General features: G+C 33.7%; 1 protein-coding gene across 1 annotated transcript; it reads left to right on the top strand.

The window, feature by feature from the left end:
- Window positions 1-2,958: 2,958 nt before the first annotated feature.
- BMP5 (bone morphogenetic protein 5) lies at window positions 2,959-113,959 on the top strand. Its single transcript, XM_079147644.1, has 7 exons — window positions 2,959-4,176; window positions 55,298-55,490; window positions 75,995-76,143; window positions 97,910-98,104; window positions 106,983-107,059; window positions 108,556-108,666; window positions 112,169-113,959. The coding sequence occupies exons 1-7, from the start codon at window positions 3,687-3,689 to the stop codon at window positions 112,316-112,318; spliced, it is 1,365 nt and encodes a 454-aa protein (XP_079003770.1). The 5' UTR covers window positions 2,959-3,686; the 3' UTR covers window positions 112,319-113,959.
- Window positions 113,960-144,179: the final 30,220 nt, after the last annotated feature.

Below are 144,179 nucleotides of genomic sequence, written 5' to 3' on the forward strand. Positions count from 1 at the left end.
GCTTAAAAAGAGAGCAAACTGAAGGCAATTTAATATCACAGATGCTGCTCTGTTATGCCCGTGCAGCTGCATTCACCAGCGTGATTCCAGAAGGGGCTACCTTCCCTGAGCAATCCATCGTTGCCAGCCTCTTCAACCTCCTGAGCAGCTTCATGTCTACTTTTTTCCTTTACCCCCTCAACATAACCCAAGATATCTTCTGCTTAAAAATTATCTGATCATGTTCTAATGATTTTGGATTATTTTCAAATTGGAGAGATACTTTAAAAATGCAGATACCATTTGTATTGGGTATCTATATCTTTTGCTGTAGTCCTATTTTCTGAAGGGACATTTTGTGTCAAGAAGTAAACAACAGCAACAACAACAAACTAGAAGTGAAATTGGAAGAATCTTCTAGAACAAAACACACTTGTGATCACCTTAAATTTCTGTTGAGCTAGTTTCTTTTGAAAATCTAGAAAAAAGTGAAATTGGTCAATTGGGCATGGTAGATTGATTTCTCTATCCATGAAATAAATGAGTCTAATTTTAATGAGGAAAAGAAACCTGAACAGAAAGAATGAGTTGAGAATACTTCCTAAGTGGATACCATTGTCTCTGCTTCTTGCCAGAAGGTCATTATATTAGTATAGACCCAGGCAAATACTGTGCGGTGAGGGGTGAATTTTTACGAAGTCTCCTCTTCTTGAAGTGTACTTTCTTTAGGAACAATTCTTGTGATGACCTGGGTCTTCTTCAGTTTTCACTTTTCTTCCCCTGTATATTCAGTAGGTTTAACTCCTTGTCTAATTTCAAAATACATGCTCTGAAATTTGGAATGTTTATACTTTGCAGTTGCAAAATATTTTATCTTTCAATTTGCGCTCTTATACCAAGATATGAATTCTACCTAGAAATTCAAATGATATGGTAAAATGCTTTTACTTTTCATTGAAAACAAATCAAACATTTTGTTTAGAGGCTAGCATTTTCCCTTAATTCCTGGAAGGTTTTGTCTTTATTTTCTTTTTCTCATTGCACATGTTGATCTTTTTGAAAAAAATGAATGTTTGCCACATCTAGTCTGAGTTAGAAGGGAAGGTAGGGGGAGGGTGGACACTAAAACTTCTGACCAAAATTATTAGCTACTGATTTCCAATAAGGAAGGCCATGTGCCTGGGTAAGTAATTAAATTATAATTTTATCAATTGATATTATAAATCATGCTTTGGGAAAATGTGTTTTTGAGACTTGTGACACCTAGTGTCATTTTTATTTTTCACATGTATTTTAGGGAAAAAATCACCACATATGGAAGATAACAAGAATGATTTCTTCCTCTAGTGTGGTGAATTTTTACTTTGTAATTCCATGCTTTGGTTTAGAGACATGAAGCAAATTGATAACATTGATAATTCATTTTAAAATACAGAGGAAAAAGCATAACCTACTCTATCTGGGATATGTCTTATAACTGCAGAGAAATATTTTACTTTAAATTAGATGATCTGAATCTCTGTTGATTACCAGAAATTATTAGTTTGGTTTGCATATTAAATAAACAATTTCAAGGATTTAAGTAGTTCAAACCACTCTTTGTTGAAATAGTATTTCTTTACTTCCAATCTGTACTTCTAGTATTCTTTGCAATCTCTGATACTGTGGCATCCTGCATGACTATTAATAAAAATGTTTCAGCAAGGTGTGCATCACACAGCATCATCAAATTTTAGTGTAGTAAGGTTGTATAAGACAAATGATGCATACAATAAGATTCTGCAAGCCCTTTCAGCATCTTGCATTTACCAATAAACTGAAGACTTGTGAGAAATATGACTTTGCTTTATGCATTCAGAGGAAATATGTAAAAAGAAATTAAACAAGAAACTAGGTGCCTCTAGGTAAAGGAAAAACATTAAAATTTCATAACAGTTCTAGAATTTGCTCAATAAATTTACATTGGTATCAGAATGCTATTCGAGACAATGAAAGTACTGTGAGCCCTAAGGTTAAGTGAGTGCTTGTGAGGAAAATTATAGCTGCACAAAAATATTGTAGACTTCCAAATTTTAAAGGCATTAAACATTAAGGATAAACACGTACTTTGCTCATTTCCTCAGATTAAGTATGGTATTTTAGAAAGGTGTACACTTTCCCCATTTTACCCATCAAATTTTAGAAACTCAAATTTCAATCTGCATGTAGTCATGAAGAATATTAAATCTCAGCCGACTTGTGTTTATTTGCATGAGTTAAAACAAATTAAAGTACTAAGCACAATTTATGGGAAATATCTAGTTTGTAAGACTGTCTACATTTAACCTGAAACAACTTAAGAACCATGATTCGACATCTTAGGATATATGTATGTCAATATGTATTATGATTTCATAAGAGAAACATAAATCTACTTTTCTGTTTAATAATTTGATGTGTAAAGACTTGGAGCTGTATTATCTATTCACTATTACTGAGTTATTGTAACAACTATTTTGCGTGATATGTTTACAAATCATTCAATTTCTACTGTGTCATTTAAAAAAGGTCTAACTATCATTTAGAAACAACTAATTAACCCCGATTTTCAACCTGTTCTTTTATTTTTTTAAGATGAATACTTCAGTGATTTCAAAAAGGCTAGAAATAATCTCATATAGAACTGAGACACATCCTGTTAGGTTAGCTATAACCAGAGACCTAATGTAGAAGTGTATTAAATGTGTGCCACTAAAAGAGAGAGAGATCTAAGGGAGTGCTATATAAAGTGGGTGGCAAAGTTTTCAGTCTGCTCCTTGAAAACCGGCTTTTCTTCCCCCTGGAACTTGTATGTCCCATACATCACTGTTCTATGTTAGATGTGTGGTTATAAAATTGTGAAAATGGAGACTTTTCTGGTAGCAAAAGGGTTAAGTTCTTTTTGCTTTACCAGTTTCAAATTACAATGAGAAGCCTCTTCTTTCCCAGCAGGGTTGTGCTTACACTACTCTTTAGATCTCTCTGGAAGAGGGCTGGTATATTTGTGCCTGCTGGAGGTGGAATTAACAGTAAGAAGGAGAAAGGGATTGAATGGACTTACAGGAAGGATTTCAAGTAAATTCAGGGAAACACATTTACTTGACTAGTACTACCTTGAGTCTTATTTTACACTAAGACGATACAAAAGATGTTAAAGTTATCACCAAGCTGCCGGACAAATATATATTCCAACACCAAGGTGCAGATCAGCATAGATCTGTGATTCAGAAATCAGGATTTGTCTTGGAAAGAGCTCAAAGGTTGAGAAGAACTCCAGAGCAAGTGAAGATAACTTGGGAACTACAGTTTATCAGAAGATCAGCTTCCGTTAATTCAAATACCAAAGGCCTGATTATCATAAATTCATATAGGAATGCATAGGTCATCTGATCACATAATATTGGCCGTCTTCTGCTACATCAATGCAGCAAAAACTCTTAGCAACTGTGGATAACTGGAAATCTGAGTTTCAGCTTTCCTAGCAATAACTACTCTTGACACATTCCAAAATATTTAAAATAGGACAGGAAAATCAGTGAGGATGTCGTGTTCAGAAATGTCACTGTCATGAAGATAGGTTAATTTGTTTTTACAGCTACTGGGAAAGTGTACCTCCTAGCAACTTAGATTTCTTTTAAAGAACAAAGACAAGAAGGACTAAAAATATCAACTTTTGCTTTTGGACAAAAATGCATCTGACTGTATTTTTACTTAGGGGTGTTGTGGGTTTCCTCTGGAGCTGCTGGGTTCTAGTGGGTTATGCAAAAGGAGGTTTGGGAGACAATCATGTTCACTCCAGTTTTATTTATAGAAGACTACGGAACCATGAAAGACGGGAAATACAGAGGGAAATTCTCTCTATCTTGGGTTTGCCTCACAGACCTAGACCATTTTCACCTGGAAAACAAGCATCCTCTGCGCCTCTCTTTATGCTGGACCTGTACAATGCCATGACCAATGAAGAAAATCCTGAAGAGTCAGAATACTCCGTGAGGGCATCCCTGGCAGGAGAGACCAGAGGGGCAAGAAAGGGATACCCAGCCTCTCCCAATGGGTATCCTCGTCGCATACAGTTATCTCGAACAGCTCCTCTGACCACCCAGAGTCCTCCTCTAGCCAGCCTACATGACACCAACTTTCTGAACGATGCCGACATGGTCATGAGCTTTGTCAACTTAGGTATGTTGTTTGTTTATTTGTTAATCTATGTTATTACAAAGTGGAAGTTTTCCTAATGGTAAAGTAACTGCTTGGTAGGTGGCCGTGTTTATATAAAGTCATTTTCTGTAACTCTTTTCTCTAGCTTCTGTTTCCTTTCTTTCATTGATATAATGTAAGATTTTCCTTTAGGCAACAAAGTCATATCTATATCTATATATTTAATGTGAAAAGCTAGAATTAAATTATAGTTTGGGTAGATTTGGGTCTTTTCAGAGCTTGTTAAAATTTCAACCTTGCTTAAATATATGAAGAAAATGGCCATAGTCTAAAAAAGGGAAATTTATGAGGATAGCAATGCTTTAGGCAAAAAAGAAAAAGAAAAAAGAAGCAAGCACATATGGGAAAGTAAAAGTAACATCCTGAACCATTTTTTTGTTAGAAATTTAAAGAACGTGTACATTCATTTACTACTTAAAAACTCTCTTGTAGGGGAAGCAATTACTATAAATTATTGATATGAAATTAGCCAAGATCCAATAACACTGTAAAATATTACTATCAAAGAATCCAGGATGCAATTCTGAAATTCTATGAAAACTATTTTAGAAAAGAAGCCTTAACCTAACATTTCTTAACTGTAATGATTAAAATATGTCATACCTACTTGATCTTTTTCCACAGCCAAGAGAAATGTAAATCATGCTCTGATAATCTTTACCTGTGCATAATTTCCCTTTTATTTGAGGTAAAATGTTTACTGGAGGATTTCTGTAAGTAGCAATAATATTTGTGAATAATTTTTAAAATTATGTTTTACCCAATGCTGGAACTTCAGGGGATATTTTAAATGCTGACAATATCAAACAGTAAATTGGTTTCCCAAATTCCCTCTGGCAATAATAGTAAAGAGTTTACCAATTCAACATTATTTTACAAGGGATGTTGTTCTTTTAAATATTTTAGTAAAAACTTAAGGTGAGTTTACTATCCTTAAATATTCAAAGGAAAATAACATTGAATGTTTTATTTTTGAAGACTAAAAATTTTACCAACAAATTCAATCAACTGGCAAAAGCTGAGAACTTTATAATACAAGAACTTTAAAAACACTATTTTAAAAAGTGTAATCTGCTTTGACTTAAAATCAACATGCTTTATTACACACTTAATTAAAAACTTCCTCGTATCTCAAAGGAAATATTCTTTGAAAAGTCAGATAGCAGCAAATCTTAATGACACATGGATGCTTTTATAATATATGTTGCTTAATATGCTCTGCTCATTTGCTTTTAGCAGTGATTCCTAGCATGAAGGATAAGGTGCTTAATAAATCATATGTCTAATGTTAGAGACAAAGCTCTCATTATTAAGTTTTAGTAAGTCATCATTTCTTGCACTGATCAGGCATTCTGGAGGCCTTTTCTTCTATATATAATTAACAGGTTTCACTTGTACTTTTAAGGCAGCTTAATTCCAAATTAGTTTGATTACTTTTTCCTTGTGTAAGAGGCATGAAAATGTGGCTCATAGTGCATTTGACTCTGTAGCATTTTTAAAGTATTATTCAACATTTTAAATTAGTTACAATGTTGTAGTAGAAAATTTCCAATCTAGCATAATTTACGTATTCAGAAAACATAAATCCCTGAAAGTATCAGTTCAGGTCATCTAAAATCTGACACAGAAGGATGTGTTATATACTTTAAAAAACAACTCAGTCATTAATTTATTCTAATAATGTGTTATTTTAATTGAATATTTTGATCATTTACAAGAGAAGTGTATGCTTATTATATAAAAAATTGTCCTTTTGAATTTGTGTGCCATTACTTTTTATAAATCTACATATAATAAGAAAGTCAAAAACAATAACAAACAGCTTTGTTGAGTGATTTCTAGAATCTTTTTTATTAAGAGACATAGATTTAGATCAATGAAATTTTGGGTATATTGTTCATATTATAATAGCACAGTGATTTATATGTTTGTTACCAAGAAATATTATCACTTATTTAATTCTAGAGAAACAACATTGCATATGAACTTCAGAAACTATTTTTATCATACTGGAACTAAGTAGTGATTTATCCTCACTAAAAAACCATATCATTTCTTTGTCATCTAATAATTCCAAACTAGATGTCTTACAAGAAATTATTGATTCTGATGCTGGGTGAATTTTTCCAGTAGTCTCTGAGGAAAATTGAACCACAATTTTATTACCCTTAGTACATGCCTTCTAATATATCCACTCCTTAGCCCAATCACTACTTAGTAAAAACCTAACTCCTGTATTATTCCACAGTAAAATAGGTCAAAGCACACTCAGAAAAGGTATAAATGTAATATCATTATAGACTGCACTAAGAATATTACCTGCAACATATGTCATGATCTTATAAGCTTCAGGAGAATTTTATTTTTTATATCTTAAAAGATGTATAGATAGTGGGGACTAAGTGCAAATGAGTCAAGTTAGCAGCAGCAATGAATTTGTACTGAGGAAGTAACTTGGATATGTAAATATGTGGAAAGAATCTGTTGACATTCCCCATAATAAGGTGAATTACATAGAAAGGATCTACTAGAGTCCTTGTTAAAAATGCTTTCATATTGTCATATTCAAGTCAAATAATGGATTTTGTGCATTTCTTATCATTCAGAAAGACATATTTTCCAATGCATTGTGCAATGCATCTGTTATATTTACTTTTAAAATTTCAAGTGAGATAATTTTGTGTTCATAAGTGAAAAATAAATTATAATTTTCTATTAGGCAAAATAAAATGTAAATAAATAGATTTAAGTCATATAAACATCTAAGTACAATACCGAAGATGTCATGTTCAACTTTAAATTAAGTGATTTGTTCACTTTAAAAAAGCAAATATAAATGATTAATTGAATGAAGAGTAACTTTCTACTCTCTTGTATGCATTATTCTTAGGTTGGATTTTGTCAGTCTCATAGTAGGAGATCTTTGAAGGTTGAATTCTCATGTTCTCCCTGAAACTGCTGAATATCAGTGGGAGTTTTGCTAAATCAGTGCCACTTTATTTTGTTAGTAATAAAAACACCTTACTGGCTATTTTATTTTTCTTTTTTGACATCTCTTTTTCAACAGTGTTCCAATTTAGTTTATATATTAAATACTTATGCAGAGGGAAGAAATAATTAGTTTATGTGCTTTCAATATTTAAGTATATTTCTTATTTATGTAAAGATAAACATGCAGTGTATTTTTAAGATTTTTTAAAAATTAGAAACCAATTTTTATTCATTTTTTGATAGTATAACTAAAATGATATAACATTGTAGATGTTTCAGAGAAAATTAGAAAAAAAACAGTAAACACAGGAAATATGCTTTTGTATAATTTTTGTATGTATTTTCATGAAAAAGTTGAACTTTGGTTTTCTTAATGGTATTTTATTCACTGATCAGTTCGTTGGCTTGCAGTCAAATGCATAAATATATTTCAAGAATATACATGCTCAAGCGTGAAAGGATATAAATATGATGCTTAAATTTTTTTCATGTTTTCTAACCACATATTTAGTATGTTAGATATGAAAGACAACAAAGCTTTCAAAAACTTTAAATTAACTCCTCCTTTTTAAAATCATTAGACTATCCTGATAATGGAAGAGAAAATATGCTATGTCCTAAGATGGCAAATTTGAAGGACATCACTGATATTTATTATTGTTTCTGGTTGACTCTAGTGCCCAGTGGAGAGGTATTTATATACACTTCTACCTGAAGATGCCTATCTGTTCTCTCCAACAGGGTTATTAACACCTGTGTAACATAAACACACCCATAAACACATGCAAGAATTTTTTTGCAGTGGGGGATGGGTTGAGAGGAAAGATAATCTGAAACCAGTGTAGTACATGCTCATGGCCTGTGCCTGGAATAACAAAAGCTAATACTGGATAAAACAACAGTCATTCTTTAAAACTTTAGCCTTTGAAGAGAAAGACATTACCTAGAGCAGAGAAAATTTTTTCTCTTCTTCAATGACCCTTCACATTCATAAATATGACCACGAGGATTGTTGTTCCACTTAAAAACATTTCATTGTCAAATGACTGGCACATCTGCACAGATACTTATAATGATAGTTTAATGAAAAGTTTTTGAAAATTGTAATGGTCACTGACAAATAGCCCATTTCAAAAGTTTAGTAAGCAATAATAGCGGGAATAAGAAGAACTGAAGACATGGACTAGAAGAATTTGGGAGTACCCCGCCATGTCCTCCTCTTCCCTTCTTCTTTTTCTCTGCTTTCTCCTCACCGTGCCCCACCCCCAGCATTCTTTGGTCCTTCCTCTTTAGTCCTGTGGTCTCTTTAGCCCCAGGCTCTCTGGGCACCTCTCTTCTTACCACCCCCACCTTCCTGGGATCTCTCTTTGGTCCTTTTTTCATACTTAGAGGCTTAGATTAGTTGAAAATCAATTAGTTCCAGTTTGGGAATTTAGGTACAGTCTCCTGTTTTCTCTCTGGTTGAGAAGGAAAAGGTTAGGATGTGCCAATTGCAGCCTCCACCCACTGGGAGAAAAGCTCCCCAGGGCATCAAAGCAACTCTGAGTTTGCCAGGCCTTGTAATTGTTTCTCCTTCCTCCCCTTCTTGAGTGTCTCCTCATCTCTCTTGGAGGCTCCCATTGAGAGAATTTAATTATTCGTTCCCTTTACTATTTTATAAAAATGATTAAGAATTTAAAGGGAAAATTCAAAGGAAAGCGAAGGAAAGGAAAGCATACAACATTGAATAAAAATAATTTATCAAGCATCCAGTTCCCATCTAGTTTAAAAAGCTTTTGTGTTTTTATCTTGAATTAGTACACATGTCACTATAGTGAAGAAATTATTATTCCCTTTTTTTAATTCAGAAGAAATGATAACAGGATGAAGAGATCAAGATTAATAACTGGAGGCAGAGAACAATAATGATGAGACAGACAGAAAGAAGAGAGTTTGTAAAAAGTACTCGAGAGAAAGAAAATGACTAAAACCAGTCATTAAAGGCTAGTCTTTGAGTTTGCAGGTGGAGGGTGTGTTGGGAAATCCTCAGTCTACCTCATACTGACACAGCAGCTAATTCAACATCCCCAACCACATCAGCTCCAGGGAAAACCCTTTCATCCTTCCACACTGAAATACCAAAGTGGGGAAAAGTGGGCGGGGGTGTCTCAGTATGTGTATACAAGGAGCTACTCATATTTACAGTCATAAATAATGTAGTAGCTCAGTTTAAAAAAAAAAAAAAAAAAAAAAAAAAACCACAGGTTAAAGGAAGAGGCTTCCCTGACTCACAGAGAGGGGCTGAGATCAGTGGAGCCACTGAAGGGAAGGAGAGAAACAATGAATCCCTTGTTCTAAGTAATATTTATGAGTGCTTCTTTGCACCTTTGGTTCATATTTTATTGGTTGGACTGTGGGGTTTCCCCATTTGCTCATCTCTTAAAATAATACCCTTGGCTGAGATGTCCTTTCAAACACACCAGTCTGTTCTGACAACCAGCTCATTTACTTGGGAGGGGAAAGGGAACTGTTTTGATTTTGATGTTAGATTGGGATGATTAAGATTCAGCTCACAAGGTTTAGCAGTAAGATAAAAATAGAAGTAGTAGTATTCATCTGCTTTTTTCAGAAATGTTTAAGAGAATCCACATAACCAAGTGGGTAACCCCTGGTTTGCATGAGTCTTGTCTAAACAATAATTGACAGACTACAATCTAAAAAGATAGACACAAAATCTATGAAAATGTACAATATTTAAAATGAGGGGAGAAGTCATTTGTAGATTAGTAAGTAAGATCTTTGGTACTTTGGGAGAAAACAATAACAAAATGAAAACTTTGTGTCCCAAGAGAGCACATCATCCTCTGCTTGGAAGGCAGTGAATTTAAGAGTTCTTGTGTGTAATATTTCCATACCAAAGCCTTCTCTAATTTTGAATAGTTTTATGTGGAAATTAAAGTAACAATCTGCAATTTTAAAATTCCTAAGGCAATGAACACCTTCTTTTTATGATATATTCTTTTATTTTTCTTTTCATAAGCAATGGTGTATTGGTGTTTGTGTTATAAGAAATAATTCTGTATTTTAGAAATAAATCTGAATTATCTCTTAGATATTATGCTAAATTTCTTTCTAGAAGTAAATGTTAATGACTTTCATTGTTTTTAATTAAAACAGGTTTCCTTTTTTTCCTGGAAAAAAAGAAAATAGTTTAAGAAGATCAGGATCAATGGAAGTAAATCATTTCGATTTTAGTCAGGAATATGATTTTAGTTATATCTATGTCAAAATCAAGAAAATATCAGTTTGTAACATTTTCAAAATCCTTCAGATATTTTTATGCTATCATGATATGGGAAGTTCAATATTGTTCGTTTTGTACAGATTTGCTGCCCCTATTGTGACTCTCTGATGAGCCTGTCTGTATAGGAAGCACAATCTTTTCCAGAATCAATCAGAGGTCCATGGTATATTACTGCTCGCATGGCTTTAATTTACAATTAAACCTAATTGCTTTCTTTTCTGTGCTTCTGTCACAGAAGTAGAGTAACATAGAGGAAGCCAGAATGTTTGGATTGGTATCCCATATTTTACACTTACTAGTGTGTGACTTTGGGCTATTTACTCAATTCTCTGTGCTCTGACTCCTTATCTAAAAAGTACAGATAAATAATAGCACTTGTCTCATTGAGTGTTGCAAGGATAAAATGAGTTAAAATGTATACAACTTCAAGAACTGTATTTGAAATACAGTAAGACCTCAATAAATATGTCATTGTTATTACTTTTGTACTTGTATCCAACATCTGTACCATATTTGCAGAAGTGGTACATAATCTGTGAAGCCCAGTACAAAATAAAAATACAAACCCCTTGTTCAGAAATTACTAAGGGTCCCAAGATGGTGGCAGCAAGAGTATTAGACCAGATATAAGGTTATTCTGAACCCAGGGCACCTGCACAGGCCACATGTCCACAGTACCGGTCGCACAGATTTGATTACATGCAGTGATAGCAGGAACCATATCCTATTTATACTTTTTTAATTTTTTTAACTCTCTTAGTGTTCTATCAGGTCACAGAAGGAAAGAAACAACATGTACAAGCTGAATCATTTGAAGAGTGTTTAATGTTATAATGACGATATTGTTGTGGACAGAGCTTTTTAGCCAAAGTACCCTTGCTATTTAGTTCTCATAAATAACCCTTGGACAATGGGGAACTTTCCTACTCTGGGGCAGAGGGCAGAAACTGTTGCTAGAAAACTCATAGGAGAGATGTATGAGGAAGGTATCCTGACAGGAACTGTGGTTTTGGGGAGAGAGATGCTACCTAAGCAATCCTTATATTTTCATCTGGGAAGAATAAATTCCCAGACCATACTTTTCTGCCATGTTTCTCATTCATTGATCCTGAATGATAGCTAGAGGATCAAGGAACCAACTGCTGCAACTCCTGAAAGTCATCTTTTTGATGCAGAGGGTGGAATAGTCAAATGTAAAAAATAGATCTCGAGGCATAAATTGAAAATATTGAAAAATTGATAAACTAAGGATGGGTGTTTGTTTAATAATCATTGTCGAATTATTTCCATTTCAATATGTTACTGATATATGTTTTACTTTGTTTTAATTAATTTCTGATAAATTTCAAAAGAGAATCATAATTTATCACAACAGATAATTATTTCAGAAGTTGGTGAAATAAAGTGGTAAAAACCAACCTCGATGTATGGAAAAAATTCTTAAGTTTTGTCTGGGTTAGTAATTTCAGCTGATATATTGAAACTAATTTAGAGAAAACTGAAGTTAACAACAACAAAGCAAAATCCTCTCAAAGCAAAATCCTCTTTGAGGTCACAGTACAAATAAGAGACTACAATTTCCAGTCAACAAATCAGGTAAGGAAAGTACTAGAGTGTAGGCAGATATATAGAGGAAATGCAAACAATGATACATTGTTTTTTAAACTTTAAGCCTGTTTATTCTCAGTTCTGTTCCTTCTGAAATGATCCCTTGCTGTGTGTTGAAGGTTTTGAATTCAGAGTGGAAACATGAAAGTCTCACATTTACCATTTACATTCCATAGTCAGTGTTGCAGGCAACAATTATGTTAGGATGAAGTAAATTGGGTTTATTGTCCTTCTTGTTTTCTACCTTTACTCTCCCTGAAGTTTTTTTGTGACTCAGAGAGGCAGAATTTAGAGGAGGAGCAGGTATGTTAGCTATTTAGTTCTCATAAATAACCAACCACTAAGCCTTGAGGTCAGAACCATCTCCCTGTCCTTTCATCACAGAAAAACACTGACAAAAACAGCTCCTTTCCTGTATGGTCTATATCCCCGCTTCAAAGCCGCTTAGAATGACAAGTTTACTTCTGTTACTATTATTATTATTCTATAGTTACTAAAAGCAGAAGAGGAGAAAATTCAACTTGAAAATTGTGTAGATTCCTCTGCAAATAACCCTGATGCAGGTGGGAAACAAGTAGAAGTCACCAATTAGAAGGGTTTATGTTAATGTTTTGTGTGTGTGTATATATATATATATATATTTTTTTTTTTCTTTTGATTGAAGAGGTATCATTTCTTTCTCGCTTAACTATCTCAATAGGGTTTAAATGTAAAAGCTTTGGAGTTAGAGTGGTTTGAACACCACCTTTGAATTTAACAGTTACATATCCTTGAGCAAATCATTTTACTTTATTGGAACTGTTTTTCATCTTTACAGTGGAGATCATAATACAAAATTGTAGTTAGGATTTAATAAGGTAATGTTATAGGCCTATAAGCCTACGTGAGATAAGTATTAAATAAATGGCCCCTACTGCTTCTAAAACAACGACTACTATAGTAGATTCTGAGGAGTCCAAAGGAGATCTACATATATTCCACAAGACTTTGGCACATAAATTTGTCAATGAAATCGTGTAAGGTACACATCACATTTCCTCTGTCTAAAAGAAAATGAACCATTGAATTTTAGTGACTGTTCTCAGGTTAAACAGTTCATGGACTTGTTTCCCCCATTAGAATGTCCTGGAAAAGTCAATCTGTGACACTGCCTTCATGAAATAGCAATATTTCTCTTTGACACCCAAGGCAACTTTCTCTGGGAGGAGTTGCTGATAGGTGCTTTGCATATTACCTTTGGTCAGATTCCTAGAACTGTTCCATGGTTTTACTTGAATTGCAGATATTATTATAAAGTAGGGGGAAACTGATTGTTAAGTTAGAGTAATAATAAACAATTAAAAGAAGTCCCTGTGAAAGAAGGAAACGACTTCAACAACTTTTAATGCTTGTTTTCATAAGTCAACTTGTTTTCTGAGTTTTAATTTGTGTGAGTATGTGTGTGTGTGTGTGTGTGTGTGTGTGTGTGTGTGTGTGTGTGTTATTGGGAATTGAACTCAGGGCCTCAGGAATGCTAGGTAGGTGCTCTACCACTGAGCTATATCCCCAGGACTGAGTTTTAGTTTTTTGTAATATTGATTCATTAAAATCCAGGTGAATAAACTGTTGAACTCTAAGTAGGAAAGCTACTCTGCTGAAATAATTATTCAGTCCTCAAGTTTTTAATATTATCTGTAACTTAAATCATGTTTGAACTTATGATTTTTTAATATTTAACATTCCCATTACTGTTTGTATCATTGTACAATTTGGGTTTTATTTAACCATTTAGACTTAAATATTATGATTTTCCTGGACTATTTATTTGAACTTTTTTTTCTTCAGATGACAGGTCTTTGTGTTAATTTTCTTGAGTTGCTATAATAACAGTTATAATACTTAAAGCAGGATAGGGATTTATGAGTTTGATACCAAAGGCCAGAGAAAAGGCTGTCAATGAATTGCAGACATATTCAGTTCATGGTATCTACATTGTAAATTTATCATGATTGTTTTTGATAGTTCAAAATATATTAAGTGAGAAAATAGGAGTTTATTTGTTTTTTATTATTTGGTAAGATGCTAAAAGGCATTAAAATAATCATTTCTAGCTTTTTAATTGTGATGAGTAAAGCTATTAAAATATGAATTTCACCTGCATATATCTGCATATTCAAATTAACATTTTCTTCTTCCATACTATCACCTAAAAACACTTATCATTCTATAGTTATTTATGTTGAGGAAGAATTTTATTTTTCAGAAGTAAGTGAACCATTTATTACTTTTGTTGTATGTTCAAGACTTTTAAAGTATATGACATTGTCAAGTTGTAGTATAATTGTAGCAGTAGTAGTAATTAAAGCAACAATAAAAACAATAGAATGTTATGCCAGAAATGGGGCTAAGTGATTTACATGCATTAATTGAAAAATTAGACCATATATTTTTTTTTTTTTCCTTTGGTATGGGGTATTGAACCTAGGGACGCCTAACCACTAAGCCACATCCCTAGCAACTTCCTCTCTTTTTAATGTATTTTTTATTTTGAGACAGGGTCTCACTAAGTTGCTTAGGACTTCCCTAAGTTGCTGAGGCTGGTGTTTAACCCATATCTCAATTCTATTGGTAAATATTTCTCTCTCCACATTTTATGGATGTGAAAGTTTAATGCTATCAACCAGTTAATGACTTACAAAAGACTCCAGCTAGTAAATGGCAGACTCATTACTATAAACATGATCTGTCTGGCTACAGATTTTATTTTCTTGGCCATTATCCTCTAGCTTCATAACACACTTCTGAATAGATAAGAATGATACAACTTTTAACACTAGTAATGGTTACACTTCGAAAAGGCGTCTTTAAGTGCATTATGTGGCTTCATCCAAATTGCTGGTGTATACAGTACTCAATGAATTAGACATGATTTCAAAATACACATCTATGGGAATGAGCTCTGAAAGGTCATTCATTCAATCATTTACAAATAGAAGCTGATTACCTACCATTGGGCTTGCCACTGTGTAAAAGACTGTGCACATTTTAATGCCAAGATCCCAGTGCAAAGGAGCCAGGCCTAGGCCCAGAATTCTTGATTTTTGTGCCAGGATTTTTTTGTTCAATATTGCATATTTAAAATAAATCACATCCAAAATCTAACATTAAATGAAATTAAAAACACTAACAAAAACTGAAACAATGTATTCTTTTTTATTTAAATAATAAGGTTTAATTAACCTTCTGTACATAGAAAATATTTTCAAACCTCAATCCCTTTAAAGAAATTTTTTAAAACTCTGTTACCTTAAAACAGAATCTAAGTACAACTTTTAGTCCAGAAAACAAGGAGCAAAGGCAGAATCATGCTGCAGCAAAACTTAAGGGCTCTGCCAAAAACCTGTTTGTGTAGCTTAGGAACTTGCTAATATGGGGGCTCCAGTGATATTTAAGGAAATGTCTAAAAAGGTTTAGATTTTACACCGGATGCTAAATGTACATTCCAGAGTATAAGCATGGTTCAAATACTCATTTTTTGTTTGTGTTGTACTCAAAAAAAGAAAGATAAAACAGCAGCCAAGTTTTCAAAATTAAGTTGTTTGATCTGTCTCAATCTTAGCCTGGTGCAAACTGACTTCTTCAGTTGTATGTGATAAAGCTTTTTACCTGTATTCTGTTTTTAACAGGGTTATGTACAGTGTTTACTTTGTTGCTCTCTATGCTGAATATGATGTGGTTTCAGCTTAAAATCAGAGTCAATAGAGAGACTTATTTTAACTTGGAAAATAAAAGAGAATTTCAAGAATTGGTATAAGGTCCTTTTTGATACATTTTCTTGAATCTAACCAGAATATTGGGCATTAGGCAATAATTATAGGTTAATTATTGAGAAAAATTGATCAATATTCTATGATTGCTTCTTACCAACAATCAATTCTGATTGTAAAATGAAAATTGGAGCAAATTGTGGATCTGAGTGCACTGCCACACCATCACCATTGTTGAATATTCACCTGTCAATTCACATTAACAAAATACCAGGTCATCTAAGTGTGATTTATAAAGTAGATCTCAAGACCCGTAATGAGTCCTGCTCTGTTGGATATTCAGTCTTGGAATTGGTAGTACTGCTTATGATATACAAAAGAATATGCAAATATTCTTTCAAGTGATAACTAATCTAATTCTCATTAAGTACCCTATTTTATAGAGGTGGAAAGTGAGACTCTGAAATGCGAAGTCATTTTCCCAAGGTGTCACACCTTGGAATAGGAGGAACTGCATTAGGAGCTCAAGTTACCCACTGCTATGCTGTGCTGCCCTTGTGAGGCTGTTGTTGGGACATTGCTTTAGCTATTTGTAAAGCTCTATATATTTTTCCAATACATTATGCATCAAATTTTCAGTGTTTTCACTTCATTAGTAATGGCCATAAAAATGTCATAAAATGACATAAAATATTTTATGAAAAAGTCTCTAATAATGAGTATACCAAAATTCTTCTCTCTGGAGTTCAACTCTTACTGGCCTTTGATCTAAGAATTATACAGTTGTGAGGCTTTCTCAAGAAGGCAAATACTAGAAAGAAGTACTTTGCAGGCACCACGCATACTGACCTTTGTGCCATGCAAACCAACTGGTTAATAACAAGGAATAGAAAAAACTGTGATCTGTGTTTTTGATTCCTATCTTTAAAAGAGAAACTAGGCAGGAACAGGAGTAACATTTGGCAAAATGGGGAAGAGGCAGAATATCCAAGTTGCAAACAGTAATAGGCCACAAAAGCAGGGGTTAAAGGTTGGAATAAATAATAACGTTCATTTGGGATGCTGGAAGATTTCCAACTTGTTGGCCAGTATAGAAGGCCACACAAGCAGGGTTGCCCTGAAGCTAAGTATGAGCCTTGTCTCAGCTTCTCATATCCAACCCCAGATTGGCCAGCGAATCTCTTGAGAAACCTGCTAAAGTGGAAGTTTGGACTGTAGGAACATTTACAACCTATCAGTTAGGAAACCCCTGCTGCTGTAAATAGAAACTGGCAGATAGCATCTGCTCAGTGCTGCTAGTTATGGTGAAACCTCCTCTGTGTTCTACACAACACTGAACACTCCAGATTTAATACACATCTCTTAATCTTAGCATGTTCGGCCCTACTCGTTTGTATGTGCAATGTGAGTTCCTTTCACTTGGCTTACTCATTGCCGCTGTGTCATGGAAAAAACTAAATACATTTTTCTTCTCTTTATGAACATTATAAATTAAAAGTTACAGATTGGAGCAATTAATGATTTTCCTAAAATAATACTTCCAGAATGACGAAGTTCCTCAAATCAAAAAGCTAAAGTACCTAAGGACAATTCAGTTGCAGTTATCCTCAACTCTCAATACCGGGCAGGGGTAAAACAGCAACAATGAAACAAAACAGGGAAAAAAGAGATGATATTGTTGATTTATTAACTTTTAGCTAAATGTCTGAGGATTAATCTCTGAAAAATTCAACCAAGAGGTACCTGATGAGAAGAAAATGAGTGTTTAGGATATCATCGGCTGCTTTTTAGAAATTCAGTTTATCCTTACCACTCTATCTCAGTACTATATACACCATGGCTGTAATGGAGAGAGATTGTGAAGGTTCTCAATTTCTCATTTCTAATTATTTAGTCTGACTGGGAAGTCAGATACTGAAATTACAGCCAATGAATAGGTCAAACCTTTCATTTAAATTTAATTAGATGAATTTTATTGACTTATGATAAGCATGTGCTTAATCGTACTTGTTCAAAACTCTTAGTCATTTTCAATCATTTACATTTTTATTTTAATTTTTTATTATACTTAGTTGTTCATGACAGTAAGAATGCATGTATACATTTTGATAGATCATACATAAATGAAGTGTAATCTCTCATTTTTCTGATTATACATATGGTAGGACCACATTAGTCATGAAGTCATATATGTACATGAAGTAATGATGTCTGGTTGACTCTACTGTCATTCCTTCCACCATATCCCTTCCCCTCCCTTCACTCCCCTCTACCTAATATAAAGTGATTCTATTTTTCCCTATCCCTCCCCAGCTTATTGTGAATTAGCATCCACATCAAAACATTTGGTCTTTGGTTTTTAGGGTTTGGCTTATTTTACTTAGCATGATATTCTCTAACTCTATCCATGAAGCATTTACATTTTAATATCAGAATTCTTCATCATTTACTAAAGTGTATTTCATTGAAAACATTTCTATGTCCTTTCAAGAGATGTTTTCAGAAAATTTGGAGTCAAGTAGATTTGAAATATATGAATAAACAGTAATTAAATGGGGTTTTCCATTTTCAGGCAGGACTCGGTGCATTAATCATGCTAATGAGCATTGTGAATCTCTGCAAAGCAGATATGGGTTACAGTGTCTGGAAGCTCTAACAGAGCACCACCATACGTGCCTAGTGTTACAGGAATTCATCCTGAGAAACACTTGTCTGTGAGGAATATCTATTTTATCAGAGCCATTTTGGAAATACAGCTTGGAAAAAATCATGAAAATCAACTTTGTTGACACTGTGGGCATATTATACAAAAATTTTAAATAAGCAGGAAAAAATATGATTTCCTTATCTAGAGACAACTATTACTGATATTTTGTACATTTTCTTCCATTCTTAAATATTCATTCATTTATTTATTTATTTATTTATTTATTTATTTATTTATTTATTTATTTATTTCTAGAGATTGAAGTGCTTTTCAGTGAGCTATATCCTCAGCTCCTTTTTCATTTTTTATTTTGATACAGGTTCTTTCAAGTTGCTTAGAGCCTTGCTAAATTGCTAAGGCTGGTCTTGAACTTGCAATCCTTTTGCCTCAGCCTCACAAGTCACTGGAATTACAAGTGTGCCATACCTAAAATTTCCCTTTTCTCCTCACTGCCACCTATTTTTGTTTGTTTGAATGGTGCTAGGGATCAAACTGAGGGCCTGAGCTACATCCTCAGCCCTATGCCTTTTTCATATACTTGAACAATGTTTATTTACTTTACTTTATTCCTCTTTTTTTAGCATATGACTTTTCTCATTTGTTCATTTGCTTTTTATGAGCATAGTTTTTATTTTAACTGATACATAAAACATATGAATTAAACATATTAATGGTATAACATGTGGTTTCAATACATGTATACATTGTGCAATGTTTATATCAGGTTAAATATATCTTTCTCCTAAAACATTTACTATTAGTTTTTGGAGGAACATCCAAAATCCTTTCTTCCAGCTTTCTGAAGTGTACAGTATATTACTGTTATCTGTGGTTACCCTCGTTTGTGATAATACACCAGAATTCCTTGCTCCTCTCTAACTACACTAGTACTCATTTATCAAGCTTTCATCCCCCCACTTTCCCCTGTTTTTAGTCGCCATTCTATTCTCAACTTCTCTGAGATCAACGTTTTTAGATTCCACAAGTGAGTGAGATCATGTGTTACTTGTCTTTCCATGCCTGGCTTATGCACTTAATGGTCTCTGGTTTCATCTATGTTGTTGGGAATGACAGTATTTCATCTTTTTTTTTTTTTTTTTTTTATGACTGAATAGCATTCTGTTGTGTGTATGTGCTCCATTTTCTTCATCCATTCAGCAGTTGATGGACGTGTAGGCGCTTTCCATTTCTTAGCATAGTGAATAGAGCTGCCGTGAACATGGGAGTATAAATGTCTGATAAACTGATTTCATTGCCTTTAGGTAAATACTCTTTAGGTAATGAGACTGCTAGATCATATTGTAGATCTAATTTTAGTTTTTTGAGGAAACTTCATGGTGTTTTCCATAATGGCCTTACCAATTTACATCTACCCAACATTGTCTAAGGGTTCCCTTTTCTCCACATCCCCACCAGCATTTGTTATCTTTTTTTCTTTTCTTTTGATAATAATCATTCTTACTAGGATGAGGTAATATCCCATTGTGGTTTTCATTTGCACTTCTCTGATGATGAGTGATATTAAACATTTTTTCATACACCTGTTGGCTGTTTGTATGCCTTATTTTGAGCAATGTCTATTTAGGTCTCATGCCCATTTTTTAATGGGATTATTTGTTGTTTTGCTGTTGAGTTTTTGGAGTTCTTTAAATATTCTGGATATCAACCCCAGTCAGATGTATAGTGTGAAAATATTTTCTCCCATTCTGTAGGTTGTCTCTTACTCTTGCTTTTTTTTTTTTTTTCTTTTGCTGTGAAAAAGCTTTTTAAGCAGATGTACTACCATTTGTCTATTTTTGCTTTGGTTTATTGTGCATTTGGGGTTTTCCTCTCCAAAAGATCTTTGCTGATCCAATACCCTGAAGCATTTTCCTTATGTTTTCTTCCAGTAGTTTCATATTTTCAGATTTTTGTATTTAAATCTTTAATCCATTTTGGGTTGACTTTTTTATGACTTATGAGAGATAGGTATCTAGTTTCATTCTTCTGCATGTAGTATGGGCATATTTTTAATGACTGAATGATGTATCAGTTAAAAATTTAGCATCGTTTACATAGAGATTCTTTAATTGAAGGACATGCCAATTTCTCAGTGTTTACTATTGCATATTCTTTTGCAATGGGTATCTTTGTATATAAATGTTTATAAACATTTCTGACCATTCATTAGAGTATGCTATTAGAAAATAAATATTTAGAACAAAAATGTGATTATTTTTAAACCTCCTGAAAAAATAATAAAATATTTTTCAATAAATCTGCTTTAATTTCTATTTGTACTAGTAGTTAATTAGTACTAATTTACCAGACTGAAACTTGAATTAAGTATGATATCTTATTACTGAAAACCTAAAATATATGTTTCTAAAAAATTATATTTCTTTGAGATTTATTGGTGATTTATATTTTATTTCTGGGAAGGTCTATGTCAATATTTTTGCTCATTTTGTTTGTTTTATTTCATCGTAGCTTATGCTTAGAAATTCTTCCTGTGACAAGGTATTTAATAATTATTCACTTTACGTTTTTTCTTTTTATGCTTTGATTTCTTACTTTCTAGATGACTTCCTATTCATAAATAACAGTCATGTGAAGTCATTTCCAGATATTTAGGAATTTGGGAAATATATTCCATTTTACTAATAATTGCTCAAAGGTATACTATAGCTGATTGCTGAATAAAAATTAAGAAAAATGGGGAATTTCAAGTTTTCAAGGGTTAGAGTTTTAGAATTAAAATCAGGTAAGCAAATAGATGATCTAAATAGCCTTAGATTCAAATGACTTTCTGTAATTTAATTGCGAAACACTAAGACACACATGACTAAAGAATAATTGGAATGGTGCAGGTATAATCCCTCATTAATTATACTATGTAAAGTTGCTATTGTGGTATTGGAAGAAGGGACTAAATTCAAACATTTATTTTGAATTTAGTAGCAATTGCATACTTTTACCCACAAATTACATACTTTTTAGTACAGTATCAAATTTGATTTCTGAGTCAAAGCCCTTTTCACTTATGTGAAATATTCTAAGATGTTTGAGAATCACTTTTTAGTATGAGCAGTTTATTTACCTATTTATTTATTTATTTTATTATGGTTTGTATAAGAGCAATCTATTTACTTTTTATATTTGTATAAAGAAATATTGAAAAAAAGTATAAGAAATGTTTACCAGCTTCTGTGAGGTTGTAGTTGGCGAATAGAATGAATAGGGCATAAGCAGTGTCTTAGACCATTTTCACTGCACTATTATTTAAATGATGACATTGCATCACTCTATTAACAACCCACTTTTATCACCTTGACATTTTTAGCGCCTTCATGGTGGATAGTTACTTCTGATGGGTTTGAAAGTGTTGGGTACTGGAGCATTTTTGTTTTGGCTTAAACTGGTTTCTAACTGATAACTGATGAATTTTCATTACACATATTCATCATATCAGTATCTCAGCTTTGAAAAATTTCCTATCATTTATGGTGACTTTGAATTTCATTACTATATTACAGTAAAGTTTTAAGAAAGATATTTTTAGCAATAATCAGAAATATATATTCACATAAGATATTTTGTTAACTGCAAAAAATAACTAAACCAATAGTCAAACAATTAAATCCTGAATCAAAGAATAAAGTATACTGAGACTAACAAGTAGAAGAAAGCAGGGATCACAATTTTATATTAATGAGCTTAGGATTCAAAGAAAAATAAATGCCACAAAGCAGAAAATTCACTATTATTATTATAATAGCTATATAAAACTTTAGAAAGCTCTGCCATTGCCAAATCTTTGTATGGAAAGCAATTAATCAAAATCTATAGGCAGAAATTGCTAAAAGTAAAAGTAAAAATTGGTAGAGGCAAAACTGTAATGAAATTTTATCATATAATTAAAACTACACAACATAGCAAGCCCCCACACAAAATGTGAAGTAATGGTGTGCTTGAATAATAACAACTAATAACATTAAATTAACTGACATATGTCAAGGATTGTACTTTGAAATAAGTTGACAAGAATCAAATTGTGTAGAAAATGTACTTTTTTGAGATCCCACAGAAGATTTAAATAAATCACTAATCTGGTGGTACATACATTCTAAAATATAAGTATTTTGGACAGTTAATAAAGGCACAAAAACATTTGAGGGCAAACAAGATTACAGAGATGGGGAACAGATTAATATTTGTCAGAGATTAAAGGAACAATAAGGAATTGACTATAAAAGGAACTGTAGTGATGGAACTATTCCGATTGGTGGCCACAAAGTTCCACAGAGTGAAAAGCTATAATACTAATAAAAAATTTTATTTGAAAAAAACAAAACGAGGCAGACATTTTATATGTCATGTCTACAATTAAGTATTTATGAAATATAAAATAAACATTTTAAAATAAAACTTTTAACTAACTAAAGTAAAGTACTGCTTAGGAATAAGACTTAGGAAATACTATTAATGAAAATTTATCAAAATTTAGCAGTGATTGCCAAAACTATACTCTCTGATAAATTAATGCCTTTAGAATTTTTGTATTTAAAATATAGAAATGAATGTAGATAATAAATTAAACAACTGACTCAGCATATTCTATTAGATTCTGAAAGAATGATATAAAGAAACAGATCCAAAATAGATAGAACTAAAAGATAAAAACTATATGATCAATTTATTTAAGGGTTGTTAATTTGGAAGAACAAGTGATCCATAAAATTCTGGCAAGTGTAATAAAAGCAAAAGGAAAGCTAATAAATAAAAAGAAATAACATGCAATTATAAATATCAACAATAATATCTTATTCATTACTACATTAACTATATGTTAATAACTTGAAAAAATAATGAATTAGCTCAGATATGAGAAACAGGAATACACAAGATTAGTATTTACTGAAAATTTGATCCTATCTTATTTTTCAAAGGAATTTTGAAGTTTTGTCATTTTGGGGAAGAGGGAGTAAAATAAGATTGTTTTAATAAGATTTTACATTCTTTAACAATTGAAAATTTTTTGCCAAAATATCCTCAAGGCATAATTAATAAGATTCTTTTAAATTGCTTTAATATATTTTTGATTCACCTTGGTCAGATATTTAGGAAATGATAGTATTCAAGATTTCTGAAAAATTTGTCACTGACTTCATAAAAAAAGATCTTTAAGTATTTATGTACAAGTCCCAGGATAACCAGATTTATCAGTCTGTCTTCACTCCTATTTGATCAAATAATAATTGATATAAATTTTAATTTTGAGAACTTCTTTTCATATATATAACAAGTTTTATAGGTAGTTAGGAAAAGTATTAAATATAAAGACAAATTTGTTAGAGATTCATTAAAATCTCCACCATCAAACCATCAACTTCAGAAATTGCAGTATGATATGGCTTTGTTTCTTTAGTATAGAAGCTAGAAGATTTCTAATATTTTCATATTTGAAAATTTTTCAATAAGATATCCTCAAAAGAGAGTTCACCATGAGATTCTATTGCATTTGGTATGAATTTCTGAAGCTCATCATTGTTTAGAGTTGTTTCAGCTCACTTAAGTGCTATTTGTGTCAATAAGTTCTATAATACTGCATATTCCTGTGTTGAAAGAATTTGATTTGAACAATGATAGATAGCATGGTGCTTATAAAGAAAAAATATAACTAAATGTTTGCTCACCTTATATGTGTTGGGTTTGGTTGTATAACCAGTAATTCTTCATAGAGTACTAATAAAATATATGAATGTACACATAATAAAAATGTGCTAATTGCAATTTCATAATATATTCTGAAAATGCAAAATTCATAGTAACAATTTTCGAATTTTAACACCAACTTTTTTTCTGAGAGGAGTATTTTATCACTGACACTGTTTAGAATTAAGACAGTGATAATAGAAAGCAGAACAACTCATGGTTGGTCTTATTTTACTTTTAAATTCTCTACAGAAATGAATGTCTCACTTTCCTGGACCTGGCATAGCCCCCTCTATCCTCCTACCTTTGGTACATCAGTGATTTTCATAATGAGTTAATGGTGTATGATTATATTCAACCTGGTTTCTAGAGAAAGAGAGAGAGAGGAGGACAGAAAAGGAACAACAGAACTTTGAGAGCAAAAACAAACAAACATGTTGGTTTATCACTATCAAAGATTGACATAGGTCTAAAAGTTCTGAAGAATGTGGAAAGTCTCAACCTCATACAGTTATTAATAGTGCTTACTTCAAAGGTTAATTGAAAAGTTACTAAAATAAATTGGTACAAATAAATGAGCAAAAATAAAACTAAGAACAAAGCACAGTAGCTTTCTTCAGTTTAAAGGACAGCCAGTTAGAAACTGAAAAGATTACATCCTGATGCATAAGAGCAAAAGATATACCAACATAATAGTGGAGAAGGTTTAATTGGAACTCTTAATAAGAACAAGTAAGACTTACGACTAAAACTATAAAAATAAAAAGACATCAAATTCAAAGACAGATCATTTCATGAATGAGAAAAAAGATGTAAAATATTATCATATGTAGGTTTGCTATAAATCTAACCAAAGTTCTTAACCAACTAGATCTTTCTTAGATCTTGAATAAAAAAAAAAACACATAAGAATTAATTTTGCAATGAAAACTAGATAATAACTACAAGAATAGGAAGTTTATTAAATCTTATTACCAAATCTTATGTACATTATAAAGCTCTATCAAGTATTAGAGAATCTTGTCCTAATGCAATAGTAGAAGCAGTAGAGAGTTTGGGTATATGGGTATATATCCATGAAAGAGAATAGCCAAGAAAGTAATATCATTTTATATCAGTCTATATGCAGTAAGTGCATACTTACTAATCAAAGGGGAATTAAATGGTTAACTAGTAATGTTTATTTACAAATATTCATTGGAGAAAGAAACTCTAGCTGTATGTGGTGCCGCCCACCTGTAATCCCAGTGGCTCTGGAGCCTGAGGCAGGAGAATTCAGAGTTTAGATCAGCCTCAGCAACAGTGAAGCACTAAGCAATTCAGTGAGACCCTGTCTCTAAATAAAATACGAAAATAGGACTGGGGATGAGGCTCAGTGTCTAGTGCCCCTGAGTTCAATCCCTGGTACCTGCTCCCCAAATAATAGAAAGAAAGAAACTCTGTTGTTAATGGAAATGGAAAAATCTTGGGAAAAAAGGTAGCTATATTTAACTAAGTTACCAATGAACAACTTCTGAACCTGAGAAAAAGGAACTCATTAGAAGATCAACAACCAATTGGATTAAAATATTTGGAATAAATATAAAATATAAATGTTACCTACAACATGGATAATGAGTTTTTATACATGAACAAAAGTATTAAGACTCTAATAGGTACAATGTGCAGAATGTAATAGATATAAGGGTCAAACTACACTTAAGAATATACAATTTCTTATGCATGTGTTTTGAAGAGTAATCACAAATCACCTAAGAAGAAATGTGCCAATGTTCTTATTCGCTTAGTCTATATGTAGTAAATGTTGTAGTTTCTTCTTTATATTTTATTAGTATTTTCCAAAGTGGTATGTAGTATTAGTATTATCATAAACAAATATTATTAAAATGCTTACACCAAAATTTCTTTATTTTATGTATTTTATATACATCCTAAAGTTTTCTTGCATGCTTTTCTTATTTTCCTTTTCTTTCTTTTATTTTGTTTTGAGCACCTGCTATCTATAGAACAAAATTTTATATAGCATGCTTCCTGAATTATATTGATTTCAATATAGTTGAGACAGACATAAACAGAAAAAAACTCTAAATGCTTTTATTAAGAAATTCTTAGTACATAAGTTTACCTTTTTTCTGTTTTCCAGTAACAATAGGCATGACATTTGTATTAATGACTTTTTTTGCTGAATGTGCTGAAAAGTAATGAAATCTTTAATTCTCTTGCAGAGTCATATACTTGAGAGAGCAATCAGATACACTTCTTAAAATCTGTCAAAACTCAAACATAAACTAAAGGAGACTTTTCAGAAATCATGATATGAGGTTTTGTAAGAAAAATATTATAAGTTCTCAGATTCCTTTGATGGCCAGTGTGGCTCTACTCGCCCATTCCTCTCTCCTGGAATATTTTAATAATATTCCTTGGGATTGAAAGCCTACTAGTGCTTCTCTTCCAGGGGCACTACTTCCTCCTTGGAAGGGAGAACTGACTCTGGGCCCCTTCCTTCGTCTGCTGCTCCTGCCTGTCTCTCTCGAAAGCATTAGCCCCTCTGCTTCTGCCTCTTGACATATGTACCATAGTTCATAGTCCCTTCAATTACATTAAACTACTGGTTCAAGAAAACGTTAGAAGGGGAGGTTTCCTACAAGTAATCTTTGTTTTTTTGTGATAAAACGTGATAACTCCTTGAAAGAAAAGATAGCACAAAGACTTGTTTAACTCCTTAGAATGGAGAAAGAAAAAATAGTGGGAAAAAATGATAAAGAGCTTCCTTTTCCTTATTCTCTTCAAATAAGAAGCAAAATACACTAACACTTCATGGCTCTGTGCTCTAGGGAATATAAAGAAGGATGGGCCACCAAACTTCTTTTAAGAAGTGTGTAGTCTATTAGAAAGTTCAAAATGATAACTTTATTATCCCCCATTTGCAGATGAGGAACTTGAGCCTTGGAGAGGCCACATTTCCACAAGTATAAATTCAGAAGATGGGATTGTTATCTATTCTCCTAACCACGGTGCTGAACAACCTCCATCCATACATTTAGTAGATGCAAATTAAATAGATGATGAATGAATTTTTGGTAGCAACTACACATCTTATAATGTATGGTAGTGTCCTGTCAAATAAGCATGATGGTCAGTGCCTTCAAAGAGAGTGGGATGGCTATGTGTAGACAGAGGGGGTCATGGAAAACAGCTGCCCCAAACGAGGTTTAAATAATTTGGGACAACAGAGCTCTGTGGGATAGAGGACAGAGTAATTGTTTGAATAATGCCATGCATATATTTATTTATTTATATTTTTATGGTGCTGGGGACAGAACCCAGGGTTTCACACACGCTAGGCAGGCACTTTACCAACAAAGCCACATCCCCAGTTATACAGATTATGCATGATTCATTGGTTCCCTGGTAAAGATCTCTCTACCTACCAATTATCTTACTATTTAAAAATCTATAAGTGCTTATGTGTACATCCATAAACATATGTGTGTGTGTGTGTGTATATATATATAAATATACATAATTAAAATACTTATTAAAGTATTTAAAATACATATCAGTAAAAATAGTTAACATTTATATATTACGTGACATCTGCTAGGCATATTCTGAGTACTTCGTATGCATTATTGATTTATTCTCCAACAACAAAATTGTGATAAAATACTATTATTAATCCCCATTTTATAGATAAATGGACTATAGACAAATTAATTAACTTCGTCAAAACTGTATCCCTCGTAGATGACACCTGGGATTTGAATCCAGATCATTCAGGAAAAAGGTGACACTGTAGAGATAAACTTGAAGTTCTGGTCTAGGTCAAAAAATAGAAAGGGAAATTATGACACCAACAGACCTAGGTAAAGGCCATGTGTGCAAAAGATTTGAAAGTGGTTTTTGACCACAAACTCATCAGGAAACAAAGTTTTCCAGAAAATGTACTGCAAGTTTAGGTTTTGTTAATAGAATGGATTATTAAGAATAAGATGGAAATAGTTTTATCTTACTTGTAAATCAGAGAAATCTAGTATTATTTTTATTTACTTCTATTCCTTATAATTTGAGATACATGTAGACAAAGTTTAACAAGTTCAGAGGAGGTGAATGCTTGGCTGTGACAGTATTCTAAATAATTTAATTCAGGAGCACTTGAAATACTTGAAATGCTTTCCATCATAAATAGGATAAAATCCAAATTCCTTATTGTGTTGGACAAGTTTCTAAGTAATCTAGTTTCTGGCTAATTCTCCTACAATTTTTTTCTTAGTATTTTTTTCAGATCATTCAATTGTAGTCTGTTACATCATTCTCTTCCTTACATAAACCAGTGCCCTTCCTCAGGGCCTTTGCATATGTCTTTCACATTGCCCCAATATACGTCTCCAATACATATATACTGCTTACTCTCATTTTACTAAATAGTTACTTCCTCAGTGCTTTTCCTTGATCATTATATCAAAAGTAGCATTCACATTACTTTTTATTTCCGTATCTTGATATATATGTATGAATATGTGTTTATATATATATATGTACATACATACATAAGAAGTCATAATAAATGCCGGATAATACATATGTGTTCACCAATTCTTAGTATTGCTACAGTTTTCTTCAGAAGATAAAACATGAGCTCTAAGGACAGGGAATTTGTCACTTTAGTTCATTGCTGTACCCCCAATCCCTAGCACTATGCCTGACATACAGTAGTTGATCAACCAGCAACTAAATGACAGGACATTAGCTTGGAGAAGGGAAAATGCAGTGAGGAAAATTGCTTTCATCAAATATTTGAATTTCTTTTGAATAGATGTATGATTAGACATAATCTGAAGTGAATTACTCGTAACCACTTTTGGGCTCAAAATGAGGACGGATCTTGTAATGATTGCAGCTATGCAGAGAAAAGGTGAACTGTTACAGGTGGTGTTCCCTCTTACCAATGGTGCTCAAGTAGTGACAGTCTCATTGTTTGGGTAAAATTTAGTGGGGATCACACTTGGGTAAGATGAACTTCAAGTGACAATTGAACTTGCAATCTTTTGTTTCATGATTGGAAAGGAAAGAAAAACATTCCTGCAACATAGTTTGTCCCACTTGATGCCCAAGTCATGTTCGTAATCATGTAATTTTAGGGCTGAGAGAGACACACAGAAAATGAAGTTGCAACTAGGAAAAGTCATTATCCCCCTGCAACAAAGCCCATGGTAGTCATTCACAGACTACGGCATAAAATCCTCACTCCTCAGTCATGAATACATAACTATTAAGCTCCAACTACATGCCAGGCACTGTTTTCAAACCGGAGGCTACACAGCATGAGAGGAATAAGATCTTTTTTCTCATTGTGATGACATCTATCATTTGGTAGCTAAACTTACATATGTATATTTAGCAGGCACATGCATATATATATTGAATTTATAGACAGCACAAATGTATTGAATTTGTAGTAGTGCTACTGAATGTAAAAAGGAAATAAAATGTGGGGACTGGGAAGTGTTGTTTTTGTTTTGTTTTGTTTACAAATTTGCATTCTTTTGGCTGTTGAATGATTACACCAAAGTGACAGTAGTTCTTCAACCAGTAACTAAGAGTCAGCTGAATTTTTGCAGGATATTTATTCTTACATTAGGGTGGTCTTCCAGGAAACAGAACAACAAACAGAGCATTTTATAAGCAGCATTATAGAAATATACACAGAGAAGTATTCTGGTTGAAAGTGGAAACTTTTGACCTCATGCAGGGCAGTCTAAATGTAACAGGCTACACAAGCAGTTTAGACTAAGAAAGTACATAAGTCTTTGAGAAGTTATTTGTAAAATAATGGCTTAGGCATCTTATTGCATAGAAGCTTTTATCCTTAGGGAAATTAATTGGCATAGAATTAAAATGACTCTTGCTGAGAATATTAGTGCTCTATGTGGAAAACCTATTGGAGTGACATGAGTTATTGTAGAAATACTTTTGAAAGTTTTGGAGTACAATTATCATTTTAAGGATATTGAGACATATCACCAATATTTTGTTTACTGGACACCCTGTACAATGAAGATTTGACTGTTTTCTTGCATAAATTTCTATATGTATGAAGTGATGGATATGCTAAATACCCAGATTTAATGCATACTGTATAAGAGAAATAATCTGGTGCTGAACTCAAGAAACTGAGACTGTTATATTTTCTCAAATGAGGGTGTAAGTAATTCTATCATGAGACCTTCATGCTGTCATCTTTTCTAAACTACCTTGGGTGGCATTTCTCTTGAATGATGTAGTGAAGGGCATCTTCAACAACTGTAATAATAAACTACTCAGGAATGAAAATGTTCAGGTCAATACTTAAACTTCCCTTTTTATTTTATTTAAATTATTCATTGACTAAAGCAGAGAGAGAAAGAAAATAATAATTCAAAGCAGTGCCTTTGCCCCATATAAGTTTCCTCCTTCATGTTGAATTATTTGTATTTTTACATAAATTTTTGTAAAAAACCTTTTCTTGTTACTAATATACGAACAATCATTATTATTGTATGAACAATTTATATTTATGGAATTTAGTCTACTGAGTCATTCAAAGTCTGTGTGGGACTCATGACAATTTATTCACCATAAGGAATCTTGACATCGCAAAGTATCTTTGCTTTTCTGGCTAGATTCGAAGGTTCCACAAAGTTTGAAACTCTCTGTATGGGACATTATTGCTGCCTCTGAGATTTTTGTGTCTGGAGAGAACAGTCGAGGTGATGATGGAATTTGTGTCTTTGTTCCCAAATACCTTCTTTCATAAAAGGATGTGAATAAGGAGTTAAAAATACTGCCTAATGGTACAGTATGTTTTCCAAGAACAATGGCATGGAGAAATTTTGCTATACTGAATCCAGAGAGTTCGTAGCATAACCTCCATGTAACAGAAGAATAGAAGCACCACAGTCTCTGCCCCTGTAACTGACTCTTGCTTCCCTTCCTGAAAGGCTTCCTGCAGTGGTTTTTATGATAGTTCAATCTCACATTTTAATCAGGGTGAATACAGTGGAAATGTAAGTGACATCAAAGTGACAGTCCAATGTTGCTATCACCCAAGGATGTGCATAAAAAGCAGAAATCATCTTAAGGTAGTAGGAGACATTTAGTACAGTAAGTGGAGCATTGCATATTCACACAATTTATGGAAATTCCTCCCCTCCTAATTATATCACTACATCAAAACATCAAGATCATAATTTTGTTCCATGAATTGCTGCACAGACTCACTTTAGGTCTCAGCTAAATTTGTTAGAGTGATTTATTTACTTGCAATTGTCAAGTGATTTGTATGGCAAAAGCGTATCTTGGAATAATGCACAAAGTTCCATGTTTGTTTTTCATTGTCTCAGCATATCTGATTTGTTGTGAGACTAGGATTTCTTGGCAAAATATAAATCTCATTATAAATGTCCATTGAAATAAGTATGACAACTCTGTTTCTCATTATGTACATGTGCAGTGTGAAGATATTAGCCATAAAATTTGGTGAATGTCCTCTGGGGGATTTCAAATTTTAGTATGTTTCAAATAATGTGCAGAATAGCATTTGTTTGTAGTTTTTCATGTGTATAGGAAATAATAAATACAACTGACAGTCATATACATGGTGAATTAAACCAAAGCTATATGATATATACAAGGTGTCATATTTTGCTTTTTAAATGAACTTAGAATGAATTAAATATGTCATAGTCAATATTTCAAAATGTACATTTTCAGTTAAACATCTGAGTCTTTTAGAAAATATTTTGGTTGGTGTTAAACATCGTTATTACCTTTTTTGTTACTTTTATATCTTGATGATTCCATTTATATGAGATCATAAGTATGTTTCTGTACAGTTTCAAAATTTCTGATGGCAAGAGTAAAACTGTATACTTACCAGATTTTAAAGGTCAAGAAAAGAAATGTTTCAGAAGAGTATATAATTTTTTAAAAATTCTTTAAAAACATCAAGATTCCATTTATTGAATACACATTGGTTTTTAATGATCTGCTGTGAGCTACTTTGGAGTCTCAAGTTTGGGTAACAAAGTAACCTACTAATTTATGGAAACCATGAAATCAGTCTCAAGGTAAAAAGTTCATTGTAAAAATGAAATTACTTCTGGTTTAAATGCATGATATTAAAAATGAGTTAAGATATTCATAATCCATTATGGTTATAAAATTGTATAGTTTTGTGATACTGTAACTTTCCCATATTAATAGTTTTTGTTTTGATTTTAAAAAACTTGCTGTCTTTAGGGTGACATCTGAAGAAAGTGAACTTGATGGTATTTTCATTGATTATTCATTTCAAAATTAGATTAATGAAGCATGATGACAGCAGCATAGTTAAAGAACAGGTAGATTATCAGTGAAGTATCTCCAAATTCCGCTCTTCATCTTCTGAGCCTAAGGTCTTTTTTTGGGGGGGCGGGGGGTGCTGGGGATTGAACCCAAGGCCTTGTGCTTACAAAGCAAGCACTCTACCAACTGAGCTATCTCCCCAGCCCTGAGCCTAAGGTCTTTACTGGGGAAATGGCTTAGTCCGGAAGAGAGAATGATCCAATGTCATGCTCATGACTTACTGAGTCTTGACTTATATCAGAATATATTTATTGCTTTCTTACTTTATCTATTCCTGAATGATTGTGCTTGCAGAAGAGCCATCTAGTTCTTTACAGATATATACAGTTTATTCCATGGGAGATCCAACACTCAAAAATTACGTTACTGCAAAACACAATGTAACTCTGAATTTGGAGGAAAATGTGATTACAACATACATGATCAAGTGGTTAAGATAGTATGCAAGTCTTTAGCCACAACAGGTCTTTGTGGAGACGCACTCTTGATATTTAGTTAGTTATATTTTCTGATTTCAGAAGCATCTTAGTTTATAAAATGCTTAAAAATTTAAAGGAAATTCTCCTCAAACAACCTAATGAGATAATCAATCTACTTTAAAAGCTAGTTGTTTATCAATAGTCAAAAAATCATACATCCTAACTGGTAAATATTGGAGAGAAATAGAAATGTCTTTTTACAATAATGATGTAGCCATGAAAATTAGTTGTCTTCTTTTTTAAATTTAATATGCCGACACAAAAAACAAATTTGGAAAATATCTTATAGCATTTTTATTTTATATTTTATTTATGTGTTTGCTTTAAAGTTTTATAATACTCTGTATCAGTGGCTAGGTAGATTTAATGATGTTTATTCTTAGGAAGCTGCATTTGGTTTAGTGAAGCAATTAGATTTTTTTTTCAGTCCCATAGCAAAAACTATAATTGAGTGAAGAAAAATAATACTTTACAGGTGAAATTAATTATTTTAGCTCAGATATTTAGGCTATGTAAATTAATTTGCTCTTTGGGTTGTGACAGACTGAATGGATTTAGACTTACAGTTCCAATGTTATAACAAAACAAAACAAAAATCCAATAAACCTGGAGAAAATTTTTGACAACATTTCTAGGCTTTGAACAGCAGTCAGTAGAGAACTAAAATCTTCCAACAGTATTGTTACACACAAGATAAGATCTCCCTTTGCCCAGACTTATTGATTGGAGGCATTTTTGTGGAACCATAATACACAAAAGTGGAACCAAAGCAAAGAGTAACAACCTGCAAACTGGGAAGGTATTGATTGGAGCCTGGACTCTTGAGGCAGATGGAAATTTTAGGAAAAGGTAGTATAGATGAGGAAATGGCGTGGAGGTACTGTGAGCTCTCCTGAAAAACTTGGCTAAGGTTTAGCTTCTGTGTGTTCAAGTTGAGACTCTGTTAAGGTCTAACTGCTACAGGATGACTATTGCAGATATAGAAGTTAAGCTATGGGAGACCAGGGTGTTATTGCCCAACCAGAATAGAGAGAACTCACTGACTTCCTGGACATTGATTTAGAGTCCCAGAAAGTCCACGTTAGAAATAAATGTACCTAAGCTAAGATCATGCCCTAGAACTGAGACAAACTAAAGTAGATTCACTCTGAGAAGTTATAAAATGAACTGTGACTGGATTAAAATAATTTGTCTGGGGCTAGTGTTATAGCTCAGAGGTAGAGTGCTTGCCTTGCATGTGTGAGGCACTGGGTTCTACCTTTAGCACCACATAAAAATAAAAATAAAGGTATTGTGTCCATCTACAACTAAAAATAGAAAAAAAATTTTTTAAAAAGAGCATTTGGCTGGCATTTAATTTGCTAAAATAATAAAACTCAGCAGGTTTTAAAGAATGGAAACATGCATATTGTCTCCAGCATAGCATTCAAAATGTCCAACTGGAAGAAAAAAACATGACACAGTCATGATCCAAAGCAGTCAACAGAAATTGACTCCAAGATGACACAGATGTTTGGATTAGCAAATCATGATTTTTAGCATTTAAAAGCATGCTTAAGGATGGAAATCAGTCTATCTATCTATTGATAAGTCTTCTTTATCCATGCATGTTATGTGTTGAACTATGTTCCTTCCAAATTCATGTTTTGAAGTCCTAACCCCCAAACCCCAAACTGTGACTGTATTTAGAGATAGAGCCTTTAAAGATATGATTAAATTAACATGAAGCCTTTGGGTTGAGCCATAATCTGATGGAACTAACATTCTTATAGGAAAGATGATATATTTGGACAAACAGATACCAGAAGTGCAAGCACAGATGGACAACATTGTAAAGAGGCAGCAAGAGCCAAGAAAGGGTTTTATTTTGAAAAATACAACAACAAAAAAAACAAAACCTACCAATTTTATGATACTTCTAGTCTCCAGATCTATGAGAAAATAAATATCTGTGGATTAAGCAACACAGTGTGTGGTATTTTGTATGGTAGCGCTAGAGAACTAGTATAATATATAAGGAAGTCAAATGAAAGATGGACTGTGGGTTAGTGTACTTAATGATAAATGAATAAAAACTACTTAAAATGAAGAAGAGAGAAAAAAAGATTAGAAAATAAAACATAGCTCCAGTGACCCCTGGGACTCTGTCAGGTGGATTAAAAGTCCTTTTAAGTAGATGTTTAGAAAGGAAAAAAAAAAAAAAAGAGGTAAGTAGACAAAACATATATTTGAAGAAAAAAATGACAGAAAATTTGGTGAAAAATGTCAACCTACAGAATCAAGAAATATAGTGAAGCCCAAGCAAGGAAAAACAAAACACACACAAATGAATAAACAAAAAACAACAGAGAAAAATTACACCTAGTCACATTATATTTAAGCTGTTGAAAATCACAGATGAAGGAAAATTCTAAAAGTAACTAGAGCCAAAAAGACATATTACATTAAAACAAGGATTCAAACAATGACTGACTTCTTATCTGACATAATGGGGAACAGACAACAAGAGAACAGTATCTTTAAAATGATGAATTGAGGTTAACTCAGGACGGGTGTCAGGTCATTGGTATGGCACTTACACCCTGTTCAATCCCCAGCACCACAAAACAAAACAACAACAACAACAGCAACAAAAACTGTACTATAAGAAACACTAAATGCAAAGTTTCAGGGTAGTAGGTAAATATATTAGCATTTTAAAGGACACCTACGAAAAATCTGTACTTAACATTATACTTGAAGGTGAAATATTAAGTGATTTCCCTCTAAGATAAGTTGGAAAATAGGTCAAGAGAAATAAAAGGCATGAATAAGATTGAAAAAAAAATAAATAAAACACTTTATTTGTAGAACACATAAATATGTACACAGTCCTAAAAAAATTTACACAATCAAAAGAAAAACAATTTTGTGCTTAGTCTGGGAAAAGGATACAAAGGCAATACAAAAAATTATATTTGAATCAAACAATTGAAAAACAAAATTAAGAAATACTATTTATTTTGGCACTGAAATAAATTTAACAAAATATTTGTAAGACTTACATAGTAAATTTATGAAATATAGCTGGAATAAATTTAAAGAGATACACTTGGAGGGAAAGTGTGATTTCATGGATTTAGAAACTCAATATTCTTGATCTGACCGTCTTCCCCAATTTGATTTATACATTAAATGTAATAGCAATTGAAATACCAATAAACTTTGAAGATACTGAAATTGACAAACTACTTTTATATTGTATGTGAAAGTGTGAGAAATCTAGAATAGCCAAAATAATAATGGGAAGTTGGAAGACTTTCACCCTCTAATTTTGGGAATTAGTATAAAATTACACAGTGATCAACACAGTGTGGTACTGAACAGACAAATACAGCAATGAAACATTTGAGAAATCCCCAAAATAAGCCCACAGAATTACACTTAATGAATTTTTGACAGTGCTGGCAAGGAGGAAAAGAACTTCAATAGACTAGAGAAAGTCTTTTCAATGAATGGTACCAGAAACAACTCAATGAACATTTAAAAACTGAATCTCAACTCCTACCTCATCCTATACATTCATATTACTTAGATTGTGTATTAAATGAAAAACTTCAAGATATAAGGTTTCTAGGTGAAAACAAGACAATATATATTCATGATTCAGAAAGAAAGAACCATTAAAAAAAGATAAATTAGGCTTTATCAAAATGAAAACTTCTGATCATAAGTTGCTATTAAGAAAATGAAAAGTAATTCTTGCATGATGGTACATACCTGTAATCCAGCTACTTGGGATACTGAGGCAGGAGGATCCCAAGTTTGAGGCCAGCCTCAGCAACTTAGTGAGACCCAGTATCACCAAAAATAAGGCTGGGGATATTGCACAAGACCCTACATTCAGTTCCTAGTATGGGGGGCGGGGAATGGGGGGTGGGGAGGAGAGAGAGAAAGAGAAAGAGAGTGGAAGAGAGAGAGAGAGAGAGAGAGAGAGAGAAAGAAAGTCATATCCTCAGGAAAAATAAAACCACTATACATATCCAACCAAAGAACTGACATGTAAAATACATGTTGATTTCTACAGCACAGATTAATAACCCAATAGTATATGGACAAAAAAATTAGCAGACACTTCAAAAGAAGATATGTAATGGCAAAAAATATGCAAAAAATTCTTTAATATCATTAGTCATTAGAGAAATGTACATTATACACTGACTAGCAAAATTTAAAAATAAAGATGGCCTCAATGTTGGAAAAGTTAGAGATATAAAGATGCTAGAAGTCTTTATGTATTGCTCTTTGACAGTTTCTCATGTGCCCTAGGACTCAGCAATTGTATAATCATATACTTGTGATTCTATGCAATTTACTATATCTCAATTTTATCTCAGAAATTAACTCCACATGATTTTTTCCCAATAACTAACTGCAAAGTCCTTTTTCATAAACAAAATATGCTAGAGCACAATTTGTGTGTGTGCTACCATGTGGTTGGCTGTGTGAATTACACACACAAGTAAACCTTGTGATTGCATAATGGCATGTTAAATGAAACTTGTGTATGTTAGAACCGTGTCTTTGCTCTGAATGACTCCATGCAACTGAAACCATGACAGAACAGTGCAAAGTGAAGACAGATTCAGTATGCACAAATTCCAGTTAATTTTGTACCATGCAAAGTGAGCTGCCTCTGTGTGTTTGTGTTTATCTGTGCTTTTTTTTTTAACCAATTTTTTAAACTGGTAAATTTTACAATTTTACCAAATTTTAAAAATATGCAATCAAAAGATCCCTTCTGTGGCTTCTGTACATGCATGCTAAAACTTTTTCTTTGGAGTTGGGTTAATTTTTTTTTAAAGGAAAATTAAATGGCATTTGAACATATTATTTACAATTTGTAATGTTCCACACAGGTACAGCACCATGAGAGCGTGTGATTGAATGTTTCCTTGGTGTAACAATAGGGCATAAAATATTTCTTTAAAAACAATATAAATAACTTGTAGAAGGTTCAGATCTGGAAAACACCCACAGAAGTGTTTGAATCAGTATTTAATGAAACAACTTTAAAAGGGATGATTTAGGCCAAAGTAAACTCTGTCTCCTCTCTTGCTGTCTCTCTCTCTTTCCCTCTCTCCCTCCATTAATTATATTTTATTAGAGCATAAGGGATTGTTTTAAAACTTATTTATAAACTATCTGTCTAAATCAATTATATTTTTAAAAGAATTTAAAAAGTTATTTTAAAACTTGCTCTATTTAGATAATTCTCAGCAATTCTTCCCATATTTTCAATTCCAGGAAAAAGCACACTTGACACCATTATATCTTAAAAAATTAAAGACACTTACTTATAATTAATTAATTTTAGTCTTCCACATTTTTCTCCTGATTTGAATGTTTATATTCCTCAAGTTCAGTATAAGAAATATTTTAAAATTTTAGTCTGAGATAGTATTTAAGATAGATCATAAACCTTCCTAACATTGATGTTTTGTACTGAAATAAATTACAAATGTACAAACTGTGTGAATGCAGGATTGACACAACCCTCTGGAATATGTTAATCTAAGAGGTCTTTCAGTGATGTGTGTGTGTGTGTGTGTGTGTTTGTGTGTGTGTGGAGGGGTGGTCATTAAGGTCTGTACATCCTACAGCTTGTCAACTGGCAGACTACAGGGTCAGGAGACAAGAATCTTCTTATTACTGATTCATCACACTTGGCATTTAATCCCATTTTACCAAGTTTGATTTTCATGCTGGACAATGCAACTATTGCTTTTAGACATATATTTCTTTAAACTGACAAGAGGAGAGTTTTTCTTTGTTGGTTTTTGCTTTTGCAATAGACTCATCAATAGTTCTATGTACATATGCATTACAGGCATTGGTTAATATTTGCTATTTAATGCTGACAGTTTTGTTGCAAAAATTCAATAATAATAACTTTTAAGATTATTTTGAATCATAGTTATTGATTTGTATACAGCATTTAATAAGACAATGTATTATTAGTTCTTAATTTATTATATGGCATTCTTTGAACCCTTAGAAACACTACATATAATTAAAAATAATTATTCATTCTCTGATATTTTTATGAATCTTTTGTATATCTTCACAAATTTGTTAATTTTTCATTTTGATTTGGTTAGGGAAATTGAGCCATGTAGCCTACACTTAGATAAATATTTATATGGTGTTATAATTCCATTTCATACATAAAAAGGAAGAAAGTCAGTACTTCATTATGTTAAAGCAAAACATATTGAAAACATACCAACAGTGGTATGGATTATATGCCTATTTTTTAGTTCGAAAATAGTGCTGTTTAGCTTTAAATTCATATCTCACTTTAGTTTTAAATTTAAATTGAAAAGTGTTTGTAACTCTTTCCCCAAAATTGTTTCTGACAGAAAATTCCTCTGTTGGTCCCTTGTTACTGAAGTGATTTTCAAGTGTTTCGAATCTGCTGTATCTGGTGCTCTCTTTTTGAACACAATAAATGCTATAGTTGGCATTCTAGAAAAGAAAAATGGGTTACTGGAAATTGGACAAAACCCAAGTCTCAGGCAAAGAGAGATGGAAAATAGAACCATAGACCCCTGAGCCCTAATAATGCAGCTTAGGGTAAAGCACAAAAGTAGTGTCTATAATGTGTATTCTTGGCAACAGATCTGTTTCCACTTATAACTTCAAGCTGAGCACCCTATGCATAATATGTGCTCAGTAAATATGAACAGACCCAGATCTGCAGTTTGAGTTTATTTGCAAGTTGGTATGCAGTACAAAAGGTAAAACAGCATTGCTTAACTAAGTTTTCTATACTTAGTTTCTAAATCAAAGAAATGATCTCTTTAGTTACTCAGAACATTTTATCCCATCCATGTTGTGCAATTATTTTTATAAACTTTTGATGAAATCTTGGGTGTTACTGTCTTTTCATTGTTGGGAATTTGGTGAGGGAAATTTGAGACCGTGTGTGGATTCTCATAAAATCATTATTAGATGCTATCTTAAAATTAAAGTCAATATTTGCCTTCAAATGAAACTGTATCAAAAAACTGAATACATTTCTATTTACAATGTCAGGTAGCATTGATAATATTTACTTTTATGGAGTTATTTTCTCAAAATAAAAGTAGGAGTGAATGAAAAGTAGAATTTAGAGGAAGAAAGGAAATACCTGTTTCTAAAGTCTAGCATAAGTGACTGAGAACAGGACCATTTTTATATTATAAGGAGACATAAGTCACAGATGGAAAGTGCTTAATTAACGCTAGTGTACTGCTTTTCGTGAACTACATTTCTTCTATATTTTAACTGTCTCAGGGGGTAATTTTTAATTGCCTTCATTTCCCCAACCTCTCTTTTGTTCTCCAATCTTCTGTGCCTAAAATGGTAACTTAATCATTCAATAAATTTGAACTGCATATCTCTTTTTTCTCTCACTACATGTGTATTATTTATTCTAAAATTGTCAGCACTTAAGTATAACATCTCATAAATGTTACTTATTATTTTTCTAGTTATTAGTATTCTTGTTAGTTATTTTCTGAAAATTGCATTTTCAGAATGTCTACCTAAGCTTCATAAACTTATTGGGTCCATTCCATGATCATATATGGGATATCTAGCATGATTTTGAGGAAGAAGAAAGAAGACACTTTCCAGTTTCTGTGTTATCATATAGTGAACAACACAGATTTTGCTCTATTCTTCTGAGATTGTTGTCTTGGGTACATATTTTGTGACATCCCTTGCTTGATTTTATTTGGTAATTAATATTAACACCATATTCTCTCAGATGCATTCAATTTCTTTTTCAAATGAGTTACTTGACCATTTCCTTTACTATTGTCTGTTCTATTCTGTTTAACAATTATTTATGGCTTCTTAGAGTTATTTTCAGTATTAACTGGTTTCCTTCAGAAAAGACAAAAAGAAGTATTTCTAACTGAAAATATGTGAAATTTCTCTTAGGTTTGAGATAATTTTGTTTTTGTTATGTATTAAGAGTAATGTAGACAAATGATGCTCACAGATTTTCAAAGTCATGCCTTGTTTGCTGCTATGAGCATACCTAAAGAGGTGAGAAAACAAAACAGAACTTTAAAACATTTTCCCTTTATATACAAGAGCAATTCTTGGTGTGTTTAGGTGTGAGTAGAAGAATAACAGAGGGATTTTGGAGAGTCTGTATAGATTACACTGTGATCAATGTCATGTGGTTTACCCCAAGTCCTCTCTAGGGTTAGATATTCCAAATAAACTCTATGAGTTATTTTTAAAAGAAAAGTTGAAAACAGTAGAATTTTGGAATTTGCATAAATATTGGGACAGTATGTAAAGATAAAATTTTCAAAAAACATGTAGTAAATGTTTCATAAGAGGCACTGATACAGTTAAAACTAGATTTGAATCCATGCTTCGTGATTTTCCTTATATATGAACTTGGATAAGTTATTTTTTCTTCCTCAATTGGATATGCTATATTTTATTGAATACATTTCACACATAAGTAAATATTAAACCAATCACTATTAAAACATGGGAAAAGCACAAAACTAGATATTTAAGTAAAGGCTTTTGGGTAAGTACTTTCAGAAGATGAAATAAACACAGCCTCTGAATAAAATTTTGATTCAGTTTGCTTAAGAGATTTTAAAGACTCCTTTCTGGGGAGGTATGTCATGGAATCTGGGGAGACTGCTGTGTGGCAGGGCGACTTATGGTCTAGCCAGTCAACCCACAGGGAAAGATATGAGTTTTGTATTTTCAGCTTCTACACTCACCATGATCAACAGTTTTGAGCAACGCTGTCCCAGTATGGGCTATTTGTCTTGGTATCTGTTGCACAACTGTTATCTGAGATCTTCCTTGGTAAGCATTCTGGGAATTATCTTTCATTCTTCTCTGTGTTGGATCTTTTCTTTCCTGTATTCATGTCTTCATCTTTCTGATTTCCTTCCTTCTTTTGGTGAAACAAATTCTTCAGGAAGCTACCAAGAAAAGATTTTTGGGATTCAAATTATTGATACCAATCATCTATGTGTAGAAGTACCCTTATTATACTGAAAATTTCATAGTTGTGGTTGGATATTATATTCTAGGTTGAATGCTAGCTAATTTTTCATCATGATCTTGAAGGCACTTCTCTTGTCTTCTAGATTGCAGTGCTGCTTTTGAGAAGTCTAAATTCATTTTGATGTCTGATTTCTATGTATGTAATTTGTATTTTTGTCCCTGAAATTTTGCAGAATTTTCTGACTGCTTCCAGTGTCCTCAATTTTCATGACACTCAACTAAACACACAGCAGACATTTTGAATCTTGAAAATTTGTATTTCAGATGAGTAAATCAAGGTATTTCTCAACTCTTGTGGTAGCAGCACTATTATTTGGATTGATTCTGGACTTTTTCTTTCTTTCTTTTAACCATCCTCACCTCTTTTCCACTTGAAAATTTCTTCAAGTCTATCTTTTACATGAGTTTCATTCGTTTTACTTCATAGACATGTCTTAGCACCTAGTATTTCTTCTATGTAGCATTTTTTACTTGTTTTATGGATGCAACATTTTCTCTTAGCACTCAAAAGATATAATGGGGATTTTATAATGGGTTACTTCAAATTCCACTTTTTAAAACTTAAGCCATTCTAAAATTTGTATTTCAAGGTAGAAAATTTTCTCAGATAGCTATTAATCTTTGGTTGTCTGCTCTTATTTAACAGCCAGATATTAAAATGCTGATTAGAATCTCTTCATACATGGGCAGAACTTGTCAGTGCCATTTGCTGTCTTAAGATATTTTTACTTTCGCATTCTATGGAGACTTAGTCTTTTCTGTGGAATGCTCAGATGTTAAGGAGAGGTCTCTCATTCTCTTACCCAAGAGACAAAAAGCTGGCTGTAAATGGGTAAGGGAAAGAAACTTGGGAACTCAGCATCCTGTATACATGTGTTTGCTGTTCCTCTGTTGTCAGTATACTGTACTATCACCCTCTTAGCTATGCCTGGTGGTGCCAATCAATAATCCTTTGTCTTTCCCTCTCTAGAAAACTTCCAAACTTCAGCTCACATAGGGCAGCACCTACTTAGAAACACAGAAAGTGGAGGGAAACCTGAGAATTCACCTGATTTGTAAACATTTAATGCTCACACATACTTATTTCAATCTCACACTTCTATCTGTTCTTCATAGTCAGTTCTGAAGGTAGTAGGTTTCACCAATCTTGTCCATTTTGAGGAATCAGTTTAAATCAGGTTGGCATCCAGTTTTTCCTATTGCTGAGTTTGGGCCTTTATGTAACAGTATGTATGGGTTAGTTAGATGGATTACTACATTGTTATTGTGGATTATTAAAATTAAAAACAAGTCAAATTTTTAACAATGAAAGCGTGAGAAAAGAACTTTCTAATAACTAATATAAAATTGAATTGGAGACTCAGGAAATTATTAAATTTGAATCTAAAATGAGATGCTTTGACATGGATCTCAAAAGAGTTATTGTTCCTTCCAGGTGTGCATCTTATGAAACTTAGAGGGTTTGTAAATTCAGACTCAAAACCAGATACTGCTCAAAGATTCATAGCTGAATTTTGTTCTGAGTTTTGTGGTTGACCTTAAATCCCAAAACAAAGGAAAAGCCCAGGAGTGTGAAACCAGATCAACCAAAATCTGAGACTGTTCATATGAACAAACTGTGACCTGAGACCACTAAAGATCCCATAACTCTAATTATAGTGTGGTCTCATTCAATAAACGTAGGAAGATTGTGTGATTTCTTTATTGATTCTGGCACTTGTATCTTTATTAAATGTACACATGTTCCAAAGTAGGTCTCTAGTCACAGAAGACATCTCTTAATACAATATATTGATTCCTATAACTCATAATTTTAATAATATATAATAAAGACTTGGTAAACAGTTCATGTACTATGTATTCCAGTTGCTAGCTGTAAACATAAAAACTGATCAGAAACTGGAGGATGGTGTTGGAAAAACTTAAGACATATAAAAGCAATCGTAGCATCCAAGAAAAAGCAAATAAGCAACCTACCAAAACAACAACCATATTTTTATGCCATTAATATCTAATTTTTAAATTTTTTATCAGAGAAATTAATATAAAATTATATTAAGAATTCAGACAACCAGAGTACATCTGTTTAAAAGCAGAAGACCCTATCTCTAGCCCCTATAATCAGTTTCCTAGAGGTAACCAGGGATACATGGTTCATCATTAAGATAATTCTTTCTGACTTTTTTATATGTGTATACAATGATGTTTAGACATGTAGAGATGTAGTGATGGTGGGATTCACTGTGGTGTATTCATATGTGTACGTAAGAAAGTTATGTCAGATTCTTTCTATAAACTTTATATGTCAATAAGCCTAATCATATTTCTCTGTGATTTCTTTCCACATACCAAACTTCACAGACAGAACAGAACCCATTTGGAAAAAATAAATTTGTAGTTTGCTTTTGTTTCAAAATGACAGATTGAATCACAAATTGAACTTGAGTGAACTCTATAAAAGTTTTCAAACCAATTTAAACTTTAAAGCAGTTAATTTGAGAAAGACATTTATTTGTTTGTTCAGTTACAAAAAAATCTCATATCCTATAAACTATGCACACTCTGTCTTAAACCCACTTCCTTTTTCCCCCATAGAGAAGTTCTGAACCACTTCAATATGTCAACTTTTAAAAATTTTTCAAGGACTGTTTTCATTGAGTATAATAATTTTTTTCTGAATAAAATGTTCCTAAAGTTCTACAAAATTAACATTGAATACACTAAAATTGTACCATTAAAACTTTGTTATATAAGTAAAAATATGCAAATCCTAACTATTGATAAAACTTAGAGTAAGATGCTCCATTTTGATGGCATATGTAAAATGACATCTTGATAATCTCTAAATTGTAACCAAAAGAAGTGAGAATGGATTTCAGGGCAGGGATAGAGCTATTAGTGGGTAATAGACATTTGATGTCTGTCTTTTCACAGTAGCACAATAGCTAATCCTGTGACTCCTGACCTTTTAGTGTCTTGTAACCAAGTATTGGCATTAATCTGCTGCTTATCTGTCACCCACCACATTTGATAGTCCCAGTCTCTGTTTTCAATTATCAGTCATTAGAGAAGGCATTGAGCAATTTCAGAAGAAAACTCACAAAACCTTTGACCTCTTTTTGTCAGATAACCACAAATACTCACTGTAGAGAAACTATCATTTCATTGATTTCAAGATATAAAGGAAAGTTCTTTGCTGAGTATGGATTTACTGTAACCTCTATCACCCTGAGGTGGTTAAAAAATGGACTGTTTTATTTTACAGATGGAGCAGAAGAATTCACAAGGTCATTAAGTGAAATCTGGTGAGATAAGAATGGCTGACCTCTAGCTGCCAGGCAATCTATAAAAAGAACAGGTTTTTCCACTAAAGAAAACATGAGAGCTAAATATTTACCAAAAGGTCATTATCAGAGAGTTGTGCCTCTATGTTGACTCTTAACAGGCAAATGTGAAAATTTCTCAGGTATTTGTCCACAGTGGATTGAAATCCATTATTTACACTTAAAATATATCCATTCATCATTAAGGAGCTTTTTTAAAATTATAGAACATGAATTAATCAAATACCATTGTCTGTATTCATTCTGAACTAATTTTTGACATTTAATACTAATATTTACCCACAATATTTGAATGTTTGTTTTTAACTTCCAATTAATACTTTCTTATATGAAATACTCAGAATAAATCCTTAGCAAAATATATTCTTCATATTAGGATGTGTTTAAAAATAGCTAAGTGAATTTAAGTCTCCTGTAGAAAGGAGTGTGTCAGAACTAGCGAATTTTTTGACTGATGTTTCTGGTGAATACATGGATATTGAAATATGTGTTACTGGGGACTGGGGAGATAGCTCAGTCGGTAGAGTGCTTGCCTTGTAACCACAAGGCCCTGGGTTCGATCCCCAGCGCCCAAAAAAATAAATAGCAACCGAAACTGAAATATGTGTTACTATGTGATCCAGCTTGTAGACATGAAATATCTAAACAAGATATCAAATAAATTTATCTATCAAATTTGTAATATATCTACAGACTTAAAAAAAAAAAAAACTCTACAACGAAATTAAAAAAAAAAAAAATTCACCATACCATTAGTCTAACCTGACATAAAATTAACATTCTGATGATCAAAATATTTTTGTTTTTCTTTTGTTGTAACGAGGATCGAATCCAGTGCCTCACACAAGCTAGGTAAGTGCTCTACCACTGAGATAAATGCCCAGCCCTTTTTATTTTTATTTTTGAGACAGAGTCTCACTAAGTTTTCCAGGCTGGCCTCAAACTTGGAAACTTCCTGCTTTAGTCCTCCCGAGTAGCTGGGATTATTGGCATGTGCTACTGTGCCCAGCAAATTCTTTGATTTTTATGTGAGTTAGCAATCCTCCATTATTAAACCTGTATTGATAATTTACTATTTGAGATAAAATAGGTGGAGATAAAATGCAAAACAGAAAATATGGATACCTCTTTGAAGTATATTACTCACATGGTAAATAAAAGGTGACCGAATAATTACAATGCAAGTAGAAAGTAATAGAAGGAGCTATTCTGACAACTGCTTCTTTTTGAGGACTTGCTATTTTCCAGGCACTATGGTACAATCTCTCTCTCTCTCTCCTCTCCCTTCTCTTTCTCTCTCTGTCCACCTCCATCTCTGTCTTTCATCTCACTCCATATAAGAAGTATCATTTAATCTTTACAGCAACACTGTGAAGAAGGCCCATTCTTTTTTTTTATCTTGAGCTCTTAAGTCTTTTCTTCTTACATCTCCTTAACTATTAGACATCATCTCAGAGCATGGAATGAATAACTTATTTCAGGATAGAATAATGTAGTGACAAAGCTGTTTTAGGATAATCAAGGTGAGTGCATAAGAAGTGAAAGGAGGGTAGCACCTGACAGCCGGGAGATGCCTGGACTTATCCCCTATGTCTTATAGATACTAGAGGGGATGGCATCCTCAGTTAGTCTACTAAATGCAATCAATATCACAGAACAACCACACTGGACAAGAGCTCTTTGTTACCATGAGGGAGGAATACAAAAACAAGACCACTTCATAATATCTAGGCAATGTTCTTAAAAACAAGAACATTGTTCAAATTTCAATAATGATCCCTCTCTTTCCTGAATAATTTTACTGACTGTTGCTTCTCTACCAATTACAGCTTTATCCTACCTCCCTTATTTTCACATTCTAGAAAAATTCAATACCAAATGATAAAATTGCCTCTTCTTCCTGAGAGCATATAATCTTAAGCAATACTCTGCCTCTTATAGCCTTCTCCCACTCAAGATATCCCAAATGAACCTTTTCTAATACTCTTGCACTGAGATTCCCTGTGGTAACTGTCTCATGACATGTGTTAGTCAAATTTTCATTGCAGTGACAAAATAAGTGATATAAACAACTTAGAAGGAGGAAAGATTTATTTTGTTTCATGATTTCCTAAGTTTCAGTCTATTACCAGCTAGTTCCATTGCCTTGGACCTACAGTGAGGCAGGTTAATGGTAGAAGGGCATGGTGGAGAAAAGTTCCTCAGCTCATGACAGAAGGAAAATAGAGAGAGCAGGAGAGAAAGAGGCCAGGGACAAGCATAGTCTCCAAGTACACACCTCTAAGAGCTTACTCTTTTCAACTAGATTCCACCTCCTATAGTTTCTACCATCTCCTTCTAATGCCACTTAGATAAGAGTTCCTCAGTAATCAATCCATTGATGAGGTCAGAGTCCTCATGATGTAATCACTCCCCAAAATCTCCACCTTTGAATGTTGCTGCATTGGGTAACAAAGTCTCCAGCATATGAGTCTTTGGGATATGCTTCCTATGCAAACTATAACAACATATACTGAAACAAATAAAGAAACTCAACTTTATTCACCTTAGGGATATTCCCAGTTCTCTATTTTCTCCAGGGCATTGACATAAGGAGGAGAAGCTAAATATGAAAGAAGAGAAAGGAGAAGGATGGGCATGGGTGATTGGGATCAACATTGATCTTGGGATGGTAGAGAAAGACTTTTGTGTTGAGGCAGAAATAGCAGACATTACTAGTTGAAACTATGGAATAAACAACTTTAAATTAGGAGTTATAAAATCTACAAGCTATTCATTGCTTTTTAGTTAACTGTGATTTGGAAGAATTATTTTTTTTTATCTGCATCTTGCAGGAAATAATTTTAGGAAAGATTATATCTTGTTAGATTAAATAAAGGAGAAGAAAAGAACATTTGGAATATATTAATTTCATTACATCAACCATAGATGTTTATGATTAATTTAATTGTTGCATATATTAATTTTCATACTAGTTCTTGATATGGTTAGCTATTATCATTATAGTATCCTAAATAACCACTGAACTGAGAAGGGATCAGGGCTGGGTAAGTCCAATGTAAGGAAGGAAAGAATAGCTATGAACCATCTTCATTCCAATTCCAAAGATTTATTTATACAAGACTCAATTCTTTGTGTTCTTAAATTGTTTATATTTTTAAAAGCAAATTAACGTAAACATTGAACCAGTAAAATTTCTTAAATTTCAAAATATATGGATTTTATTTTAAAGTGACTTTGGACAGACATCATTTTTTTTTTTTTTAGATAAGAGTATTTAAATTATTTAACCATGTCATCTTTTGTTTTTAGATTTTCCTTCTTTACAAAATTGCATTAATGGAGCATGTATGAATAAGAGTATTTCAACTGCTGAAAATTTGAATGCCAATTGAAATTGTTCTTTGAAACAAAACATTCAGGGGTCAATTTGCTTTTGTTCAGGTCACACACTACTGTTGTTAAAAGGCTCTCAGGACTTCTGGAATTTGCAGTTTAGCACACTCTCTGGAATGGTTATCCTTCGTACAAAACATGTACATATGCATTCACTGACCAATAAATAGATCTTTATAGGGCCAAGTTTATGTTTCTCAGTGGACTAGTCAGTGAAGGATGTCTTGCAAAGTGATACATCTTGGTAGTCACGTGATAGCCTTACTCTTTTTTTCCCTTTTTCTTTTAAAATGCAACACAGATAAGTAATAATTCTAGGAGTAATCTCTTAATGATTTTTTGCACTCAGCAGCAAACAACAATCTGTATTCTTTCAACAGCTGGCTAGGCTCCTGGGAGAATGCTATCTTTGCCGGCAGCTACTGATTCTAAGTTACAGCTCTTGTGTGGGAGATTAAGACTGATTGCCCATGAATGCATCTTTTTAAAACTGCACATAAATCCTAAATAGATAAAATTGTAATCTTTTAATTAATTCTAGTCTTCAGATACTGTAGACAGGAAAATATTTAGCACAGGACATTTCTATTCAATTTCTATTAGTTACAAAGTCATTCAGAGAGGTATCTGTTTGGAGAAACAAAGACTTTAAATCAGTCATTAAATTCTGTTATATCTCAACAATAAAAGGTTTCAGTGTATGTCTTAGAAGTTTAATCTTTGCAGAATAATGGCAATTTAGAGCATTTATGATGTAGTTTGGTACTTACAGAGAGGCAATCCTGTTTCCTTTCACTATCAGCCCATTAATCATGGAATGTGAATTTTCTCTCTCCCTCTTTTTCTTTTTTCCTTTTTTCGGTACTACTGGGGATTGAACCTAGGGACTAGTGCAGTGCATGTTAGACAAATGCTCTACCACTGAACCCCATCCCCAGCCTTTTTTTTTTTATTATACTTGTCTCATTAAGTTGCCTAGGCTGACTTTGAACTTGCCATCCTCCTGTCCCAGCCTCCTGAGTAGCTGGGAATACAGGCATGCACCACCATGCCTGGCTGAATTTGAATTTTTTGATTCACAAATTTACCCCTTACTTTCTTTGATATTATCACTTTAACATCAAAGCATAGTAACAATTTATTTCTATTTTTCTGCCAGTGTAGTTCAGTTTTATGTTGCTTTAGATAACTGTGGTTTCACAGAGATGGAAGTCTGGGATATACATAAAACCTTAGAAGCATAAGAAAGTGTATTCACCACCACCTTGATGATGATGATGATAATTTGGGTAGTAAAATGTTTAAATTTTGCTGATCTTTTGATAGATTGTTTTCTGTAAGTTTGCATTTAGTAAAATAGTTGCACACATATAAATAAATATATATATGCATATATATATCTTTTTTTTTATAGAGAGTACCATTTGTAACCATCAGTTGCTAAAATGTGGGATTATCCACATGACTTCATCTAAGAAAATAAAGTATATCATTTTAAGCTATATATATATGTATTTGATATGAAAAATTTAGACATATGCTCTTTTTAGATATAGGGACAATGGGTGAATTGATTGATACAGTGTATGTTTTAAATGTAGCTATACTTGTTCCTAAAGTCTCTTTCTTGCTTCTCATGAGAGAAATAATGTCAATGGTCTGGGTAAAGAAGTAGTCTCTTTTAGAGAAGTAGTAGGTCCCTGTGAGTCTTCACACTGTGTCCAGCCCCTTGGGTAAGTCTGAGTCTGAATGAGTAAACCCTCCTGCTTTTGTTGGTTGATTGGTTTTGTTTTATTTGTTTGTTTTTGATCAGTAAGTAAGAGACTCTTCCAGCACCAAACAGGACTAAGGTTTTTATGGAGCCTCAGAATAAAACACATTTGATTTGCTAAAATGCAAGGTGGTGTGTTGAAGAAGAATAAAGAGAGTTCATAAAGAATAGTATTCCCTATTGTAGAAATATCTTAGGGGCCAACATTTTTTGGATAGAAGAGAACAAAAGCACTAAAAAAATTGAATAACTTTCCCAAGAAACAATTAGATTAAAAAACAACCAAGAAAACTACATCCAGAAAAACACTTAGAGTTGCGTTGATGAGGGCTTGGGAATTGAAAATCTTGACCCTGGGATGAAGTCTTTAACCTTCCAATTATAAGTTTCGGGCTCTTGGGCAAGTTATAAATCTGATGGACATAACTAGGGCTGTGAGAGTTAAATGAGACATGTGTCATACAAACAATACTAAATACATTACTGTGCCTCCTGCCAGCAGGGGAATGCAGCCAGATCACACTGGAAAGAGAGAGCACTGGAGTTTTTGTCTGTTCATGTGATCTTTCATTTAACTAACAACTGTCAGCTGCCTTCTCTGGATTAGGTATTGTGTTTGTTAGATTCTAATTACACATTGGCAAACCCCTTGTTCTCTATCCTCCTCTTTACTTTCTTGTGTACTCCTGAATGATATTGCTTAAACATACGAACAATGAACTAGTCTCTAAGTGCAGAAGAGCAGGCTGTCACTACATAGGTGGTATGAGCATTTAACAAGGATTTATAATGAGCTTTAGGAGACAGACATCTGTTATTGCCTAGCTGTCATCACCCAATTTCTTATTTTTAAGTCAAGGATATTAATATTTGTCACCTCCCTAGCATTACTATTTGAGGTAACTGAGATTACCCTGTTGAATATTTGTGGGCATCATTAGGAGTGCAAGGCTATATAAATACAAGTCTTCTTCCATTACTCACTCCAACATGTCCCATGGAATTTATTGTTGCAATTATGATTCAAAGCAATAGGATATAGGACTCTGAATCACTAGACAAATCTGCAATGCCACTTTATTCTGTGTGGTATATTTAATACAAAATTTTATTAAACTCTTTGAAAATCTGTCCCCTTAAGGGTTTAGGTTAAATAGCCTGGATTAGAAAACTGAAATTTTATAATAACAGCTGAAATTCTAGCTTTCCACTTTATTACACTCACATTTCACAAGGGATCCAGAACAGTAGATGACTTTACATCATATGAATTCAATACTCATCTGCATTATGCAGGTGCACACTTTAGATGGGATCCTAAGAAATTAATGTCCCAGCCCTTATTTCTAGGGCTCATTTTTTTTTGGTTTAAATTTCAAATATAGAATTTATTATTAATGAGAAAATTGAATAATTGTTGTTATCACTTAGAATATTGAATACTGTCTTTCTCAGTGGAGAAAATATAATAATGCTTGGTCGGGCATATATTGTGACATATAAAACTCCTTAAGTGGGGTCAGGGACAGCACAACTAAGCAAACACATGGACATTTCTACAACAAAGCAATAAAGATTTAAATAAACTAGGATAGACAGAAACTTAAAATCACTTTGCATCTGCTAACTTGCAGTCCAATCTATCAAATGAGATTAGAGCCAACTTTGGTTTTTTAGAATTTTTTGAATATTAGACTTGGGAAGGCAAGGCTTTAGATCTGTATTTAAAAATGGGATAAAGTAACATACAAGTAGAAGCAGCACATCCTGGCATTTAAGAGTCATAGGCCAAATGCTCAGGTTCAAATCCTTCTGTGAGGCATTTATTCCCTAATATTCTTTACTTTCTTCATTTTCAAAATAAGCATAAAAACAGAACCTATCTTGAAGGCTGTTATGTAGTACAATGTTAATAGTAATAAAATGATAAAATCCTTAGAGTAATATCTGGCATGCAACTGCTACTTAAATACTGTGACATAATGTTACCTGATTAACTTTAGGATTACAAAGTAAGAAGAGAGTGAGTTAAATTTAGTTTTCTGAAGACAAAATTTGTGACTAGTTTCAATATTAATATATGCACACTTTGGTATTAGATATCCAATTAGTAGTTATTTTCTATACTTAAACTTTCCCTTTCTTGTGTCTTAGGCAGGAAAATGGAGAAAAGGAAGATGAAGTGCACATAGAAGTCTGCACTATTGTTAGCAGAAATTTAGAAAGAAAGCATGTGAATTATGGACCAAAATTACATGCTAAAACAAAAAAAAAATTAAAGAAAGTGAAAGGAAAAGGGAATTTCGTCAAAACAGAGGAGAGATCAGTAGACTAGAGCAAGGGGAATGAGCAGGAAGAAAAAGGGACGACTGGGAAAGGGAAGAATGGGGGAATGAATCTGACCAAACTTGTAGGTGTGCATGCGAGGATATGGTCCCAGCATAGTGCGTACACACAGGACACTAATTTAAAAAGGAGAAAAAGAAAAGAAACTAAACTGTAAATAGATAGAAGAGTGGAGGGAGGGCGCGGGTGGGGGGAAGTTCTGGGGACTGAATTGAGCTGGTTGAATTGATTGTGTTTAATGCATTTGTGCTATGTCAGTGTGTGTCCTGGTGCTGTGTATAACTAAAAAGAATGTATTTGAAAAAATCAGTTTTCATCCTTACTTAGGGAAAAATTGATGAATGATCCCTCTGGAAATGGACCTCTTTAGGAATAAGATAATGATATTATTTTAAGAAAAGAAAATTTCTTGACTCCTGTGAAGTGGCGTTAGGGTGAGTCTGAGAGACCAAGAGCAGCACCCCTGCCAAGTTCCACAGGACAGACATGCCTCCAGATGTGTCTTCCTTTTCTGTGTAGTTTACATGTCTGAGGTGTAGGTGGAGATGAGCTCCTGTTCTCCTGAACCAGGACCTACTTCTCTGGAGAAAATAAATCAGAGGTTTTGTGGAGGATGAAGGCAAAGACTTGTGAGTTCCCTCATCCTGTACTTTCCCTCAATCGCTGATCTGTCTGTCTCCTGGAGTGTTCCTAGATGGTCATAATCTTCTCTCTCTCTTAGTTAATTCTTCCTCTTAGACTCCCAAGTCTCATGTATTTATGACAGTGTTGACATAATTTCAATTGATGTTCTAAAGATATCTTTATCTTAAGTTTTTTGAAGCTTTGAATCCATTAGTACCACTTGCAACACAATTTTAGTCATAAAATATGTCATTGGAAAAAAATTTTAATTGCTCTAAGCTATAAATTATACAATACCTTGAACATAGGGCCTTGAAAGGACTTTGTAACGCTGCCCTATAGAATCTGAGATACTTGAGATTTTGAGAAATTTACCAATAGGTGAAATTAAGCTCCATCAGATGATAATCTATTTCATGAATGAATACTTTGTATGGGTAGCTCATTAAGAAAGCCTCTGGTTCAAACTAAATGTAGACTGTATCAGGCAATACACTCTCTAACCAAATGACTTAATGCATGTAACATTTACTGCCCTAAATCCTTCATCATTTCTTTAAATTCTCAAGAGAAATATTCCTTTGACTTTATTTGTTAGGAAGGTTGCTAGGTTCCTAAGACCCTAGGAAGCTAGGTTCCCCTCTCAATTCCGAGTAAGAAGAGACAGAAGTCTTTGGAAGACTTTATGCTGTATCGGAGAAAGAATTTATTAAAGTGCCAGAAGATGAAGAAAAAGAAGGAGGAAGGAGGGAGGAGAGAGAAGAAGACGATTCCATTTGCTGAAGGAGAGAGACTCTTCTTTGGGAGACGTTCTAGATATAATCTTTCTTTTGGGTATGAAATTATAGCTGGGCAGGAATAAACAGCTGGGTCAGCACACAGAGAATGACTAGATAATAAAGATGTCCTGTTTATCTAAAAACACTGCAAGAAAGGACTTTCAATGTTTTCACCATAAAGAAATGATAAATATCTGAAGAAATATGTTTAACTTGATATAAACCAATTTACACAATGTATACATGTATAAAACATCATATAGTACCTCTTTAATATGTATAGTATTTGTTTTTTGGTATCAGTTAAAAATAAATTAAATTTAAATTTAAATACAGTATTTCCTGTAAAGAATAATTAGTTGCATTTACTCGATTTGTAAAATGCCACTAACACAGTCCTTTGTGCCTCCAGTTCCTTAGCCCTACTTCCCATTTTCCCCTCTATGCTAAATTCAACACTGATTTACTTGGAACTCTGGAGGTTTCTATGACATCCTTCTAATTCCTGAATGAAACCTTCTGTGTTCTGGTACTTGAAACATACTGGTAATCACTTTACCACCTTCATTTTAAAAAACATTTTGGATAGCCTTTCCATTTAGGATCCTGGAATTTGTATAAAACCACAGAGGTTACACTGCTTTTGAACTAAAGGCTGTTGGTTTGTGGAATTTCCTTTAACTGGAAACACATAGAAGCCTGTGGTTTTAGTGTTTTCTCAGTTTTATACTATCCTGCTTGTTTGTTTTCATTTTCAGAGGTAGAGAATTTCCATATTTTATAAAGGGCTAACTTTTTCTCTTTTTACTCTCTTTTTTCCTTCTTTCTTTCTTTCTTTTTTTTTTTTTTTGGTACAGTTGAAAGAGACAAGGATTTTTCTCACCAGCGAAGGCATTACAAAGAATTTCGGTTCGACCTTACTCAAATTCCTCATGGAGAAGCAGTGACAGCAGCTGAATTCAGAATATACAAGGATAAGAGCAACATTCGATTTGAAAATGAAACAATTAAGATCAGTATATATCAAATCATCAAAGAATACACAAATAGGTAATAAATTTATATCTAACTTGTTTTTTCTGCAAACAAATGTTAAATTCCAGTTAAAAGTTGTTGATAACCTATGTGATCTGTGAAATCATGTCTTCTTTGGGGGTAATGACACTTAGAACTAGGTACAGAAGCATTGAAAAGTAAGAGTTATTGATTTGAAACATTCCTTCCTATCTGTGTAGTAGATGGTCTCAGGCTTCCCGTTGGACTTTCTAGGTCTTCCCATGCTGAAATTTGTCCTGCACCCAGGAAACTGCCAGTTCATTCTGCACACATGAAATTTTTAATTAGGATGATTTCAATCATTGCGTATTCTATAAGTCAGGGGAGAGCTGCTTTGATTTTTTACTGGTACAAGAATAAATCTTATGTGCCTTCTTATGTGTATTTTGAGGTAAAATGGTTCTTTAGCAACAGGTCCTGACAGTTAACCTTTATGTGTTCTGTCTAAAGATCCTTCATTGAGAACTGTACTAAAATGAGTGGATAGTCAAAAAACAAAGTATATGAAAATCTCAGTGATAATTACTACAAATAAACTATCAAATATAAGAGCTGAAAAGGGATGTTAGAGATGTTCTCTGACCTTTAAACCTGTGTAGAAATCACTCGAATAGCACCTTTTACAAATAATTAGTTACCTTTGTTACGTATGTATGTTATCTATGCACATATATGTGTTGCACACACACAAACTTAAATTCCAATTGAAATCTTATATCCAGGTGATACCTGTCTCCCAGTAACTTCTATGCATCAGATCTAGATCGTTCTTTCAGTGAAATACTGTGCCTTTCTTTGATAAGACACATATGTACAAACAATTCTTCTGTCCCCTCTGAAGCCAACTTCTGTCCTTGCTGACTATTTCTAATTCCTGACATTTAATTTTATTGGTCTTCTAGTATGCCAGTTTCCCAGTGGGTGTTCTATGGAATACTAGTTCCTCATAATATTCAATGAAGATAAAAAGCTTCTGAGGTCAAATTTATTTGAAAAACCTGTTAGATCATTCTCTAGAAGGCTTATATTGCAAATCAGAATATTAAGGTCTTAGAAAGACTTTATGGTAAAGACAAAATACCTGTTAATTTTGTTTTAGCTAATTTTCCTCAAAATTATTTGTCTACAAACTTTTTGTGGTGTAGAGTACTTCTGGTGAGTGGTGCTGGGTATTAAACCCAGGGCACTCTACCACTGAGATACATCCCCAGCCTTTTTTATTTTTTATTTTGAGAGAGGGTATTGCTGAGTTGCCCAGACTGGCCTCAAAGTTGCCATCTTCCTGATGCAGCCTCCTGAGTCACTAGGAATACAGGCATGTGCCACCACACCCAGCTAGTATATAGTACTTCTTAATATCCTGTGGAACACTGGCTAAGCAGTACACATTTTAATATTCACTACTTTATATGCATCGTTATTTTTTTAGAGCAGTAATTTCAAGGCATATAGACCTGTATTCCTATGGAATTTTTATCACTGACTAGTTATTTGTTTGTGGGTAAGTAAAGTTTTTAAAAAGAAATCTCAGTTCAGTGGTTGCATTTATAAGATGAGGATAAGGATACTAATACTGTTTCCTAGTAGACAGATCCTGGCCTACATAGTGAATACTGTAATACATTCTTTATAGTAAATAATAGTAGTGATTTTTGAAATAAAGTGTTATTAGTTAAAGAAATACTCCTATAATATTAAATAATATATTCCTATAATTAGCAAATTGTTTTATTTCTAATTCTATTTCATGGATTCTACACCTGGGCTGTGCTCTCCTTAAAGAAGCGTTAAGTTGCTGGGTATGGTGGATACCTGTAATCAATCATAGCTACTCAGAAAGCTGAGACAGGAGGATTGCAACTTTAAGCAAGATAAAAAAAAATAATAATTAAAAAGGACTGGGGATATAACTCAGTGGTAAAGCACTCCTGGGTTCAACCCCCAGTATCAAAAATAGAAAAAAAGAAGAGAATGCCTTAAATCACTTTTATTTATCTCTAGCACTATTAATTTGTTTGGTTTGAATTAATATTTTGAAATAATTATAACTCATTGAGATAATTCTTTCATTAACATATTCTAAAATGTTTGAATTTGTGTTTTTTATACATGTTTAATTGTAAGTGGTTATTTATTAAAGTACTTTTCACAGGAGCCATTGGTATACCATGTTTTTATCCCCTGGAATATATATGTATTGATTGAATCCAAATATAGTATTTTACATTGACCACAATTGAAGGGCCTAACATTTATTTAGGTCCTGCTTTTGTCTGGGAGGTGCTGTGGAACTTTAGGGGGTAGGGCTTTAAGAGAGGTCCTTAGATCATTGGGGCATACCCTTAAAGGGGATGGGATCTTGTCCCTTGTTTTTTAGCGCTTGCTTCATGGATGATGAGGTAAGTATGCTCTGCCACAAACTACCAATAGTGTGGTACCAATCAGTCATGGACTAGAACTTCCAAATTCGTGAGCTAAAATAAATGTTTTTTCTTTATAAGTTAATTATTTCAGGTATTTTATTATTAACTAATAAAATTAACTAATACAGGTCTACTGTACTATGTGTTCAGGATATTTTTTGAATGTCATCTCTTATAGCTCTCTTTAAACTTTCTTTCACCTACTTTGTAAGAATATGACCTATATAATTTAAGACAGGATAAAAATGATAAAAATAAATATATAGAAGAGTCTAGTACTAATAATTTTTAGATTTCTGAATGAGCTGATGCTAACTTTTATTAGTAATCCATTTTGAATATTTATGGATATTGATGCCTAGTTTATTGGACTTCATAGTTTGGGAAATTTTAATACTCTTAAAATGTCCCATTTTCTATCTTGAACATTTTCAAGTATCTAAGTATAGTTGATTTTTAAAGTGTTACTCTCAAAGTTTCTGTAATTACACCTGCAGTTTCTTTTAGTATTATATAATTTTGCTAAATCTTCACTTATTTTGACAGGTTTAAGTCACTCTTGGATACAGAATTTCAATAATATTTTTTTCCTCTATCTTTTGAATTGATTTATAAAATCCAAAGTACGTGTGTAATTTTGCTTAGAATTCTCTTGCATTGACGTTCTGTACTCTGGCATAGCAAAGGTTCCTAACCAATTTCCTGAGCAGTATTTCTAGAAATTCACTTCAGTAAATCCAATATTATTCAGTTCTACCAAATTTAACATTTTCAACATCTAGTATTAAATATTGTTGCTTTTCATCCTCTAGAATTATGCTATATCTACTGTCCCTTGTAGTATTTGCTTTTGCTAATATATTTGAGTTTTTTTTTTTTTTTTTTTTTTTACCAGTTATCTTTTTCAAACTCTGAAACTTTCAAACTCACTCATGCATACCTCACATTTGAATTTTATATGCTGATGATTAGGTCAGAGACCTCTTGCAAAACACCTTCCTTGTCTTTTAAATAGATATTTGCCTATTGCCAGGAGTTCTTTATTCTGCATTGTAAGCAAATGCAGTCCCATGCCTGTAGATGCAGGATTCCCTTTTTGCACTCCCCTTTTTCTTGTATAGAAAATATGTTTAAGGGATAGAGTATTTCGGGTTTCTATGCAGATTTTCAAAATCACGTTTTACATGTAAAACCCAAACCTAGAAAATGACTAGAAGAAAACAGGGGAAAATTCTTTAGGATGTTGGTCTAGGCAAAAAGTATTTGAATATAACTCAAAGTACAGGCAATAAAAGCCAAAAATCAACACATAGGATTACATCACACTAAAAAGTTTCTGCAACACAAAGGAAATAACCAACAAGTAAAGAGGCAACCTACAGAATGGGACAAAATATTCATGAACTATATATCTGACATGAAATTAATATAAAGAGCATACAAGAAACAAACAACAAGAAAAAACAATCTGATTGAAAAATCATAAAGCGCAAAAGTTCTGAATAGATCTTCCCAAAAGAAGACATCTGAATGACCAAGACACATTAAAAAAAAGGGAGCAAAACAAACAAACAAACAAACAAAAAAAAAAACCCCTTAATATCATGGAGACACAAATCAAATCCTACAATGAGATATCACCTTAATCTACTTAGAATGACATTTACCAAGTCGGTAACAGATAACAAATGCTGGTGGGGATGTGGAGAGAGGGGAACTCTTATATATGGGTCATGGGAATTAAATTACAGCCATTATGGAAAACTGTGGAGGTTCCTCAAAAAATTAAAACTAGACCTACCATATGATCTAGCATTCACAGAATTGGGTATATATACCAAAGATATGAAATCATTATGTTGAAAAGACATCTACACTCATATGTTTATTGCAATACTATTCATAAAAGTCAAGAAATGGAACCAACCTAAGTGAAAATGTGGCACAAAAAATATACCCACTTACCCACTGGAATACCTATCCAGCAATTAACATGAAATCCTGTCATGTGTAACAACATGGATGGACCTGGAGATCATAATAATAATTGAAATTAGTCAGGCTCAGAAAGATAAATATCATGTGATTTTACTTATATGAAGAATTTTTAAAAGCTGAACTCACAGATGCAGAGAGTAGAATTATGGTTTCCAGAGACTGGGAGGGTAAAAGAGAGGGGAGATGGGGAGAGATTGGTTAATGAGTAAAAAATACAGCTAGTGAAGATACATAATTTCTAGTATGCTACTATATAGAAGGATAATTATAGTTAGTGATATTGAGTTGTGTAAATCAAAATAGATTGAATAGAGAAGTTTGTTGCTATTGTGAAGAAATGATAAATGTTCAAGATAGTGGATAAACTAAATATCCTGAGTTGAGCATTACATAATGTATACATATACTAAAATATCACACTTAACTTATAAATATGTACAATTATTATCTGTCTATTTAAAAAATCAAAAATAAAATTTTAAGTATGAAAATTATTTAAAATAATATAGCAATAAGAGCAAGGATTTTGGAATCCATACATGGGAAAATTCTGTACCTCCTGGAGTCTCAGTTTACCAATCTGAAAAGAATAAAGATAATAGAGTATTACAGTACAAGAAAAAGTATTTCAAATATTTTAGAAAGGACAAATGCTTATCCCAATGCAAAGATTGTAGCTGATATGTAATAAATAAATGGGCAATATATATTCAGGTAACGTAATTGGAGCATCTACTTTGGTTTGGAGAATTGAAAGTTAAAGTTGGTTTTTATTATAATAGCAATAGACATCATTTGCTGACATTTATGTTTATATAAAAATAAGGGAAAGAAAATGGTGCTACATGACTTTATTCAATAAACAATTGTTTTTATTACCTGAACTTTGATGCATGCAGAGGAAATCAGTATGTTTGAAATCCAGTGAAATGAACACCTTCCATTTAACAGCAATTCTGTTAAAGCTCTCTGTGAACAGGGAAACTGAAAACTCAAGTGTTAGATAAATGGTCAAACTCTTCTTAAAAAAGCACATTTTTTTTTTTTTTTTTTTTTTTTTGTCGGGGGAGGTACCAGGGTTTGAACCCAGGGGCACTTTACATACCCAGCTTGTTTTCATATTTTATTTAGAGACAAGGTCTCACTGAGTTGCTTAGGGTCCCCATAAGTTGCTGAAGCTGCCTTTGAACTTGCAATCCTCCTTCCTCAGCTTGTGAGCTGATGGGATTATAGGTGTGTTCCACCATGCCTGACCTTTAAAACACACTTGAAGTGATGTGAGGATGGGTGGGCTGAGGTGGGGACTTCTTTATAAATTGATCTTACAGAAACATCAGAGACATAAACAAGTAAGACAAAGAATCAGGTAAAATGATTGTAACTGTATTATTGTTAATAATTTATAAATTTAAAACATTTCAAAGTTAAGTGAAGAGAAAAACAGAAACATAAATGTTTTACTCTATTTCCTGGAAAGAATATCACATAGCAAATAAAACTTGTGTTCTTGAAAAATATTTAATAACATTGGAAAATACTCAGACTATAACATTAATTGTCCAAAAGGAGTAAACATAATTATGCACATTATTATGCTAATTTAAAAAATAAAGTTTTGTTGAAACAAATTGGAAGGAATCATCAAATATTCATTGTAGGCTTGTGAAGAATTTAAAATTTTAATTCTTTAGCCTTTTCTGTACTTTCTCAAGTTTTATGATGAAGATTATTTTGATAATTGAAAATGAACATAATTATAGTTGAGCAAGAGAGAGTAAAAAAATAATGAAACAATTTTATGCTACTTTTATGTTTTTACAAAGCAGCATTCTCAGCTTCTCTCAGATAGAGACAGCAAACACCCAAGCACTAGAATTTAAAAATAAGTTGCTCTTATTGTTTTCTTAAGTTATGAAAGGTATTTCCCCCAGAAAATAAAGATAAATAAGTAATTTTTTCTTTAATTTATTTTATGATGGAAATTTCCTGCTAATTTGAAACTTGGATTTTAATTCTCTGAAAGGAGGACAAGGTTCAAACTACTTATATATCATATGATTACAGTTAAAATGGAAAGAAATATGAAAAAGCAATTTTAAGATCCAGTTAAAAAGTTTAAAGCATTGACTGTAAAGGAAACACACACACACACACACACACACATACATATTTTCTTTTGCTATTTTTAAAGCAAGAGTCACATCTCAAAAGTTCTATCAGTAAGCCTGTGGATTTTATCTATGTCCCTTTTTGAATAAAATTCAAAAACATTTGAAAGGTCAGTGCAGATTGTGCTCTGTGCATTTAATAACATATACATATTTCCACCCATATAATTCTTACTTTCCCTAAGGTATTTCCTAGATGTGTCTGGGTTTGGATCCTTGCAGTAACCTATACTGATGCTTTATGGATATGTTTTATATTCAAAACATCATTTGATGTATTAACCATCTAGTCTATGAATTATTTGACAGTGCTATGTAATCAAATTAAAAAACTGGCAGATTCATTATGTCATGTCTCTCCCCACTTACTTACCTTTGTAAGCCTCACAACTCATAAAATTATATGTAGTATTCCTACCATGTATCACCCACCCAATTTATGCTTACACATATTTAAGTGTGTGCAAGAGTATTCTGATATTTATCCAAATCTCTATTTTTCTTGGTAAAAAGTTAACACACTTTGTATCATTTCACTTATTTAATCTTTTCATATAAGGCTGCCAGCCCCAAATTATTTATAGAAGGCATTGCTCTTCAGTCACACCTCATATATGTGGCATTATTGGGAAATGAGGTTTCCACATGATTGAATTTTCCAGATAATTCAGCTGAGTTTGGCATGCTTTTGTTAAGTGTCTACCATGTGGCAAGCACAGAAGATATAAGGCCGGGTAAATAAGACCTCAAAAGCTTATAGCCTGAGGGCCAGGGGCTGTGGTGGGCCTGCCTCACACAGACTTTAATAACTATAATACAGTGTGCTAAGCACTATGATGTAAGCATGCACTAAGTGTTGTGGAAATACAAATGAAGGAAAAATTAATTCTTTATGTGGAGGGTGGGAACCTAAGGGAAGCCTCTGAGTGGATTTACCTTTGAGTTGAGCCTTTGGAGATGAATAGGAACTTTCTATGGCAGAGAGAGAAAGGGGGGTGGGAGGGAGAGAGAGAGGAAGGGAGAGAGAAAGAGAGATCTCACAGAGAAAATGTCCATAAATATTAAAATGCTTGAATGAATAATGAATTAAATAATACTGTACAAATAAAAATGATCAATGCCAGTATTACTGCTAATAAGAATAGTAGGTAGCACTTAATGCATTTAAGAGACATTCACCATGTGTCTGGCTCTGTATTTAGGGCTTTACTTGAATCAAAATTTTCTCAAAAAAAAAAAAACAACAACCAAAAAACAATATGTATATATCCCCAAATAAAATGTGCTGTATATAAGTCAACATTTTCCTAATGCTCTGTTCTGAATATACATTTCTGTACTCTATTGTAAAAACATCTTAAGCTGGCCTGTTCGATGTCATTAGCCACCTTCACTACTTGGATATATTTAGTTAAGCTGTCATCATTCCAGTTCACAGTCAGCTTCATTTTTACCTCATCTCCCTCCACCTGCTTCTTTAAGATTTGGGATTCTTCTGTGGGCATCTTGAGAATGTACGCTGACATTTTCAACTCAGGACTATTTCTTGGGCTCTTGAGAGCAGCGTACCACGATAGAGTACTCAGATGGTAGATGATGTTGTCCTTGAAGTATAAAAGACAGTATGTAAACAGCTTGCATTTCTTGTGCAGAAATCATCTTCTATCTCAGTGGTTCTCAACTAGGGTAACTTGGTCCCATAGGAAACATTTAGCTATGTCTGGAGGCATTTTTGATTGTTACAACTGGAGAACTTGGGGTTGGGCCTGTATGTATGCTACTGGCCTACGTGTGGATATACTGAGGTAGTTATGTGGGTAAGGATATTACTGAACTTTCTGCAAGGGACAGGGCAGTGTTCTTCACAACAAAGAATGATCTGATCCGATGTGCTCATATCACCAAGATTGAGAAATTCCTGCTCTATTAGAATATTTAAGTCTATTAGAATATTTAAGTCTTAAACCTAAATAAAACCATGTATCTTTTAATTATTCTTCGACATTTGTTATTTTAGGTAATAAGATGAATAATATAAAAGAACTCTTAAGAACTTATTTTAGGTACATTGCTCACTCATTGGGTACTTGAAATGTGGCTGAACTATCTGGTAATAGTTTCATCTTTTTTACTTGTTGAATAAGGGGCCTACTGTTTGTATACCTGGTAGCACATGTTTAGATTTCTCTGCAGGGGAAAAATATGGGATGATGTAATGCAGGAAACCAGCTAAATATTAAAAATATCTTGACAAATATAAAAAATACTTCAGAGTGGAAAGTGATTGAATTTTCTTGGTCAGAAATCAACTTCTTTTTTTTGTTTCGGCTATAATATTCATTCAATTCCTGCTAACATTGTTACTTCACCTATTTTCATTTGCATCTTTTACATATAGAATGAAATTAGATATTCTGAAAAACTGATATTATTCAGTGAGCTTCACAGTTTTAAATGTTATTGTTTGAAAATACCGATCAGTAAATAAATACAAATTCTATCACTTTTAAGTCAAAATTGCTTGTGAAATAAACTTTTGATATAAGCTCTGGAGAATATCATTTATTAATTTATAGTCCCTTGCTAACATGTGCAGTATAAGAATTGCAGATTGGGTTCCTAAATGGTATAATGGCATTTACATCAAATACCCAGAGAAAGATGGATGTTTTCTCCTTTGGTGTCTATCATTACATTTCTACTAGACCTGATAAGCTATTCAAAGAAAACAGGAGATGGAAGGAGGCAAAATAGTTACAAAAAAAGAAACTCTGGGAAAAGTGATGTCATTGTGGACTGTAAATTTTGTGCTCTGTGGAAATGAAATAGTATGGCATATTTTCCTCTAAAATATATCTGTGTAGCCTCCAGTAATTTCCCAAAGCTTTTCTTGGCTAGGTTTAGTGCTTCATGATTAGATAGGGGAGTAGCTATCCTCTTGGTTAGCTATCCCTTTCCCTTCTCCTTATTCATGTTAACACACACACACACAAACACACATACACATACACGCACATCTAATGAAGACACTAAATATATGATTATTTTAGATTTTGAGTTATTGTCCATGCACTTTTCTTCTTGTGTTAAAATGGTGAGAAATGTTCTATCTTCTGAAAGTGAATTTAAATGCATCCTATAAACATCTCATACTTGTGTTAATGAAAAATCCCTCCACTTGATTCTGTTTACACCTACTCCTCCAAATTTTGCACTATTTCTCTTTTCCATATTTTTAACCAAATTTACTGTGTGTCTCTATCTTTGTATCTCTCCTCTGTTATAAGGATACCATTTGTATTGACTTAGGGCATTATCCTTGGAGTTTGAATATAAAACTTCTTTATAAATGAATAACATTTATTCTTTATAAATGAATAACTCTGATTTATCATTCATTGAAATCAGTTTTATCAAGTGTACTATATCACAGACTCATGGCAAATAAATGTTATTGCTTGCTTTTAAATAGGATTAACAAACATCTTAACTTGATTACCTTTACAAAGATACTGTTTCCACATAAGATCATATTCACAGGTACTAGTGTTAGGATTTCAAAATACTTTTGTGAATGACACAACTCAACCTATAACAGAGAGTAAGTTGATTAGTATTTGGTAAGAGAAATGGAACCATTTTGAATTACAGGAAATAAGGGATTTGTTGTAGGGATTTTACTTTTCTGCCATCATAGGACCTGGATAAACAATTCATGTAAGGTTGCGGCTTTGACATCTGGTTATGGGACTAATGTTGGTAATAAAAATAAGGAAAAGGGAAGGAAAATTGATAAAGAGCTGGAGAGAACAAGAACTAGAATTTGTCAGGATAAGCTGGAAATCCCTGGACAAATTGAAGCCCATGTCTGTTTCATGCCTTTTGAAACTTCAGCTTCAATGATGTCGGTGACCAGCATGGGAAGCTGATGTGCTTCTCCATGAGCTCCACATAACCTTTGCCCAGCACATAGAGAAGCTGAATGAAGTGATCTTGCAAGGGGGAATTATGGGTAGGATTTCGGAAAGCAGATTGAGTGGATATTCAGTGAGAGCTGGAAGAGCTACTGCTTCACTGTCCCCTGCAACAAGGTGAACCAGCAGAGCGGTGACAATGCATGTGAGCAGTGGGAAGGTCTGGTGCCTTTCTCATCGTTCTGTCATAAACTCGGCGGCTGCTCTCCTTCCACTAACCAACTCATGGGCAGATTTTTCTCATGGCTAACTTTTAACAGAACCGAAGAGGGAAGGAAATTTGGGATTCATACTTTCAGTTTAGTTAGTAGGGTAACATACAAAGCTACAACAGTCCAATCTTGTCAATTTGGCACTAATAATACCTTTTATAACCATTCATAACTTCCAAAAGTAAAACAGTAAAATAATTCTTCAGCCTTTTTTCCCATCATTGGATGTTGTTGATTCCTTGTCTGGATGAACTGTATTCCCCCTTTGATACGCTGTAACTTCAAAACTGAAATAAGAGGTTAGGTACTATAAAAACTACTCTTATTAGACACTAGGTGGATGAGGAATGGAAGAGGAAAAAGATAACTGGTTAACATATACATAAATACATAAATATCAACATAAGGAAGATATATCATAATAATATTCTCTTCATTTCTACAACTGGTCATATAGTTGGATCTGGTATGTGTAACTCCTTCTTACACTATCCAGTCCATATCCTCTTTGCTTTAACAAGAACTGTGGCTGTTTATTTTTCCTTACCTAATGCGATAAACAAAACATTGATTCTTTATTTTATTATATTTGCACTACTGGGGATTGAACCAGGGCCTCACAATGCAAGGCAAGTGCTCTATCACTGAGCCACATCCCCAGCCTTTATTTATTTATTTAATTTTATTTTGTGACAGGGTATCACTGAATTGCCCAGGCAAGCCTTGAACTTATAATCCTTCTGTTAAAGCCACCCATGAACTTATAGAATGTTTATAGAGTTACTACTCAGGTGGTTTAAATGTTTGACTTTGCCCAGCCAAACATTGATCTTAAAGTATTTGGGTCATTATTAGTAATGACTGCCTTGAGCTACAGTTTCCCCTTGACTCATATTATATGACAAGAGATTACTAAGAAGTACTCCAGACAACTTGGTATGTTCTTCCTTTCTCATAATATGGTGACAACAGTCCATTTTCCTTTGATATTTAGGATCATTTATTCTACACAGTATAGTAGATTCTTTTTTTTTTTTTTTTTAACGTGGAAAAGCATTTATTCAGAGCTCACATCTTATTCAACACCACAGGATTCTTAATGATGAGTGTAAAGAGTGTTGCAAAGGCTTTAAGGATTGTCCAACCCTTATTTAACATCACAAGGTTTATAGTGATGAGAGATCATAGAAATGTATGGACTGTGGCAAAGATTTTCAACGCAACCCTTTCTCACTGCCAGAGAATTCATATTGGAGAAAATTCATATGAATGTAAAGAATGAGGCAAAGCTCTTAATAGGAGTTCATTTTTGGTTTTTAACTTGACTTGGTTTCCCCTTTGATTGACTTGGATTCCCCTTTTTTCTGTAGTGCAGTTTCTCCCTCTGCTAACTTTTATCATTTTTCATTTCCTCCTTGTGGAATATTTTTCTTAGAATGTTCGGTAGTTCATGCTTTCAATTTAACTTTTAACTTTTGTTTGTCATGGAAGGATTTTATTTCATCGTCAAATCTCAATGTTAGTTTTGCTGGGTATAAGATTCTTGGTTGTTTTCCATGTTATTTTAGAGTTTGAAATATGTTGTTCCAGAACCTCCAAGTCTTTAGTTTCTGCACTGAGAAATCTGCTAATGTTCATATTGGATTCCCTGTGTATGTAATCTGATGTTTTTCTCTCACAGACTTTAAAATTCTATCTTTATTTTGTATTTTAGACTTTTTCTTTATAATGTGCCTTAGTGTGGGTCTGGTGTAATTTTATACATTTGCTGTCCTGTAAGCCTTTTGTAATTGATTTTCCATTTCATTCTTCAGGTTTTGGAAATTTTCTGACATTATTTCATTGAGCAGATCTTTTATTCATTTGGTTTGTAACTCTGTGTCTTTCTCAATCCAAATAATTCTTAAATTTGGCCTTTTCATGTCATCTCATAATTCTTGAAGGTTCTGTTCATGATTTCTTTCAATCTTCTCTTTGTAGTGAACTTTATTTTCAAGATGAAATATTTTGTCTTCATTTTCTGAGGTTCCAATTTCCAAATGATCTAGTCTGTTGGTGATGCTTTCCATTGAGATTTTAATTTGGTTTATTGTTTCCCTTATTTCAAGAATTTCTGCTCCTTTTTATTTTAGAATCTCCATCTCTGTATTGAAATAATCTTTTGTTTCCTGCATTTGATCTTTTAACTGTTTATTAAAGTGATGGTTCATTGCTTAAATTTGCTCTTGTATCCTCCTTTTTTTCCCAGATCATCTTAACTATGTACATTCTGAAATCCATTTCTAACATTTCTTCTACAGTGCTGTCAATGTTGTGTATTAATATAGCATCTTGATTTGTTTGGGGTATATCCTTCCTTTGTTTACTCATGTTGTTCATATGTCTTTCCCTCCCAGAATGACCAGGTTTCTGTAGTTCTCCAACCTCACATCTCTGTATAATTTCTGCTGAGCCAGGTCCAGGCATTCCCATTCCTCTTGAGAGAAATCAATGACCACATCCTGGAATGTCAATGGCTCCATTTCCTGCTCTTCACTCTGTCCCACATTCTCCCTCAGAGTCTTTCCTTCCCTGTGTTGCACAGAAACCTGGGGCTCCTGAGCACAGGAGGAAAAGCCAAAAGTGCATAGATTCTTAATGACTTATTGATTTGCTGTCATAAGAAGGCTGAAGTGGCCCAGTAACTTTTTCAACTTTCAATTTAATGGAACCATTGCTATCTCTATTAGTATCAGAATTGTGCCTTTGAGTACTAAAAGCTCTAGATCACCAGAACCCAATGTCTCAGGAATCAGAAGCAAAACTTTTTCTAGTGGGATCAGGTAGAGTGAGTGAGTGAGAAGAGGTCTGCCGTTTCTAGCCCTTGATTTCCAGACCTATGATACATTTGGTTATGGGAGAAAATAGTTTTACTGGCTATCGTGGTTATTGATTTAGGTCATATAAAAATCTTATTCCTTTAGATCTTATTCCTATGGATATAAGTTTATTCTTATAAGACATTGGCACTCAATTTGTGGCATAACTAAGTCATCAAAATACCATTCCACTGTCTTGGACCAGCATTTCAAAGTGGTGGGAAACAGCAACAACCATGAATTCCATGAACATGAGAAATGAGAGCATCCTGCCCTTTGCTTTCTCTAAAATGAATTTGTCAACCAGAAGCAATGCTGTGCAGAATTCTGTGAAGAAGTGAATAAGCATTCTATAAGTTCATGGGTGGTGATTTGGGGAGAAGCATCAAGAACAGAGAAAGCAAATCCATGTCCATAATACCCATTCCAGGAAGTACATAGTGCTGTCCTTCCAGTGCTGAAGTAAGTGGTCCAAATGATAAATCAAACACAAGGTGGCTGTCTAATCCTAGTTCTCTGGGGAACACTACTAGAAGAATTTATTGCAGAGATTTGTCTTCCAGAAGATGTGCTTTTACAGTCCATGTAAGGTTTTTGTAAGGTCCACAGGACAGTCAGAAAGGTAAGATAGATGTGAGTTTGAGAAAAAAAGAAAAAGCATAACATGTGAAGATAAATGGAGCCTATGAAGACAAACGAGCCTACCTACAAACCACCAACTTCAGGTGGTTTCCTGGCTACCAGTTTCTTAGAGGTGCTCACATACTTTGCCCTAGATTCTGAGAAACAGAATAAGAAGAATTAGTGGGATCTTAAAAAGCTGTGGACCCAACTGCTGCCCACACCAATAAATGGAGCCAGCATGCGTTGATAATACACCTAAGCTGCAATAATACTTGATCATAAAACAGATTTCCAAGCATAAATATTGCTACTGCTTTTACTTCCACCTTTCAAATGTTACCTAAGTTTCTTTTGCCGCCAACCCTAATCTAAAATCAAGAAGATTTCCAGTTCTGTTGAATTGATACAGTAAAATAAAACTACCATAGAGAGTGAATAAATGCTAAACTGAAAAAGTGAATAAGTTAGAGAATAGATGGATGAACTTGTGCAATGTTTTAAGTCACTCTTTGGCTCCATTTTGACCCAAGTGACTTGTTTTAGCCTAGTGGTTCAGTTCAAACTTTTAGTGTTCCAATTCAACAAACCAAAGATTTTTTAGGATAACTAAACCAATTAAGGCATGGTTTGAGACTAAAGGGAGCTATTATTTTGTAAGAAAGTGTTCTGAAATTGGCATATGGAAACCTGAGCTATTCCTTCAACTGACTGAGTGAACATGGGAAATCAATTTGTTTCTACTGAAAATTCCTCAAGAATAAGCTGCTTTGCTAAGTAATTCATATCTCAGTTAATTCTAATATTCTGTGAAAATCACGAACAACTGATTTCACATCAGACATTCTCAGACATAATCTTTTTGTGGCCTTCTAATGAGATTATTCATTTATTCAGCTGAATAGGCAGTAGAGAAAATTAACATTTCAAACATCCAATACAATATGCAGGTATGCTACCAGGCATGTTTCATTCCGTATATGCCTGATTGTAAGGAGAACACGTTATTGTGATATAACCATATAGATAAAGATATCCTTTATACTCAAGTAAAAAATCAAATGAGAGTAGGAAATTGAGTATTTATGCACTTGGATTTGTGTATAGACATAGGTATATGATGAGTACACTTAACATGGTCATAACCATAAGAGTAGTTTAGTAACATGTGTTATGGTTTGCATGTGAGATGTCTCCCAAAGGCTTACATGTGAGACAATGCCAGGAGGGTTTGGAAGAGAAATGGTTGGGTTATTGCCTTAAACTAATCAGTTAATTAATTCCTGATGTGATTAACTGAGTGGTAACTGGAGGCAAGTGGGGTGTGGTCAGAGGAAATGGTTCCCTGAGGCATAGCTATGGGGTATATATTTTGTATCTGGACCAGTGAGTCTCTCTCTCTCTACTTCCTTATCATGATGGGAGCTGCTTCTCTCTGCCACACTCTTTTTTCATGATGTTCTACCTCAACTAGAGCCCCAAGGAATGGAGCTGGCCTTCTTGGGACTAAGACCTCTGAAACCACGAGCCCTCAAACTTGTCCTCCTCTACAGTTGTTCTGGTTGGTCCTTTAAGTCACAGCAGTGGAAAAGCTGACTGAAATAACATAATTAGTTGTACTGTTTTTTTTTTTTTCTTTTTCTTCAGGTACTGGGGATTGAACTACCACTCAGCCACATTCCCAGCCCTATGCATACATATTTTGAATCATGATTATAAAATAATTCATAATATTTTCCTTGTTTCACTCTTGAAACATACTAATCTTTTCAAACATATCTCATGCATCTTTGACATTATGTATTTATCATTGGAGTTATATTTTGAATCATATCACAGAATTAAAAAGTAAATCATCTTAAGTTCCATTTTTGTTACTTAAAAAAATAGCAATTTTTGACTCTGTATGATATTGTCAATACAAATACTGTCATCAAAAGCACAAGTATTCACAAGTTTTTGCTGTTGTTGCTATTTAAGTATTAATTTAGGTAGGTAAATGTATCAATGATGTATCTACAGCTATGTTTATGTAAGTCATTTTTTAAAGGGTGAACAAAGATAGTCAATAGTTGGATTTTTGAGACAGTATTCTTAGGAATAATCACTAAATTTCTTGAGTCTTCTTTTTACTTCCTCCTCTTTTTCTTCCTCTCCCCATTCTGTTATCCCTCTCTCTCCCTTCTTTATTTTCTTCTTGTAAGCCATTTTAAGAGCTAGTTTGAAAACTCCAAAACTACCATTGTTTAAGGTAATTTGAAGACAATGTGACTTCCTATATATTTTCTTTCCAAACCTCACAGGCCAAAATTAAGCAATAAAGAGACATTCAACTATAACTTGTATCTTCTCTCTCTCTCTCTCTCTCTCTCTCTCTCTCTCTCCATATATAGTTTATATTATATTATATTACATTACATTATATCAGTCTCGAGAAAACCTTTTTAGTTATTATCATACCATGTTTTATACAAGGGGAAGCAGAGGCTGAGAAATTCCTTGCTTGTTCAAGTTCTGTCTGATTCCCAAATTCTTTTCTTTCATTACAGCCCACAGATATTGGAATAAAGATGATGAAAGTTTTAGTTCTTCCATTAACATGTTCTTAGATATTTAGTCTCAGTGTTCCCTTCCACCAATTTTTATTTTCAGATGTGTTATTAAAATGGTGGTAACTCAAATTAGACCTGCTTCTCAGTCTTGAGTAATGTCTCTACCCTTCTGGCATTTGAAGATTCTCAAGTCTTGTATGCAAAATTCTTTCCTCTTTCAGTAAATAAAAAAAACTTTCACAAATTTAAGTATTTACAAGCCTGCCAATTCCCCATACATGATTAGACATGTCTAAACCTCTGATCAAAGTCAGATCTGCTCAAATGTATTTGTATTGAATACAAATGTTTATATATATTGTATATTATTTTTACCTTTGAATACCTATACTTAATATGCCTAAATATTTGTATGAAGTAAGTCTCTTTGGGTGAGTACTTTATCCTTTACCTTTTTGTTGTTGGTTGTTTACAGTACTAGGGATCAAATCCAGGGCCTCTGCTTGCGAAGCAAGTGCTCTACCATTGAGCTTTATCCCTAGGAACCTGCCCCCTCCTTTTAAAATTTTATTTTGACATAAGGTCTTTCTATGTTGCCAAAGCAGGATTTGAACTTACAATCCTCCTCCCTGGGTATCAGAGTAGCTGCGAGTATAAGTATGCATTGTTGTACCTGTTATATCCTTTATCCATTAAATAAGATTCAGCATTCAAAAATGCATGATGACTTCATTAGCTATAAACAAATTATTATGCTGATTTCTATCCTGATTTATATCATTCAGGCAAATGCTGAAATTTTACCTGAAATGGAAAAACACAATTTTAGTAGTTACACATTTCTATCAATATAAATTTATCTTCATCTATTTGTTTTCACAAACATTTCAATATTGATAAATGCTGTAATGCCAACAAAGACTGCATATTTTCATATGAGATTTTCCTCCTTTTATAAAAGAAATACTTCTAAACGTGTTATAGGCTGAATTGTGAGTCCCTCCCCACAAGTTTATTTGTTCAAGTCTTAGCATTCAATAAATCTTAGCCTCTAGAATGTGAGCTAATTTGGAGATAGGTGCTTTGCAGAGGTAATCAAGTTGAAGTAAGGTCATTAGGATAGGTCCTGATTTAGTTTGAGTAGTGTCCTATTAAAAGGGGAAGTTTGGACACAGAGACGTTTACAGAGGGAAGATGATGTGAAGAGACACAGGGAGAAGACAGCCATATAAATGCTAAGAGTCCGAAACAGCTTCTTCCGTTAGACTTCAGAATTCTGCTAACTTTGAGTTTGGAAGTATATCCTCCAATATTATGAGACAATAAATTCCTCTTGTTAAAATCTCTTAGTTTTTCATATTATACTATAAAAACCTTGGGAAGTTAACACAAATGCCATTCTAAAATATTTGCTTACATTCATTCATGTAAATGGATTTTATTTCCTTTGCTAGAAGGTAGATTTTAATTTTAGTTTTGGTAAAATCAATTTTACCAAAGTAAAGGAGTTGGAGAATTATTTCTGCTATAAATAGATATATTTTCTATATGTGATTTCTCTCTATACTTTTAAATGAATAAATATTTAAAAATTTCTTATATTAGATATTGTAAGAAATTCTTCAAAGTTAAATAAATAGTAAGACAGAACAACTTTAACATGTTTACTTTATCCTGTTCATAGGTATTTTGCTATTTCCACTGTTCCATATTTTAGCAGACACACTTTATGCTTCAAAAAGAAATCACATTTAACTTTTGAAGAATGGGTGGGGATTTATTTTTAAGATACTACATGAAATATGCTAGCTGAGTAAAAATTACAGAATTGCTTCACTGAGTATTAGTAATAGATTTGATTTTCCAAAGAGATATGTCTTTCAAAAGTTATCTTTGTTCTTTTTTATTTTTCAAGTGTTTTAAGGGATGGCATTTATAAGCTTTGTGGAGTTGATTAGGACATTTTTTACCACATTTCAAGTGAAACTTGAAAGTAGTGGAGCCCTTGAGTATTTCTCAAGTCACAGAGTGACTCCTTTTTCTATTTAAGAAGTGAATATTATATTTTATTCCAAGATCACAGTCTCAGAGATATTTACCAAATATCTCAAAACTTTAAAGACAATCCTTCTTTTCTTGAATTTCTTTTTTCATGTGGGTTTTTAAGTTAGGAGAAAGAGAAAGAATTTGATTGACATTCTGTTATGCTGTGACTATAATGGGTCCTTAATATTCAAGTTTGAACTAAGTGAATACTTCCATTGCTTTGTACTGTATGCTTGTCATGTCTGCAGTATCTGAAACTGAGTCATTTATCACATCTGAAAAAGCAGCAGAGGGCTTCCTGTAGCAAACACTATTATTGAAGTTGTGTAAAGAGACTAAAGTATGTATAATTCAATATAGGGTAGCCAAATGATTTAACTGATCCTATTACACTTACTTTAATTGATTTAGGTCAATGGGAGAATAGTGTAAGTTAAGCTAAAGAAGCAAAGATGTCATTTTTAAAACATGCAATGAGTTTGTTTTACTTTCATTTCTGTTAATCATAGTTCTTATTTTCAATTTCAGTGTTTTTGTTCCTAAAAAAGTAATATATATGATTTATTCAAAATTTGTTTTATACATTTTGTAAACCACTTTTGAAGTGACTTCTATGATGTAGATACCTGACAAATGCAGAATAGTACTTATTATGACATACCTCCGATTTCTCTATGTAAATAATATGCTTTTAAATAGATTCAGCATAGTATAAAAGGTCAAAAATGTAATAGCGCTATTTCTACTTTACCTTGAAGAATTTCCAATTTTGATATAATTAACCTATTTGAACCTTAATTTCATCAGTATGAAAGATTAAGTAAAGATTAATAAAGATAAAATGTCAGAAATGGCATTTAGTTCAGAGACTGCTGGTATAATGAAACAATAAACAAAATAATCTCTTATAACTGAACAAATACATACATTTGTAAATTTAATACTAAAATCAAATTTCATAAATGTTAACAACCATACCCTGTGCAGGCTATCCTGGAACAGGCGAGTTCCTTTTCACAGCCCCAACTGTCCCCAGGGACTTACTCTTGCAGAAGATGTTACAGTCAGTCATAGTAGGATGTGCTTCTCAACTCATGGGATTCATCACTTAATCCAACAGTGCCCTCTGAGACCCCTCTTGGCCTTCAGTATCCATACAACAATTATAATGAAAAATGGAAAATATTAGAAAACTATTTCTGAAACAGATGCTTGAATCATACCCTGCCTGTACTTCATTCTTTTGAGAATCCATATTCATCTAAAATGGAGCAGCTTCTTTCATTTCTGTCTGTATTCATTTGATCTTTTGTTTTGAGGGCTACTTACAAATAAGGATGTTAGTTTGGGAGAACACTGATGACCAGGGACCAGATTAAGACCACTAAGTCAGTTTGGAAAGGCCAGTGAGAAGTAGGAAAATGGAAATTACTTTCAGATATTACTAATCTGCATCAGGTTTGGATTAGGAGACCAGCAATAAAGGTTCTGCATCTTATTACTCATCACTTGAGTCACTTGTTCCCTTGTTCTTTAATCAACTCCTGTTATTTTAAAGAGTCATTTTGAAATGTTTTCACTTAAGGATAGGAAATGATGATCTTTATTCAAACCTTTAACTTATTTTTTGTTCCTTTTCTCCTTAGGGATGCAGATCTGTTCCTGTTAGACACAAGAAGAGTTCAAGCTTTAGATGTGGGTTGGCTTGTCTTTGATATCACTGTGACCAGCAATCATTGGGTGATTAATCCACAGAACAATTTGGGCTTACAGCTCTGTGCAGAAACAGGGGATGGTAAGCACTGAATTTCATATATTTTTTGTGGGTCTTGTTTGGACACATTGAGAGGCATGGTTTTTTGTGGGATTTGACCTATATGTTTTATTTGTAAGCTAACACATTCCATCTGATCTTTCAGTATATTAATTAGTTAACTGATTTATGAACACATTTATCCAGGACACATTTATTGTTAGTCTTTGAGGTTGGAGGTAAAGAAAAAGAATGTACTGCTCCTGTCCTCAGGGAATCTTGAGTCTGGTGTTCAAGACCTGTGTGTAAACAAGTAACTACTGTAGAGTAGGAATACCAAAAGAAAGTCATGTGCAAAGTGCTATGGATCTATGTTTTGATTGTGGTGTTGGTTGTTCAACTATTTAATTTGTAAAAGTTTATAAGTCTGTACATCAAAGAAGAGTGAGAATTACTGTAGGCAAACTTTATCTCAAAATGGGACTAAAAAGTGACAAATATCCAAAAAATGCTGGGGAAACCAAGGAGCTATCAATGATATAAGGGAGGAGAGGATGAGATTCAAACAAGAGTCTCAAAATTTCATAAAATCATATCAAATTAGACCTTAATACAGTCCCATGTTTGATCAAAGACAATTGTTCCAGAATCATTTGGGGTTGTGGCTCAGTGGTAGAGCACTAGCCCCTCAAATGGGAGACACTGGGTTTGATCCTCAGCAACATGTAAAAATAAAAGTATTGTGTTCATCTACAACTAAAAAAATAATAATGAAAAAAAAAAAAGAAACAGAAGCCACAGAAGAAATTCTAATTCTTATGCTCCCAATTTCCTTGAGTCCCTACTATTTGCCATGTGTTTGATTGGATACTGAAGATACAATGGTGAGCAAATGCAGAGATGCTCCTTGAGGTTTGTAGTCACATGAGACATGGGGTAGTAATCACACAGTATTCTTAGTGAATGTGTACCACTCTAAGTTGAGAAGTCTGGGGGACATGTGAACATCCATGAGCAGATGTGAGCTACAGTCTGAAAGACAAAGAAGATATGATTAGGGGAAGAAATTGGTGGGGGTGGGGACAGGCATTTCAGAGAAATGGAACATAATTTGTAAAGACTATGTGAGAGGGACTTTGGCACATTCAATTAGAGGGTCAGGGAAGCCAAGGTCAATATATTCAGAGCTTTGTCAGCCTCTAATCACTCCAGAGTCCAAACATTCCAAATTGATATTTGGACTTCCAGGTCATTTAAAATCGTGTTTTTCAGGATTGGAGGATAGAACATAATGTCTTTAATGATGTGTTAACTTGATTAATGATTTTTAAAACATTTAGTAATACATTATGAGGATCTATGTGGTGCTCATGCCTCCACCCTACAAATGTTAAATCAGGCTTAGGGAGGGTAACCTTTAAAAGATAATTAAGAAGAAAATATACCTTATTTAAATTCACTGCCTTTAGCTTGTTTCAGAATCAGGCAAAAGAAAATTCATCACAGAGCCTCTCTCATTCATTCCTCCTCTCTGTATTTCACTAAATCCTACTTAATAAGCTACAGAGTTAAGTACAAGTCAGGTCTGTCTGGGACAGACTAAGACTTCCTTGGTGGTGTTTTTCCACCTATAATAGCTCACAGCCTGTGGATCATATCATAAACAGTGTTGTGCTCCAACGATTGAGCATTGGGAATGAGGATGGCAGAAACAAATTAAGTAGATCACAGGGTTTGTCTAGTGAAGTTTTATGAACCTCAAATTCTGATCTGCATAAAGAAAGTTCTCACTGAGAGTGTTAGTGACAAAGTTTCAGATCTTCCCTCCACCGAATCCAGACCTTTCTATAGATCTTAATTACAATGCTGAATTTTTGAAGTTTTATAAACAATTCAAGTATTTTAGATTATAGGTTATTTCCCAATTATGGTTTTGAGATTATTGTTAAGGATCCTCAGAGTTCAAGCATTATAAGTGTAGGCTGAGAAAAGCACACATTTAAATAATCTTCCAAGAATTCTTACAATGTTAAACTACTGTACATTTATGGTCAGAAATGTGACTGGGAAATCGGCACCGTGGGGGTAAGCCAATCATTTCTTCCCTGGTATGTGGCCCAAACAAGAGAAATTAAATTAGTGGTATGTGCTTCTCCCAGTCTTCTCCTTGGGGATATGCTTGAAATGTCTAACTAAACAAATCAAGAAATCTATGAAATATGATCAGCCTGTTTCCTTTTGATTTCCATTCCCCCCTTTCGCCTCACATGAATTTTCTTAAGTTTCTTTCTTTTGCTTTTCCCACTCTTATATTTCTTTTCTTTCTTTTATGATTTGTATAACTTAATATCTGTCTTTTTGTGAATTTGTCTTTTTTTCTCTGAGAACTACTTTGTATTTTGAGTTTTCCTTTCTCCCAATTTATTTCTCTTTTATCTAATAGGTAATTTTAAAGTACTATTATATTATTTCTCTTTTTTGAACCTAAAATAAACTAATATTTAACTCTTCAAAGGTTTCCAAATTTAAGGATTTGTTTTGAGATATGCAACCTTTTTGGTTTTTCTTTGTTTCTCTAATATGGTCTAATTTAGAGTATATTAAAATGGCTACATGTGCCAGGCTAGCTGAATTTTTGCATTTATGCAATCCTTAAAACAGATTTTAACCAGAAGTGGAGCATACATGGCCTTGGAAAAGCAAGTGACCCTCCTGGTACCTTAGTTTTATTAACTGCAACCTCATGAATAGTATACACATGATGTTTTTCTATAAATATGAATAACCAGATGCTTCAGCTTGTTAGAGCTTCACTCATTACCACGGTTGGCATTCCCAATGTGACATTGCTTCTAACTGAGCCAACAGACCATCTTTTATTGGCAATAATGGATTCTGAATATGTTTATTTCTCAGCAAAAGAAATTGGAAATCATAAAAGGATGCTACTCAGGAAAATCTGCTTTCAAATTCATTTGCTGACTATTACTCATTAGTTCATTTGCCCGACATAAAATTACTGTCTACACATGTTAAAAGGTGGAATGTTCAAAGAGCATATATCTGGGAGACAGATATGTGTGTGTGTGTGTGTGTGTGTGTGTGTGTGTGTGTATTTAACTCTAGAAAGAATAAAATGCCTTAGTGATAAAAATATGCAATTAAGACCCTGTGAAAGTCAGAATATAGATGATTAAGAGCAAATAGAACAAAGCAAAAAGAGCCATGGTGGGGGTGACTTTTAAGCTGCATCAGCTGTGTAGGATATTAATAGAGATGAAGGAGGAGTCATGGGGGTGGTAGTGAGAACAAGAGAGAATTCATTCCTGGATGAGGAAACAACATGAGTAAATGCATAGAATGGCAAATGCATGGCATATTCTGGAAAAAAGTTAATTAGTCTAGAGTTGGATAGAACAACATTTATGCACAAAATATGGTTGCAGATGCTACTAGGAAAGCAATCTAGGAACAATTCATGGGAGAATCATGGAATCTAAATTAAGTACACTGTACTCATGTAACTTAGTTTCTAAGTTATAAAAGAACTAGGCTTGTTGCTTTAATAAATCACAGGAACACAACTATGATTACATAGTTGATTGAGTATCAGTTTCAGGAGGTCCTGGCATGCGTATCTCTCCTTCATAACTATATCCTCGATGCTTAGCATTAATGCAGGTTGTAGGTGCTAAAAACATGTTGTAGGAGACATTGAATGAGCTTGTTGTTAAAAAAGTTCTTACAGGCCACCTGCCAGTGAATGTATCTAAAGAAGACTTTTTGATGTGTATTTGAGGATTTTCTTAACCAAACCAATTTGATGTAACACAGGAGCCAAATTTTGTAGAGCAAACCACAGTGCAGTAGTTAAATAGTTTTGATTATAAGGTGAGAAGAGTCAGTGATGTATATTATTAAAGTTTGTTTATCCTGCTTCAGTGAAGAAAAAAATAGCAAAGAGGACTAAATATATTTTGGAAATCAGAAGGCTGTTGAAATCAAAAGTAGCATTATGATTCCTCAGAGAGCCTGTGGAAAATATGGCAGTTTGTGAAATACTCTTTTTAGAAATTTGACAAATGAACTGCAATAGATTTGGCAAGAGAGCTTAAGGACATTTTATTGAATGTTTTTATGCTAAACAGATAATTCTCTGAGCTCCATATGTTTGTTTCAGCAAAATAAAGCAAACAAATGAGCAAGCAAATTAAAAAAAAAAAAAAGCATAGCTGGTGTTTTTTTCATTTTTTCATATACAGTTTAATGTTAGAACAATGATATGGTACAACGAAGGACTAACTTAATAATATCATAAAATAAAATATGGGTAACTTGAAGATAGAGTTAGTGCTAGTCTTTTAAACATGTTTAAGCAGATTTTAAGAAAGAGTTTCTTAGTGGCAAAACCCAAAGATTCGAGACAAGTTGTTTTATACAATTATGAAAAATCATTTTCAAAGTTCTCAAGAACTCTCTTTTGTGGTTAATAAATCTTTATGATAAAATAGGTACTATTTTTATTTTTAATAGCAAATGAGTAAGCTTATATCTGTAGTGTAGTTTATTGTACGATTTTCAGTTCCCTAAATTGTGGACACATTAATCATCTGACTTATTAGTTCTTTATTAACATTCCTGATAAATTAATGGCAATGAATTTTTTCCTACACATATGCAATGGTTTATTATACAGATAGCAATTTCATCTAGCTTTTAAGAGTTGGATTTTCCTCTAAAAACTCTAATTTTCCATTATTTAATGCTTTATATAGTTTTAACTTTCCAAGTAAACTAATTCTTTTTTCAATCATAGATTTACAGAATAATTTAAAGAAGGAAAAACAGAGATAGTATTTTGGGGTTCATTAGAATGTCTTTTAAAAAACCCCATGTTTTCAAACATTTTAGGGCTGGCAATACTCAGAATGAATTTTGCCGATGACTTTTTTCTCTTTTACCCAAACCCACTTATATGTCAAGCAAAATTCAGTCCGTATGTTTCTGATTCATTTGTATTCAAGTCATCAAAGTGTATTTTGTCAGAATATTGTTTAATGTCCAAGAAACAGTGTAAGGTTCTTTTTAATATAAGACTCTAAAAGTCATTTTTCTTTGAATAAAGCCATGGCCTAATATCGAGGTAAACCTTTGGATTTAAATTCAGAGATTTCGAAGTTTCATTGAATTTTGTACCAAAATCAAAGAAAAGATTTCAGAAAAAGAGGTATTAAACTGTCATATTAAATCCCATTATAATTGGTACTTAACTATAAAATAAACTTATTGGCATTGCTTATAGATAACTTAGAATTTAAAGTTTTAATATTTAATTTAAATGAGGATAAATAGAATCAATAAATATTCTGGATATATAAATCGCAAGAAGAAATCTTTAGGAAAATATATTAAGATATAGTGATGCTGATAAGCATCAATATTTTAATAAATATTAAAGTAAAATGAATATGATAGCAATTACCCCACAAGAAGTGTGAGGTTGTGTGGTAGTAGTACCTAGCATGTGGAAGGGCAGAAATTCAGGTCTGTATGCTAAATTGGACTAGAGATTGCACAGTGACTTTTCACTTACCACAGCTCTGGGAGGTCCTCCTTTCACTTAGTATAAGGTCTTTATGCAGGCAATTGTACAGATGATTTAAGGAAGGTTTAGATAAGTTTACAAGTCAAACTCTGTATGACAGAGAAAGAGTTCTTAACCTAAGTTCTATTTAACTTAGTAAGTCCTGGAATATATTCTTTTTAGATGGAAATTTCTGGATAAATCCACAGGGAAAAGGTAAAATTGACACATGGTCTAAATCTTTGAGTTGGCAGCACAGAGTATAGGTTGTTTTGTTCTTAGGTTCATTTTTAATAACTTTGACAAAAGATTATTGGTAAGAAACTTTTAAATATGTTCCAATCTAGGACATGAAGCCAAGAGGTATTAACACAAAGAGACATGTGTCATGGTCAACTGAAACTTATATTGGTTGGCTATTCTTAGATAACATGGAATATTAAATTATTATTGCTTAATGTGGTACTAAGTCTCAATTATTTTATTTTTAGAAAAACAATAGCTATTTGGGGATAACTAGTTGCACCAAATGAAATAGTACAAACAGCTTTTTGTCACTCAATATGGTTACATATACAAAGATAATTTATGAAAGGCTGTCTTGCATTAATATCAGAAAAAAATTTTCAACCTAAAGATGCCTCAGTATAAATTAGTATTTCACTTAATAACCTATTAATAAGCCTTAAACATTACAATGATTTCTTACAGAGAAAGCAGAATTACAAGCAGGAGTTTAATACTCATAGAACACATGGTTCAAGAAATAATGATACTATTTGCCAAAGACTGGGACTAATGGTTCCTAATATATGTGATGCTGATATTTATAGCAAAAATCACCTCTATATAAATAATATTTCTTATAAAAGAATGAGAAAACAAAGAGATTTCATGAATTAGTTGGAAGAACATTAAAGCAGACCTTGAAATTCAAGAAAACAGACCACTGTGGAGGCCTCCTGCTCAGATTATAAGCTGTACTGGTCTGCATGTGTTTCCCACATATGTAAAGATGATAAGTGTTTATATGCATTTGAATATGTCTCAATGAAACCCGTCAATGGAAATAATCAATATGTACCAATAAAAATAATAAAGTTACATCTTTATTCTGCTTTTTGGTTCACAAGAGTTTTTTCTATTCTATTTTGATAGTACCAAAATTTATTTTCCCTTTATTTTCAACAATGCTATTGTAAAAAATTCCAAAACATCTTCAGTTATCAGACAAATTAAGTTGCAAATGAAGATATTAAATTTCATTACCCACAATTTTTCCATTTTCTGTACTCTTTAACCTGTGATTGTTTTTCACTTATTCCAGAAGTTGACAACTGCTATGGCTATGTTAATAAGGTATATGGTTTGGATATGAAGTGTCCCCAAAGACTCATGTGTTGAAATCTTGGTCCCCAGTGCAGCAATGTTAGAGGTGGGATTTGGGGAAGTGATGGCATCATGAGGGCTCTGACCTCATCAATGGATTAATCCATTAAGGGATTCATAATTAGATGGCATTATTAGGAGGTGGTATAATCTGGAAAAGGTGGGGCTTAGTTGGAGGAAGTGGGTGACTAGGGGTGTACCCTGGAAGGACTTATTTTGTCCTAGGTTCCTTCCTTACTCTCTGCATCCTGGCTACCCTGAGGTAAGCAGCTTTTCTTCACCTGCCCTTCTGTCATGATGTCCTGGTTTGCCACACGTCCAGAAACAGTGGAGACAGCTGATGGTGAACTGAAACCTCTGAAACCTTGAGCCAGCATAAATCAATCCTCTGTTATATCTTTTTTCTCATGTACTTTGTCAGCAATGGAAAATCTAACATATGGTATGAAATTAGATGTTTTCTACAGGCTTGATTTCTTTTAAAATTTCTATTGTTCCTTACTGTACGAGGAGTAATTTAACATACTAATAAAATTTGTGTTCAAAATTGCTATATCTTGTAATATCTCCTAAATATGTCCTGTTAAAATCACATTTTTCCAAAATTTCATGATGTCTTTTGAATAACAGCATATTCCCAGTTAGAAAAACAGTCTAATATCTAATGTTTGCATGTGATTAGTGTACAAAAGTGTATGTTGCTGATTTTTTCCTTTTACTTTATTAAAAATAAGTATGTTTGTATGACAGATAAAGAGATATATATTCTTAATAAGTTAAACTTAATAAGTTCTGGGATACATTCTTTTTAAATAGAAGTTTCTGGCTAAGTAAGTTTGTCACATTATCCTTAGTAACCTTTAGACAGTAATTTTTACCTCAGGGAAAAAAATATCTAAAAATTAAGCATCTGTTGTCAAATGACTGTCTTGTGTTAAGGGTCAGATGATCTATGTGGTTGGTTAATCTGAATATCAGCTGACAGAGCTAATAAATAGCAGAAGAAATTCAAAGATCCAGGGTGATATTTTTCTTTTCCTCCTGGTGTTTTGACTACAGTTTCTCATTATTATTTATCTAAGTTCACAAAGTTGAATTATGTCCACTTATCACAGGATCTTTTAAACATCTTAAGATTTGATAATATTTCCCTCCCTTTTCTGAACTTTATCATAAAGCAATTAAGTCATTTTTGTTTATAAAACCATATGGCTCCCTTTGTGCTGAATTTATGGTGATGACAATTAGATTTAAATACATAAATGAGAGTCTTTATATCAGGAAACAACAAGTTTCACATATCTTGCTAGATGTTCTGAAAGGAAAAACACATTCCCATGATTCCTTCTAGATAAATATTATAAATAAGTAGTCATTTATGTATTGTTTCAAGTTAAGGATAAGCAGAGCTTGAGTCTTAAATAAATATTTAATAATAAATTAGGAGGATAGTTGAAAATAATTATCTTCAGATACTTTAAGAAATTAAATTAAAAAGTTGGACTCTTTCTCCATAGTCCAGAAGTCATATAAATGTGCAAAAAGGGCAGATTTAGGACCCAGTGCAAGAAAAATGTGCCTGAAAAATGGCAGTTAATGTTCATGGGATTGTTTGTTTTGTGAGGGAGTCATCTCCATGAGACTGGAAGAATTAATCATTTAGCTGATCTTTTGTCTAGGGATTATAGCAAGAAATAATTTCTCAGGTAATTTCTAAGGTTGCTTAGAATGTTACTATACTACATAATGTAAGCCAATTGTAACCTATAAGCATGTAATTACACTTTAAGCATCATATATATGTTAATAATATATGCAGAATAGTACATAAATAGAAATGTGTCACTTTAAATAGCTATATTCAAACCGAAACTCAAGATATTGATTGTCATGTGTAAAGTCAGAGATGAGGAAACTGGGCAAAAGGAAGCAAGAAAGGTGACATCTTTATTTATGTGTGTAGAGGGGAAATATCCAGACACATACACATCAAGTGAACATGTGTGAGATTAAAAATAAATTCTTAATTGAAAATCTGTATTTGTTGAAGTTACCAGAAAATTCTTTGTTGCAGTTAGGTCTATATTTTCTTCTACTTTTAAGTGTGCTATAAGTTACTTACAATCATAGCACAACATAAAACTCAATCTAAAATTTTCCAGAGCATATCAATTTTATTTGCATAGTTTTATTTTATTTTTTGCTGTACTGGAGAGTAACCCAGAACCCCCTGCATATTAGGCAAATCTCTGCCACTGAGTGACATCCTGAACACCCAGAACACTTTAGAGTGACTTCTGTTCCATCATATTTCTTTAAAATTTAACGAATATTAAAACAGAAATTAATCTATAGGAATGAATGAGATTCTGAAAATCATTTTCTATATGAATTAAGCCATGGAGAGATATTTTAAAGATGGCTAAAGGAAACAAGTGCATTGGTCATTTTAATGTGAATGTTTATAAAAGGAGATACTGAGAAAATTTTTGTACATTTGTAGTAAAAATTACTAGATTTCTACTGAAAATAAAGATGACATAAATTTCCCTTGGGGTTTAAAATCAGTGTTTATTAATTTGTCAAACCCAAGTAGGCTGTGACCTGTGGATTTTCTAACTTGGGTAAAATCTTAAAACACATTATAGAATATAAATCTGTCCTGCATGCTTTAGTTTTTTACCATTTGCCCACTACTTACAAATGTTCAAAATCATCAATGTGTCTTTCATGGCTAGAGTAAATAAATGTGAATATTGGAACACTGCTAAATTTCTACTTTGTTCAACTGAAGAATTCATTTATTTTTATTATTAATCATGATTTTCATAAACTATACTTGATGTGTTTTTAAACATATCAACATTTATTTTCTGTCTACACAAATATCTGCTCTTATATACTCTTATTTTGGCAATTTTTTAAAATATTAGCAACTGTTCTTCCATGATATTATTTCACATTTTAAAATTCTACATGGTTAATCCAGGTTTTGCCTCCTAGGGACATCTTTAATTCATTTATAATAAGTATTTAAACCATGCCTTTGCTGTGATGGTCAATTAAAATCATATTAATGATAGTAGTGGAAACTGACATTTTCTGACAGCTTACTAAAGGTCAGGCATTTTGCTAAATTCTTTAAAAGGAATGTCTACGTTTTCTTCTCTATTATTATCTCAGTTTGTACATGAAGAAATGGTCTTAGAAAGCATAAAAATCTTTTACTAATAAATAAAAAATGGGCTGGTTTTCAGAGCCTGTCTCTTATATACTAACTCTTGAAAATGATATTAATCTTGTACAAATTCCAAGCTAAAAAATGTACTTTTATAATTTCCTAATAAAATGATGTTATTAAAAATGGATATTATGGGACAAAATTGAATTTTATGTTGGATCTATTGAGAATTACCTATGAGTTTCTGTAGTTTCTGCCTGGAGTTTAATTGTGATCTGGCCCACAAAAAATAACAACATTTCTACCATTTTTTTCCTAAATCTGACTACTTCAATTTTTCTTTTAGCCTCTTACATAATCATAGTTAATTTGATAAATTCATAAATTGGAAAGAGGAAAATGTAACTTTTGTTTGTGATTTAGTTCAACATCTAATTAAATTTAGCTAAATTTAATTTATTTTAATTTGATAATGATCTTCCCCTTCTTTTTTCTCTTATGTCACTTAGTAATGTGTTCAGAACCCCTTCCATTATCTTCTCTATTTTATTTTCCCTAGCTCATGCTTCTTACTATGGAATCCTTATATCTATTCCTTTTCCCCTACCTCCTTTTTAAGACTTCATTTATTTGTTTTTAGTATACAACAGTTTTAAGTTCAGAGCAAAATAGAGAGGAAGATACTGAGATATCCCATCTGTCCCCCACCCCATATATACATAGCCTCCCCAACTGTCTACATACCCCACAACATGGTACATTTGTTATAGTTTATGAGTCTATATTGACACAGCAGTAGTGTTCATAGTTTATATTTAGTGTTGTACTTGTGCAGAGTAGTTTTTTCTGCCCTAAAAATATTCTATGCTCTGACTATTTCATGCCTCCTTCCCCACAGTCCCTGGCAACCACTGATCTTTTTACTCCAAAGTTTTTCCTTTTCCAGAATATTATATAGTTGGGTTTGTACAGTATGTAGCCTTTTAAGGCTTCTTTTATTTAAGAATATGCATTTACGTTTCCTCCATGATTGGAAGGCTGAAGCAGGAGGATCATAAATTTGAGGCAAGCCTGGGGAACTTAGCAAGATCCTGTCCCCAAATAAAATTTTTAAATGGGCTGGGAATGCACTTCAGTGGTCTAGTGTTTACCCAGCTCATTTCTTTTTATTACTGAATATTATTCTACTGTCTGTATGTACCAAAGTGTATTTATCCATTCACTACTGAAGGTCACTGTGGTGGCTTCTAAGTTTGGACAATTACTAATAAAACTGTTAGGAATATTCATATGCTGTTTTTTTTTTTTTTCCTATTTACCAAGATTTGCAGGTTCCCATAATAAGAATATGTTTAGTTTTATAAGAAACCACCAAATTTTCTTCCAAAGTGGTTGTGCCATTTTGCATTCCCATGTTGACCAATGAGTAAGGGTCTGTTGCTCCCCATCTTCACTAGCACTGGTGTCAGTGTTCTGGTTATTGACCCTTCTGATAGGTGTGCATTTCCCTGATGACATATGATGTGGAGCATCTTTTCACAGACTAATGTGCCATCTGTATATCTTCTTTGATGTGGTGTCTATTAACGTCCTTGACCCATTTGTTTTTAACTGGATAGTTTGACCTGAGTTTTAAGAGTGTTTTGTATATTTTATCAGATATGCCCTTGGCAAGTATTTTCTCGCTCTCTCTGGCTTGTGTTTTCATTCTATGGACAGAAGAAATTTTTAATCATAATGAAGTCCAGCTTTTCTGTTTTTTTTCAAGGATCATGCCTTCAGTAACCCCCTTCTCCACCTTTCCTTAAAGTTACCTGATGCTCAAGCTTGTAGTTTAACACAGGTGCAGCAGATTCACACTGAGGCTAATCAAGTAAAACTTTCTAAAACTTATTTACTTTTGCACAAAATGTCAGCATAAAATCCATCCTTTCTCTCAACCCACCACCCCATGTCCCAGTATTAAAGTCGATAATCAGCATTGTCTCAGCCCTAAAGAGGTCTTGTGCCACCTCGATTATGTTTGGGGAGCAACACATTGGGTAAACTTTTCCACTCAAAATTGAAAAGAAATACTTCTGTCACTTAAACCTATTTTTATTTGTCAGTGTGTTTTGCTTTTCTAAAAACCTCATATTTGAACAAAATGGTTTAAATGTAGTTTGCAGATCCTTTAATTTAGTTGAAAATGTAGACTTATGATCCTGATTTAAAAAAATCGATGTATATTTTTAATATCTGTATTATATTTTTCTTTAATCAGTACTTTGAAATGGACCTTATGCATAGCACAGTTTAGTCCTGTATAATGATTCATGGGGAGGAAATATTTTTTCCTTTATGAATACATGTGTTTATAAAATATATTAAGTAATAAATTAAAATATTCAAATATGTTGTTTTATCATGTCCGTTATATATACAACATTGTAAAATTAGGTTTTAAAAGTAATTGTTTTTGTTTGAACTTATAGTATATTTATATTTAAATGAGAGCTGCATGCTGAACATGATTTACTTATCCAAAGGTCAGCATCACAACTCCAGAACATACATGAAAAAGGGTTTTAAAATCAGTGATTTAAAGTAAGCAGTGACAAACAGGAGTTAGTTGTGGTTCATTATCTGGTGAAAGATATATTTTACCATTTTTAAATATTTCTCTTAATGGAAAGAGATATGAAAGTGTTTAGCTACATCTGTATTTCTGTTTTTGATTTTCCCTAATTCAGAACAGTAACTATGGAGCACCAATCTTGCCAAACAAATGACAATATCAGGAACATATTCCAGTTTTTGTTGCTCTATTCTCTATTCTAGACTCTTAACTATGGCTAAACTAATGATCTGAGGAGTAAATAGTTTTCATGGTAATATCAACTTACAGCCATGAAAAATATGAAACACTACTTATTATCATCATGCACTGGAGTTAACTCTGTCTTTTCTATTCTTCACTTAAGTTTAACTTCTTGTCGATACTGATTTCTCAAAGATATATTGCAAAAATAACTGTAGTGCTGGTGTTCACATAATGAGCCAAGTGGGAAGAGAGAAACTTTACCAGGAGGCATGAGCTGTCATTGTGGTTCTGTGCTACCAACAGTTAAACTTGACACACCTGGTGTAGGTTCACAAGGGAGAGAGGAAAACTGAACAGATATAAGCAAACAAACAAACAAACAAAAAGCTAACAACCAAATAGTATGTATTGTAAGTGGTGATCCCAACTTGGAATTAGAGGAAGCATACTATTATAGAGTAATTGCATACTCCAACTCCTTAAATATGCAAACTAATTTCTCTGTACTGTGATAAGTTTGTTTCTTTTTCTCTTGGTACTGGGGTTCAAATTCAAGGCTTCCTGCAAGCTAAGCAATTACTCTGCCATGGAGCTACATTTTCAACCCTTTTCATTTTTATTTTGGAGACAGGGTCTCACTAAGTTGTCCAGACTAGTCTTGAATTTGCAATCCTTCTGCCTCAGTCTCCCAACCATATGAGATTGTAGACATGTGCCTTACACAAGTTTCAATTTGAATGATAGAAACTGAGGAAACCACTGGCTTTTTCACAGCTGCCAAGAAGAATTGAATCCTTATATTCCTACTTCCTAAGGAAAGTCTGATCCTGAACTTAACAAAACAGGCAGCTATCACAATGTTCTTGACGTTTATAATATGTGTGCCACTGACAAGCATAAGATAGATGTTTTTTTCTCAATTCTTCTTCAGATGGAAAGCTTTTATTCAGAGATCCAAGATAAAAGCATCAGCCCTAACCAATTACTAACACTGTAATTTGAGGGAAGATCAAATTACTTCAGGATTGACAGGTTTGAGTTAAAATCTGACCCTTCTTGGAGATTGATTGATTAATTAATTATTTATTTGGTACTGGGGATTGAACCCAGGGGCACACAACCACTGAACCACATCTCTAGCCCTTTTATTTTTTATTTTGAGATAGGGTCTTACTAAGTTGCTGAGGCTGGCTGAATTTATAATCCTCCTGCCTTAGCCTCCTCAGTTGCTGGAATTAGAGGCATGAGTCGCTGTGCCCAACCTTTGAAAAGTATTTTAATCATTTTTTAAAAGATGTGACTGTTGCCTTATTGTGAGAAGTAAATAAGATGATGTATGTAAGTCAACAGGTAAGACATCTGTCTTTGATAGTTGGTAGCTGTTTCTTCTGTTTTAATTTCAGAAGTATTCAATCCATAAACCTTCTCAATTCCCAACTTTCCTGATTTGTTTGAAAGAATGTTTCTTATTACTCTTAGGTATCATCAGTTATGTTTATATCTGCAGGTATTCTTTTCATGATTTTTCTCTGATGGGACACAACCGATAGAAAAATGAAAATTCTTTTTATGCTATGAGGTCAGATGTTGCTTCTGACCTGTTGAGCAAAAGGTAAAAACTCCTGGAAACCAGCTATTATTATGCAAGCAAATGGTTCAGTGGATGCTTTTTCTCTGGGTGCCACCATGAAATCATGGTGATGTTTCTGGTGCCTAACGTAGAGTAGGCCTGCTTGCATTTTTGACATAGTTGGAGTCATAAGAAAACAATGAAGAAAAGTTCCATTTCTTTTTACCTGGAGAAATGCTTTGTGATCCTACCATCCTATGTGAGGGAATGTATTAAGCCCTTAATTAAGCTCTAAATGTCTTAACTACACATTTTTAGAAGTAAAAGTAGATACTTAGTATGGCATATTACATTGTATCTCAGTATTAGTTCTCCACTGTGTATTTTAGAAAATACCCTTTACTTTTTTCACTCTATCTCTTCATTAGTTATTAAAATAATTTATTATCCTTCCATTTTGGTAGTATAAAAGTAGTTTGTGATCATTTTGCAGATGCATTTATCAAATAATAGTGAGGTCAAATATTTAATGAACTATGATTTGCTGTATTATGTAAAGCTTTTGAATAATATATCAAATTCACTGATAAAAAGAACTTTTTTAGATGCAAATTTCCCAAGTAACTGCATTAAGTGTATTTCAAAGACCACTTTCACCAGCATAGATAAAATGCTGACTATTAAATTGCAGCTATGAAATAAACTGAGTTTTAGCTCTAAAAGTTCTTCATTGGTATTGTTATAACACATTATATTTTTAAAACTTTTGGTTGATTTCTGCTAAAACTTTGCTTCACAATAATTTTATTTGAATCTTCCATGCTTTTAAAGGAAAGAATTCTCTATGTACACTTTTTTATTTTAAAAAGTCACATAATAACTGGAAAATAGACTAAAAATAATTCACTCTTCTCATGGTTTTGTGAAAAGAATGTTTCTCCTTTCTTAAAATAAATGAGGGCTATACAACCAACTGCTAACCAATCTTTTGGGGGCATGTGAGAAAGGATGTCTGTAAAACTCATAGGGCCTCTGGGGAAAGGTGCTATATAAAGACGAGCTATTAAAAAGTCAGGGCTTTTGTGGAGGTAAACGATGATTCTTAGTATAAGATTTATATTTCCACCAGCTGAAAATATAGGGTCCCAAGATAAGGCATTTGTTGGGCTTATCATGCCTGAGATAGTAAACCCCTCATATGAGACCGAAGTCCATGGAAGGAGACTTGACATTTTCCATCACCTCAGCTCTGCCCTTTGCACAGTAAAATATTTTAACATTTTGGGCGACTTCCACAACTGGGCACAAACCTCTGGTCCTGCTCTTTTATGACTCTCAGTCTCTCTGTCCCCAGGCCCTCCTTCCTGGAGTCTCATGGGCTTCAGGTCCCAAGGGTTTGTGTTTTTCTTGTCATGCCTTTCGTCAGTCTGCCTGTGCTTGTGATCAAATATCCCCGTTCCTTTCCTAATCCCCACTATGTTCTCAAACTGTAGGGCATTACAGACTCTTCTGTATAATTTTTAGAAATAATGTCAACTCTTTTAAAAATCTCTTTTCTTTTAAGCTTTTCCACTCCTGTGTTCCCCAGTCAGAGAGGAAAATGAATTTCTTCTACTGCTGTTAAGTTACCAGAATCGGTACCAGGTTACTCATCCAAACTGAGTTCACATCAGTGTGTCAGGGAATGATCCCCACTACTCTCCTTGGATTTCACATCTCCAGTGTGTCTTTTTTTTTTTTTTTTTTTTTTCTTTCTTTCACAGGCAAAGAATCCTATGCTTGTTTACATATATCATTCCATTTTCCTGTCTCTTTTCTTTGATATATTTTATTATTAATATTGAATTATAAATATGCTTGAAGTAAAATCCAAGTGGTTATGTTTAAATCACTTTTAAATGCCTATAAAGATGAGAACAGAAAACTCTAACAAAGCATTGCATGACAAGCCTTGTTTGCTAAATGGAACTCAAGAATTACTGTGAAGAATCACTTAAAAATCTTACCTTGCACTCTACAGTTCAAACAAAGATTTCTCAAATACCAGTCAACAGTGAGTTTTCAGTATCACTGAAACAGTTTAAAATAACAGCTTTTCCTTGTTTTTGTTTGAGTTTATAAGGCCATATAAACCATTTTAAAATTTGAGCAGAAATGTTAAATTACATTTGTGGTATTTCATATCTGTGGCTTATATCTGGAAATAGGTCTATGTTTTTAATACAAAACTAAAAACTATGCAAAATTTTCATCAAAGTATAACAAGATTGAAATTGTAGCTAGATTACAATATGCTTAATTTAAGGCTATACTGAATTAAAGTATATATGGAATGTAAGTAGACAAAATTCTATCTTGCCTACATTACTTAAAATCTGATGTAAACATGATTTAGTCTGTATGCTGGGTAGCAAGTTCTGGACATTTTAAATCATCTGCTTCCAAAAAGGGTAAAATTCCAGTATAATTTAGAGTAACAGAATCTGTAATTTAAGAATATTAGAATCAAATTTAACCACAGGTTGAAAATAAGTGAAGATTAAGTAGATATGTGAATGAGAAACAATGAACTGATTTGTCTTCCATGAAGTGGTCTATAAAGGATGCTGCAAGTCTTTCTCAAAATGAAGGAAAGGTAATTTGTGTACCAGATTCATCACAGGTGTTTTGGGTTAAACAGTTTTGCTGTGGGTTTACAGGAGAAAAAACAAAGTTGAATTCTTGCTAACATCTCTGAGTGATATCAACGTTTAGACTCTGATAAATCCTCAAATGAGCGTTTTTTTAAACTGTGTATCCTGCAAGGAAACTAAATGCTCATATTTGGAACCACTTATCCTTATAACATCAACATATGTCTAAAGAACTGTTTTATGTCAGAATCTCCTTTAATAACCTTGTTTTAAAAGAAATAAACATCTTGAATGTCACATGTTGCAAAAGGAATGGTCTGAAATACAAAACCAGTGAGTTTGGGATGGATCTTTGTTTTGCCAGCTGACCTTCTCTATTACTATAAATTTGAAATAATTTCAGTTGTATTCTTAGGAAAGGGGACATCCTGGGTCATTGCTCAAATCTATACTCTATCCCTAGAACTCAGACAAAGTTATAAGGGTCAGAGTGTTAGAATTGGAAGTCTTGAATCTCTAGCCTCATTTATGGCAAAATGTAGTAGCCTCATAAACTTCTGTCTTAATTCCTGTAAGCATTCATTTCTTTAGGAGATACCAACCCAACCCTATCTTTACTCATACTAATTAATAAAACAAAGAAATAACATACCCATATATTATTTACAGTTCACATTGTTCTTTCTTTTATCTTGGTACCTTTACAACAAGCTTGAGGTGAAAATGAAACCATCAAGGTAGAAATAGTTCTAAAAATTTTTTTCACATGCAAAAATTGTTGGATGTCCTTTTTTTGTAAATGCAAAAGGACTGTACCTATGCCAATACCAAACTCTGAACTCCTATAATTTTTTCATTACCCATTGTATTTTATTATCCAAGCATTCCATAATCCACAAGCCTGAGATAACCAGGCACTAACTGCCAACAGTGAAATCAGTGGAATGCTGGCACATTCTTCAAAGAATCTTTTCAATCTCTTCACTCTCTCCTCTCCCCTTTCACTCCTGTAGGAAAACACAAGTGTATCTAAGCTTGAACAATTTCTAGCAAACATGTTCTCCAGTTCCTCTTGTCTCTCCCACCTGTTTATCAGATTGCAGCCCTACCCCAATCCTGGTGTACATCATAAACACATGGGTATTCCACAGGGAGTTTTTCTCTTGCTCTTAGAGTCACTCCCTCCTGTGACTGGCCCTGTCTCTTGCTTAGGTGCAGTTGCTAGGATGCTTGAAGAACGCCATTGCTGTCAGATTGCTCTTCTGATCAATTACCTTCTAGTGAGCTGTTACCATTCTCTGGAGTCTATGCTGATGCTGACACCGGAGCAGATGATTTTGGAACTTGTTCTGTTGCTACCATTCTCACCCATAGTGAAACTGCTCAGAAATCATTTGTCTAATGTAGGGAGAATATTTTTCTACCATTGTGTCATATTCTGTTAATCAAGTTCCAAAATAGTGCTACCTTATCCTCCCATATTTACAGAGACTTTGGATTAAAAAGATTATTAGATTTTCTTTGAATCCCTTTCATTTAGAAATTAGAAATGCAGTCAGTGGAGCTGTACCAGAAGTAACTGAATTATAGACTCAAAAATCACTATTTTCTTATGCTTCCTGAGATATTGTTACTGTTTGATTCTATGCTTTGTGGGTGTACCTTTTCCTTAGGGTGACTTTTTACCCATGAAGCAGCTCATCTTCATTCAAATATATACTTGTTAAATATTTGACAATAGGGTCAACTTTGAAAAGCACATCCATGGTGGTTACACAGACTGTGTATAGTCTTCCTTAAGCAGAATGTTTCCTTAAGCAGAATTTAATTTTGTGTTTGTAATACCTTAAAACATACTATATATTTAATAATAAAATTCAAATTGTTCAAGTAAACTTTTATAAAGTATTCACTATTTTTAATATATGCAATATAGACTGGATTCCTATCAGAATTTCAAACAAAATTAATTGTTCAGCCACTCAGAAACTTTAGTTAATCAGTGTAGGTATACTATGTCTTAAGGAGTAGTCTAAATAGTTAATGCTTCTGTGATGTAGCTCAAGACCAAGGGTAACTGAGCAAGCACTAACTTATGGAATCTCAATAGTCACCTCATTGCTGAAGTAAAAAGGAAGCCAAGAGGAAACTTAATAATATTAAAAGTTATTTTAAAGGGAGTTCACATTGATTTGAAGGGTACTTTGCTTCACATACAATATCTACCTTTGTAAAACCCAAGAAACCATATTTGTAGCATACACACATCATTATAGTTTTCAGAACATAAATCTTTAGAGTAGTATTATTTCTCCATAGATAAAAATTAAAATATTGAAAGTCTTTGGAATAAAAATAAAAGAAACCCTCTTGCAAACCAAAGGAAACTTGGAACTTTGAGTTAAGTGCATATTTAACTTTAAAAGGGTCAGTGTGTGTTGTAATGAATGGAAAACTGATTTTACTATATTCCATTTGTGAACATCTTGCAGCAACCTATTTCAGTATTAGAAAGATCATATATTAAAAATGATTTCTGTAGTCATCAATGGATACAAGTAAAAATTTAGTTCCTGTTAAATTAACACTTCATTAAAACATCAAAATAAAAGCTTTGACAAATACTTTTTTATGTCATACTTCAAGACAGAAAAAAAAAAAAAACCTAGAAAATTTGAAGAACAGATTGCCAGTTATTCTATTCTGTAACAGTTAAGTTTCCCAGTTCTTTTTTTTTTTTTTTTTTTCTTTTCTTTTGCTGAGCTCTCTGTCACTGGAAACATCTTAAACCAATTTCAAGTGCTACACCTGAATAAACATGTTGTAAAAGTGTTTATGTATTGAAGTGGGTCAGTTCAAGGTATGGTATTTGGCTGGAACTTCTAATTTCTCTTTTTACAGCAAAAGGGCTGCCAGAAGGAGGAAGTCTGAGCTGAATTAATACATTTGTTACAGTGGAAGTAGAATGGAAACTACTCTGACCACAAATCAAACTGCCTCTTTCATTTATGCCAGTGATAGAGTTTTTCTAAGAAATGTAGACTCTGGCATAGGGCCACTGTGAGTTTGCATTTAAAAGAGAAACCTATATGCTTATTTGTTCAAGGTTTACTGCTTTGATTATTTGTAAGTCCTTTTTCTAGTAGGACTGAATGTAGTGGCATTTGTGAGGCAGATGATCATTTTAATACTTGTATGCATTAGACAACTTCCCCCAGTATGCTGTAGGACAGTTGAGGAGGACACCTATGCTGCTTGGATTGGGGCAGACTCTCTTTTAAAAATCAATATCTCTACATTTAAAAGACCTTTGTGTCCCTCCCAACAGCTGCACAGTCTCACATGACACAATCTCATATTCTGACGGTAGAAGCTCTCTGCACAATACAAGTATACACAAAAGTGTTTATGCTGCCAAAATAAATTTTGCTAAGAGCAAGGGTTTATTTGCTAAAATGCCATTGATGCTGTTTCGGGACTTGTGTTCTCTTTCTTTTTTCTAAGGTGGTTCAGGTCTTATAATGGACTGAGACTGCTCCACAGATTTTACAGAATAAATATTTTAAGAAAACATGCACATTTCTCAGGGGGCAAGCCAGAGTCAATCATACACATATTTCAAACCACATCATATATTACTCTTACAGGATTGGTAGTGTCCATATCTAGAGTAGTAACTTTGTATAAGTTTTGAGTAATTCTCAATTAAATTTACAACTTAAGTTTAAATTTTTGATCCTCTTTGGGTGATTTTTAGTGAACCAGATATCAGTCAATGGTTTTCTTTGTATACATAGATATAAATACATTGATAAATTACATCTATAATTTTCACATACAACACATTGAATTTAATTTTCAGTGACAATTATTTTAAATTAGAAAAGGTTAATAAAAGTGAATTATAAAAATTCACCTGGAAATTTTCTCTTTCCTGAGATCCTTCAGGCTTGGTTTACCTCTTCTGAAACCTTTTCAGTGAACTTTATTCAGATATGTCAAACTCAGGAGAGGAATTCTTCAGTTTCCATGTTTACTTCAAAATACTTCATAATGAGAATGATGTGAAACTTAAAAGCAAACCTCCATCCCTGGAAGGGTCTTCCAGAATGACCTGTGAAGAGCTCTAAGTAGAGCACAGCTTTCTAAAGTTTGCTAAAGCCCTGGGCAGAGGTGAAAGGGAAAGGCTCTCAGTGTTAATTAATACCTGGAAGACTGAAATTGGCTGGAGAAAGTAGAAACACCTTCTAGGCATTCAGCTTTTATCACTTAGAGGAAAATTATGAGGTCTTTAGTGCAGAAGAGTCCACAGATCAGATTTCTGGAATTGTTATTCAATGTGGACATTTCCAGGCTGATAGGTAGTCAGACATTTCCAGGAGTCTCCCTGACTTGGAGGTCTGAGATGGTATCATGAGTCAATGTGGCCAGAGGGTGTTCTGTGGTGGAAGAATGATGGACAATGAAAAAATAAACATGGATGATTGTAACAGTAAACCTCATGAATATAGGAAACAAGGTCTATAAAGAAAAAAGAAATCTGATATTGTTTTAAAACTTTTGTCTTTTTCATAGTACCCTCAGAATTCATTCACATCAGGTAAAGTTTATCTCTCATAAAACCAAATTCTTGTGCATTGTGTTCTAGGACGTAGTATCAATGTAAAATCTGCTGGTCTTGTGGGAAGACATGGGCCTCAGTCAAAACAACCATTCATGGTGGCCTTCTTCAAGGCCAGTGAGGTACTTCTTCGATCAGTGAGAGCAGCCAACAAACGGAAGAATCAAAACCGCAATAAATCCAGCTCTCATCAGGACTCCTCCAGGATGTCCAGTGCTGGAGGTAAGATAAAACGAGAGCAGCAGTTGTGCACAGAGAGTTATGGGGTCATATGTTGCAAATCAAGTAGCCACAATAAATTTATCCTCTGTATAGACCTTCATTTGTGATATTAAATCTTCCAGTGATGTTTCTAGCATCCCCAGAATGTTTCATCAGTGAATCACTCAGTAATTCATTTCAAAATAAGTAGGACTTGTCTTCATATGTTGAAAGAGTCAGTTCAAATTAAAATCAAGCTGGCATTAATTAAATTATGAAATGGCTAGATCAACAAAGTCAAGCCAAAACTAAATGACACAACTTGCTGAGCTAACTTCCCCAGGGCCTCTAAATATGGATGGTCCACCAGGAAAATTCAACATAAATTCTTCTCTTTAGTACTATTTGTTAAATTCTTACTCTTTACTACTTAAGTAATGCAACTCATCTTTTTTCTGAAAGTAGGAACAGGATAGATAGTATGAGAATTAACATAATATTTATATTTCCATAAATTATTTGGAGGGCTGTTATCTGGATAATGTGTTTTTTGGTGTGTGATACACATGTATACATAAAATGTTTTGGCAAAATATTACGTATGTTCAACTGATGTTGATATACTTGGAATTTAATCTGTTATTTGATAGAAAAGGAGATAAAATTGCAACTGATCAGAAAGTATCTAAATGCCAGGATCTAAAGTGACTTAATCAGATTATTTATACCAAAAAGTTTGTTGAATCCAGGTTACAAACAAGTTGGAATAAGTTGTTCTTAGATGAAAATAATGGGTATTTTATTCCAAGAAATTATTTTTATCTATAAAATATATTTGAATGGGGATTCATCCTAGAACAAAATTTTGGTTCATTTGTAAAATATGTATTCATTTTTGTTAATATCCATGATATTCTGCCAAGCACAGTGGATGAGTTGCTGCACAAATAGACATCATTTCTCCATGTGGTATTTCAGCAAATAAGAATTGTAACTTAGAATTCCCTTTGACATTGTTCCCAAAATGTTTATTTTCCCAAGTTACTTGAAAATGAAAAATCATCTAGCAGCTATTTATCATGCAAACATGAATGAGCATTTAGATAAGAAACAGATTGTAAGTAAAACAAAAAATAGTTTTGTTATTTTTTGTTTTTATTTTATTTAGGTTTGATTTGTTTTTATTTATTTAATTTTTTGCATCTGAGATTATCCACAATAATACTAAATGAAACTCACTGGAGATTTGCCAAAGTGTAGGCACCAGGAGGATACATTAGAATGAAGTTCCTTTGGTGTCCAGCAACAGAAGCATAGAAGTATATTATACTGAATTAAATGCTACATAAAAATGATGTTTTAAAATAATTTTTCATCAAAGACATTTAACCTCCTTATCACTTGAAAGTAACCGTGATATTAGTGCAATGTTACAAAGCTATTTTGTAAAGATCTTCGTAAGACATTTAGTTTGGTAAAAAGTTGTAACTGCTTAATATGAAGATGGAGAAAAATAACGTTCTAAGACCCTTTTTTCCCTGCAAATACTAACCTGTCAAAGTTGTATATTTTTCTTTTCATGTAGAATGGCTCTGAATTTGGTTGAAATGTTTTTAATTTAATGTAGCAGACTGCATTAAGAAAAGGGTTTGCAAAACTTTGAATAGAATAGTAAATAATTTTTGAGGAAATTACAAAAGGAAAAGTAGAAGTCACATACTTATTATTAGAACTCCTAATTACTCTGGCAGAGGCGTTGCAGCAACTGAAATCATCAAAGTCTTTTTCCCTATTGGCTAACTCTATTTATCTTTTTCCTGACCACAAGTAACAAATGTACTTCTATACCATAGATGAATAAAACACATGGAGCAGAAATCACGTAACTTTTCACCAGTTTCCTAACACCATTTAGAGTACGAAATTATTCTAATATAGACCAATATTTTCTTTTTCAAAGTTTGTCATTGGCAACCATTTCTGTGTAATATGTGGTAGATGGTTTTGGAGTATGTTCATATTTTGATAATAAGAAGAAAGAAAGTAGCTGGTTTGTGTCTATGAGACTTAACCTTTCAATAGGTAGTAATCAAGCAGACTGGGAAAAGCCTCATAGGATTTGGCCTAAAAGACAGGGGTTTAAGGAAAAGAAACACTAATATAAACAGAAAATTTGATACTTAGGGGACTTGAAATGCCAATGAAATTTTTAAATTATCCAAATATAAATAATAAATGCTATAACGGTACCAGGCTTTTACAATAAAATACTGTTCAAAGGATCCTTGCCTAAGAAGGAGTAGAAGGTGGCTTTTAGGGAAGAAAGTTGTATTCGGTGTTTAGTTGCATCTTTCTTTCTTCCTCCCTCCCTCCCTCCCTCCCCTCTGGCCTTCCTTCCTCCCTCCCCTCTGGCCTTCCTTCCTTCCTTCCTTCCTTCCTTCTTCCTTCCTTCCTTCCTTCCTTCCATCCATCCATCCATAATAAGAATGATTGTGTCTAGGTTTTCTGCTCTTTCCCCCCAACCCAGCCTGCTGTTCCTCTTCAGACTTTTGGCAAGAAGTTTGAGCCAGGTATACTGTAGGAGATGTTACCTATTTCACATTAAGGTAACACAATGGATTGTCCTTTGAAATTTGAGTATGTGTGGGAAGGAAATGGAAGCAGTAGCTGAATTTTAAGGTAGCTACTCTTTAAAACACAAATGCACTAGGTTAGTAGGACTTTTAAGGAACTACGTAAAGAACTACTTAAACTTAAAGAACTACTTCTAAGAACTACATAAAATACTGAAAACAACCAAGTATTAAAACTCTGGAAGGATTAACAGGGAAAATGGTAAGTCTTGTTTTATTCAGCTTTTTAGTTGAAAGATCTGACAAAAACAATTAGGGGGGGTGGAATTTATTTGGGGGCTCATAATTACAGAGGTCTCAGAGTGTAGGCAGTCAGATCCATTGCTCCTGGCCTGAGGTGTGGCAGAACACCATGGCAGATGACTATGGCAGAGAGTAGCTCAGGGCATTGCGTTAGTAAGCAGAGAGACACAGACAGCTACACTCTTAAGGGACAAAACATATATTCTAGAGGCACATCCCCATCAACTCACCTCCTCCATCCACATCTTATCTGCCTACAGTTACCACCCAGTTAATCCCCACTAGTGGAATAACACACTGGTTAGGTTAAATTTCTCATAATCCATTCATCATTTCACCTCTAAACTTTCTTGCATTCTCACACATGAGCATTTAGGGGACACGTCACATCTAAACTATAATACCTGCCATTATGGGAAGGTGCAAAAAGATTGTTTATAGCATGTTCACTACTAAGGGTACTAGAAAATGGATCAAAGTATATGGTGGCCTTGCCTAAAATCATATTGGTTTCTTAGAGTAAGACTTCTTTCAAAAGTCTTTCATATAGTTATTGAAGGAAACATTCTACACTTACTTTTCAATTTTTACAAGCATCGTCTCTTGCCTAATGGATTCTATATAAATCCATGCCCCTTGACACAACAGATATTAATCAAAACAAAAGAGAATTAATTGGAATTATTTCTTGAAAATGTTTTAAATTATATAATTAATATACTCTTTAGTGTTTAACAATAATAAAATCATAAAGTTTTCCCTTATTCACCTAATTCTTCCATGATGTTACCCTGCTATATGGATGTCAGCTTGGTACCATACTTCCAGTGCTTTTTCTCCACATACCTTTTTCTCTCTTTCTCTCTAGAGGTACTGAAGTTTGAACACAGAGCTCCCCACTTGCCAGACAAGCACTCTACCACTAAGCTACATCCTCAGACATTTCTAAAATTGTATTTTGAGATGTCACAGGGTCTCACAGAATTGTCACAAGGTCTCACTAAATTTTCCAGATTGTCCTCAAACTTGGTGACCCTTCTCACTCAATCTCCTGAGTAACTTAATCTCTCGTTCGCATTATTTATATAGCAATTAACATTGATAACTATTATCTGTTCCATGAATCATGTAAAATTTGGATACCCTTCCTAAAACAATAATTATTTTAGTGCATGTAATATGTAGTTAGCTAGCTTTATCTATGTGTTCATTTAGTTATCTACTATCTATCTTTAATTTAATCCTGGCTCTACCATTTCCTAGTCACATAATCTTGGGTTCGACATGAATGCCTTATCTGAGGAAAAACTAGACATTTTTTTTTTTTAAATGAAGTGATGTATGAAACCATTTGCAGACAGATGTACCCAGTTACAGGATCATATACTGGTGTTGAATGGGTGGGATATGCAAGTATTTTTGTGTGAGAAGAGTGGAATGTCAACTAGGAAGGTATGCATAGACCCTAAACCATAATACATACAATCAGAGATGTAGGAAGAAAAGGCTGGAAATGTAGCTCAGTAGCAGAGTGCTTGCCTAGTATGCACAAGGTACTAAGTTCAATCCCCAGTACTGCAAAAAACAAAAGCCCACAAACAAAAAAAGAGATGTAGGAGGTGAGCAGGAATGAAGTATTATCGTAGGATTCAAAGTTACTGGAAGAAGACAGTGAGGAAGGATGAGGTAACCAAGAGTGCAAAGTGCTTCCGATAGGCTATTTAAACAATAATACTGAAGTGGGCTGAGTAATGGGGCTTTGTGGACTAATTTAACATAGGATCTGAGGGAGAAATAAAGAAAATCAAGACACTAAATTTTCAGGTATAGGCTATAAGGTGACTAAAATAGTAAGTATTGAAACAATGTAAGGTCAAAAGGATAAATAGTCAAATAAATAAAGAAAATGTGGTATATATACACAATGGAGTTCTACTCAACCATAAAGAAAAATAAAATTATATCATTTGATGGTAAATGGATGGAATTGAAGAACATCATACTAAGTGAAATTAGCCAGACTCAGAAAGTCAAGGGTTAATGGTTTCTCTCATATGCAGAAGCTAGAGAGAAAAACTAATAAAAAAGAGATCTCATGAAAATAGAAGGGTGAGTAGTAGAGTACAAGCAGGGGACTAAGCCAGAGGGGAGGTAAAGGGGAAGAAGTGAGAAATAAACTTGATGAATTTATGCCATGTGCATGTATGAACGTATCACATTAGATTCCAATTCAATATATATAACTGAAATGAACCAATTAAAAAATAAATAAATAAATAGAAAGAAGACCAATAGAGTAGAGGAAGGGGATCAGGGTGAGGGAAGTGGGAATTGAAAGGGGAAGTACTGGGGATTGAAATGGAGAAAAATATTTTATATATTTATTATATACATTTCTAATATGTAGAAAATTATTCATATGTCAAAATGAATCCCACTATTATGTGCAATTGCAATGCACTAGAAATTAAAATGGAGACCATTTTTAAAAATAAAAAGCAGAAATAGGAGGCATCTGGGAAACTTTCAATTAGAGATGTCTTGCAGACAATTGAAAGGTAAAGCTTTTGCTTAAGTTTTTATCCCAGTGGGTTCTTAAGTGAAGATGTTAATTGGGTCATTCATGTGTATGACTTGCTGAGTGGAATTAAGGAAATAGACCAGATAGCTATTATTTTGTGGTGTCTATTTTATATCTATTTTATATCCCATTCGTACCTAGACAAATATCTATATCCCTACACTAGCATAAATGCCTACTGATTTGTGCATATATTCAAATGGGTAATTTGCTGGAGTGGAATGTGGTGAATAAACTGGAGTACCAATAATATTTTAAAATTCCCCTTCTTTGGATGGGATTGCTATTGTTTGTGGGTTTATCACAAATTTCTCTACTCCCAAGATCATATCAAATCTCCATTACAGAATAGTCTGTTGTTCTTTCTTTTGTGCCTCTTAACAGACCTTCATTTACTGTCATTATCAATTTGCTGTGAGTGCTGCAGGTGCTGACTGCATTTTCCCTTGGGGTAGGGAGAGTGGGAGAGTGAGAAAACTAACATCTTCTCTTGCTTTGAAGCTGTCCTGATGCTTTAATGTTAAATTCTCTCTTGGATTTCAATATCATCTATCTCTCTAGCTCTATTTTCCCTCTTAAATAAACTAATGCTATTTTGAAACCAATGTTGGTAGATGGAATTTTTTGAATTTAACTATTCTCTGTTGTTCCCTTCTTAGCTAGGCTAGCCTCCATTTGTTTTCTTAGGCGTGCAGACCATTAATGTCCATGTAGATTTCAGAATTTTTAAATACCATTTTCTTTTATCTCCACATTTTTACTTTTCCTGATCTATTCTAAGATAAAATAATATTTTAAAGTCAAGCTTTATTATATTGTATTGTGTGCATGTATGAATATGTGACAATAAACTCCATCAATGTGTACAACTATAGTGAACCAATAAAAAAGTAAAAAAAATAAATTTATACTGCATCTAGAAATTAGCCATAAAGAAAATTGCATAAAATTTTAATAATAGTTTCGATGTTTTTTTCCCAATATTATTACCATTAAGAGACAAAAACAGAGAAGTTCTATACTTATAATGCCTCAATTTTGTTTGAGGAATGTTAGTATATTTTTCTAGTGTTGACTGTAGTACCAGAATATTTTAGTAATTTCTGGCATGACTTCATTGTAGACAGGTTCATCAATAGTAAGGTTATGTCTATTTCATTTTAATCTCCTAAGGGCTGCCAATTAATATTTTTAAAGATATAAATCTAATTTCCTTGTCCTTCTTCCCATAGCTTATTCTGCCAGCCATTTATTATAAATCTAACTGCAGACTTTGCTGGTTTGGGTACAACATTTCCTTCACTGGGTATCCATTAATTTTTATTTCTGACAGAATAAGCATATGGTCCTCACTCTATGAAATCAGACTCTTGGAACCAGATTCCATTATAAATTTCATTGCTCGTTACCTTTATGTGATGTTACATTATATACATCACTTAGCCTGCATGAAAGCTGCATTGATGGAACAGATATATTTGGACTTTAAAGTTTTACTTTCTTTCTTTTTTTATAAACATGGAATTCAAATAACCATGCATGTAGTTTATGGCTTTTTCATATATACTTATCCATTTCATGCTTAAAGTACAGTTGTCCATTGCCTGAATAAAGTTAATTCTTTGTGCTATTATTTAGAATAAGGGAGACTTTTCCCTGAAGAATAATATTGCCAAGTCTCAAATAATTTCTCTTTTCTGCATTTCTCATTATTTACTGATTTAATTTGTTTCAATTGCACAGTCAGAATAATTAATCTAGCAATTAAAAATCCTCAAGTTCAAAATTTAATCATTCTCTTGTTTTCTCTAGACTGATAGATGTTAAATAATTATTTGAAGGATCCATGAATGACAGATAACAGGGCCTTCTATGATGGACTCCATTTGCTCTCTGGTTTTATTAAAGTTTGAATAATTAAAATGTCAGATAGCACTTTAGCACAAACTTTCTTTGAAATAAATTATTTTTCTCTCTTTATTTTCCTCTTTCATAATTCATATTAGAAATAATCCAAGTGGGTTAGTTTTTAAAATGTTATTTGTATAAAATATGAATATGTTCCAGAGAAGATAACATAGAAAAATGTTCCATAAAGTTCTATGTTTCCTTAGTATTTTACTTTATTCCAAATGCAAGATTGGAGTTCTGCATTTATACTTATTCCTTTGAAACAATTATAAAATATTATGAGTATTCCAGATTACATCCCAAAATATGTAATGAAAATCATTTGTGGAACACTGAGAAATTTGTTTTACTACTCCCTCAAATGTTTATTGAATGCCTATTGTGTGTCAGGTACTGTTTCTGACCCTTGGGATATGTCAGTGAACTGCATAGAACCAAATAAGACTCTTGCCCTGGTGGAACTTACATTCTAGCAAGAGAAAACAGAAAAGTAGCAATGCATATAATAAATGAATAAACATCATAGCTAGCGTTTCACAATGCAATAAGTACAATGGAAGAAAAACAGAACAAGGTGAAAAAAATCAAGAGTATCTGGTTTAGAGTTACAACATTAAATCGTGTAGTCAATGAAGGCCTCCTTGAGATGACATTTAAGCAAAGACTTGAAAATAAAGCCTTGCAACCACTGTGAGGATATTTCACTCTCCCCCTGACGGGAACATAGTGGAACTTCCTACAGGGAAGTACCACAATAAACTGCTTGGCTGCTTTATTGTAGCAGAGCAAGGGCAGAAGCACGGAGGCCAGCACTGAGGATATTGATATAATCTAGGCTAGAAATGGTGGCTTGGAACACCCTATGATGGTGGTGATGACAGTGGGTAGATTTTGGATCTATTTGGAAATAGTGTGTAAAATTCCTGGACAGACTGGATGTGAGAGTGAAAAAGAAAATTGTTTAGACTCCTCATGTTTCTTTTAATTTGCTTTGGTTTTTATGCCCGGGGGGCAATTGAAGTCAGTCAAGAATGGAGAAGTCTAGAGTGGACAGGTTTTTGAGGAATGATCAGAAGCTCAATTTGGAGGTATCCTGAATTTATGCTGTTAAAATGAAATCAACTAGTAAGATCCCAATGTCTGCCTCATGGAAGATGTTAAAAAAATTGTAAGAATATTTGCTGTAGAAAAATATATCAAGTACTATTATGTATTTCTAAATTAATGAATGAACACATATCGAACAGTTAGTATGCAATGAGTAACAGTCATGAGGTTGTGCCTTGTCATATAGGTGGTAACAGATAAGGCAAAGAATACTGTTTAGGTTTTACAAAAGAAGAAAGAAACACATGGCATGATAAAAATGCATGTGGTTGGTAATTGGCTGTAGCTTTAGGATTCAAAATGATGATTTACATCTTCAAATATAACCTCTTTAAAAATCTTGGCAGTGATCTCATAAAAGAAACATTGTATACCCGATATGCAACCATTTGTTTAATATGTGATTTTTTAAAAAACTCTTCAGATTACAATACAAGTGAACAAAAACAAGCCTGCAAGAAGCATGAACTCTATGTGAGTTTCCGGGATCTGGGATGGCAGGTAAGGATTTTCAGTCAACTTAGATGGTTATTTTCTGCTTAATCATAAATTCTTAGAAAGTTACAATCTTTGAGAGTAATTTTCCAAGTATAATTTTTAATCATTTTGAATGACTCTTCAGGATATGTGTTGTCCACATCATTTTCATTTCTCCTTTATGCTTTCACCCTTGAAACATAATATTTTATGGTTAAAAACATCTATCAGAACAAGAAGTATGAACTCTGTGATAATTTAGGAATTGAAAAAAGAGTACTATTGTTTAAATACCCCAAACTGTGAATTTAAAACAGGTAACATATTAGTTCAGATTAGTCCTCCTTGGATCCCAAACTATCAGTCTCAGAAATAGAACTATAATTGCCTCTGTCATAGGGTAGACTTACAAAGAAGGTATTTCTTTCCCTTACGATCATATTATTAGTAGTAGGGTATAGTGGCACACACCTATAATCCAAGCTACTCAAATGGTTGAGGCTGAAGGATCGCAAGTTCAAGGAAAGTCTGGGAAGCTTAGTAAGACCAAATCTTAATATAAGCATAAGAAGGGTCAGGGATTTAACTCAGTGGTAGAATACTTGCCCAGCAGAAGTGAGAGCCTTGATTTAGTCCACAAACAAAACAAAAAATTGTATTATTTTAAAAATATGTTTCATAACTAAGTTGAGGAAGAGAATTTAACTAAAATAATTTTAATGGTTCTATGTGAGAACAACTTAAAAATGCAGTAGAATTGTCATTAAAAACTTTTGTTATTTTTAATAGTCTATTACAATAGACTCTTAACATACAACTATTTCATTGATAATATCAATATGTAAACATTTTCAAAATTTTGATAAACTTTCAACATGGATATCTCAATAATTTTTTATTTATACTAAGTACCAAGTACCAAGTTTTGTTTCTCTGGAGGGAAAATTTGGGGAAACAAATCTGCAATGTTTTAGCTTCCTAAAATTTTTTAAGTATAGTTTTCAGGTATTTATAATGATTTCTTTCTGCCAAAAAGTATATAAAGTCAATGCAAGAATGTAAAGAAAAATAGCACATGGAATAAATATTAAAGCTTTAGGAGGTTGTCAGACTTCTGAAATAGGTAATGAGTTATTAAGAAATAATGAGAATTATCTCAATTAAGTTTATTCATCTTATCCTTTCTGGTTCATTTGAACTTTCTGGAGTTCATCATTTCCTGTTTAAACAATATTTAGAATGCTATCTCATGATTATGGTTGTATTCATGAATACATACATGGATTAATGCATGCTATGAATATCTTACATAGCAACCTCTTGGGAGAAATTAGGACAAATTCTTGCAAAAACATTTATACTTTTTTGGTCAATTTCAATTTAAAATTAAGGAGTGTGGGAGAGGCTATCCTGTTGGAATGCTTGTTGGATCAAGAAATAAAACCTATTCAGATGAAAGATATTTGAGTCTTTATTTCCATGTAGGTGGTTTTATTTTCTCTTGTCTCTGTGCATTTCAGGACTGGATTATAGCACCAGAAGGATATGCTGCATTTTATTGTGATGGAGAATGTTCTTTTCCACTTAATGCCCACATGAATGCCACCAACCATGCCATAGTTCAGACTCTGGTATGCTCTGTTTTTGTAGAATTGAAATGGTTTATAATACAAGTACAATACTGTTTTAAAGAAAAGTCATCCATTCATAATCATCAATGCATTATGATCTCTTCTTAAGATCCTTCGCTACTTTTTATAGCTAAGGTAACAACTGTGGATATAGTCAGAAAGTGCAGATTGACTTAGAGGTTCCAGAACAGGGAAGGATCCAGTTGGGAAAATTGTAATACTCATGTGAAGTGATTCTCTGCACTGATTTCTTCACTACGCAGTATGACTAACTAGGCAGGTTCCCAGGGGCTGTGTTTAACCGAGCAATTCATTAGTAATCTTTACAAAAACATGATTAATAGCTGTGCTGAATTTCATCTGAGGGCTTTTGTTCTAAGTATCGAAGGATGTCCTGTAACATACTTTAGTATTATTAAAGTTATTCAGTATGGTATTAAGTAGGAGAGGGATTTCCGTTTCTTAATTCCTTCCTTCCCTCCTCCTCCTCCTCCTCCTCCTCCTCCTCCTTCTCCTCCTCCTCCTCCTTCTCTCTCTCTCTCTCTTGCTCTCTCTCTCTCTGTCCTCCCCCCATCTCTCCCTCCCTCCCTGGCCCCATGCACGCTCTTCCTCTGTAATCTTTAAAGTGGAAATGATCTTCCCTTTTCTCTTCTACAGTCCCAGAAAATTAGTGATAATTAAATCTCTATTAACCTAGGCTTATTTTGGTGAACAAGATAGTGAAGTGTTGAGTTTTGATGGTCTCTGTACTATCTCTAACGAATGTACTAAACCTCTCAAGAATCAGATGTATCTTATGATGTGTGACATATTGATGTGGCAGAGGGACAATTTTGGAAGACTAAGTAGGAGGCTCCTAGAGGGTATACTAGGTTATGTGATATAATTCCAACTCAATATTTGGGACATTATGAGATTTATATGTATTTAGGAGGAAAAGGGTGGCACATGCTACTTTAGAATCAAGAATTAATGTTAGAAGTGGAGCTGCTTGGTGGATGCCAACAGGAGAGGAATTAGACAAAAAAAACTTTCTTTGGGGTGAGGCTGGTTTATGACCCCCATCAAAAAATAGTCATAGTACTCTTAGAATTTGTGAGAAGTTAACTTTAGAATGTTGACTTTTTTCCCACAATGAATTCAAAATTTAAAGCTGATATAAGGAGTATCCCAGTTTCCTCCTGAATAGGATATATATTATATATATATATATATATATATATAATACTAACTACATATAATGTATATATACATATACATAATACTACCAGATCAAATACTTGAATGACTTAATATTTTACTTCCATCTTCATTAACTTCATAAAATTCTATAACATAATTAGGCAACAGAAATGAGCATTTATGGCAACTGCATCATGGACATTATCAAAAAATTTGGAAATAACCTTGGGGTAGAAAGAAACAGATAAAAACATATTATATTTTTGGTAGGTAGTCATTTACCAATGCATTTCTTTTAATCAATTTACTCAAAGCAGAATGCAAGGTATAGAGTGAGATATAGAGGTATAGGGGGATTTATGCCTTCACCTTGCCATCTGTAATTGCACACTCTTTTTGATGTAACACAGCACCTCTTGGGTAGATGGGAAGTAGGTGGGCTCTGCAAAGACAGTGTGTCATACATACTTAAACCTCAAGCAATAGAGAGAGAGGCATGCTGCTGCTTTGCCTTTTAAAAGAACAGCCACAATCACCATTTTTCTGTAGAGTCACAGAAGAAATAGCTCCTATTTGCTTATAAAGTAATACCTCCTAATTTCTCAGAAATTCTTTGCCCCTTTTTATTGTCAATTCAATGACTGCATAATTTTCCTTCTTAGCTATGTGTCTTATGTATATCATTGGTTTCCTCAGACCAAGCAATGCTTGCTTATAGGCAGAAAACCTTTATCAAATATTCCCCTTTCTCTCATCTTTTTCTTTTAAATAGATAATTACATATTGCCCAGTCTTAAAGCTGTAGTCTAAAAGGCAGTGTTGAAAAACAAACATTTTAAAAAAATCTGACATGAACTTGAAAGAAGACCTTGCGCTGAGTTGCTGCCCTGGGATGTAGGACATAAGTCTCTGCAGAACATGAGCAGACATGGGAAGCTTGATTTTTTTTTTTTTTTAATTTTTTTTCCTGGCGTCACGCATGTTCTTTATTTGTTCTACGAAGGACATGAAACAAGAAGACAGGCATGTTCACTGTTAAAAGAAAGCATGTTTGTGACTAATATACTTGAGAAATCATTCAAGAACAATCCGTTTTTTCCAGAGTGACTGCTTGGTGGGGCTGCCAAGGCCATTGAAAAACGAGGGGGTTATCCATCATGTATGTGTGGGTTATGGAAGATAAAACTGATGAGGGACACAAGCTGCATCTGAAATTTGTAGAAACTGTCCAACTTTTAGTTTTGTGAGGTCTTAGGAAACTTCAAGTTCATGTCAGAACACCTCATTTTTTCTGCAGTTTCTGTCCACATGCAGGGCTTCTATATCATTTCAGCCAGGACATTGTGCAGCCAAAACTCTAAGAGGCTGCATTTGCTTTTTGTAGATCCCTTAAGACTCATCAAAGGGACTTCCCATAAACTCCTCTGGGGGAAGAGCCAGAGGTGGGTGGGAAAGAGGGGAAGCACATTCTGGCTCCTTGCTCAATTTTTGCAACCCACAGGCAAACTGCCAGTCTGATCAAAATGAGCACAAGCCCTTTACTTAAGCATTTCACTTTTTATGTATGACCACCTTTTTAGGCTTCTAGGGGGATGGATATTCAATTTGTAAAGTATCTGGTCCCTTTTGTTTCTGGTTTAGCTTCGCTTGCCTTTTGGCACTTGTCTAGAGAGTGAGCAGGAGAGAAAAAACAAAATGATACTAAACTTCAGCGAATCTGGTAAATTCTGTGGAGAAGAGTTGAAATTGTTGCTTTAAAACAAGTATTGGATTATGTCTGGACTTCATTTCATTATTATTTTTATGCTTCTTTCACCATGGAAAAGAGTTAACATAACATTAAGAGTTGACATAACATTTATGATTTATTATTTAATTATCCTTTTAAAAAATAATCCATATATCCATCTTTTTGTGTCCCAACTGTGTGTCTTCATTGATTTGTACTTATAGCTTACGTATTTTTCATCATGTGAATAGAAATTGTCATTTCAACTAAAAGGAACTCGATGTTAGTTATCATGTTCTTTCCCCAGAAAATTTCCACTAAATATTCCATAATTTTCCTTATTTGATGGACTATTTCCCTCCCCTCCCCCCAGTAATTAGAACTGGGGCATTGACTCTTGGTTTTAATGCTTAAGAATACATCCTCCACTACCTGTCCCAACCCCACCCCAGTCATGGAACACAGTAGGAGAAAGGTGGTGAGATTAAGGGTGTACCTAATTGTGAGTGATGAAACCAGCATATTATTTTAAAACTGTGAACAAATGTCTGTTTACCCTATTTCTTAAGACATTTTTTTTTTCTTTCTTAGGTTCATCTGATGTTTCCTGACCATGTACCAAAGCCTTGTTGTGCTCCAACCAAATTAAATGCCATCTCTGTTCTATACTTTGATGACAGCTCCAATGTCATTTTGAAAAAATACAGAAATATGGTAGTACGCTCATGTGGCTGCCACTGATATTAAATAATTATGGCAATAACAAAAAGATTTGTATTAAGGTTTATGGCTGCAATAAAAAGCAGACAAAAGGGAATTTCCTAAAATTAGTCTGGCTCATTTCATCTCTCTTTTAATGTATAATACCATGTATATAGTCATTTTTATTTATTTAAAGGTATATATTCTCCTTTGTGGATGTGTTATCAGTTAAATCTGCTTTATAGGTCACTATGTTATACAGTGTGCTGACTCCAATTTTATTCTATTTCAACATTTTTTCCCATACAATTTTTATATAATTTTTGAAATTAAACAGAACTCTTTTGACTGTTTAATATTGTTGAAGGAAATTGAATACATCTGATTATATTGTGCCAATGAAAACTATGATAGGATATTTATTTAGAAATAAAACTTAAAAAAATAACAACCCAAACAAAAAATGCTTGGACAAACATAATTTTTCTTTTATACTTTCTGCTTCATTAGATAAAGTTAAATGTTGAACTGGATTTGAATAAATAAACGGTAGGCAGAACATAGAAGCTGAAAGATTGCACATAATTGTTAGAACCATTTGCTTTAACAAAATTTGTGTAACTGTAGGAGCATATTTCTTCTTGGCTTGTGAACTGTAGATTTTGCAAGGAGCTCAAAGCTTCAGGAATTCTGTGGAGGCAGGCTTCAGCCTGTTTCCATAACTTTCCAAGTTAACACTAAAAAATTGTAGAACAACCTTCTTACCTCAAATAAATCATGTCTGCCTATTATCTAGAACACTACTGCTGCAGATTTTTTTTTTTTCAGATTTAAAAACTTAGTCCAAACTAAAGAAACATTTACATGTGCTCCACTTCCCTCCCTACAGACAAGAGTCACTGCACACATAAAATGTGCTGGGGCCAAGGATGCCGACAGAGCCATTTTCTTTAGCTCTCTTTTATAACTGAGTTTGCTGATTGATGTGATGCAAGGGATTTTATTTGGGGTAAAAGCACTGAAACTAAACTGAAGGAAATTACCAAAAATCCCAGAATGGCTTTGACAGAATTGCCATTTTGAAAGAACAGCTGAAATCCATTTTTCATATCTTTGAGAATGAGCTCAGTGAAAACCTTTTTGTAAAGGGATTTTGTAAACCTTCCTCCAAGCACAAATAATTTCAAATGGGAAGGTTATGTTGTATGTGTGTGTGTGTGTGTGTGTGTGTGTGGTGTGCATGTTCTTCCCTTAGAAATTAATTTATTTTCTCTGTTGAAATGCCTTTAAAGGTCTTTCTTTAACAAACACTGATGTTTGGAAGAATGACCTTGAGGTGGATATTTTGCTACTAATTGCGGCTCTATGGTTAGGCTTATTTGCAGTTCATCTAAAATATTCCTAAAACACCACTTATTAGTCATCCTTTGAATCTTTCAAACAAAAGTTATATTAGCAATGTCTTCAGAATCATTCTGGGTTTGTTTGTAATTCAGGTATATTACAATATTGTTTTAAAGTACAGTTTATCATATAGAATTATGGTATTAACTATATTGGGGGTACATTAAGTAATATATTTTTAATTAATAGTGTACCATTGAGAGAATAAGAAATGGAAGTCTATTATATTACTTTAAATATGCTGTCTAAATATATTTTAAAATATATTAAACATGTAATGCAAGTTTCTGCTGTGCTTGATTTGGTTCTTTATTTAAGAGAAAGACAAAATATATCATAAATTTAGATTACAAGAATATTTATCAAACATAAAACAGTTCTGAATTATGTGATTTGTTACGTTGCTTCTGATTACCACAATTTAAAAAAAATATTTTTAATAATTAAGTCACTATTAATGGGCAAAGCACCAATTCATGAACCAAAGATTTTCTTTATCTATTCAAAGAAATATTAATAATAGTAAAAAATAATTAAGATGGAAAAATGCCTCATACTTTTTCATATAAGGGAGGTAATTGGCATTATATATATGCATATATACTCACATTCTCAACTATATAATAAATTCTTAGTATTACTTTATAATATTCTTATCAGAAATCAGAGTAACAACTTATTTTAACAAATAAAATTCTATCTATTTAGCTAGTTAGTGTACTGGCTGTTTATTTGTGTGTATATTTTCATTTTTCTGTTTTATATGTTTTTTTTTTTAAATGGCCCTTATCTATTTTGGAAATAAAGGGCCATAAATAAGAAATACTCAAGTGTTTTAAAACTAAGGCAAAAAAAAAAAAAAAAAAAAGCCCAAAAAACAAAAAAACAAAACAAAACAAAACAAACAAACAAACAAAAAAAAAAAACAGGAGTCTATACTGAAATAAAGAAAACAGAAAATCCAAAATTCTTTTTTCTTAACTCAAGAACTATCCCTTCCTAATCCCTGTATCACCATGATCGAATGTGAGCCAGCGTCTACTGGCTACTTCATAGTCTGGCAAATATCATCTCTCAAGACATTTACAATGAATAATTAGCTTATGCTATAACTCCACTCAGGACAGAAGAAATCCTCATTCTTAAATATAAGCAACCATCTCATAACAATTCAGTCAAGTACTCAATTTATCATTCAGATTCCATCTCGAATTACCTGATTTGCTGTTTTCCCTTTTTCTTTTACCTTTTGGCCTGGAACTTTTTAAAGTTAGACGTGAAGATGTCTTTGCTGATAAAGCATATACATTACTAAGTACATATGTATACATCTGTGTTTTATCAAGTTTGGTTAAGATGAAAATTGAAGAGTAAGTAAAAATCAATGCCAGGATTTTTTCTTATTTAGATAGAAAATGCAAGAAAATGCAACTGTATTTAAGTTAGCAATATAAAAAGAGTGAGGGTTCTGCAAAATTTCCAAAGTCCATTATAATATTTGTTAAAGGCATTACAAAAACAGAGATTTCAAAGACAGGAGAAATCAGATCAGATATAGCCTTTAAAAATCACAAAGATATTTTCAGAAAATGTAAAACATATACCTGAACCTTTGCATCTGAGTTTCAACTTTACTTGGGCAGTTAGGCTAAAATCAACACTGAAAGGTCAATGTATATACACAAAATACACAATGGGAAGAAGATTGCTAATGTGCAGTAGCCTCAAATTCTAAAAATTATATTTATATATATGTGTATGTGTGTGGGGAGAGAGAGAGAGAGAGAGAGAGAGAGAGAGAGAGAGAGAGAGAGAGAGAGAGAGAAATAGGTGGGGGAGAGTGTTAATGGTGCACAAGAACTTCAAGATTCAGTCAGTCTTGAAACAGGACCTAACCTGATGGTTCAGTGGGGTGTGAACAGTGTTTTTCTTTCAGTTCTTTGTGAATACCACTAAATTGGGAAATGTAGTAGAACCTTCTTAAAATGTTGGGCTGTATTTATTTTCTTGCAAGTACCTACAGTAAAACCCCAGAGTAGAACAATTCTTAAACTTGTGCTTCAAAGTCAGTAAGCTAGCTTAGACTATACAGTAGTCACTACATTTTTCAATGAGATACACAAATGTGCATTTTCAGACACCTGTGTGTATATATATTGATACTTAAAAAAAATTGTTCTAAGATTGTGATAAAATTGAAAGAAATTGTTAAGACAGGGAATAAATTCAGAGAAACCAGAGTACATATCCAGCCAGTGAGTGAATGCTGATTTCACAGACTGCTGGGAAACATGGTCTTGGGGTCTGGAACTGTGGTTTCAATGATCATGCCTTAAGAACAGAAGCAAAGCCTTAGGTATAGACATTAAATTCAGGGGATCAGATCAGAAACATCCACATGAATCTGGAATCAGGAAGGTCTAGACAACAAGGAAATCTGTCTTGGCTCTGGGTTGTGGGAGAAGAATATCACTCTGGGATATTCACAGGGATTTGTGACCAGAAATCACACTATGTGAGATGTCTACACAGACTCATATACTTATGTGTGTGCTCATGACATAGTCATGATTTTTAAAAGTCCCTGATCTGATTGGCGAAACTGAAAAAGGATTTGGATGAAGTAAATGCAAATCCTCTCTGGGGACCTGTACCTTTAACCCAGGCCTCAAGGAACTCCTGCTGAAAATATGCCAAGAAATATAAGCTTGCAACCCAAGCAATGCACAAAGAGGCCATCATAAAAGTCAAAAGAACAAAGGGCAGAACCAAACTCATAAACACCCTGTTTATTGAATTACTGAATTTAGGAGATAAGTAATCATAGTTGTGTATTTTGTTTAAAAAAGTAAAAACAAGTAATTGTAAAATATTTTAAATAAATCAAAATGTTTAAAAGGGAAAAACTTTAAACTGTTGGATATGATAAATTGTGTTTTAGATGTTATTGACGATAAATAGTGGAGCTGGAAAATAGATATGAAAAAATCATCCAGAAGGAAGAATTAAGACAGGTATAAAGAGAGTAAATATTAAAGTAATATAAAATACCAAAGTACATGTGCATCAAAGGAATATTCATTCATCTAATGAATATTCTAGAAAATTGGGGATGAATTTTAGAGTTGACCTCTCAATCAAAGTTCATCTCAAATAGGAAGTCAGTCTACATTTAATAACTCTCTTCAAATGGCTAATGAAAAACTAGGGGAAAATGAAAATATATTCAAGCAAATAAAACTGAAAATGTACCATAAACAGTAAAGCTACTGCTGAAGGATATACCTAAGGAAAGAAGAAAATCAACTCCAAAATGAAATATATGCAAAATAATAATTAAGGAAATGGTAAACATGGGGGTAGATTGAATAACAGTGTCCAACAATTGTGGGTAGAAAAGCAGAGCAGTGTTAAAATAGTGTTGAAATAAAATTAAAATAGAGTTACTTTAGAACAATTTTAGAATGCATGCTGGAAGGTAGATGATGTATAACAGGTTATACATTTTACCTGATGATAATAATTAAACATCATTTATTCTTAGAATTCAAGGTAAAGTCTCAAATACAAAAATGGGAGACCAGGAGATATAGCTAAGTGATGGAGCATGAAACTCTGGGTTCTATGCTCAGTGTATGAAAAAGATCAAGAAGATAATCTGTATCTTCTAAATCAGGATCAACAAACTTTTTCTGTAAAGGGCCTGATAATAACTATTTTAGTCTTCTTTTTCTCTGTTGCAATTACTCTAACTCTGCTTATTTTGAAAACAGTCATAGAAAATATCTAACTGATTGAGTATAGCTGCATTACTGTAGTACTTTAGTCACAGAAACAAGTGGCAGGTTGCATTTGCCCTTAAACTGTGGTTTTCTGACCCTGTTTTGAACCAGTAGAGGGGATAATTGCAATATGATAAATGCATCCAACTCAACCAAATAGAAAAGGAAAAAAGATAAAAGAAACACATAAAGAGGGAAAATATATATAAGAATATGGTAGGAAGAAGTCCAGATTTAAATAAAAAAGAAATCCAGATACAGTCATATAATATTAAATGCAACCAGACTAAAAAGATAAATAGTGCATATTGAATTTAAAAATAATTTCAACAAATACGTGCTAGTCAATAAAAGCACACTTAAAACTGAAAATTAAAGGAAGACTGAAAGTCAAATGAAGAAAATAGAGATGTCAGGATAATAACCATCACAGGAAAACTGGTTTAATCATATTAATAAAGGTATTTAGACTTTAAGACCATTAAGGATGGAGTAGACGCATCCAATTAAGGAATGTGACTTAATGCTGAGCAATACACAATGTATTCAAGTAAATATGAAATAGTTTTTGAAATTGATCATTTCTACCAAATTCAAAATATTATTTTGTTAAATCAAACCGCATTCATGGCAAGAATATATGCATATATTGGAACAATTTATTCATTCTTTTTCTCTGAAATTTGTAATAAAACAATGAACATAATTCATCCTTTAGAAAGATTTCACCTGTGAAGAGTGTCTTCCTTTTGAATATGAGGACATAACTGTTCAATTTTTAGCATGTGTTTGCATAAGGCATCTTCTATAATGGCATTTAAAATTGTTTGCTTAAAGTTAGTAAATTAGGATTTTATCCTGGCATTTAGTGACACCCTCTTCTTAAGGTTATTAACATTGTTTACTTTAAAACTACTTTATGATAAAGTTGACAATATTGTGTCCAAAAATACATGTTAGTAAGCATTTCTAAATTGTTCTATTTAGAAAATAAAATAGTGTACATGAAGGGGCAAACATTTCTCCAAGGATGTCATGATAGAGAAGATGAAATACTTGAAAAATCTTGGCTATTGAACATAATGAGTCCAGTGAATCCCATTTCACATGAACCTTATATTACTAAAGTCTATTATTAAGTGAAACAAGTTAAACTGCTTTCTAATGTACTAATACAGCTTCTGAACCTTGATAGCATTTTCTATTCACCATGAATGCCTTCCCTATATCATGTGGGTCTTTTCTATTGATTCCCAGAGGCCCTTATCATTTGCTACTTCCTTCAAAAAGACCAATTACACCAAACCAGATTCATCTGATCCCTCTAATAAGTTGCTGCTTCACTTGTATTTCTAAGATGTGCATCAGATTATCCCAACTACTATAGTTATTTAGAAACATCTTATACTCTTTTAATATTTTAGGATAAAGAAATCCTACTAGCTCACTCATTCATTAATCCCTTAACAATATCACTATAAAGGTAAAAACAGGAAAAAAAAAGTCTCCCATAAAGGCAGAAAGTGATGCCCTATTCATGTAACAGTGATATAGCATTGGGCATAGAGACAAAGAAATGAAAGTGTTCCAGACAAAGGAAGCAGCCACTGCACAAGCATGTTTGGCATTTCAGAGATACAGCAGAAAACAGTGTAGCTGTTACCGTTTGGATATGAGGTATTCCCCCAAAGCTCCTGCGTTAATGCAGAAATGTTAAAGGTGAAATGATAAGAGTGTGAGAGCTATAACATAATCAGTGCATCCTAGTTTGAATGGACTAACTGGGTGATAACTTCAGGCATGTGGGATGTGGCTGGAGGAGGAGGGTCACTGTGGGCATGCCCTGGAAGGGTTCATCTTCCTGAAAGCCCCTTTCCTTCTCTCTGTTTCCTGGCTGCCATAAATGAAGCAGTGTTCCTTCACCATGCACTTCTTCCATAAATTCTGCCTCATGTTGGTCCCAGAGAAATGGAATCAGCTCACCACAGACTGACCTCCTGAAATTGTGAGTCAAAATAAACTCCCTTCATTAGGTTGTTTTTATCAGGCATTTTGAATACAGCGACAAAATCCTAACACAGGATTGAGTGTCAAGAAGTATGGCCATTTCTATGACTAATCTGACCATGTGCTTCAGAAGTCTTTGGAAATGATTTGTGGGAGGAATTGGCAAAAGTTTGGCACTCAGAGGCCACTGCACAAAGGTTCAAGGAGGTCTACCTACTGCTCAGGTATTTTGGTAATAGCAGTGAAAAGCTAACACACACAGTGGTCCATGCTGATTGACAGGAAGAGAGGACGCATGCGTGCAGACTAGGAAGAGAACGTGAGGTTATTCAGAGTCATGAATGCCATGGTAAAGACACTGAGTGACCACTCTGGCATAACAATTCAGAAATTTTGAGTAAAAGAGGCTATGACTGTAGTTTTAAAAGAATACCGGCTAGTTTGAGGAAAGCACTGGGTCAAACAGAAAATGTGGCAGGGAGGACAGTTTAAGGGACATTAAAATAAGCCAGGACTCAAAAGTATGGTTACTTGGTCTGGTGTTAGGTTTAGAGGTTATTAGAAGTAGTTGAAAACATTTCAAGCTATATATTTCAAAATATCAAGTAGAATTGATAAGATTCGCTAATGGAATGTGAGAAGAGAAAAGTTAAGGATGATTCCTATTAATATGACGTAAGAAACTGGAAGGAGGGAAGCATCATTTACTGACCTTCAGCACAGGACAGACAGGAACTGTTCCCAGGAGTTGAGAAACTGGTTGTACAAGTTCACTTTTGAGTGAGATGCTCAGAAAGTGGTTGGAAATATAAATCCTGGGATTACAGGAAAGGTCCTGACCAGAGTTATAAATCTGAAAGTCTTCAGTATGTGATGGCATTTAAAGCCATGCAATCAATGAGATCATCACTGCAAATACAAGGTACTAGTAATAGAGAATCCTTCTCTACCTTTTATTACCACAGCTTAATCACACTACCTGTGGGAAATAGGTATCGACATGAAGGCATTCAGGACCGTACTGGGAGAAGTTCCTTATGCCGAAGGGCTTTATGAATCAGGTTATCGCTATTTACTGAGAAAGGTCATTTGGGAATCCCTATAAATATTGCAGAAAGTAAAATTTAGATATTCATTCACTAAGCATCTTTACACAGTTTTGTAGTAAGAATGTCTGCTGCCCCTTTAAAATAGTTCAAAGAGTTCTTGGGAAAGTGAATATCATATGGCAGTGAGAAAAGAACAAAACAGGGATAAAGCTAAATATGTAGGAATATCTGTATAAACTTTATGACATTAATGCTATATACATATGAGTTCTCAAAGAAAAATTAAACAATGTTTTTAAATTAATTCTCTATATATAATAATAAAAATAAAGAATGAAAATGGTAACATAATAGGCTTAGGAGAGAAATGAGGAAGACATCTCTGACTTAAAATACTACTAAACATTAAAATGACTCTTCAAGAAAATGTTTTGAAAACTCTTTATAAAGTGTTATTGACACTGAGCCTTCATTTCTCAGTATTGAAAAGCTATCCTTAAAATTTCTGTTTCACACAGTTTTGTTTTGTGCTACAATTATTGCTATTCTCAGTTTGTGAAATTGAACTTTTTCTTTTGCATTCAGAACTCAGTAGCAAAATTATTTTCTAGAAAATGGTTTACACTAGTACAAAAGAATTTAAATCTCAAGGAAGCAATGTGACTATTTGTCTAAAATTATCTAGATGTTATAATATTAGTTTAACAAATCTATAAGGGGACAATGTTATTGGGTTAAGACTTTTATTTGTCATCAGACATAATCACGTATTATGTGTCAATATTAATTCTATAGATTGTATGAATTTTTGATAACTTTCCTTGTGCTAGCTGTTCTCACTTCATTTTTACTAACTTAAATGTCAGGGCCCTGGATTTTGTTTCTTGAACCTAAAGGTCTTTTCAGCATGCTTTTTATTTTATCAGTTTTATTATTCAAGGTTTCTAACAGCCCTCTTAGGGAGTGTTGCATCCTAAATGATGTCGTAGGAGTTGACTTATCAGAGCCAAGTCCTTGTGTGTTTAAATAGAATGACCATTTTGAAGAAATCTGTTATCTTACTTTCCTTGCAAGCATCTCTTCATAAGAACATGGAGAGGGTCTTATAATGAAATCAGACTGATTAATAATCCACTTAGAAATAATTGTATCACACCCATTATGCCCAAGTAAAATATGAAACATTCAACCTACTAATATTTATAAAAGACAAATAAAGACCCCAAATTCAATAATGTTTCACATTAGATTTGAAAATAGCTTTTAAAGAATGTTATAACATTGACTGTTGGAGAAAATATATATTGTTATGTTTCTGACAGAAGTATTAATTGATAAAGATAATTTTGAAAACATTTTACATACTCATGTTAAAAAGAACATTCACATGCCTATTCCCTAAGTATTCCTCTCCTGTATACTCATCTTGGAAATACTCCCAGGGATCTGAAATAGGAAATTATACAGGAAAGTTTATGACAAAGCTGTTTATCTTGGCAAACAATAACAAATACATGCATGTATGTTATTAGTAAAAACATGGTTGAGTTATAGATATTAATCTATAAAAAGTGAACAAATACATCATATTACAAAGCAATAAAGATAAATAAGCCACAACTGTATGGACAAATTTTGCAAACATAATGTTGAAGAAATAAAGTACATCATAGATGATTATGTAGAGTATGATGTAATTTTTATACATCTAGAAATAAAACAAACCAACTAATATATTGTAGGCATATGTACATATGTACATTAAAAAATATCAAGGGAATGGTAAAATATCAAAATTCAAGATAATGGCTATCCCAAAGGGATAGGAAAGTGATTTAATAGAGTAGGGGGCTATTCGTAATGGTATTTCTTTATATGAATGGTAGTAAAAATGACTATTTATTTTTTTTTTTAAATGCATAAATACTTTGGATCTCAGCTATTTTTGTGTAAGGCAATGTCCCTACATTTTAGTGGCTTATAACAATGTTCAGTTGGTGATTCTGTGATCAGCAATTTGGACTAGGTTCAGCTATGGTCATTCTAGTGATGTTGCTCAAACTCACTCCTGTAGCTCAATTGATGCATCTGCTGGGACTGAACAGATTTCCACACCTGAGCTCATGTACATGACATTTAGTGCACACCATTTGCTGGCACTGGGAGCTGTCTGTAGGAGTGACGGTGGTGGCAGGCCATGGACTTCTGTAGGCTAATCAAGTCTTACATGGTAGTGATCTCCACTGTTTAAAAAAGATAATATGAAATATTGGCAAGAAGAACAAAAATGATTTTATTTACATGTCAAGTCTCACATATCAGTAGAGGTTTCCTGAAAGATTATTGAGGAACGATCTTTATGATAAGTTTATACATAGTAAATTAAACAAAACAAAATGCTGAAATCCTTTAACAATATCACTGCCTTTAATCCTGGCCTTCATTTCTTCTTATCACTGGAATAGCTTCCTAAAGAGCCTCTATTGCCATTCTTGTCTGTGGCAAGGTTTACACAAGTTCTGTCAACGGAGTAATTTATCTAAAATGAAACTCTGGTCACACTATTTATTCCCTGACTTAAAATTCTTCAATTACTTCCAGTCTCCTACAGAATAAAATCGTAGATTCTTAACACACCATACAAGACTCTTAATGTCCTAGAGTGTGTTTTCTCTTTTTTCTTTGGGGATAATAACAAACCTCACCTGATTTTCCTTTAGAGTAACAGTAATACTATTTTCAAATATAATTCTTTTTTAAATTTATTTTTATTGTAAGCAAATGGGATATAGGTTGTTTCTGTTTGTACATGGAGTAACAGCATACCATTTGTATAATCATACATTTACATAGGGTAATGTTGTTTGATTCATTCTGTTAATTTTTCCTCCCCCCCCACTTCTTTTCCCTCTATACAGTCCCTCCTTCCTACATTCTTGCCCCCCACCCCTCATTATGTGTCATCATCCGCTTATCAGCAAGATCATTCGTCCTTTGGTTTTTTGAGATTGGCTTATCTCACTTAGCATGATATTCTCCAATTTCATCCATTTGCCTGCAAATGCCGTAATTTTATTATTCTTTATAGCTGAGTAATATTCCATTATATAGGTATACCACAGTTTCTTTATTCATTCATCAACTGAAGGGCATCTAGGTTGGTTCCACAATCTGGCTATGGTGAATTGAGCAGCTATGAACATTGATGTGGCTGTATCTCTGTAGTATGCTGATTTTAAGTCCTTTGGGTATAGGCCAAGGAGTGGGATCAAATGGGAGTGGGAGCTGGGTCAAATGGTGGATCCATTCCAAGTTTTCTAAGGAATCTCCACACTGCTTTCCAGAGTGGCTGCACTAATTTGCAGCCCCACCAGCAATGTATGAGTGTACCCTTTTCCCCACATCCTCTCCAACACCTGTTGTTGCTTGTATTCTTGATAATCGCCATTCTAATTGGGATGAGATGGAATCTTAGTGTAGTTTTGATTTGCATTTCTCTTATTACTAAAGATGGTGAACATTTTTTCATATGTTTGTTGATTGCTTGTAGATCTTCTTCTGTGAAGTGTCTCTTCATATCCTTAGCCCATTTGTTGATTGGATTGTTTGTATTCTTGGTGTAGAGTTTTTGAGTTCTTTATAGATTCTGGAAATTAGTGCTCTATCTGAAGTATGAGTGGCAAAGATTTTTTCCCACTCTGTAGGCTCTCTCTTTGCATTGCTGATAGTTTCCTTTGCTGAGAGAAAGCTATTTAGTTTGAATCTGTCCCAGTTATTGATTCTAGCTTTTATTTCTTGTGCTATGGGAGTCCTGTTAAGGAAGTCTGATCCTAAGCCAACAAGGTAAAGATTTGGACCTACTTTTTCTTCTATAAGATGCAGGGTCTCTGGTCTGATTTCAAGGTCCTTGATCCATTGTGAGTTGAGTTTTGTGCAGGGTGAGAGATAGGGGTTTAGTTTCATTCTGTTGCATATGGATTTCCAGTTTTCCCAGCACCATTTGTTGAAGAGGCTATCTTTTCTCCATTGCATATTTTTGGCACCTTTGTCTAGTATGAGAAAATTGTATTTATTTGGGTTTGTGTCCATGTCCTCTGTTCTGTACCATGATCTACCTGTCTATTTTGGTGCCAATACCATGCCGTTTTTGTTACTATTGCTTTGTAGTATAGTTGAAGTTCTGGTATTGCGATACCCCCTGTTTCATTCTTCCTGCTAAGGATTGTTTTAGCTATTCTGGGTTTCTTATTCTTCCAGATGAATTTCATAATTGCTTGTGTTATTTCTGTAAGGTACATCTTTGGGATTTTAATTGGAATTGCATTGAATCTGTATAGAACGTTTGGTAGTATGGCCATTTTGACAATAATAATTCTGCCTATCCAAGAACATTGGAGATCTTTCCATCTTCTATGGTCTTCCTCAATTTCTTTCTTCAATGTTTTGTAGTTTTCATTGTAGAGATCTTTTACCTCTTTGGTTAGATTGATTCCCAAGTATTGTATTTTTTTTGAGGCTATTGCAAATGGAGTTGTTTTTCTCATTTCCCTTTCAGATGTTTCATTGCTTGCATATAAAAATGCTTTAGATTTATGCATATTGATTTTATAGCCTGCTATTTTGCTGAATTCATTGATGAGAAGTTTTCTGGAGGAGGTTTTTGCATCCTCTAAATATAAAATCATGTCATCAGCAAATAGTGACAGCTTAAGTACCTCTTTTCCTATTTGTATCCCTCTAATTTCTTTAGTCTGCCTAATTGCTCTGGCTAGAGTTTCGAGGACAATGTTGAAAAGAAGTGGTGAAAGAGGACATCCCTGTCTTGTTCCTGTTTTTAAAGGGAATGGTTTCAGTTTTTCTCTATTTAGAATGATGTTGGCCATGGGCTTAGCATAAATAGCCTTTACAATGTTCAGGTATGTTCTTACTATCCCTATTTTTTCTAGTGTTTTGAGCATGAAGGGGTGTTGTATTTTGTCGAAGGCTTTTTCTGTGTCAATTGAATATAACCTCAAATATAATTCTTGAAACCAAGAAAGAAATTAGTGAGTGAGATTCTTGTGGCAAATAATTCTGAGAAAACTCCATCAAAAATTACCATGGGCTATAACTGTAGAAATTGAGAAGTTATAAAGGCAAATAAATTAGCTAACAGAGTTCATTGCATAAAAACAAGCAATATAGAAAACTATTTTACTCAGGCAATTAACAGAAAAATATTTTTGAGATGATTTTTAAATCATGCTCCCCTAGTTTATGAATTTATCAAAATGTAATGACAAGGATTTGAGGTTTTTTTCCACTATCCTGAGCATGTTCTTAGGAATTTCTTTCTGAGTACATAAGAGCTCAAGTCCATAATAAGAATGCCAATGAAATGAATGAAAATGATTCATTTCCTTTGATGGAAGCTACATGATTCTTGAGAATACAAATTATTTATTTTAAAAGAGACAGAGCTTTAATTTTGCCAAACACTGCACAAAATAATGCATGATATTGTAGAAAATGAGAAAGCCTGATATTATAATTTTGTTCATGATTATTATTAGTATCCTTGTGAAATTTATAAACTCAGTATGGAGACTCTGGAATGGAGCTGGTCATAGTGGTACATGCCAGTAATCCCAACTACTCAGGAGGCTGAAGCAGGAGGATCACAAGTCTGAGGCCAACTTGGAGAATTTAGCAGGACTGTCTCTCATAATAAAACTTTAAAAATTGACTGAGGTAGGGCTTACTGGTAAAACACTTACCCAACTTACCCTGTGTGAGGCCCCAGGTTTAATTCCTAGTACTACAAAATAAATACATTAAAAAATTCATAAAACAAAGAAATTCTAGAATTGAAATCTAACAATTTCAGGAAGAAGTAGATAGTTGTGAATGAACATCTAAATTTGTTTAAACTAAAAGTAGTTTCTAAACATTATTGAGATTTGTTTACTTTCATTATTTGCCTCTGTCAGACAACATGTATGTATGTGGATCTTAAGGAGTAATTTGCAAACAAATGAAGTTGTGCAATAAAGTCAACAACTTAGAAAAAAAGAATTCAATATAAATATTACCCTAGGTGCAGTTTAAAAAGTGGACAGTAATCAGGAGAATGCGCATTGCACTCCTACACTATGTTATCCTTTGCTGCTTGGTTATTGCATTCATGCTGATCTGCATGAATGTCTCCTAGGGCATTATGTTCAGGTAATGACTTGTAGTATCCACTTTCTCCAGAAAATGAGCCTCAGACACCATGTTTCTCTAAATCACTTCCCCAGAAGTTTGGAAGGGGTATTTATTGTCTGAGTGATATCTGATTATGTTAAAATTAATTGTGACTGGGTGATGCCCAAGTGAGAAAACGTATTATATGTGTTTAAAAGCAAATAAAAACCTACATCAAAAGTGTGATGGCTCTCAGGGCCCATGGAAGTGGGGAAGGCAGCCAAAAGAGTTGCTGGGGGAGATTCCTATGTGCTGCAGTAGAGGTTATGGCAGACTGTTAATAGACCTAGTTATCCACTCTTCACTGTATTCACATCTTTAGTCATTGAACTTCAATGTTCCTTTCACTAGAAGCATGAAGTAGATTTATCCACTCCTTTTTTTTTTGAGCCTGACATAAGACTTATTTTTATCATTGTACTTCTGATGGATGTGACATGTACTTCTGATGGATGTGACATGACACAGGGAGTATCTGTGTCACTGGGCTTTCTTTATTGTGCCTCTATTAATGCCATAAGAAGGACATGTCTATGCTAATCTGTTCAGGAGAAGGATGAGACACTCTTGGAGCTAAGAACCCGAGACCACCTGAAAAGGCAAAGCAAGATCATCAGAGTGGCCAAGATTTGCCCAAATTTGAGTGGCCGACTTGTAGGTAACTTGAAGACTTGTGAGTCAATAAGTGCCAGTTCCTGCATGCTGTGGGCATTTTTAAAAACAAATTTAAAAGTTTGTTGTAATTAGTTATACATGATGATAGAACACACTTTTGTTTTTACCATACATTAAAGATGTATTGATTAAAGGAGCTTCATTGAAAACAACATTTTACATTTTATATATGTTTTTCATTATTTAAAAAAAATCATGCCATTTTATTATGGAAATTCCGAGATACATAGAAGAGCAGAGATAGTAATATAATGAATACCAACATAACCATTTCTGGTTTCAACAATAAGGTTAGTTGTTGTACAGTATTCTTTAGGCCTTAGCTTAATGTCAACAAACTCCACACATACATTTTAACTTTGTTGCAAGAGTATACTTCTCTTTATCAGTGGTAAAAAACCACTTGGTTGATTTAGCCAAACCTCTAAGTGTGGGTACTTTAAGTTCTCATTTGTCAGAAGTGTTAGTTCTGGGTAAGTGCACAGATTGATTTTTTTTATAACTTATTTCCAGAATAAATATGCATTTTTCCATGGAAATTAAGCCTGAGAAATATTTTAGGATCACATTTCACATTACATTATAGTAAAAGAGAAATAATTCAAAGTTACTTTTGGTGTGCAGGTAAGAGATATTTAATTGTGGTTATCAAATAAATAAGGTTATTATTATTATTATTATTATTATTTAACAAAGAGAGGAAGCATTTTAATGGAAAGTAAAAAGTGAAGAGACCTATTCTCATAGCAGAATGTGGGCACTCCAGATTTTTATTACTCTTGCTACTACTATTATTATACCCTTTAAAAAATTGCTCATAATTGGAACTGATCATGTGAAACTTTCTTTGACAATGATCTCTTCCTTTAATTTACAGATAGTAAGTGCATAGTTCTATATTATACCTTATTTTCCATTACTACTGAATGAGGTAATTAAGAACAATTTGGTATATTTTTGGTGAAAGTTTTCAAATTGTCATTTTGGGAAGCTGAAAGTCAAATTATCTCCCAAGAATATTTGTTTTCAAATCCTTCTTATTTTGTGTCAAGAGAATATTTATTTAGTGATGATATTGGGGGGCAAAGATAAAAGAAAAGTAAAAAAAAGATATTTTATAATTTAATTGTAGGTGAAAGAATCTTAATACTTAGCTGTCTCCTACCAGCTGATATGTTTTGTTTTTTGATAATCTATATATTTCATCACAACTGTACATCTGTATATACAGGTATCTGTATAAGCTGAAAACAAAGCCAAATACCAAATACTACTAGGTCTTCTTTTTTTTAACTTTGAAATAATATTTGAATATTTATTGTGTTTACAAAATTGAGAAATTGAAACTTAATGAGTTACTCTTTTTTTCCAGCCAAGCTAGATTATTTGTTTGTGTCCATAAGGCTGGAAACCACAACATTTCTTATGGAGGAATGAATGAAGAAAGAACTTTAGGAACACAATAATGCAATAAGTATATTTAAAGTTCATTTGCCCATATGTCTTTCACCATCTAATCATAATCATTCTATTAGAAGAAAAAAAAAAAAAACAAAAGTTATAAAACATAACTTTTATGTTTTAGAACATAAAACAGAATTATATATATTAGAATAAAACATACATTTTACTCTATCATACTAAGTAAGCCACATCTATCAAAAATAATATAATACTTGCCAGGCATGGTGGCTCACATCTGTAATCCCAGTGGCTTGGGAAGCTGGGGCAGGAGGATCATGAGTTCAAAGCCAACCTCAGCAACTTAGCGAGGCCGTAAGCAAAGTAGCAAGACCTTGCCTCTAAATCAAATATGAAAAGGGGCTGGGGATGTGGCTCAGTGGTTGAGTGCCCCTGGGTTCAATCCCTGATACCAAAACAAACAGAATGATTAATATATATATATATATATTTTTCCTTTTGCAAGCCAGAAAGTAGTTTAATAAAAATGCATGACAGCTTAAATTTGACATGGAAAAGCAACCTGCACCATAAGTATTTGTTACTCATATTTTTATTGTTTTAGTGGATACATAATGGGGGAGTTCATTTTGACATATTCATAAATGCATATAACATAGTTTTCTCCATTTCAATATCCAGTACTATCCCCCTAGCTCCCCATTTCCCTTGCCCTGGTCCCCTTCCTCTACTTTGTCTTTGTTCCATTTATTTATTTATTTATTTATTTATTTATTTATTTATTCTTAATCAGTGCATTAGAGTTACATATAAAATTGGAATGTATTGTGATATGTGCATACATGCACATGGCATATTTGGTCAGCTTTATTCCCCATTTCTTCCCCTTTGCCTCCCCTCCTCCTGGTCCCCTACTTGTACTCTACTGCTGGTCCTTCTATTTTCATGAGATCCAAGTTTTCCCCCTTTTTTCTTTTTAGCTTCCACATGTGAGAAAAAAACATTCAACACTTGACTTTATGTGTCTGGCTTATTTCACTTAGTATGATGCTCTCCAGGTTCATTCATTTAACAGCAAATGACATAATTTGATTCCTCTTTATAGCTGAGTAGAAACCCATTGTGTTTATATACCACATTTTCTTGATCTATTCATCTAGTGATGGGTACGTAGGCCATTTCCATAATTTGACTACTGTGGATTGTGTCCTTACAAACATTTGTATGCATGTATCATAATAGTATGGTGGTTTAAAATCTTTTAGATAAATACCAAGTTGTGGGATCATTGGGTCATATGGTGATTCTATTCCTAATATTTTAAGGAAACTCCATGCTGCTTTCCAAAGTTGTTGTACTAGTTTTCAGTCCCACTAACTATGTATAAGTGTACCTTTTTCTGTATTATCTGTATTCTTGATGAATGCCATTCTGACTGGGATGAAATGAAATGTCAGGGTAGAATTGATTTGCCTCTCCCTGATTGTTAAGGATGTTGAATATTTTTTTCATATATTTGTTGGTCATTTGTATTTCTTTCTTTTTTTTTGAGAAATATATCTTTACATTTTTTTACCTATTTATTTAGTGGGTTATCATTTTCTGTTATTGTTGGTTTTTGTTTTTGTTTTGGTATTTCGTGAGTTCTTTATATATTCTGGTTATTAATCCCCTGTCAGAAGTCTAGCTGGCAAAGATTTTCTCCCATTTCATAGGCTCTCTCTTCATGCTCTTGTTTCCCTTTGCTGTGCAGAAGTTTTTAATTTAATGCCATCTCCATCATTGATTCTTGGTTTTATTTCTTGAATTATATGAATCTTATTAAGGAAGTCATTGCCTGTACCAAAATGTTGGAATGGTCTCCCTTGTTTTCTCCTCTCACTTTCACTGTTTCTGGTGTATCTTCTAGGTCTTTGATCAGCTTTGAGTTGATTTTTGTGCAGGGTGAAAGTTGGGATCTAGTTTCATACTTCTACATATGGCTAGTCAGTTTTCTCAGCAACATTTGTTAAAGAGGGTATCTTTTCTTCAATTTATGCTTTTGGACTCTTTCTCAAGGTTCAAATGACGGATTTACAAGGATTTGTCTGTCTTCTAGTCCATTCCACTGGTTATTAAACCAGTATTTTGCTGTTTCTGTGACTATAACTCTGCAGTACAAATTGATATCAGGTATTGTTTCCAGCCTCACTCTTGGTACTCAGGATTGCTTTGACTACTATAGGTCTTCTACATAAATTTTAGGACTGTTATTTTTCCTAGTTCAGTGAAGAATGTCATTGGTATTTTGATGGGGATTGCATTGAATCTATAGATTGCTTATAGTGATAGGCCTTTTGTTTTGGCTATTCTGGCCCTTTTATTATTCCAAATGAATTTCATGACTGCATTTTCTATTTCTATGAAGAACGTCATTGGAATTTTAATAGGAATTACATTAAATCGGTATAGCACATTTAGTAGTATAGCTATATTTTTGTTTTTATTTTTTAAATACAGTCATTTTGGCAATATTAATTCTGGATATCCAAGAACACGGTGTATCTAAGTTCATCTTCAGTTTCTTTCTTAGTGTTTTATAATTTTCACTGTAGAAGTTTTTCAGATCCTTAGTTAAATTTACTTCTAAGTATTTTATTTTATTGACACTATTGTGAAAGGAACAGTTTTATTGATTTTGTTCCAAAGGGATTTTTTTTATAATGTATTTTTTTTATTGTAAACAAATGGGATACATGTTGTTTCTCTGTTTGTACATGGCGTAAAGGCATACCATTTGTGTAATCATAAATTTACATAGAGTAATGTTGTTTGATTGATTCTATTTTTTCGATTCCCCCCACCCCTCCCACCCCTCTTTTCCCGTTATACAGTCCTTCCTTCCCCCATACTTGCCCCCCTCCCTAACCCTAACTCTAACCCTAACACTAACCCTTCCCTCCCCCCCATTATGTGTCATCCTCCACTTATTAGCGATATCATTCGTCCTTTGGCTTTTTGAGATTGGCTTATCTCACTTAGCATGATATTCTCCAATTTCATCCATTTGCCTGCAAATGCCGTAATTTTATCATTCTTTATGGCTGAGTAATATTCCATTGTATATATATATATATACCACAGTGTCTTTATTCATTCATCAATTGAAGGACATCTAGGTTGGTTCCACAGTCTGGCTATTGTGAATTGAGCAGCTATGAACATTGATGTGGCTGTATCTCTGAGATATGCTGATTTTAAGTCCTTTGGGTATAGGCCAAGGACTGGGATAGCTGGGTCAAATGGAGGGTCCATTCCAAGTTTTCTAAGGAATCTCCAAACTACTTTCCAGAGTGGCTGAACCAACTTGCAGCCCCACCAGCAATGTATGAGTGTACCTTTCTCCCCACATCCTCACCAACACCTGTTGTTGCTTGTATTCTTGATAATTGCCATTCTAATTGGGGTGAGATGGAATCTTAGGGTGGTTTTGATTTGCATTTCTCTTATTACTAGAGATGTTGAACATTTTTCCATATGTTTGTTGATTGCTTGTAGATTTTCTTCTGTGAAGTGTGTATTTATTTCCTTAGCCCATTTGTCGACTGGATTATTTGTATTCTTGGAGTAGAGTTTTTTGAGTTCTTTATAGATTCTGGAGATTAGTGCTCTATCTGAAGTATGATTGGCAAAGATATTCTCCCACTCTGTAGGCTCTTTCTTCGCATTGCTGATAGTTTCCTTTGCTGAGAGAAAGCTTTTTAGTTTGAATCTATCCCAGTTATTGATTCTTGCTTTTATTTCTTGTGCTGTAGGAGTCCTCTTAAGGAAGTCTGGTCCTAAGCCGACATGTTGAAGATCTGGACCTACTTTTTCTTCTATAATCTGCAGGGCCTCTGGTCTGATTTCGAGGTCCTTAATCCATTTTGAGTTTACTTTCGTGAATGGTGAGAGATATGGGTTTAGTTTCGTTCTGTTGCATATGGATTTCCAATACTCCCAGCACCATTTGTTGAAGAGGTTATCTTTTCTCCATTGCATATTTTTGGCACCTTTGTCTAGTATGAGAAAATTCTATTTATTTGGGTTTGTGTCCGTGTCCTCTATTCTGTACCATTGATCTACCTTTCTATTTTGGTACCAATACCATGCCGTTTTTGTTACTATTGCTTTGTAGTAGAGTTGAAGATCTGGTATTGCCATACCCCTGTTTCACTCTTCCTGCTAAGGATTGCTTTAGCTATTCTGGTTTTCTTATTCTTCCAGATGAATTTCATAATTGCTTGCTCTATTTCTGTAAGGTACGTCATTGGGATTTTAATTGGAATTGCATCGAATTTATATAGTACTTTAGGTAGTATGGCCATTTTGACAATATTAATTCTTCCTATCCAAGAACATGGAAGATCTTTCCATCTTCTAAGGTGTTCTTCAATTTCTTTCTTTAGTGTTGTATAGTTCTCATTGTAGAGGTCTTTCACCTCTTTTGTGAGATTGATTCCCAAGTATTTTATTTTTTTCGAGGCTATTGTGAATGGGGTAGCTTTCCTAATTTCTCTTTCTGAAGGTTCATCACTTATATATAAACATGCGTTGGATTTATGAGCATTGATCTTGTAACCTGCTACTTTACTGAATTCACTTATGAGTTCTAAGAGATTTCTGGTGGAATCTCCAGGTTCCTCTAAATATATAATCAGCGAACAGGGATAGTTTGAGTTCTTCTTTTCCAATTCGTATCCCTTTAATTTCTTTGGTTTGTCTAATTGCTCTGGCTAGAGTCTCCAGAACGATGTTGAATAGAAGTGGTGGAAGAGGGCATCCCTGCCTTGTTCCTGTTTTTAGGGGGAATGCTCTCAGTTTTTTACCATTTAGAATGATATTAGCCATGCGCTTAGCATAAATGGCCTTTACAATGTTAAGGAATGTTCCCACTATCCCTATTTTTTCTAGTGTTTTGAACATGAAGGGGTGCTTTATTTTATCGAATGCTCTTTCTGCGTCTATTGAAATAATCATGTGACTCTTGACTTTAAGTCTATTGATATGGGTGAATGACATTTATTGATTTCCTGATGTTGAACCAACCTTGCATCCCTGGGATGAAACCCACTTGATCATGGTGCACTATCTTTTTAATATGTTTTTGTATGCGATTTGCTAAAATTTTGTTGAGAATTTTTGCATCGATGTTCATTAAGGATATTGGTCTGAAATTTTCTTTCCTTGATGAGTCTCTGTCTGGTTTAGGTATCAGTGTGATATTGGCTTCATAGAATGAGTTTGGGAGGGTTCCCTCCTCTTCTATTTTATGGAATACTTGGAGAAGTATTGGAATGAGCTCTTCTTTAAAGGTTTTGTAGAACTCGGCTGAGAACCCATCTGGTCCCGGACTTTTCTTTGTTGGTAGGCTTTTGATGACTTCTATTTCAGTACTTGAAATTGATCTATTTAAATTGTGTATGTCTTCCTCGTTCAGTTTAGGCAATTCATATGTCTCTAGAAACCTTTTGATGTCTTCGAAATTTTCTATTTTGTTGGAGTATAGATTTTCAAAATAGCTTCTAATTATGTTTTGTATTTCAATCCTGTCTGTTGTGATATTTCCTTGTTCATTCTGAATTTTAGTGATTTGGGTTTTCTCTCATCTTCTCTTTGTTACTGTGGCTAAAGGTTTATCAATTTTGTTTATTTTTTAGAAGAACCAACTATTTATTTTGTCAATTTTTTGTATTGTTTCTTTTGTTTCAATTTCATTGATTTCAGCTCTGAGTTTAACTATTTCCTGTCTTCTACTACTTTTGATGCTGGTCTGTTCTTCTTTTTCTAGGGCTTTGAGCTGTAGTGTTAGGTCGTTTATTTGTTGAGTTTTACTTCTTTTATTAAATGCACTCCATGAAATAAATTTCCCTCTAAGTACTGCTTTCATAGTGTCCCAGAGATTTTGATATGATGTTTCTTTGTTCTCATTTACCTCTAAGAATTTTTTAATTTCCTTCCTAATATCTTCTGTTATCCATTCATCATATAATAGCATATTGTTTAATCTCCAGATGTTGGAATAGTTTCTGTGTTTTACTCTTTCATTTATTTCTAACTTCAATCCATTATGATCTGATATAATACAAGGTAGTGTCTCTATCTTCTTGTATTTGCTAACATTAGCTTTGTGGCATAATATATGGTCTATTTTAGAGAAGGATCCATGTGCTGCTGAGAAGAAAGTGTATTCGCTCTTGGTTTGATGGTGTATTCTATAAATGTCCGTCAAGTCTAAATTATTGATTGTGTTATTGAGATCTATGGTTTCTTTGTTCAATTTTTGTTTGGAAGATCTGTTAGTGGTGAGAGAGGCATGTTAAAATCACCTAGTATTATTGTGTTATGGTCTATTTGGTTTCTGAAATTGAGAAGGATTTGTTTGACATACATGGATGAGCCACTGTTTGGGGCATAGATGTTTATGATTGTTATATCTTGCTGATTTATGCTTCCCTTAAGCAGTATGAAATGACCTTCTTTATCCCTTCTGACTAACTTTGGCTTGAAGTCCACATTATCGGAAATGAGGATGGATACTCCAGCTTTTTTGCTGAGTCCATGTGCATGGTATGTTTTTCCCCATCCTTTCCCCTTTAGTCTATGGGTATCTTTTTCTATGAGGTGAGTCTCTTGCAGGCAACATATTGTTGGATCCTTCTTTTTAATCCAATCTGCCATCTATGTCTTTTGATTAATGAATTCAGGCCATTAACATTCAGGGTTATTATTGAGATATGGTTTGGTTTCCCGGTCATTTGGTTCATTTTTCAAATTTTATTTATTTATTTATTTGACACTACTTGGTTCCTCCTTTATTTGACAATTCCTTTAGGATAATTCCTCCCTTTGCTGATTTGCTTCTTTGTTTTTCATGTCTTCCTCATGGAATATTTTGCTGAGAATGTTCTGTAATGCTGGCTTTCTTTTTGTAAATTCTTTTAGCTTTTGTTTATCATGGAAGGATTTTATTTCATCGTCAAATTTGAAGGTAAGTTTTGCTGGGTATAAGATTCTTGGTGGGCATCCATTTTCTTTCAGGGCTTGAAAAATGTTGTTCCAGGCCCTTCTAGCTTTTAGGGTCTGGATTGAAAAATCTGCTGATATCCGTATTGGTTTCCCCCTGAAGGTAATTTGGTTCTTTTCTCTCACAGCCTTTAAAATTCTGTCTTTATTTTGTATGTTAGGTATTTTCATTATAATGTGCCTTGGTGTGGGTCTGTTGTAATTTTGTGTATTTGGAGTCCTATAAGCCTCTTGAACTTGATTTTCCATTTCATTCTTCAGATTTGGGAAATTTTCTGATATTATTTCATTGAATAGATTATTCATTCCTTTGGTTTGTTTCTCTAGGCCTTCCTCAATCCCAATAATTCTTAAATTTGGCCTTTTCATGATATCCCATAATTCTTGTAGATTCTGTTCATGATTTCTTACCATCTTCTCTGTTTGTTCAACTTTGTTTTCAAGGTTAAATATTTTGTCTTCAATGTCTGAGGTTCTGTCTTCCAGGTGTTCTATCCTACTGGATATGCTTTCTATGGAGTTCTTAATTTGGTTTATTGTTTCCTTCATTTCAAGGATTTCTGTTTGGTTTTTTTTCAATATCTCTAACTCTTTATTGAAATCGTCTTTTGCTTCCTGAATTTGCTCTTTTAACTGTCGATTGGTGTGATCATTCAATGCCTGCATTTGCTCTTTCATCTCATCATTCAGTGCATGCATTTGCTCTTTCATCTCATCGTTTGCTGCCCTGATCATTTTAATTATGTACATTCTGAACTCCTTTTCTGTCATTTCTTCTGCCATGCTGTCATTGGGTTTTATTGATGTAACATCTTGATTTGTTTGTGGCATTTTCTTTCCTTGTTTTCTCATATTGTTCAGGTATCAGTGGACCGCTGAGATATTGCAGATTTCCTCTATTGACTTACAATGTCCCTATATATATATATCCCCTCTTAGCCTTCAGTAGGCTGAAGTCTTGGAGGAAGTTGATAATGCAGTGCTCCACAAGGAAGCTGCCTCTCTAGTGGTAGTGGCCTTCAGGTGGGGTATATTCCCTGCTAGTGGGCAGAGGTGCCCCCACTGTTGACCAATGGTCATGCAAAGGGGAACTAGGCTGCGGGCTGAGGCAAGGCCTGTTTGGGCCTGTGTCTCTGGTTTTACCGTCCTTTGGGGGGAACCTCACCTGGCAGGGAAGACTCACCTGGTGGGGAGGTCTCGCTGGTCAGTTCTCCTTCTAGAGGTACCCCTCAATTTACAGCTACCGCCTGGGCTGGGCTGCCTTCCTCTGGAAAATTCCCAGGGGCCCGGGCCTACCTCCTGGTCCTGGGAGCCTCACCCTTCGCAGATGAATCTCCTTATGCTGCCCCTCCTCAGAGAATCTGCCCGCAGTCCTGGAACCTTCGCTCCGCCCCTAAGAGTCTCTGTGTGGCTCTTCCTCCAAGAAGCCTCCTAGATCCTGGGACCCTGCTCTGCACCTAATCGCCTGGCTATGTGGCCCCTCCTCTGAGCAGCCACCTGGGGCCCCGTACAATCGCTTTGAGTCCCAGAGACCCGCTGCACTCCTCTTTCTCCAGACAGCCGCCCAGTATTCCAGTGCGGTCACTAGGAGTCCAAGCGACTCACTGCGTGCCTCCTCCTCCCACCAAACACCCGTAGCCCTGGGCAATCACTCCGAGTCGAAGTGACCCTCCCCGTTCCTCCTCCTCCTCCAGGTAACCCCCAGGGTGTTCAGGAGCAGTCGCTCTGAGTGGCTCAGAATCCACGTGACCTGCTGCACGCCTCCTCTGGGCGGCCGCCCCGAGCTCTGGTGCGGCCACTCGAGACCAAGCGACCCACCGCGCTCCTCCTCCAGTCAGCCCCCCTGTGTTCAGGAGCGGTTGCTTTAAGTCCAAACAACTCACCAATCACCTCATCCTCTGAGCAGCCCCCTGGAGCTCTAATGCAGTCACTGCGAGTCCAAACGACCCGCTGCGCTCCTCCTCCTCCTCCTCCTACTCCTCAGGGCAGGCCCCGGTGTTCAGAAGTGGTCTGAGTCCAAATAGCTCGCCACGCAGCTCCTCCTCTGGCAACCACCTGTAGCTCTGGTGCAGTCACTTCGAATACAAGCGGCCGCACTCCTCCTCCTCCTCCTCCACAGGGCAGGTCTGGTGTTCAGAAGCAGTCGCTCTGAGTCAAAACATCTCGCTGCGCCGCTCCTCCTCTGGCAACCGCATGTAGCTCTGGTGTAGTCACTCCAAATCCAAGCGGCCACACTCCTCCTCCTCCTCCTCAGGGCTGGCCCCAGTGTTCTGAGTCCACACAGCTCTCCTCCTCGCTCCTCTCCTGGGCAGCCACCAGAGCCCCAGTGGTTTCTCCGAGTCCCAGCGCTGTGCTGAGCGGCCTCCTCTACGAGGCTCCCAGTTGTCCGAGTTCACTGCTCCAGCGGGGGGAGGAGTGTCTCGCCGGGCAGCTCTACTTCACAAAGTTCCCTGCGTTCTGGGACCACCGTCCCATCCGGGACGCCTCCCCAACGGGAGAGACTCACCCGGCTGCTTTGAGTTGGTCCCAAGTCTCTCAATATCTCCTCTTTTGAATCCTGAGTCCTTAGCATAAATCCCGGTGGAACCTCCAAATCTGATACCGCTGTTCACCAGTGACGTGTTTTGCTCCTTCTAATGTTGAAGTTTGAACACTAGAGAACCACGCCAAGGCAAGCATATTAAGCAGGTTTTATTTAAAGGTAATAATACAGAATTCTCCCGGGAGGAAGAAGGGGAACATGGCTGATGTTCTAAAGTCCCCTCTAAAGGGATTTATTATTTGATGTATAGGAGAGCTATTGATTTCCATGTTTTGATCTTATATTCTGCAACTTTGCTGAATTTGTTTATCAGCTCCAAAAGTCTTCTGGAGTACTTCATGTTTTGTAAGTATAGGATCACATTGTCAGCAAGCAAAGATAGTTTGACAGATAGAAGATGAGCTACTCTTACTTGTGTTTGGATTCCATATGCATGGAATATTTTTTCCATCCTTTTACTCTCAACTTGTGAATGTCTTTACCTATGAAATGAGTCTCTTGTGAATAGCATATAGTTGGATCCTATTTTTCAGTCCATTCTGACAATCTCTATCCTATAATTGGAGAGTTGAGACCATTTACACTCAGTGTTATTATGAACAAATTCTTGTTATCTTCTACTATTTTTGTTTAAATTCTATATTTAATTTTTTTCTTAATTTTAATTGTTCAGTTGATCTTCTACAGCTCTTCATTCATTTGGGAAATTTGAGATTTGTTTTTGAGTTCTGTGAGTAATTTATTTTTAAGTATTTTTTGTAGTTTTGGCTTAGTAGTCATGAATTCTTTTGGCTTATTATTGTTATATAAAGTTTTATTTCTTCTTTGATTCTGAAAGAGATTTGCAGAATATAGAAATCTTGGTGAGCAATTATTTTCTTTCAGAACTTGGCATATCTCATTCTAAGCCCTCCATGATTTTAGGTCTCAGTTGAGAAGTTGGAAGTGAACCTTATTTGTTCACCTCTAAATGTGACATTTTTTTTCTTATGACTTTTGATATTATTTCATTTTTTCTATGTTAGGCATTCTTATTATGATGTACCTTGGGAAGATTATTTCAGTTGTCTATTTGGAATTACATATGCCAATATGTATGTGAATGTCCACTACATTTCTAAGGTTTGTGAATTTTTCTGCTTTCATTTTACTTAAAAGTTTCTTGATTCCATTAGCCTATATCTCCATGCTTTTTCTGTCCCAATTATTCTTAAGTTTGGTCTCTTGATGTTGCCCCAGAAACCTTACATATTATCATCACAGACTTTTTTTTTCTCCCTGATTGTATATGAGTGTTCAATTTAATATATTCTATCTTTGAGGTCTGAAGTTCTATCTTCAATCCTGAAGTTGTATTTTCTCCCTAACTGAATATGTTGGTGATAGTTTCACCTGAATTTTTTGTTTGTGTCTTTCATTTCCAGGATTTGATTTTTTTCACTATATTTCTTTATTGAAATGTTTCTTTAACCTCCTGTAGTTTTGTATGCGCAAGGTCTGAATTCAACCCCAGCACTAAGAAAACAAAACACAAAACAAACAAACAAACAAAAAAAACCCCCACACACACAAACTTCAAAAAACATTCTTATAATCAAAATAATATAAATTTTGTTACTCAATCATACAATATAGGTACAACTTTAGTTTGTTTTTTTGTTGGAATATAAATGAGAGTATTTTATAAAGAAATCATTTTCTTAGTGTATTCCTTCTTAGTGGAGTCCTTATTTTAGAATCAGCAATTCCAAATCTAAGATTGTTGGTGTAAAAATTCAATTTCCAAGTTTATCTCTTGTACCCATGAGACTCCTGAATTCCCATCATGCAATAGTCCAAGTTCCACATTAGTTCATTATGAACAAAATGAATCATGGGTGAAATAATAACCAGCTAGTTTTATCTGTACAAATATAGATAAATACAACACTGATCTGATGAAAAAGACAATTACTTTTTCATATGGTGAAGATGATATGTAATCTAGTAAAGTTAATTGAACTGCTATTAAGAATTAAGAAGAGTCTGATGGTGGGAAAGAATTTTTGAGCTAGACTGGGCATTTTATCTCCCCCATATTCTTGAGATAACTATTAAAAAAACACACACACAGTATCTCTTGAACCTGTTTATCTTACATGACCTAATTTCCAGACTCTTACTTTATTAGCCTTACCCTAATGAACTTAAAGCATTTAAATAATATACATTATGTATAAAATATTTATGTGCATATTTCATATTTAGCTTCTTATTTCTGTCCTGTAAGGTTCCTAATGGCAAAGAATATTTGTAAATTTGTGTAGTATTATCCCTGTTATTTCTAGCATCTAGTCAGGGGCTGGCATTTTATAGATATCACTTAATCACAAATGACTAAATGAAAGAATAAATGAATTAGATAATTGGATTTAAGTTGTTCCATTTATTAGATAAAAGGCAAAAGTTTAAATGTCAAGATAAATGTTATTGGAACTATACCTTGAGCTTAATATTTAGTATTTAAATTTTTAATTTTTTTGCTATAAATCCTCCAAATCCAGAATTAATTGTGCACCTTTCAGTCTTTGATTACTTTACATTGCTTACACTGCTTCCTACCACCAGATATTTGATTACTGATGATCTCAGAAAATACATTTAGTGAGGTATCATTACTTTATGTTATTAGAAATATTAATAAGTCTTTTACTGCCTTCCCCTCATCTGAGTCAGATGATCAATTCCAAATTCTCTACTTTCTCTCAAGGGTTCTTTATATAACTCATTATTCTTGTTTTTCTAATTTTATGTTGCAGGAAACAAAAGCGAAATATATCTTGATCAGAAAGGAACTCTGATAGGTAGAATACACAAAAGCAGAGTGACAGAGAATCATCCGGTTGCTGGAGATTTAGGTTGGGAAAGTGGACATTTAGAGAGATCTCCCCTTTCTAGAATTCTAAATGTTTAATAGCAGAGTTTCTTAAAGTCCAATTATGTGAAGAGAGGAAGAGAAAACAATTTTGTGCTCATTCCAGAACTCTCTGAATCCCTTTTTACAATTTTCTGCTCTCCCCATCTCAGGCAGAAAGCCAGAAATACTGAGTCATGTAATCAACAGGGACAGGTGTGGCAGGATTTAGATCTGCTGAACCCAGGGGGCCGCTCCGAGGCAGACTTACACTCTAGGACTCTCCTATAGGATACAAAGATGCTCTCTGATTAATTTTTACCTGAGATTTCACCTTTATTAAGTGTATTAAGTGTATTGTCTATAAAAATTGCTACCCACTTTGAGACTTAAAACTACCAAATTATTATTATAGTTCTGAAAATCAAAAGTCTGAATTAAGTTCCTGTGGGCTGAAGACCACGTCAAAGTGCTGGCTCCCTTTTGAGGCTCTAGGGAAATTCACTTCCTTATCCTTTCAGCTTCTCCAGGCCATATGCATTCCTTGGCTTGTGTCCTCTTCCTTCATCTTCAATGCCAGCATCTTCAAATCTCCTTGTCACTGAAACTCTATGGCCTCCCTGTTTCACTTATGAGAGTTCTTGTGATTATATGTGGCCTACCTGCCTAATCAGGATAATCTCTTTATTACATCAACCAGAATGGGGTGGTCCCTTTTGCTGTGTAAGGGAACATATTCACAGGTTCCAGAGGGTAGGACTTGGATATCTCTGGGGTGGCAGTATTCGTCTATCACACTTGGCACCCTCCCTCCCCCTCTATTCTCACTCTGTCTGGTATACTCTCATTTTGCTTCTGAAACAGGATTTCTCAATAAATCACTTACACAAGAATCATTGTCTCAGAATATGCTGCTGGGGAACATGACCAAATATAGGGTGGGTTGACCATAAAGAAATGACAAATACCTATTAACGTCAAGATCTGCAATTGATTCAGGGAGCTTCTGGATTATATGTTTATTTCTCCTTCTGCCCATGGTTTCACCAAAATAATTATGATTACATTTTAAATGAGGAATTAAAACACAATAGTGTTGGGAAACAGAAACTAGAGCTACCAGTGGAGCAGAAAATTTAAACAAACTCTGGAAGCTAAAAAGCAGGTGGGATGGGAGTAATGGAGAAAACAGAGCAGAAGAATCCATGCCAAGATTCCAAAAGTGAGAGCAATCAATCCTAATGGAGCCCCTGAGAAACTCTAAAATCAGTGACATCGATACAAAGAGTAGGAGAGGGTCCTGGGAATCATCAGGGAAATTAATTAATTAAATAACTGCTTTAGTAATATCTGTGTCTAGAGAGACTTGTTCTCCCCACCCACCTCTGCCATATATGCAGATGATATGGCTGGCAGCCTGGTGTTTGCCTCCAAGCTAGAACCCGATGCCTGTCTAGAGAGATATTCTAGAATGAGTTTTGGCCTGAGAGAAGTACAGAAAGGTTGGAAATGACTCCAGATCTTTACAAGAGATACTGAGAAGATATTAAATGAAGAGAAGAATAAAACAAAAATCGAGTTCCATCTGGTACTGAAATGCAGTAACTAACTTTATCCCTCAATCAAAGGGCTCTCTGGCCTGCCTGATCCACACCCAAGTACCCTTCAGTGGTATTGGTTTGTTGATGTGACCCTGGCTCCAGCAGAAACCAATAGTTGGCCCTCTCATTTAAGAGAGAAACTCTTGGGAAAATAGACAAATACAACCCGAGAGAAAAATTGATGAGTCAACTTTGTATTCTTTGAATAAATTTGGACTCAGCTAAGATCACCACTTAAGGGGCAGGGGGAAGAAAGAAAGAAAAGAAAATATAGAATAAAATACATCCACTTACTCTGGAGGAGTAAAAATTGATGTATAGAATAGAGAATTTTTTTATATTTTTAATAAGTATATTTCAGGGCTTCTCAACTTTGGCACTACTGACATTCTGGGTCAGAAAATTCTTTTTTGCAAGGGACTGTCCTGTGAAGTATAAGGGGCTTGGCAACACCTGTGGAACCAATATACTAGATTCTAGTAGCAACTTCACCATTGAGAGGAGCAATAATATCTCCAGGTGTTGCCAAAAGTCCCCTGGAAGCAGCAGGGGATTCTCTAGAGAAACAGTGTACCTATTCAGAGAGATTTAAGAGAAAATTTTATTGATAAATGAAGAACAGATTATTACTAAAACTAAAGAATTACCAATATTGAAATGATAAGAAATATATATTATTTCCAAAACGAGACAAATCCCAGGAAAGGAATAAAGAGTTGATGGAATCACTTACATGCAAAAAAATTAAGACCAATGATGATAGTGAATACTAGGAAAAATACAGCAGCATCTTCAATTTCTTTTAAAAAATTAAACTTAGAATTTTATACCACAATACTGTCAAGAAAGTGAGAGTATAAATTAAAATATTGAATAGTATATAATTCAGAATTTTGCTTTTTCATATATTCTAATGAAAAAATTACCCAAAAGAAATGAAAAAAATTAAAAGCACTGTAAGAAGAGGGAAGAGAATGTGTTCAGGCACCAGGAGAGTGGTACTGGCTACAAGTATGAAAGCAAAGAAAACGAAAAACATGAATACAGAGTATATTGGACTTTGGTGTTTGGGACATTTGGTGTTTGTGACTCAAGAGAGAGTCACATAGTTACAGAAATGAAGCTCTTTCTCTAGAGATTTAGTCTTTTCCTTAATTTTTTTATGAACTTTCATTTATGTAACCATAATACACTAAATTTAGTTTTAATGTAATTAAATGAACTATTCAACAAATCAAAGAAAACTAAACTTTGAA

Source organism: Sciurus vulgaris (assembly GCF_902686455.1).
Source record: "Sciurus vulgaris genome assembly, chromosome: 7".
Classification (NCBI taxonomy): domain Eukaryota; kingdom Metazoa; phylum Chordata; class Mammalia; order Rodentia; family Sciuridae; genus Sciurus; species Sciurus vulgaris.

Coding starts and splice junctions, on each gene's coding strand:
- BMP5 (XM_079147644.1), top strand. CDS start 3,687: ATGCATCTGACTGTATTTTTACTTAGGGGTGTTGTGGGTTTCCTCTGG. Junction 55,491..75,994: donor ATCAAAGAATACACAAATAG/GTAATAAATTTA, acceptor TTTTCTCCTTAG/GGATGCAGATCTGTTCCTGT. Junction 107,060..108,555: donor TCCGGGATCTGGGATGGCAG/GTAAGGATTTTC, acceptor TGTGCATTTCAG/GACTGGATTATAGCACCAGA.